Here is a 141,898-nt window from a genome sequence, read left to right on the forward strand (position 1 = left end):
CCAAAAAGGTTTGCTTCATATATAGGATTTGGGCACAACATGCACCGGCCGCTATATATTCCGCTTCCGCGGTGGACAAAGCCACGGAATTTTGCTTCTTACTCGATCAAGAAACTAGAGAACGCCCAAGCAAGTGGCAACCCCCGGAGGTACTCTTGCGATCCACACGGCTTCCGGCAAAATCCGAATCTGAGTATCCCAAGAGATCTAAGCTAGCGCCTTTGGGGTACCACAAGCCTATGCTTGGGGTGTGCTTGAGATACCGAAGGATCCTATTCATAGCCGAAAAGGTGTGATTCCTTTGGGTTAGCTTGAAAGCGGGCACACAAGCACACACTAAACATTATATCGGGCATAGATACGGTAAGGTAAAGCAAAGACCCTATCATGGAACGATAGAGGGATTGATCAACCGGTTTACCGTCCACATCCAAGTCGAGATGCCCATTAGTTGCCATGGGTGTCTTGATTGGCTTGCACTCATCCATCTTGAACTTCTTCAAGATATCTTTAGTATACTTTTCTTGATGGATGAATGTCCCTTCCTTCATTTGTTTGACTTGAAAACCAAGGAAGAAGGTCAATTCGCCAATCATGGACATCTCGAATTTCCTAGACATCATGGTAGCAAACTCATGGCTTAGTAAATCATTAGTTGAGCCAAAGATAATATCGTCAACATAAATTTGACAAATGAAAAGATCCCCGTTGACGCCTTTTGTGAACAACGTAGTGTCCACCCTCCCGATCTTGAAGCCTTGCATGATTAGGAAGTCACGAAGCCTCTCATACCAAGCCCTTGGAGCTTGTTTGAGTCCATAGAGTGCCTTGTGCAACCTATAAACATGGTTAGGATTCCTCGGATCTTCAAACCCGGGAGGTTGCTCAACATAAACAAGTTCGTTAATAACGCCATTTAAGAAAGCAATTTTCACATCCATTTGATATAACTTAATGTTATGATGTGAAGAGTAAGCAAGAAGGATACGGATAGCTTCAAGTCTTGCGACCGGAGCAAAAGTTTCACCAAAATCCAAACCTTCGACTTGAGAGAACCCTTTTGCCACAAGTCTTGCTTTGTTGCGTATCACCACCCCATGTTCATCTTGCTTGTTTCGAAAGACCCACTTGGTGCCGATGATGTTCTTGTCTTTCGGAGGTGCTTCGAGGACCCAAACTTCATTGCGGGTGAAGTTGTTCAATTCTTCTTGCATGGCCATCACCCAATCCGAGTCCTCAAGCGCTTCCTCTATGCTAGTTGGTTCAATACAAGAAACAAACGAGTGATGTTCGCAAAATGAAGCATGTTTAGAACGAGTTCTTACTCCCTTTGATGGACTACCAATGATTTGACCAATTGGATGATCCTTGGAGATGCGACCATGCTTCACTAGCGGTACTTGTGTGGATGCTTGTTGGGGTGGATCATGTGTGACTTGTGCTTGTGGTGGAACATTTTGCTCTTCTTGTTCTTGGACTTGGGGTGTTGGTGTTGGCACATCTTCTTGAGGTTGCGTATCATCTTTGTCTTGATCTTTATCCACTTGGGGTGCCTTGGAGGTGCTTGGTGTAGATGAGGAAGGTCCTCCCCCTTGATCATTGCCTTCATGCACCTCTTCCGGCTTGATATCCCCAATAGACATATTCTTCAAAGCTTCATCAATCTCCTCATCACCTACATTTTCATAGCCAACAACCTCCTCTTGGGAGCCATTAGATTCATCAAACTCCACATCACATATTTCTTCAACTAACCCGGAGGTTTGATTTAATACTCTATATGCTTTGGAGTTTGATGCATAACCAAGAAAGAAACCTTCATCACATCTACTTTCAAACTTACCGAGCCTTTTCTTCTTATAGATGAAGCATTTGCAACCAAAGACTCGAAAGTAGGATATATTTGGTTTCTTCCCGGTGATGAGCTCATATGGAGTTTTCTTGAGGAGTCGGTGAGGATATACTCGGTTGGATGCATGACACGCCGTGTTGATTGCTTCCGCCCAAAACTTCTCGGACGTGCCATAATCATCCAACATTGCTCTAGCTAGGGTGATGAGTGTCTTGTTCTTTCTTTCCACCACTCCATTTTGTTGAGGCGTGTAGGTGGCAGAAAACTGCTTGATGCCCTCTTCATCGCACCATTCCTCAATCTTCATATTTTTGAACTCGGTGCCGTTGTCACTCCGGATCTTCACAATTGGGGAGTTGTACTCCCTTTGTGCTCTTCTTGCAAATGTCTTGAAGAGTTCCGGAGTTTCACCCTTATCGCCTAGAAACATAACCCAAGTGTAACGTGAAAAATCATCAACAATTACTAGGCAATAGAGGTTACCACCAATGCTCTTGTATGTAGTTGGACCAAAGAGATCCATGTGAAGTAGCTCGAGCGGCTTGGAGGTAGACAACATCGTCTTGATGGGATGATGTGTTGCAACTTGCTTCCCGGCTTGACATGCTTTGCATAATTTGTTCTTGTCGAAGGTGACGTCCTTCAAGCCGGTGATCATCCCTCTCTTGTGGGCTTTCTTGAGGTTGCTCATGACAATATGAGCAATTCTTCTATGCCAAAGCCACCCAAGAGAAGACTTGGTGAAGAGGCATGTCATGGTGCTTGTTTGCTTTGAAGAGAAGTCTACTAAATAGATGTTGCCATGCCTAAACCCCATGAATACCATTGACTTGTCTTCTTCAAGAGTTACTACAACACCATTCTTGTCAAAGGTACACGTTAGTCCAAGATCACATAATTGAGCAATAGAAATAAGATTAAAACTAAGTGCTTCTACAAACAAGACATTAGAAATAGATAAATCTTTAGAGATTGCTATTCTACCCAAACCTAAAACTTTTCCCCTTGAGTTATCACTATAGGTGACATATTCATGATCGCCGGGGTCTTCAAGGGAGGTGAACATGCTATCATTGCCGGTCATATGTTGAGAGCAACCGCTATCAAGTATCCAATGTTTTCCACCGGCTTTGTAGTTCACCTACACACATGAGAATTCACTTTTGAGTTTTAGGAACCCAAACAAGCTTTGGGCCTCGCACATGTGTGACAAGAGCTTTTGGGACCCAAAGTTGCTTGGGGAGCTTCTTCTTTGACTCCTTAGTGAGTTTGCCAATGAATTTGGCCTTCACCTTGCCCTTCACTTTACTCAAGAGAAAATGGTTATTTTGAAACATTGATGAGTAATTCTTGGGTAAATTAGGAAGAGGACGTGATGGTAAAGTGCACTCCCTAGTGTGGTGCCCGGTGACTTGGCCATGTTGGCAATATGAACCAACTTCCTTGATGAAGCTAGTCTTGATCTCCGGAGAAGGAGTAGTAGCTATGTTTGGCTCCGGAAATGAACCAAGACCTCTCTTGCCATAGTCACGGGCATTGTTGAAGAGAATCTCCTTGTGGATGTATTCTCCTCTTGAGAGCTTCTCCACACTACTCTTGAGGCTTGCAACTTGATCCATTAATTCCTTTTCCCTAGAAGGTACAAGCTCGGGCAAAGTATTAGTAGCATTTGCATTAATGAGTAGGTCATCACATGAAGTAGAAGCATTGACCTTCTCAATAGTTTCATGAGCAAAGTTCTCAAGACTTGGGTCAATTGCTTCATAGGCAAATTCAAGTTCTTGATACTTGTGAGCCAACTCCCTATGCTCTTGTTTAAGCTTTTTGTGGCTCTCTTCAGCTTGCTTAGCAAGTACAAGTGACTCATTGTGCTTTTTGAGCAAGTCATTGTACTTGCAAAGCAAATCGGAGTGGGCAAGCTCTAACTTGGCACGAGTGCTCTCAAGAATCTTGACTTTGCCCTTTTCCCTCTTGATAACGGATGTATACTCATTAATGAGGTTAGCAAACTCATTAGGGTCAAGCTCATCATCACTATCATCTTCACTCTCACATACCTTAGAGTTACCTTTGGCCATGAGGCACATTGGAGGTGGAGGTAGTGATGGTTCTTCATTTGTGAGGGCGATGGTGACTATGTCTTCTTCATCACTTGACTCTTCGCTTGATGAGACATCGGTCACCCACTCTTGTTTTTCTACCAAGAAGCTTCTCTTGGTGTTGCCCTTTTTCTTTGGGAAGAGCTTGGTCTTCTTGTCATGGCTCTTCTTCTTCCCAAATTTCTTGTTTTTGTTCTTCCTTTCTTCTTCTTCATCATCGCTTGAATCATGGCGATGTTTGCTCTTGTTATCCTTATTTCTTTTGTCCGGCTTGGGGCAATTTGGACGGATGTGACCTTTTTCTCCACAATTATAGCAAATTTTGTTCTTGACATCCATTGGCCGGAACATTCCCTTTCTAGAGTCAAAGTTGAAACCCTTCTTATTGATCTTGTCATTCAAGCGTGTAAACTTTCTCATCATGAGAGCAAGTTCTCCATCATCTTCAACATCGGATGAGCTTTCATGATGATCATCTTCTTCATTGCCTGAGCTTGAATCTTGCTTGATCATCTTGAGCTTGCGGGATTTGTTTGCCTTGATCTTTAGAGCAATTGATTTGCTTGAAGTTGGCTCTTCGGACATACCAAGGATACTCATTTCATGAGCGCGAATTTCGCCCACAAGTTCTCCCACTTCCATTGTGTTAAGATTCTCCTTTTGAATCATAGCATTAATGATGTTATACTTGGGCTTCGGGAGGAGCATGAGAATCTTGCGATTGATGGAGGCACTGTCAATTTTGGATATTTCAAGTGCATTAATGTCCTTGACAATGACATTCAAGCGAGAATACATATCATTGCAATTTTCATAGCTAGCATTTTAAAGGAATCATACTTAGCTCTAAACAAGTGATATTTTTGCTCATGAACTTTTGTGGAGCCTTCATGAATTTCAATTAGTTCTATCCAAATATCACTTGCTAAGTCCATGCCATTAACTCTAGCAAATACTTCCTCACTAATGGCTTCGAAAATTGTATTTCTAGCCTTGGCATTCCATTTTAATTGTTCCGAGGTGGGAGTTCTGGTGAACCCGGTCTTTGTTGCCAATCACACTTCGGGGGCAATCGCATCAAGGTATGCGGCCATGCGAACTTTCCAATAAGCAAAGTTATTGCCCTCGAAGTGAGAAGGCGAACCACCCATCTTGGCCATAGCTCTAGGCGGTGAAGCCTAATGATCCAAATGAGCAACGAGGCTCTGATACCAATTGTAAGGATCGATGGACCAAGAGGGGGGTGAATTGGGCCTTTTTCAATTTTTAAAACGAAGTAAATCAACCTTAACCTATGCAATGCTAGTAAGGCACCAATTCACCAACCGGATATCTAAGCTACCTACACAAGCTAAGAGAGAGAAAACTAGAAGTAAAGCCTAGCAAGGTAGAGCTAAGTTATGATCTCTAAGTCTCGCACATGAATAAATTGCATGAAAGAAAATGCTTGAATAAATAGAGTGGACAAGAGACGACCGGATTTTTTCCCGTGGTATTGATGTGTTGGCACACACCCCTAATCCACGTTGTGACACTCACAAAGAGTATTGTCACCTCCCAAGTCACCGAGACGAGGGCGCTCACTAAGAGTCTCCGTTCACCATCCCGGCGTGGTGGAGATCAAGCCACGTACAATCTTCTTCTCCGGGCTCCCACAATCCTTGGCAAGCTCCGCGAGAAACACCTCGATCACCAAGATCGCCTAGGTGATGCCAATCACCAAGAGTAACAAGCTAAGGCCTTCACTTGAGTAAGAACCGATCACCAAGAACGGATGCACACTAGCTTCTCTCTTCTCAAGTCCTTAATCTTGCTTCTTGATTGATTGAATGAACAAGTATGTGAATGATGAAGCTCAAGGTGGCTCTTGACTATAGTATGAGTGTTTGGATGTTGCCTGGTGTCAAGAGTGGCAAAATGACCCATTGGAGGGGTATATATAGGCAGCTCACGCGAATAGAGCCGTTGGAGAAAAGCTGCCAGAAAACTGCGTAGCGCCGGTTAATCCGACGTCCCTCCAATAGTCATCGTCGGTTTAACCGGTGAATGTAAACTGCCCCTTCTGAAAACTAGCCATTACGACTTGGGCAGATTAACCGACGTATCATCGGTTTAACCGGTGAGTGTAGTTGTCCACTGATCAACTGAAAAACCAAGTCTCTGGACAACTGCACCGACGTTAACTCAAACCTATCGTCGGTTTAACCGGTGAGTACAACTTCTGAAATCCTTGGAAAAACCATCTCACTGGTCAATTGCACCGACGTCCTATTTCAAATAGCGTCGGTTTAACCGGTGTATAGAACTTGAAGTACCCTGGAAAAACCAACTCTGGACTAATGCACCGACGTTAACTTCAAACACGTCGGTTTAACCGGTGTATTGACTTGTCCAGTTTCTGCTGACTGCGTTTAACCGACGTATAGAAAATTGGCAGCATCGGTTAAACCGGTGTTAAAGACTTTTTCTGATTTTGCCTTTTCTGATTTGAGTCTTGAATGAAATCCAAATATTCTTGAGATATAAGTTGAGAACCACTTATTTGAACTTCTAGAAACCTGAGTGACCATAGTGTGCATCCATTTTCAAATGACCATGTCCATGCTCAAGTTACTTAGCCTTAACCCCTCTTAATAGTGCGATCACTACAAAACTATAAAACCTTTACTAACCTAAGTGTCCTTCTCAACCTTATGACACTTAGGACTAGAAAGATCCTTAGTCTTGACATATATATGAGTTGAATACCGAGATCGCCTTTTTGAATAACCGAAATTGAGGGGCCTCTTTTGACATATGACCAAATGAGTGATAATGATCTATTAAGCTGCACAAACTCATTAGTCACAATAATGGTTGTCATTAATCACCGAAACATACCTTGAGGGCCTAGATGCTTACACCTGGCCCTCCCCCACATAAAGGGAGTGGTTCAGATCAGAATATTAAAGAACCCAAGGGTGGAAATGTAGGGAAACAGAAAACTGTGATGGCAAAATGTGGACAAGATGGTAAAAGTGAGATACCAAAAGGTGAACAAGATGATGAAAGTGAGAAAAATATTCAGAAAGATAGCAACATGGAACTACCTCAACCAGAGATAATGGCAGTCAAAGCTGATGAAACTGCTATGAAGAATGACCAGGTGACTTTTGAACAGATTGAGTTGGGAGAGAGTCTGGGAAATGCAAATGACAACCTAATCTCAGGAAAAGAGTCTAAGGGGTTTGACCAGGTGATTGTAGAGGATGCTGCTTCTAACCCTTCTTCTGATACCTAGATGAAAATTGGAGATTTTGACACAGAAGTTTTGTCTGGGCATAAGGTGGTTGATTCTGAATGCAATCAGGAAGGGGCTGATTTGAAGCTATCTAGTCCTGTTCCCCCAAAAAACCTGAGTCCTATGTTCTGTGTCCCCCCCCAAAAGCACTACGGTTTAGCAAGAGAGTAAAAAGAGATGGCCTATCTGTTCTTGGAGGAATTTCAAAGCTAAAAGATAAGAATTGTGATGCAGGTATGAGCTCTAACCCTTTCTCTATTTTGCAAAATTCTGGTAACTTTATTTTGGAGAAAATTGCCACAAATTTTGGGATTGACTTGGGACATGACAACACTGTCACGGCAAACATTTCTTTGATCAAGGCCAAAGAGTTAGCCCAAGAAACTTTACAAAAAGCACTTGAGAAGAGGAGAAATCAGAAAGAACAAGCTGTAGATGTGCCTGCTCTATCTGAAGAAGAGGTAGCCTTATTGGTCCCTGAAATGGAAAAATCCCCCTCCCTGTCTGGTAGGCTGGGGGAACAGTTGATAACACAATATGAAGATTCTCTTCTGGAATATAAGAGGACTGGGGGCTGCTGGAAGAAGGAAACAACTGGTAGAGTTAAGCCAACAACACAATCCACAGTGCATCTGCTTGCAGGAAACAATCAGACATTCTTTTAGGACGAGAGAACTAGACAACTTTGCAAGGGGCTTTCCTTTTTTCTGGTCTTGTATTCCTCTGTGGCAGAACCACCTGAATTATCCCAGCTCAAGTGCGCAGGCCATCACCATAAAGGCAACACCAGCTCAAACGCACTTCAAACGGAACAATTCTTGGTCTGTCGGGTAACGTCCCGATACAACCACCGGTTCTCGGATCGAACAAGCATACCCCGCACGAAGGCGAGTCCAGAGATATTACAACCACAATTTTACAACACAGGCATAGTAAAGATTACAAACCAGTTCAAACTATTATTACAAAACCAACTTAAGTAAAACAGTTATACAAGCCTTAAGTGTAAAACTTCAGAGTTAAAACAGCGGAAGATAAAACACGACGGCTACAACACGTCGCAAAAGTATACCAGGCTAGCCCAAGCATGGTATCACTCATCAAGGTCATTGCCGGCCGAAGACGTATCCCACTCTACGGACCAGCCAGGAGGCAACGAGCAGGGCCAAGGCAAACTAGTGACTTGGTCCTCAAAACTCATACCTGAAAAAGAGTTTCAACAGCAAGACTGAGTATTCTAATACTCAGCAAGACTTAACCGTCAACGGGTATACTAAACCCACTTTAGCTAGACTATGCAGGGTTCAGAGAGGCTATGGTTTTCTTTTGCTGAAAAGCAATAAAGAGTAGATCCTTACTTTCAAGTTTTAGTTTTCAAGATTCTAAATGATTAACCATTCTATGTAAGCAACTACTATCCAATCATGGTAGAAAACTAAGCAAACACCAAGATTGATCATAATATGGTTGCTCTTATTACTCTGTGTGGCAAAGGGATCAAGCAGTCCCAAACTGTGAGAAGCAGACGATTCGAATCAAATTTCTTAACCTGGCCAAGCAAACCTAACACACACGTCTGGAACACCGTCGGGTCGTTCCCAAACAACCGTTTGCCTTTCTTTCCGGCTTGTGGATAGGAACACTCTCCCCGACTACAGGGCTCCAAGGCCGAACCTTGTCCCTTGAAGTCGTAATGTTGCGCAACATAAAATAAAACCTATCCCTAAGAGAGAGTGTCAGGTATATCCACTCCCCGGTCCAATCGGTTACTAGGCTTACCGCGTACCATATTTACAGTATGTGGCTAGTACGTTCAAAAACTTAACCACCGCAACCACACACCGCGACCTTAGCAAGTTCATCAACACAGACGGGGTCTCACATAAGGTCATGATATCGAACACAACCCCGTCAGTCGTCCTTATATTGATAACAGAAAGGTAAACAAGCAATTCCTATATAACTCGCGAGTGACAGGCAATCACTCGACTTTTACCGGTCCTATAAGCTTAGTAAGTAGTCGAACTCAAGTCTAGTGTTTAGTACATAGGTTCCTAGGATCATGCATCTAGGGTTTCAATTCAAATCCTAAGAACTGTAAATGCATAAGCAAATAATAACAGTAAATGATAATAATTTGAAATATAGGTTATGTCCGGGGCTTGCCTTCTCGGTAGTCGCTAACTATTTCAGCTCTAGGCTCTTCCGAACTTTGGTCCGGGGCTTCAGTTAGTACGGCGGTGTTCGCTTGAGCTTCGAGATCACCTCCTTCGGAATCCGGGATCAGCTCGTACGTCCCGTCCGACAAAGCAGTCGTATCTATATGTAATGCAAGAACAGTATTATAAACACGCATGGGCAATCGTTTATAGAGTAGTTAAATAACAAATCTAACTACACAAGGCATCATGATCAACAGCACAAGAAAGTTATACTAACTTCATAAAGTGAGTGGTGGTTGATTTCTATAGCAATTAATTCAAGGTTTGCTAATAAATTAATAACTCAAAGCACAAACAGTAATAAATTTAGAAAAAATTAACCTAAACAGAACATCAACAGATTAAGCTACCCTATAAAAATCATGCCAAAACATCCAGCCATTTAATCACAACAATTCAATCATTCAGATCACACCTATAACAAGATTGAATTACACAGGTTAACCTAGAGCAAAGAAGATGCTCAAAATTTAACAGGAGGTCGATACAGAAGTGTACTAGCTACCGTGAATTTTTCATAATTTTATCTACAAATAATTAATTCTGAGAAAATAAACAAAACATACATAAGTCTAGAAAGATTCATTTTTAGCTCCTGTTCTAGTCACGAACTGATGCTCAAACTCCATGTAAAAGCTAAGATGCTCCAGAAGAACACTCAAGAATATTTTCAGGATTTAACATGAACAGAAACTATTTATCATAAATAAAGCCTACTAAACAAGGATTAAATCAAATAAATAGTTACACATGAGAACTGACCACAAAATATTAAGGGGTGTGGGAGGTTCACCGCACCCGTGCTTACCCGTAAATGCCCAGTATCGAGGTTGGGGTGGGCTGTAGCGGCGGCGCGATGCGAGCAGGCGGTCGGTGGCGGAGGGAACTCGTCGGCGGGGGTGCTCCGGTGAGGATTGGTCGAGGGGAGGTGGTTGGGGAGTTGCTTGTGGTCGAGGCGCAACTGTTGGGGTGGTCAGCGTGGGCGGGGAGGCTGCAGAGAGGCGGGTCGACGGCGGCGTCAAGCTCGCCGGTGTTCGGGGTGGAGCGGCGGCGGCGTTCTGAGGCATGGGAGCGAGGAGCGAGCGGAAGGGTGAGAGGAATGGCTTGCTGGGGCTTTTGTGGTGCACGTGCGCGCGACAGAGGGGGTTCTGGGGCTCTGCTCGGGGCTAGCCACGGCGGCGGCGAGGTGGCAACCGGCGGGCGGCTCTGGGCGGCGTGGCACGGCAGGGGAGCACCAGCGCGAAGCAAGAAGCGGTGGGGAGGCTCCGGGGCAACGCGTGGGCGCCAGCGCGAAGCAGAGGTGGCCGGCTGGCTCTCCACGGCGGGCGGGCGGCGCTGCACAGCGACGGCGGAGCGGGCGCTGAAAACCAGAGCAAGCAGGCAGGCTAGAGGTGGAAGAAAGGACCGGTTTGCAATTTCTAAAATTTCCAGGGACCCAACTGTAAAACAGAGATAACTTTTAAAATAGGGCTCAAATGAAAAAGTGCCCAACATGAAAGTTGTTCAACTTTACAAGATCTACAACTTTGATGTTGTGCAAAAATTTATTTGATCAAAGATTCAAGAGCTAAATTTGAAAACATAAGAGGGATTTTGAATTCCAGGAATTTTGTCAAATTCAATGCAATTTCACTTCAAACTTAGGCTGATTTGAAAAGTTTCCTGCCATGTAATGATTACACCACATTTTGCAAAAACACCCTCCACAAAAGCTATAATTTCACAACCTATTCAAATATAACTATAAAAAGGACCTTGCATAAAATCAATATTACACATATAACCTTTTATAATTACAAAAGGTCCTTTTTCAAGCAAAATAAGCACATGATGTATAAAAGGTATGCAACACTAATGTGCAGACACCTAGGGTGTCACATCCTCCTGATGGTCACTCAGGAGGCCTCTTGATTGGTGCTTCTAAGGATCTTGTAGAGGAAGAAGAGGAGGACCATGGAGTTTTCTATCAAAGCTTGCATCTGAGAAACTCTAAGAATGATGCTGCTTGGATGTTAATAAATGTATATGGCCCAGTCTAGGATGACAGGAAACCTGAATTTTTGCAGGAGCTGCTAGATAAGATCAAAAGTACCCCCTTACCATTAATAGTGGGTGGTGATTTTAATTCGGTCAGAAGAATTGAAGATAAATCCTCAAGTAATGTGAACCATCGACTTATGGATGTCTTTAATGAGTTTGTGGAGATAGCAGAGTTAAGAGAGCTTTGTAGAGGGGCAGCAGGTATACCTGGACTAACTAACAGTTGGCACCTGTTCAAAGTGCCCTAGATAGAGTTTTTGTGAGTAACTCTTGGGAAGACATGTTCCCACTTGTGAGGGTTCAGACTCTTTTAAGGATTGGGTCAGATCATAATCCTTTGCTGGTGGATACTGGACCACCTAAAATCAAGCAGGCAAGACAATTCAGATTTGAACCTGCTTGGCTGTTACATGAGGAATTTGCTCCTTGGGTGTTATCCAAATGGCCACTACGTTTCAAACAAAACTGTCTAGACCATTGGCATGTGATTTCATAAAAATTGAGAAGAGCTATGAAAGGTTGGGGGTCCAATTTAGATAGTGCAAGGAAAAAACATAAGCAATAAATTCTTTTGGAGATTAGGGCTTTAGATGACAAATCAGAACAAAGACAGCTAGGGGAGATGGAATGGAAGAAAAGATACCAGTTGGAGGATGAGTTGCTGATTATTTATGCTGCTGAGGAATTGTATTGCCAAAAATGTGGGGGAGAGAAATGGCTTCTGAAAGGAGATTCTAACACTTCTTACTTTCACAAATGTGCAAATGGTAGGAAGAGGAAGTCCATGATAACCTCTTTAGAAGATGGAGATAACATACTCACTGATCAAGAGGAGCTAAGGGCACATATTACAGACTTCTACAAAAAAACTCTTCGGTCATGAGGAAACAGCCAATATACACATTAGAGATGAGCTTTGGAGTGAGCAGGAGAAAGTAAATGCAGCTGAGAATGACAGACTAACACGCCCGTTTACTTTGGAAGAGGTCAATGCAGCACTGAAGGAAATTAAGAATGGCACAGCTCCGGGGCCTGATGGTCTGTCCATTGAGTTCTTTAAACAATTTTGGCCCCAATTAAGACACATAGTCCTTGAGATGCTGAATGATTTGCATAATGACTCACTAGACCTTTGGAGATTGAATTATGGTGAGATAGTGCTGATCCCAAAGTTGAAACTCCCCAATAACATCAGACAATTCCGTCCCATTTGTCTCCTGAATGTAATCTATAATATTATCACCAAGGTGTTAACTCTGAGGCTAACTGAAGCTGCAGCACGAGTCATTAGTAAGAATCAAACTGCGTTTATTCCTGGAAGATCGATTCTAGATGCAGTGGTCATACTACAAGAAGTACTGCATGATTTGAAGAGTGGTAAACAAGAAGGGATCATTTTGAAACTGGACTTTGAGAAAGCCTATGATAGGGTTAGTTGGAGCTTCCTGGAAGAGGTACTAATTAAAAAGGGTTTCTCTGAAAGGTGGGTGAGCTGGATGCTGAAAGTAGTTAAGGGTGGTAGAGTTGCAGTTAACTTGAATGGGCAAAGAGGGCAGTTTTTCAGAAGCTTCAAGGGTCTGAGGCAGAGGGATCCTCTCTCTCCTCTACTTTTCAATCTGGTTGATGATGCTTTCTCAGCCATGCTCAATTTGGCCTGCAGGCAGGGAGAGTTAGAAGGCTTGGTGCCACATTTGATAGAAAATGGCCTATCACACCTACAGTATGCGGATGACACAGTAATTTTCATTAAGAACTCCCAAATCTCCTTGAGAAACTTGAAATTCATTCTTTTCTGCTATGAGGCAATGTCCGGGATGAAAATAAATTATGAGAAGAGTGAAGTGTTTGTGGTGGGAATTGAAGAGACTGAACATCTACATATTGCAGAGTTCTTTGGCTGCAAGGTGGGGGTGTGGCCCATGACCTACTTGGGGATGCCTGTGAGTGTAAATAAGATCACGAAGAGCCAACTCAACTTCGTGGCTGATAAAGCAAAACGGCGCCTGGGAGCTTGGAAGGGTGACACTCTCTCAACAGGAGGAAAAGCGGTACTGCTAAATTCCTGCTTATCCAATATAACGATGTACACAATGGGTGTATATCTACTTTATGAAGGGAATTATGAAGCTCTAGATGCTGTTAGGAAAATATTCTTCTGGCAAGGCACGAATAAAAAGCGCAAATATCACATGGTGAAATGGGAAGCCTTGATAAGACCAAAAGAATTTGGAGGTGCTGGTTTCATGGACATTAGAGCTATGAACATTTGCTTGCTGGTCAAATGGATTGAGAGAGTGGAGAAGAATGAAAACAGTATTTGTGTTCAGCTACTTTGCAAGAAGTACTTGGGGGATACGAGTATCTTCCAACTGACTAGAAATGTTGGCTCCCAATTTTGGAAAGGGCTACTCTCAGTTAGACAGTGGTGCCAGAGAGGGAGAAGGGTTCAAGTAGGGGGGCAAACAAACTAGATTTTGGACAGATTTGTGGGTCGGAGATTGCCCTCTGAGTGTAGAGTTCTACCATCTATTCAAATATTGTAGAGATCCAAATGCCTCCATTTTTGATGTGCTTGGTATAGGTGCTATCCAGATAGTACTTAGAAGAACTCTAAATGATGATGAAATGAATGAGTGGATACGTTTAGAGGAACTAGTGAGCCAAGTACAACTTACACCGGGGAGGGACGAAATGCAATGGATCCTGGAAGGGAAAGGCCGATATACTACTAGGTCCTTATACAGAGCAATGACTTTCGGTGGTGTGAAAGATGTGTTGATGACAAAAGTGTGGAAGTGTAGAATCCCTCTGAAAATCAAGTTCTTCCTTTGGATGGCGTTCAGTGACAGAATACAATCAGCGGTGCAACTCAAAAAACGCAAGTGGGCAGGCCCGGAAGAGTGCAAACTTTGTGGGGAGAAAGAAACAGCTGATCACATCCTTTTTTGAGTGCCCGGTTGCAATCTTTGTATGGACCGTGATCAAAGATCTTTGTGGCCTTTTGCGTGTCCCGACGAAATGTGCCGAGTTGGTAGAGCTATTGACCCAAAGTAGAGTGAGGAATTTCAACTCTCTCTTTCTCTTTCTTTGCGCAGGGGCTCTTTGGGCGATCTTGAAGACAAGAAATGCCTGGGTCTTTGAAGACAAACTCTTGAAGTCACCAATAGAGCTGATTTACAAGACAAGGGCGCTCCTGATGAGCTGGAGGGAGCTAAAACGTGAGAAAGATTGGGCGAAGCTGGACGCACTTCATGATGCTTTGTTGACTGCGTGCGCCTAACTCAATCTGTAACTTTTCAGTAGAGAGGTTGTACCCGCAATTTACTTAAGTTCCCTTTGCATTCAGTAGAGTTAGTCCGCCCATCTTTTGGTACGTCAGTTGAGAGTCTGTGAGCCTTGAGCTCCTTCATGAACACGTTATTGGTCGGTGGTAACCCCAGCCTGTTTCGTCCGAGGTGTAAACACTTTCTTACGCTTTCTATAAAGCTGGGTGTGATGCCTTTGGTCGAAAAGAGGGACTTCAGGTGATGCCTTTCTATAAAGTAAGTTAAAGACCTTGCTGCTCAATGATTATTGGTGTGTGCCTGATGACTTCCGTGCTTTGGTTTGTATATATACTTGAGCACACACCAGTTCTTGAAGAGCTCACTCTTGAACTTTCTTCTGAGGTACACACTTCATAAATGGGCAATTTTTGCTTTTTTGTAGATTGTTATAGTGTTGACTGGTCATGCTGAACCTCTTCTATTCATTACAGAAGGATAGACAACAAAGAGAAAGGAAAGGATGTCTCAGACCAATGGATGGATCTGCTGTGATTTTGGACCACCTTAAGATGATCGAAGTAAGATGTGATGCTGTTGATGAGAGAATTTGTAAACTTACCTTATTCCTTTGCGCATTTCACAGTTGACTTGCTACACTCCCCGTGTTTTTATGTTTTTGAGCTTCGCTTTAACCTATATTTGTGTGAAAACCTCGCTGCGCCGGCTTCACATGGTCGCGGCCGGGTCAAGGTCAAGCCACCTCACTCGCTGTCTCGAGCCACATCCCACAGCCATGTGCTAAATCTGCGATCGCTCGTTGCAGGCCAGATAGAGCACAGAACATGTGCTGCGGCGAACCAGCGAAACCCCCTTTTCCGAATGGTGTTTTGCACAAATTTTGTCAGAAATAAGCACTGTCAGCACTCGCTTGCCACGACACTGCGAGGGTAGACATGAAACACAGAAAACAGATATGGAAATATGCAAACGAAAGGAAAAAAAAATCCAAATCCTATATAATCATATGCACATAAAAAGGACGGTAAGGAGTCAGCAGAGCGACTGACTTTGCAGATTAACGTGCAACATACCAGACAGTATATAATTCGTAATACAACACCGGTCTTTGCAGTACAATCACTCAACTGAACATTTAAATTACATCTAGCAATGCAGGATAGGGCACGCCAATTGTTCTTCGCACATCATCACTAGAAAAGAAAAGGTTTCACATGGTACAGAGGTGGCAACTTAGGATACTGGCCCTAGATCAAGATACACTAAAGAACAGCATGACCGGGAATCGATATATATAGAAATCAATCACAATGACATACAAATTGACGGCGCAGAACAAGGAAGCAGCAGCATAAACCCTCGAATAAGTCGGCTCTGCAGCAGCCTCAATACCTCTTCAAAACGGGAGCACCTGGATTCTGCGCAAGCTGGGCCCGCACGTCTTCCACAAAGTCCTCCTTGTAGTGGTCGTTGTCCAGCATGAATTCCCTGAAACTTGGGAGAGCTGCTAGCCCAGAAAACAGCCCACTATTGACTTCCCAACGATTAGCCAAGAAATCCAGGCGCTCAAGCTGAAGCATCGCCCTGTCTTCAAACTCCACCGATTTGAGGCCATCTATGTGTTGACGCCGATTCAGGCCAACACACGAATGCACTAGATCGCGCGACGCGAGGAGGGGCTCCTTGCAGCGCCTCCTGCGTGGAGCGGTCAGACCGGTCAGAGGAACCGGTCAGATCGGTCGCTGTGCAGAACAGCGACGATCCGACGAACGCTCGCCCGGGAGGGACCCCGTCGGGGCAAGCGCGCGTAGGGTTGCCCTAGGCTCGGCAGGCCAGCTAGGGCATCCTCAAACTCCATGGAGACGAGATAAGAACAGCATATTGAGATTGGAAAAGAAAAAAGTAAAAAAGATAAAAGTGTTTTGTGTTTGATCAATTGGATACTCTAATCGGCCGTGACCCTTTATATTTATAGGGTGGGGTGGACTTATCCCGCAAGAAATCATATTACAAGATCTAAATTTATTAAAATCCCTTGTTGTACTCGGATTCCACTAGAATCGGATAGACCGGTCCACCCTACCGGTCAGACCGGTCGGCTGCTGCCGGACCGACCACAGCGTCTGACCGGTCAGACCGCTAGGGTGTACTGGTCAGACCGGTCGGTATTGTCGAATGCCAATTTTGGCTATCAACATATGCCCCCTATTTTTTTTGGTAAAGCTTGCTTGATAAAAAATATTCTTCTGAGCCAAAATTGTCTAAGGGCAATGATTAACACTACATCGGCCATTTTTTTTGTACTAAAGGCGATAATTATCGGTCATGTTTTGCTCAAGTCGATGTTGAAACAACTTGTTTGGGACGCCACACCTTCTTCATTGTTGCTGACGTCTTTGGCACGGCCTCCACTTGTTGTTCCATTGCCTCCTTCTTGCGCATACATTGCAGCCTTCGCTTCTGAGTATGAGACAAGCCTGAGGGACACCACCTCGGCTGCAAATACTTTAAATCTTGTTCCTTGCTCTTCTCATTCTCTTTGCTGCAATCAACATCTTGCTTGACCGGATTATTGCTAGCAACAATCGGACTTTATCGTAATGCATGATTTGGATACATAGGAGGATATTGAATATAATATGATTGTATATGCATCCTACTATAATCCATAGGTGTATAAAAGTAAGGATACCAGCAATACTATGGAGCAATCGGTCCACTAGATGAAGTATAATTACCTTGACTCGATTGCTCTTGATGTCTTGACGATGATCCCGTATCCTTGACTTCGCTTGGTCGCCCCTTCTGTCTCTGAGCACTCCCTTCCTTCTCATATTTGACCAACTGTTCCTTAAAACTCGGCCTTGTCTTGATTTTGGAGGAGTTCCCAGATTTACTGGGCCCACCGGTCAGACCGGTCCCATGACCGGTCAGACCGCCACTATGGCCGGTCAGACCGGTCGACTTGTTGTCGGCCTTCTTCTTCTTGTCTTGCCCCCTAGCCAAACTTGAACATTGTTCGACTATATTGTTTCAACCATGATCATCATGGAGGACAATTTCATCAATTGAGTTAATCGATTGTTCTTCAACAATCGGCTTTTCTTTACCTAGTGTCAAATCTGAATTTTTATTTAACCTACCATCCCTTTTGACGCGATAGACTTGTTTGATCACTTTATGCTTATTTTTCTGCACAGACCGATTTTTATGAATAAAACGGTCATTGTTGGTAAGTGGCGACTTTTTAATTGCCGATTCCTTATATGTAATATAATCTGAACAAAAATATCTAGGGGAAAACGGCATATACGAATTATAAGGTCATGGAGGATAAGAATAATGCATATTAAAATAGAACTCCCATGGTACATGTAGAGGTGCTCCATAAGATGAAAACAGCATTGATATGTGAGGATTGCTCCATTGCCGATTCTGTTAACGGAATTTCTGTTTTGAAGCAAATTTTGGGTGCTTGAAATTTTTTGACCGACTAGCATCATTGACATTAATTTGCCTTTTGGTTTTAGCCAGAAACTCTCCATGAATAAGTTTCGGCTTTTCCTTTTGATGCTTTTTACGGCCTTTGGCTTCAACTGTTTTCCAAACACCAATCTCGAATTTTTTGGGTTTAACCATCTTAGGTTTTGAATTATTTGGCGAAACCCTAGAAGAGGCGGTTTGTCCGGTTGGAGAACCGGTCAAACTGGTTGTGGTGCAACCGATGCCTTTGCTTTTGTTTTGTTGCCCCCGAGCATAGAAGTACTAGAATTAATTTCTGTGTACTTGCAAGGGGAATTTGGTTCTACAATTTCGGCTTGAGACGGCCGAATTGTATCTTGACCAACAACATCACAAATAGGCAAATCTTTGCAAGGATTATTAGTCAGCTTTTCAATAACCGATGTTTGAACAACAGGAGCTTGAATTGAACTATTTTCTTTATCAATAAAATCTTTAACAATACCGGATACAAAATCAGATAAATTACCTGAAGATTGCATCTTCATCAATATGTCAATGGGGAATGGTATTTACCGCTCTTTTATCACTTTGACTCCCTGTTCACGTGCCGCCATATTGCTAAGGTTTGACAAATCGGCCACGATAACCTGATTTTCTTTCCCAGCGGAGTCGCCAATTTGTGTTGACACCGATTCAGGCCAACACATGAATGTGCTAGATCGCGTGACGCGAGGAGGGGCTCCTTGTAGCACCTCCTGCGTGGAGTGGTCAGACCGGTCAGAGGAACCGGTCAGACCGGTCGCTGTGCAGAACAGCGACGATCCGACGAACGCTCGCCCGGGAGGGACCCCGTCGGGGCAAACGCGCGTAGGGTTGCCCTAGGCTCGGCAGGCCAGCTAGGGCGTCCTCAAACGCCATGGAGACGAGAGAAGAACAGCATATTGAGATTGGAAAAGAAAAAGGTAAAAAAGATAAGTGTTTTGTGTTTGATCGATTGGATACCCTAATCGGCCGTGACCCTTTATATTTATAGGGTGGGGTGGACTTATCTCGCAAGAAATCCTATTACAAGATCTAAATCTATTAAAATCCCTAGTTGTACTCGAATTCCACTTGGACCGGTCAGACCGGTCCACCCTACCGGTCAGACCGGTGGGCTGCTGCCGGACCGACTACAGCGTCTGACCGGTCAGACCACTAGGGTGTACCGGTCAGACTGGTCGGTAGTGTCGAATGCCAATTTTGGCTGTCAACACTATGCCATTCAGCTCCAGCACCATCAGACTCGGGAATGCTTCTGGATGGAAAGTGAAATGGAGGTCTTCACCCTGGAACGACTCTGACCACAGACATAAGCTGACCAGGTTCGGTAGCTTCCCTAGAACTTGGAGTGCAGTTTGGTGCTCCAGTATCCTAGAGCTCCTTAGTCTCAACTTCACAAGATTCTGCAGTTCCCCGACCCATCCTGGCAATTCGACCAGATTGCCGTACAGCCTCAGGCTCTGGAGATTTTTTGGAGCGGCGGTCAAGCCATCCAAACAGCCACGCAAACCTGGTATCCCATTTGACTGTACTAGCAACGATTCCAGGCAGTTGAGATTGGCAACAACAGAACAGAACAGAACTCCTGGCCATTTACCTTGTTGATGCCAGTCACAGCTAACTTCCGTAACTGGGCAAGCATTTTTAAGTCCCCTAGGATTGCCTTGTTGACAGCAATATTTACAAAACCCAATGTACGCAGGTATTTTAGTTTCCTGATCCCTCTTGGCATGTGAGTTGAAAGCTGCATGCTCATCAATGCAGGGAACACAGCGCACCAAAAAGACGTGCAGACACCAGACATCACGCCTATTAAAGTTCTCATCCAAAATTTGAGGCGCGCAACATACCACACAAAATCCCAGCAACATCAGAAAATGAAAGCATGACCAGTTCCGTGATACTTTTGGTAGAATTTCAAACATTTGTTCTTGCATATCATTATCAGAATTTCCAGGTCCTGTAACACGAAGATATTGTAGCTTCCTAAGTTTGGTGATGGTCTTCGGAAGTTTCCATATCTTTGTACTGGCAAGATCTAACGCCTGGAGTTGAGTCAGATTACCTATCGAATCTGGCAGGTGAAAAATAGTATTACATCGTCTTAGAGAAAGGTATCTAAGGTGACGAAGCCTCCCAATATGCTCAAGGTGATGATCAACTAGACCTGATGATGTGCCTTCCAAGTCCAGCACACGCAAGAACCTCATCTTCTTAGAAATGAAAAATGACCTCCATTTCCCAAACACTGTTAACGAGCGTATGCGGGAAAGATCCACTGCGCTCTCAAACTCACTCTTATCTCCCTCCCAGTTGGTGCTTATGACAAGGTGACGAACTATGCCCGAGGTGTTTGAGCTGCAACCTTCCTCCATTCTAAAAACAAGATTTTCTTCTATTGACTTTGAGATGCCAATCTCACGCATGAGATCATGGACTTGGCCAGAGTCGATTCCTTTTAGACTATTAACTGATAGTTGAGATGGTAGGATCATGCTCCCCTCTATTAGTTCCATGAAGTACATGTCAGCTACCTCTTCTGGGGACTTATCTCGAATCTCCCTAGAGTAACCTTCTGCACTCCATCGTCATATCAAACGTCTTCGACTAACCTTATGATCTTCAGGAAAGATGGACATATACAGGAAACAAGACTTCAGATGATAGGGTAGACCATCGTAACTTTTACCAAGAATTGTTTTTATGGCTTCAAGCTCCGGGTTCATTTCCAATTCAGCACTAATATGCTCGTTCAATTTCCTCCACTCTATTGCTACTTTTGGTTGGTTTGCCAAGAATCCACCAATAGTGACAATTGCGAGGGGAAGTCCATTGCACTTCTTCAAGATCATTTTTGCTTCTTCGTTTAATTCAGGATGCTTATCCAAATCTTTCGCCTCCTTAAATACCTAAAAAATCAGTAGAGTTTAAGTTCTTTGGATTTGAAAGCACTTATGAATGGTTTGTGTAGTTTACTTATTTATTAGAATGTCTATGGTACAATTATTATTAGTCGTCATTCGGCTATCCAAACATAAAACTTTAAGTTATGTTGTCCTTATATATACTATAATGATTAATGAAAGATCCAGACAAATGGTAGGATTATAGTGTAGTAGTACCTTTCTTGCGAAGAGGTCTTGTGCGTCCTTGTATTCAAGAACGTTGAGCTTGTATATGTTTTCTTGTTTCTGTGAACAATGTTTTGCTATACTCTCTTCCCTTGTGGTCACTAAAATGCAGCATGACCTATCCAATTTAGGGAAGCTCTGTATTATATGGTCCCATTCTGCCCTAGATGACACATCATCAAGAACAATCAAGCACTTGTTCCCCTCAAGGAGCCTAGCCAACTCTTTAATTAGTGCTTCGTCTCCCATCATTGCTACAGTGTTTCTTGTGCTGTGCCCAAAATCCATTGCTCCCTTCTTCTTTTCAGAGGAAGACTGTACGCTTAGTTGTACAATTAAGCCCTTAAGGAACTCCTTGAGAATAAAAGGGCGCATCACCGTGATACAAGCTCGCTTCTCAAACATGCCAATGACCTTCTGGCTTTCATAAACATCTTTGACTAGAGTAGTTTTCCAAACACCACCCATACCCCACACTGAGATCACTAAAAGATCTTGAGTAGATTGGTTAGACTGGTTGCAAATAAGTTCGACCATCTTAGACTTTTCTTCCTCTCGACCGATAAGTTGGCATTCCTCAAAAGCACTGGCCATAGTTTTATGGCGAGTAAGGCTCCTTGTTTCCACCTTGCTCTGATCGCCTCCTTTATGCTGATTTCCTAGTATCTCATCTGTAGTTGTTGTAGTTGTATTTGAGCTAGACACTAGCATCGATAACTTTTCTTGACCCTGAGAACCCTATACATAAGTATACAATTAGTGACACAATTTTAATCTCGATCTTAAATAATGTTTTCTCAAGAAAAGAAGCAATCTTTGTCAGAAAATTATAATTCACTACAGACATATGTTGCAGCTTGAGTATGAAAACAAACTTGATTACTTAGGTAAGAACGAGAAAATAATAGATACATTGGAGTCTGGTATCTAGCCAAATTATGAAAAAGGTGTTTAAACAAGAATTATTACAAGTTATTGTATATCTTTCTTCAACATTTCATCTTTATTTTTTATATTATTATCAATTGAAGATACTTCTAAAGCCTCTAGAACCTACATGTATCGAATGAACAGATAAGTAAATATAAACATACAATAATATTTTACATGGGAGATGTTACAATACTCTGATTACCTCATAAGAGGTAAGATATCAAACAAATCTAAGCCACTGAAGTTCAGGATATAAATGAGTTAACAAAATAAATATAAAATGAACTTATAAAAGGAAAAGATAACTGGCTATCACCACACGAACCGCTAGCTCGGCATTGCTCCTGTGCTTCCCCAAAGCCCTCAAAGTCAATATGTGAAACTTGCTGCAAGGAAGACCGGTGATGCAAAAGGCACACGTTGCAGTCGCAGATGTTTTTTATGTTTAATTTGTTTCATACCAATAGAAAGGAAAAGCTTTTATGTGCGTATATGTAGACCTAATCAATTATCGGGTCAGGTCAGGTTTGGATCGGATAAAAAAATAATATTTTTTCTTTAGCCTGAACCCGATCCGACCTGACTACTAGAGTGGACTTTTTGGCCCGAGGCTGACCACATATGGTCAGGTGGGGTTAGATTCGTGTCGGGTAAAATCTAATTTTTTATGTATAATTTTTTGATCTAGTCGGATTTCGGTAAAAAATGTCCCATACCCGGTCCGATTTTTGTTGCGGGTCAAAAATTTCAACCCAAGCCCGACCCATGTATTGGTTGGATCCGGTTTTTGCCAGACGGGTCACGTCAGGTTCCTTGGTTCAGACGGTCTATGATCAGGCATACGTATAGGCACATATGGATCACATTATGCACACACAAGTTTGTTAGGAGATCTATCATGTTAAGAAAAATCAGTCAGGGATCACGTTTTTGACTAGGGATCCATCATGCAATGGCTAATTGCAAGATATTTTCCTAATTTTTCTATTTCTAAAAATAAAAAGTTACATAAATATATATTTCTCCTATTGCTTCCTAGAAGGCAATATTTGATAACAGCCATCTAGATCTTTGTAAATGGATGGTACACATTCACTTTGAAGTACCGTAAAATGTCCTCTACAATTAGTCGTGAAAATGCATGGGCGATGGTGTACTCCTTAGTAACTAATTAATGTGAATCAATACATTCTTTCATGTGCCTAGAAAGATGTGGCCTAAAATATAACAGATCCAGCAAGCTGAGATCGTAATAGTGAAAGAATAAAAAGAGTTACCACTAATTAGACGATTTCTGAAGGAAGAATAGTACCTTCTCGTAGAAAGCATAAATGGTCTGATCAGCGGATAACTGCTTGAGCTCCAATGCTTGGCTTTCTTGCCCTGCACACAAGCTTGCAACTTCAACTCGAGGACTGCAAACTATGATTCGGCTCCCATTCTTGTGGTTCGGGAGACTTGCTTTAATCCCATTCCAGTCTTCAAAGGTGGTCAGGTCACTAAGCACAATCAGGTACCAATTCTGGTTTACGTATCCAGTGAACTCCTCAGCCAACTCTTTTCCTGTCTTCTCGGTCTCCAACAGAACATCAACTCCCGCGGCTGATCGAAACTGCTTCACTAAGCTTTGGATGAAGTCATTCGCATGGAACGGATGCAAGATCCTGACCCATGCTCGGCATGAAAACTTCTTTTTGATATCTGGGTTCTCATAGGGTTCGCTGATGATGGATGCCTGCCCAAGGTCGCCACTTGTTCCCCAGATAGTTATCACCCTAAGATCCTCACCCTCCTGGTTGATCAGGTCAACGAGATCCGCTTTTGGTTTGTCACGCTTCGCAGCACGCCGTGCTTCGTCGATGCCGAATATCGCTGCAGCCGTAATGCCGGACAGCTCAGCGGAAGTTTCAGGCTTCAAGGAGCCGGTGCTCTTGATGAGCTGGTAGCGCAGGTTCCTCTGGCTCACGTCCTCAACTCTGTCTCTCAGCTCCTTCATCTGCTTGGCGATGCGGCGCCGCTCTCGCAACGTGCGAAGGCGCCACCAAGATGGCTTCTTGAGATGGATGGAGAAATCTTGGAGGATGTCCTCGGCGTCGTAGGCCACGTCACGGACTTGCTTCACCCAGGTCATGAGCACCTCGTGGTCGTCTCGCTCGCCATGCGCGGCCCTCAGGAAAGCTTGCATCATCTCGATCTCCTCCCTGATGAAAGCATGATCGCGCTGGATGCCGAGCTGCAAGGCCACCTCCTCCGCGACAGCAGATTTGGCGTAGCCGAGCGCTCCATCAAGCACGGACTTGCCCACGCTCAACGCGGTCGCCTCCATGGCCCTCCTCTCCGATGTGCTGTGTGGATGGAGCTGACGCTGCTGCTAATGCTTAGTACTCATCCAGAAGGCAGCCATGGTTTTAAAAAGAGGAGCCCAGCTGCAAGATGAAGGAATTGGCATTTTTCATGAAGGCTTGACCTACTTGATGATGAAGCTCTAAAATTAATGTAGCTGGTGAACTTTATTATATATTCAAATCCTCGTCATGAAGACCACAACGTCTTGCTACACATGTTCACATGGGGTCTGGCCTGTTGGGCCAACCATGTGATCGCTTCATGGCTCGAAAGGCCAGCTCATAGCTTGCATTTTGTTAGACTTAGCATGCAGCTTCCATTTTAATTTCCTTTGATGAATCATGCATGCGTATATTGGCAACAAGTTTGGCTGCCAATCAGCGATCTGCAGGATAATATAATATTGTTTATACGGAATATGGCTAAGACCGAATTATTAGAGAAGTACATGCAAGCAATGCAAGTTGTAATAGAGAACCATATTTCGCTGGCAGTCATAATGACTTGTACTGTCATTTTGCTCGACTTAGCAGCTTGCCTTCTCCCTGGACCAATCATGCATGCATCTATTGTCGACAAGTTTGGCTGCCAATCGGTGATCTGCAGGATAATATTGTTTATACGGAATACGACTAAGACCGCATTAGAGAAATACATGCAAATTGAAATAGAGAAGCAAATTTAGCTGGCAGTCATAATGGCATGTCATGTGTTTCCTCTATGGCTTTAACAAGGCTGCAGAGGATTTTTTTTTTTATTTGCATAGCGGTAGCATATTGCAGGTTATTACGAACTGACTTTTTTTAAGCATGTGAGTCAACGCGTGAAGAAGCCACCTCCTGGCCTCGAGAAATCTGGAAATGAAATGTGTGATCAAACAAAATAGCAGTGTTGATGTCGACAGCATGTGAGCTCCACAAATTCTTCCATGGGGTGATGTTTTTCTTCAGATCTGGAATTATGGAATTCCAAGTTAGTAAAGCTACCTTCAAAGTTGAACCTGTACTCCTTATTTTTTTAGATTAAGGAAAAGTTTCGGCCTTGAACATTCAGAATGAATTTCTACAGCCTAGGTCTTACAAAACCAGCATTTAAGCTGTCAACACACAATTAACAGCGACAAGAGTGCTGACCCCCAACGCAGCACACGCTGCCATAAGGTTCAACTTTTGCACCAGACAAGACCGACACACACAAAAAAGAGAAGGAACCGGAAACTAAAGCACACTAGGAGCTTCAATCATGCTCCTGAAGTTCCAACCATGCTTGCTGTAAAATGCCATGAGAGGCACTCTCCAAACAACAGTCCCTCTTCTTCAATGATAGCTTCTATTCCTCTTTAGACATTTGTGACCAACACCTCGCCCTATATGTCCCTCTGAAAATTACCTGCAAATAAGAGTTAGGAATGGTCTTATGGAATACCACATCATTTCTACTCAACCAAATCGCCCAACATAGAGCCGATGCCCCCACAAGAATCTGTTTTTGAAGCTTTTTGAAAAAAAATTCCAAGCCAAGAACCCAACAAAAATGACATACTTGTGGGTGGTTGAATACCAAACACAACGTAACCGCATTCCAAACGAACCTAGCCACATGATAATCAAAGAATAAATGTTGTATAGTCTCATTAGAGCTACAAAAGCAACATTTAGTATCACCTTTCCAATTTCGTTTTGCAAGATTGTCTTTTGTTAGAATGATCCCTTTTTCTAAATACCACAAAATTTTTTATCTTGAGCGGTATCTTTAGGTCCCAAGCTACACATATATCAGGTAAGTGGCCAATTTTCATCAAATCCGAGTACATAGACTTCACCGTGAAAGAAGCATACTTTGTCAAACACCAATTGAAGATATCATCTTAGTCTCGTAACTCCACACTCATTAACTTTGTAACCAGCTCTAACCACAACCTCAACCTATCTCCCACTAGTACTCACCTAAAAGAAATATTTAGTGGCCTAGTGCTTGGCACATGAGCTACTGTTTGATTCTTTCTCCCAGCGATACGGTATAGGGATGGGTAACCTGTGCTCCTTATGCAACCCCTATCTTATTCTCCTTGAAAGTAAAAATGGAGTGTGAAATGGAGCCGCCTGCGTGTTGATGGCATTGGGACCTGAGCGAATCGTGCCAGTTCAGGTTCATCACCTGACTGAGGGACCGAAAAGGCGACCAGAGGGGGGGTGAATGGGAGCCGATTAAAAATAATTGCAATTGAAAGCTCGGCCAATGACCCCAAGTTCGCACCCAACCCTCGAGTCCTAGATGAGGTGCAGCGTAGCTGTTGACGCTCCTTAGAGCGCCAATTTACGTACCGCAAGCGCACGGATCGTGTAGCTTTTCCCTTAGAGTATTCCCCGAAGGTTTATCAATCCACGGAACAAGTGTATTACTATGCTTAACTAAGCACTAATGATGTTGGTAAAAGATCTATATTGAGTGATTGAGTGTGAAATAGATCTAATCTAACCAATCTAATCCAATCTAGACTAGTGAGCAATGGTATGTGTGTGCACAAGATATGAAGAGCATTTGTCCATAGGTTCTAGGATCACTAGAGATGTAATCGCCAAGCAACGAAGAACGGATCTAATCTACCAAAGGTGTGTTCCAAGATCAAAACCTTTCCCTCCCGCATACTGTCACTACACGAGGATAATCGGTAACAAATCAACAAGAACACGATAGTTGATGTAATCTAAGTAAACCATGCAAGAGCAAAGCAAACCCAAAGCCAAGTCGCGAACTATTAGGCATCAAAGCATCATCAACAAGAATCGTGATAGATCAATCTCATAAAGGATTCGGCAATTACAACTCAAGATCTCCTTACAACCCCATGAACAAACGAGGACTTTACCCCATGAAGCTAAGCGAAGCGTAGTCGATCATGGTGACGAAATCTCCGGCAAGGGATGGATCCCTTGCTGTCCGCCAACTTGTAGCGGCGCCGAGGGATGATGAGGCCTCCGGTGTCGCATTTCTCTTGTGTCTAACTCGAATGGATCTCTGAAACTCGTCTCTGGATGCTCTCTGGATGATCCCTCTTTGACGGCGGCTTCGGGGTATTTATAGGCAGATATTTCTTCAAACAAAGGTCGCGAACTTTCAAGTAAAAAAAGACCAAAATTCAATCTACGAGTCGTCACACCTCCCCCCCCCCCATGCTTAGATTATGCGGCGTCCTCGTCGCAATGATATAAAAGACGGGTGTGACGCTCGTCGGTGTTCTCAACGGCACCTAGGGCAATTGCATCTAGGTCGCCCTCCTCCTTGCTTTTGTAGATCTCTGACCATCCCAAATAACTTCCTTATGTTGCGGACAAGGAAGTTGTAGTCTCTCTCAACCAAGCTCTCGATGTCGTCCATCCTTCGATCCATTGCCACGAGTTGATCGTGACACCTATCGATGGTGGCGCGGAGATCCGCGATTTCATTGCGGCACGTGAAACAGCACCCGGAGTGATGCCCGCTGCGGTTGGGGCTGTCGTCCTCGAGCTCGTCGTCGTCCTTCTTCTTCTTCTTGTCGCTGTCACCTCCGGAGGGGTCGTCTTCCTCCCTTCTCTCCTCTTCGGCCCACCCCGGCCAATCATCATCGTAGTCACGACCGGTGGCGCCCCATGAACTAGGGCTCATGATGCTCTCCCAATCGCTGTCCCCCGCATAATCCTTTGGCTCTGGGGTGTGCTCGATGTAGTTCTTTCTTTTAACTCCGAGGAGGCGCAAAGAACGCCTAGGCGCGGGTGGCTTTTTGTCTTGTCGCTTCTCGCCTTCGTCTTCGTCGCTGCTGATGACGACGACCACCCTTTTGGCTTGAGCTAGCTTCTCATTGCACCATTGAAGGCCCTTCCCTCCGACGCTCATCCTTGCTTGAGTATTGAATTTCTTTGGAGGGGCCTTCGCTTCGCATCGTTTTGCTTCGACAAGGAGGGGCTGCGCACCGGTTGCCGAGATGGGGCTAGGCGTCCTTGGCGTGGGGGTGTCGGGCGTCATGCCCCTCTCATTGATCTCCATTACTTCAATCATAGCTCTTGCGCTCGCTGGACCGGCCATTGTCGACGTCTCTCATGAGGTGGTGGTGTAGATTGAAAAGTATGAGAGAATAGATCTAACCCACGCCTCTATTTAAGTCCCGAAAAGACTTGGATGAAAAGTCCAATATCTCTTCGGTTTTGGCATGCGAAATCTATAAGGCACAGGTTTGAAATTTCCTTATCGCGTGCCTACCAAAAATCGAGACTGATTCGCACACGAGGAGGCTCAGGCCAGCCGGCCGGCCTAGGGGTGTTGGGCCGGCCGGCCCAGGGGGTTTTTCAGCCCCCTAGACTCCAACTTTTTCCGAGGTGCTCACCAATAAATTATGAGTCTATGTTTTACTCGAAGTTCGTCCAAAATAAAAATAAAACTACGAAACTAAAATCTAAAAGAGAGTATGTACAAACTTACCTTGCTTAACATCATTAGGCTTGACGTTCCGGTTCCTCCTCCATGGTGTATATGTCGATGTAATGAAGGGGCACGACGTCGGGCTCCAAGAATACCTTTAGTCGCTGTCCGTTCACCACATATTGGTCACCTTTCACATCCATGATTGTCATCGCTCCCGTTGGTGAAACCGAGTGTACGACGTACGGTCCATCCCATTTGCTTTGCAATTTTCCTTTGCCAAAGAGTTTGAATCTTGAATTGTAGAGTAGGACCTTGTCTCCTTCTTTGAATTCCTTATTTTGTAATCGCTTGTCGTACCATCTCTTCATCCTTTCTTTGTAAATTGATGCACTATTGTACGCTTTCAATCTTAACTCCTCCAATTCGCTTATTTGGATTCTCCTTTTAATTCCAGTGGCTTCCGCATCAAAGTTTATCTCCTTCATCGCCCAATACGCCTTATGTTCTAGCTCAACCGGCAAGTGGCATGTTTTTCCATAAACAAATTGATAAGGAGTCATACCAATCGGGGTTTTGTGTGCCGTACGATATGCCCATAGTGCATCATCTAGTCTCTTCGACCAATCTTTTCCTCCTTTTACCACGGTCTTCTTTAAGATATCCTTCAATTGTTTGTTCGAAGTTTCCGCTTGTCCGTTTGTTTGGGGGTGATAAGCCGTGGACACTCTATGTTCAATTCCCAATTTTTTCAAGCATTTACCAAAGTCTTTGCCATGAAGTGTGTTCCTCCGTCGCTTATCAAGATTCTCGGGACGCCATATCGAGGGAAGATTACCGATTTAATCATGTGCATGGACTCCTCCGTTGATGCCTTCCGACATGGCATAGCTTCAACCCACTTTGAAACATAGTCCACCATCACCAATATATTTTCATACCCATGTGAGTTCACAAATGGTCCCATGAAATCAATTCCCCAGACATCAAATAGATCTATTTGCAAGTTATAGTTCAACGGCATGGCATTCCTTTGCGAGATATTCCCCGTCCTTTGGCATTCCGGACAAGTCGAAACAAATATTTTCGCGTCTTCATGCATCTCGGGCCAATAGAATCCACTAGCCCATACCTTAGCTTGAGTTCTAAAGTGCCCATAATGTCCTCCATACCCCCAACGAGTGACACTTCCTTAGAACTTCTTCACGTTCCTCCCTCGGTATGCATCTTCTTAGGACTCCATCTTCTCCATATCTATATAAGTATGGTGGATCCCAATAGTATTTTCTTCTTTCCGCGATCACTCTTTTCTTTGCATTCTTGTCCAAGTGATCCAAGGGCATCCCTTTTATTCCCCTTATTATTTCATTCATCCAACTATCTTTGTCGAGAATTCTATATAGGTGATCATCTCTCATTTGATCCTCGATCGGTTCTTTTCCATCATCTCCATGATTCATTCTTGATAGGTGGTCGGCCCCAACATTTTCTGCTCCTTTCTTGTCCCTTATCTCCGCATCGAATTCTTGTAGCAATAGGATCCATCGAATCAAGCGTGGTTTAGCATCTTTCTTGGACAAGAGATACTTGATTGCCGCATGGTTGGTATAAACTATCACATTTGAATTTACTATGTATGATCTGAATTTTTCGAAGGAGAATACCACGGCAAGCAGTTCTTTCTCCGTTGTTGCATAATTAAATTGGGCTTCATTGAGAGTCTTGCTTGCGTAGTAGATAGCATTTACCTTCCCCTCTTTCCTTTGTCCAAGAACGGCTCCCACGGCGTAGTCGCTTGCATCACACATGATTTCAAAAGGTAGATTCCAATTCGGAGGTTGCATGATAGGAGCACTTATGAGGGATTGCTTGAGTGTTCGAAATGCGTGAAGACAATCACTATAAAAAATGTACTCCACATCTTTTTGGAGAAGTTGTGTCAATGGCTTGGTGATTTTTGAAAAATCCTTTATGAACCTCCTATAGAATCCGGCATGACCGAGGAAGCTCCTCAAATATTTGATGTCCGTAGGTGGTGGCAATTTCTCCACGGTTTCTATTTTTGCTCTGTCCACCTCTATCCCTCTCTCGGAGATAACATGACCGATAACAATTCCTTCTTTCACCATGAAATGACACCTCTCCACATCTTTTAAGAACTTTCTCCAAATTTCCCAAGCAATTATCAAAGCTAGTACCATGCACCGAGAAATCATCCATGAATACCACCATAATCTCTTCTATGAAATCTAAAAATATAGCCACCATGCACCTTTGAAAAGAAGCGGGCGCATTGCACAATCCAAAAGGCATCCTCCGATATGCAAAAGTTTCATACGGGCAAGTAAACGTGGTCTTATGTTGATCACCCGGATGAATAGGTATTTGGAAGAATCCCGAGTATCCATCAAGGTAACAAAAGTGTTAATGCTGTGCAACCTTTCTAGCATCTCATCGATGAATGGTAGTGGAAAATGATCCTTCCTTGTTGCCTTATTCAATTTTCTATAATCAATGCACATCCTCCATCCCGTGATGGTTCTTTGCGGTATCAATTGCTCCTCATTTTTCACAACCGTGAGTCCTCCTTTCTTCGGAACGCAATGAACGTGGCTTACCCAATCACTATGTGGCACGGGGTATATTATTCCGGCATTCAACAATTTGATAACCTCCTTCTTCACCACATCACGCATAGCATGGCTCAACCTTCTTTGATGCTCTATGATTGGCTTGTATTGCTCCTCGAGTTGTATACGATGTGTGCAAAAAGCGGGCTAATACCTTTCAAGTCGTTAATCGAGTAGCCGATCTCCTTTTTGTGCTTCTTCAATAAATTCAGCAACTTCTCCGTCTCTTCCGGGCTCAATTCGTCGCTAATAATCACCGGAAAAGTCTTGCCATCTCTCAAAAATTTATATTTCAATCCCTTGGGGAGTGGCTTCATCTCAACATCGGGCGCACCATCCTCTTCTTGATCTAACTCTCCAATGTCTTCAAACTTTTCTTCCTCCAAATTCCCGTATTGCGACTTCAACTCTTCCATTGTTTCCACTAGTTCTCCATCTTGATCGTCTTGAGCGTCTCCATTCTCCAAAGCGCATTGGAGAGGATCCCTGAAAGAATCAATGGAACGAATGCTCTCTACCTCTTCGTTATCAAGAGGTAGAGGTTAAGCAAAAGACGGTTTCGAATGAAATTCGAATGTGCATTTTTCTCCATCTAGATCAAAAGTGACAATCCCTTTTCCAACATCTAGAGCAGCATTTACTAATTTGAGAAAGAGTTTTCCAAGGATTATGCCTTCATGCTCATCATCGCTAGCATTAATCACAAAAAAGTCGGTAGGAATTTTTTTACCCGCTATAGCAACATTTAGATTTCTAAGCACTCCTAGCTGTTTGATTAATCTACCATCTCCCATGATCAATTTAATGAATGTGGCATCTAGGTTTGGTGTTTCGTTAAAAAGCTCAACATAAACCTTGAAACTCATCACACTAACATGGGCGCCAACGTCACATAAAACATTGCAACATTTTGTTCTGTCTATCATGCAATCAACACGAGGTGTGGGTGATGGATTACCTTCGCCTTGATCGCTTCCAATCGCATATACTTGGGCTATGTGCACGTAGGGTGATGATTCCGATTTCACTCCCATGATCTTTTTGACCTCCAGCACTTCGTCCAAGTCAATCTCTTCCTCTTTTTCTTCAAAAAGTTTCCGAATAATATCACCGGCCGATTCCTTGCCAAATGTATATCCCATGTGATTATCCGGCGGAAAGTCTTCCGCTATCATCTTCGCCATTCCTCGCTGATTTGGATGTGGTCTTGCTTTGTCGAACAATCTTCCGAAGTCAATTGGTATCCAATCCATTTGCTCGAATTCCCTTAGCGATTTGGCGGTGCCCAAGGATCTTCCTTTCTTTTCCGGGTCGTCTTTCGTTGCACTCCGGATCGATGCTTCTTCATCGTGGTTTGTCTCTATGACTTTCCCATGTTCGGTCGTTCTTCTCTTACTTCCGATGCCTCTTTTCTGAAAATTCCAGCAAGCACCCGCACTTGATATTCTTCCTCGGAGCTTGCCGAACATCGTTTTTCCTAATCTCTTCGCATAGCCGCACCCTTGCTGATTTTTTGTAGGAGTTGGGCGGCTTCCGTGAGTGTTTTCTCTATGAGATCTCCTCCTGCACACATTTGAACAAATTGCATGCACTCGGGGGTTAGGGAAAAGTAAAAGGTATGCAAGAGTACTTCACCGGAAAATATGAGCTTCGGTCCTTGTTCAATCAATCCATTGAATCTATCCCATGCTTGATCTATCTCTTCTTCTTCTCCTTGCGCGAAGTTGATCACTTGCTTCCGAATATGTTGAACCTTACTTAACGGAAAGAACCGCTCGAAAATTTCTTCATCAAGTCATCCCAATTTCCTTTTACCTCGAAGGATGTAAGTGCAAACCATCTTCTCGCTTCTTCCGCAAGTGAGTATGGGAAAAGATTCCATCTAAACCAAGCTAGCGGAACTCCGTCTTGTTGTACCGTGTTGCATAGCATTGTGAACCACTTGATATGTCTATATGGGTTGTCCGTCTCCTCTCCTCTAAAGGGGTTTGCCGCCGCCATCTTGATGATTTGAGGCTTGATCTCGTACTCGGTGGCTCGCAACACCGAATCTGATTTTTGCATGTCGAAGTCCTCCGATCACGGGCTTGCATAATCCCTTAGTGATTTTCCTCCTTCCTCCACGTGTTGAATGAGATGGGCCATCTGGACAATCAAAACAAAAACAAAAACAAAAATTTTCTAGAGAAAAATGTTAGGTGTTAGTAACCAACAAAATTAATACAAAGTTAAACGTAGCAAAATCGCTTGTTCCCCGGCAACGGCTCCAGAAAAGCTTGTTGACTCTCCTTATAGCGCCAATTTACGTACCGCAAGCGCACGGATCGTGTAGCTTTTCCCTTAGAGTATTCCCCCAAGGTTTATCAATCCACGAAACAAGTGTATTACTATGCTTAACTAAGCACTAATGATGTTGGTAAAAGATCTATATTGAGTGATTGAGTGTGAAATAGATCTAATCTAACCAATCTAGACTAGTGAGCAATGGTATGTGTGTGCACAAGATATGAAGAGCATTTGTCCATAGGGTCTAGGATCACTAGAGATGTAATCGCCAAGCAACGAAGAACGGATCTAATCTACCAAAGGTGTGTTCCAAGATCAAAACCTTTCCCTCCCGCATACTGTCACTACACGAGGATAATCGGTAACGAATCAACAAGAACACGATAGTTGATGTAATCTAAGTAAACCATGCAAGAGCAAAGCAAACCCAAAACCAAGTCGCGAACTATTAGGCATCAAAGCATCATCAACAAGAATCGTGATAGATCAATCTCATAAAGGATTCGGCAATTACAACTCAAGATCTCCTTACAACCCCATGAACAAACGAGGACTTTACCCCATGAAGCTAAGCGAAGCGTAGTCGATCATGGTGACGAAATCTCCGGCAAGGGATGGATCCCTTGCTGTCCTCCAACTTGCAGCGGCGCCGAGGGATGATGAGGCCTCCGGTGTCGCCTTTCTCTTGTGTCTAACTCGAATGAATCTCTGAAACTCGTCTCTGGATGCTTTCTAGATGATCCCTCTTTGACGGCGGCTTCGGGGTATTTATAGGCAGATATGGTCGGTGGTTTTGGTAAAACATAGATTAGGGTTGATGCATACTTCGTGCTGAAGAAAACTGAGACCGATTGGGCTCCGAAATGGGCTAGGCCGGCCGGCCCAAGGGCTCCAGGCCGGCTGGCCTGGGCCCTTTCTGGCCCCTTTCGGTCCCATCTTTTGCGTGTGGCCTCTTCCTCTTATTCCTCATCTTAACCCAGTTGTAACCATGCGTCAAAACATCTCCAAAAATGTCCAATTTCCTGTCAAAATGCAACATGCTCCAAAATCTAGGACAAAATCGAAAACGGTCAAGTTCTCGTATTCACGATAGTGAGTCTCGAACAGTCTGGACTTCACCTGAGGTGTGCCCTCGTGGTAGTTCTCAAGGCACGTCCAAACTTTGTGGGCTTCCTGAAAACCCTGGACGCGTGAGAACTCCGCACGAGAAATGCCAGCAAACAAGGCATTGACAGTCTTGGCGTTAGCCTCGTGCTCGGACACCTGAAGAGGTGAGGTCCGAACGGCAAGCACCTCGTAAGCCTGGTTCCTGGTAATATCCCAGACCTCGGCTCCCATGCTCTGCAAGAAGGCTCTCATGCGAACCTTCCAGTAGGCATAGTCCTCGCCGGAAAACACCAGGGTCTTCCCAAGACTCGCCATGGTCACCAAGTGGTTTTCGAACCGATTAAGGTACTGAAAACCTCAACCATGCTCTGATACCAATTGAGGGACCGAAAAGGCGACCAGAGGGGGGGTGAATGGGAGCCGATTAAAAATAATTGCAATTGAAAGCTCGGCCAATGACCCCAAGTTCGCACCCAACCCTCGAGTCCTAGATGAGGTGCAGCGTAGCTATAGGGGAGCTACACCCACACAAAACAGCTCTAGGAGCAAGCGAGAACAACTGAGGAAGCAACCACAAAAACAACACACGAAACAACGCAAGGTATACTTCACCGGTTGATCCGACGCACTGATTTGAATAGCGTCAGTTCAACTGATGAACAGAGCCTGCAGCGCAGAAACAAGAGCACCGGTTGAACCGGTGTGGACAGAGACCTACCCGTCGGTGCAACGCCCTGCAACTGCGATGAAACGCCAATCACCGGTTGATCCGATAATATCTACGTCGGTGCAATGGGAAAACACCGGTGTAGTTCACCCGAGAGAACACTAGATCACAAGGCCAAGCACCGGTTGAACCGATGCTAATGCACCGGTGCAATGGATTAGCGCCGGTGCAGTTGTCCAGAGAGGTGCCAAAACTGCTAGGTAGGACCACCGGTTGATCCGACGCTAAACAGATCCTAAGCACCGGTGCAACGAGCCAAAAAGCCAAAACCCTAATGCAGAACAGCCTACTCACCGGTTGAACCGACGCATAAAACTTCAAAGCGTCGGTTCATCCGGTGCTAGGGAGAACCGAGTCCAGAAACGCCTTTCAGCCCGCGACCTTCGAAAACTTGATGATTCGAGGATCAAAACGCGTCCAAACCTCACCAAAATTTGTAGGCACATTCACAAAGGACTTGTGAACATGTCCACGGAAGGAATCGACGAATCACTCCATGGTTTGGGAGGAATCGTAGAATTCCGAGACAATATTGGGGTTTTCTCAAGAACGCAAGAAGCACAAGAACTTCGATCCTAAAGAGCTCGTGATTCCTGGAGGTTTTGCACTAGGCAAGAGGGATTAGAGTCACGTCAAAGAGCTCAAAGAACCACTCCAATCTCGTACTTCATGATCCAACAAATGAAGTCAAAAATTGTCACAAACAAAGCATGAAGCGAATGAGATCAAAACGAGTTCAAATCCCCGGAGGGCACAAGGAGGATTGGGCCTCCTTTCCCAAACAAACTCAGTACAAAGTCTTCAAAAATCCATCCCTAAAGTCCTAAGGGAGAGAGGGGAGGAGAAGAACTGAGAGGAGGAGAAGGTGGCGCCAGCCAGGGAGATGGAGGTGGCGGCTGTGGTCTTTTTTTTCAGGCGCCAGAAGAAAGAGAGAGATGGAGGGGGTATTTAACCCACTAACTCTAGACCAAACTACCCCTAGACTTAATTAGATACTAGAAAGCCCTTAGGGGCAAAACCGGAAAAGATACATTGGACTCATCCGACGGCCGTGGTTCTTTCTTCGAGTCGAAGTCTTCTCCGCGATGCCGCCATGTAGATGAAGATCCGGTTCGCAATTTTGGAGGGTCCGCGAAACCCGGGTAGGTGGCCGGTTTTGAGAAAACCGCCAAAACTCCACGCGCGGGAAGATTTCCGCCTCCACGCCATGGCCCTAGACGCCGTTCCCGCCTCGGCCTTCTGACGGCCCTAGACGCCGCCCGACGCCCGTCCCCTCCTCGCCCACCGTCAGTCCCGAGACCGACGCCCGTGCCTCCACGACTTGGCATCTTCAACCGCCGTCCGCCTCCTTGGTTTTGTGGCACAAACCAAGAAACCCGCCTTCAGTCGCCGCTTGCGTCCTCGATCCAGGAGTGGACGCCACAGCTGCTGCCCGGCCCGAGCTCCTCCACGGCAACTCTCCGTCGACACTCGACGCCCGTGTTCCTGCAATCCAAAGACCAAGCGCACGATCACACCGCACGGTTGACAATTCACTCATCATAGGCAGGATAGAGTACTCAACATTCCTCACTGACAAATCCTACTGGCTCCTCACCTTCTTGCAATTTGAGTGGTTTTCACTGTGAACATATACGGGTGGAGCAAGATCCTCTGCTTGGTCAATTCGAATAAGTGAAATGGCAAAACGCCACACTAGGCAGGATGAAGATACTGAGTTACTGACACACCTTAACTATATGCATTCGTGAGAAATACAGGGGCAGTAGGGATGGAGATTAACACACATCAATTGTTCAGTTACACGAATGGGTAACAAGGAAGCAGAGCAAAAGCAAATGGCCTGGCACGAGCGACTGACTCCGATCTGCGGCACCTCAGCACCTCTTCAAAGCGGATCCATTTGGATTCCCGGCAAGCTGGGCCTGCAGGTCTTCCATTAAGTTGTCCTTGTAAGTTTTGTTGTCCATCATAAATTCCTTAAATTCAGCACTAATATGCTCGTTCAATTTCCTCCACTCTATCGCTACTTTTGATTGGTTCGCCAAGAAGCCACCGATTGTGACTATCCAAATCTTTGGCCTCCTTAACTACCTGAAATCAGTAGAATTTTAAGTTCTTTCAATTTAAAATACTTAAGTTATTTATTAGAATGTTTATGGTACAATTATTAGTCTTACGGCTATCCAAGCATAGAACTGAAATTTATGTATAATGTGTGTGCTGCAATGAAAGATCTACACAAATGGTTGGATTATAGTGTAATAGTACCTTTCTTGCGAAGAGGTCTTGTGGATCCCTGTACTCAAGAACTTTGAGCTTGTATATGTTTTCTTGTTTCTTTGAACAATGTTTTGCTATACTCTCTTCCCTTGTGGTCACTAAAATGTGGCGCCAACTATCCAATTTATATATTATCTAGGAAAAAGTCTATATAATCCCCACTCCAAAGTATCAATGGTGGATCACAACGCCCCGAACTATAAAATTGGATTTCTAACCACATCACCTTTGCAAAACCAGACATTTAACCCCCCTAGGGTGGTTTTGTAGTCCGGTTTTACTATAGTGGTACGGTTTTATTTTTTATTTATTTCCACTGAATGTTTAAAAAATCATAATAAATTACAAAAATATTATAAAATAGAAAATCTAATTTTATTGGACTCCACATGAGTATTTCTACATAGTGAACATATAATAAAACCAAGGATGAACGTATAATAAAACCAAGGAACCAAAGGACAAGTGCTAGCAGAGTAGCATTATTGATTATATATCTTTGTGGAGAGCCAACGACCTGATGATCATGCTGTTGATCCGAAATTACCAAAGGACAAATGTAATGAAGCCACAAGGTTTAAGATTCCCCACGCTTCATGGCCTCACATAGGTCACTTCTCTTTGCTTTATCGATCGCCGCTTTCAGCTCATTCCAGGTTTGAGCGAGGGCCGCATCGGCCGGCTGGTTTAACATCTGTTCAGCCTGTTTCATGAGTTTCTCCCAAGACTCCCTCCTCTGCTCGAGCTTGCTGGGCTGTGTGCTGCTGCCGCCCACTCCCCCTGGTGCTAACTGAACGTGATATTTCTTTGCCTTAGAAAGCATCGCGTCCCTCGCGGAAGTGAAGAACTGGGTCCCGACAGCGTCAGCCGAGCCCAGGGTTGCGGCCCTCTGCATCTGTTGGCTGGACACCCAAGAGCACATGTAGGCCATCCCGGCGCCTTGCTTCAGGCGGTTCACCATCTCCTCGACCTCCGTCTTCAGGTCGTCCAGATCAAGGCCATCAGTCAAGTCATCATCCATCGTTTTCACGAATTCCTCCCACCTCTTCTCCAGGGAATTACCTGCACGGATCTGTGCAGCGCGGGCCTCGTTCGCTCCTTTGGCACCTGCAGTGTTCATCTGCTTCTTGAACTCTTCCTGGAGAGTGGACAGAAACTCCAACGCATTAAATTGGACAACCTGCCCCCGGACCTTGCTTGAGTTATCTCCAGAATCCCCGGCTTGCTTTCCGGTCGATAGTTCTCGACCATTGCCATCACCATCAATTAATGAAGAGACTACTGGAGCATCCTTGTAATAGACATAAATCCGTCCCCAAGACCTGGTGCCTGCTGATGTGTCAGGATCTATCACTACGTGCGCGATGAAGTTCTTCACCTCACCAGCGTAGAGCATGCCAATCCTGATAGTGGACCAGTTATCATCACGCGCAGATACTTCTATCTCGCTGCTTTGGAAGCCACAGCTGATCAACTTCACCGAGCTCCTAAAACTAGTTCTGAAGCTGCAAAATAATTGGACCACCACATCAACGGCGACGATGGAGTTGAGCCCACCTAATAAGATGGCGAAGGGGTCCGCGATACTGCCGAGCTCGTCGTCGTCGACGAAGGAGTAGGTCCCACATGACTGCTGGGCGATTGACAGGAGCACGTTGGGGTCATGCGCGCAGATGCCGAAGGTGTGCACCGGGTATTTCTTGAGGATCTCCGGAGGGATAGGGTACATGGCTGCTTTTCTGCTGTCCACCCCATCTGTCACCAGCATGACTACCCCAACACGGCTGTTCTTGTCGCTGCTGCTGCGTTCATCGAGGATCTATAAAATCCACGATAATGCACATATATTAGTTCTCAAGAGTGATATTACTTCAATTCCAACCATGAAGGGAGGGTTTTCACCACCGACGGTGAAAATAGACCCCGAATCAATAGCATGAAAAATTTATATGTTTTTTTTGTATTTAGTCGGATGAAGACAATCCTTATATCAAAATTATAGATCTGAGGATGAGATCTCAACTTTGTAGTTTATAATTTTTCATTTGAAAATATTTATATACCTAAATATTTAAAATTGGATTTCATACCTATCAACTGACTTCATATGAAAATAGAGTCAACATTAAAATTGTGGTACTCGACGAGATCTACAACTTTGTAGTTAACAACTTTTTTATTTTAAATTATTTAAACATCCAAATGTTTCATATCAGATCCAAATTTATTGATATAAAAGAATAATATATATCTTTCCTTACACATAATTGAGTGTACAGTGTAGTGGCATGGATGGCTCCCGTGACCCATGACCATGCATACAAGTGTCAAAAAAATTTGCCGGTATATTAATTTATATGTGATTCTTAAACTATTTTCCCCACTAGTTCATGACTCGAACCGGTCTATTAATTTTGTACATGGTTTTTAAAATATTTTCACTACCAATTCATGACTGAAACCCGTGATGAAAATACATTTTTACCGGTAGTTGGTGTCTCAAGCCAGCGGTAAAAATATTTTCACCGTCGCCCAGAACCGGCGGTGAAAATATTCTTTTAACCTCTGACTTTTTCGCCAGGGGGCAAAACCAGCGGTGATAATGTTTTTAGTACTGTAAGCTTCTAGAGACCTTTGTTTTGTGCATGTGTGTAATCAGGGGATGTTCTATACCTTGTTTGGTGTCGGACAAAACATTATTACTCCCTCCTTTTATTTGATTTTATATGGCTTGTAGACGTATTTTAAGAATCATACGTTAAAATATTTAACCAAGATTTTATCATTGAACTTTAGTTTCATTGGATTCATATTTGAGTCTCTTTCATATGTATTGATCTTAAAGTCATATACCATATACTTTACTACCAAAGACATTACCAGTCATATCCCGACACTGGGGACCCAAAGTCAAACAGCATGTTATATTCTTAAATGGAGGGAATTGCTTCCAGGAAACAATAAGTCTATGCTGTTAGGCTAGTTTCAAACAACCTGCCATTTCTTTTTTGGTTGTAGAGGACCTCAAATGATATCTTTGTTGATAAAACTTAATTTGAGGTACTCCTGGCAAAAAAAGACTTAAATTGAGGGGTATATATGCATCTTCCTTCTGAGTTAAGAAAATTGAGGCATCTATCTCCCTTCTCAGTTAAATGTATTATAATAAGGAACCAAAACTTTTAAATTCACTGTCCACCTAAAAATTTCTCACCCACCCCTCACATTCCGTCACGCTGTCCCCACCTGGAGGGAACCAGGACATCAAAATCTAGAGGATCAGGGGAAATAAAAGCGTTTCTAAATTGTTTCCCGGAGTTTGGCGGTGTTTTTTTCACCGTGAGTGCTGTACCCGCTCTAATCGCTTCACTATCTGGATTGTTCATCTATCTGAATTTTTTGTTTTTTTTTGCTGCCACTAAGAACCTGTTGATTATATTAATGTGATACCGTGAGAACAAGCTAACGTGAATATTTTGTATGTTTTCACCACAACTTGAGACCTCGTTGTTTGTTTTCACCATATATAGTTTCTAAAAATGCTTGTTGCCACTAAATTTAGTTTGGTTATTTTTTGCAATATTGTTCTTTAAACACGTGCATGCCGCACGTGCACCCTACTAGTGTATTATAAAAAAGCTAATCAATCTGGCTTCTCCATGGACCACTTTATTTCTTTCTATAGTGAGATACATGCAAACCTCTAACAAGATATCATCGCTTATATAATTTATATAGTCTACAATATGTATATTCAGGAAATATACAAGACCAATATTTTTTAATAATTTTTTTACTCATATGGTTTGTAGTACGTTAATCTAACTATTATTAAAACAATTTACAGTTTGTATTAAAGGAGTATAATTTACCACTACACTATTACCATATCCTTTAGGAGTATAACAACACCAGACATCATGGATATATACTTGCTACTATATGTGCCCACTGGCACAGCAGCCAAGGATGAAAGAAATCAACTTCAATAGTAGCATTGAAGGTACCATTAATGGAATGAAAGAATATACTCTATCTATTCACGAATATAGCATTTCTACATTTTAGTAGGTCAAAAAAAGCTCTCAATCACAGAAAAATCTTAGTGAGGAACCATATTGGTGTCTTAAAATGATTATATTTGTGCATGGAGAGAGTAGTCATAGAGTATTCAAGAACCCATTGCAACTGTTGATTAAATATTAAAATTGGCTTAAAATTGAAGTCTCACGCTACTTATTTTAAATTAAATATACCTTCACGGCCTCCTCTATTCCTGGACTGAAGTTAGTGTCGCCCTTAGCCACGATCTTGTCCACCTTGTTTTGAGCAAACATCTGTTGGCCAGAGATTCTAAACAAGTCGGTGCTGTAATGAGTGAGAATCTTTTCGTTGAAGGCCAAAATGGCGAGTCCATCATCTGCATGAAGATGTTTGATGACAAACTGCATCGCCTTCTTTACTAGATCCAACCTAGTAGTCCCAGGAGCCACTTCAGTGTTCATGCTACCACTCACATCAAGCAAAGCAACAAGGTCCACTGGAATATGCTTCTTGGCGGCTCGTGGCGCCTCAACCCGCACCAGCAATGGAAGGGTGTCTCCTTGCTTCCCGGTTGGGAGCTTGGGTGATTTTGATATGGTTGTCAGTTTAACCTTGTTGCCAGCAGTACTGATGACCTACAAGCATGCAGAAAAATTAAATAAAAAATTCAATGAGAATTATATTATTGGCATACTCAAAAAATCTACCCCTTATTGCTGAAATCCAGCGTGAATGTAAATTGCCCAAACACTAGAATAACATAGACATTGTTGTTGCAGATCTGATCTTTAGTATGCAATGTGATGTTATGCTGCGTTACACGCATGGCAACAAATTAACATAATTGGGTTTCATCTTGTTGGCATGATGCATGTATGCAAACTACTGATACCAACGCTTGTAAGTGGTGCACATTTAGATCCAAAGTGTCGGAGAAATAATAAAACTTTACGTTTGTTAAGAGAAACGAGTAACATGATCTTTACTCTACATCCAGTCATAATTAACTACCTTTTTTAAGTGGTGCACATTTAGATCCAAAGTGTCGGAGAAATAATAAAACTTTAACGTTTGTTACGAGAAACGAGTAACATGATCTTTACTCTACATCCAGTCATAATTAACTATCTTTTGCTATCCAGAACATGATCTAATTATGGCTGGAGGTATTAAAGCGGCATACATACTTAGGCCAGTCTCAATGGGATTTCATAGAGGGTTTCATGACATTAAATATCATTAATTTTGCTGACATAGCAAGGAGAGAGAATGATAGAGTTTCATGAGATATGAGGAGAGTTTCATCACCATAAAACCCATCTAACACAGTTACCTAGTTCTCAGTCTAGGTAACTGTCTAGGCAACTGTGCCCATGAAACTTCCACTGAGACTGGCCTAATACATAGAGAGTGAGCAAAGGCAAAGCCAATACATAGCTGGGTTTTCCTGTTCTCACCACCCACCCCACGGCCAAAATTATCGAGTGTTCGTTCATTTCTAAGCAGTGGGGATACAGTGCATACATGAAGATTTTAGTTACATATTTTCTTTACAAATGCAGATATATATATTGTCCTTTTGAACTTATCAATGTTACTACATTCTATAAATACTAGTATACGAAAACTTATCCAAGCGACGAAACTTACCTGCTTCTCCATCTTCCTTGCTGTCGTCGATGATCGAGCGTACCTATGCACAAAACATAAATGAAGACCAAGCTAATGCAGCAGTGCTCGGTCTCCATGATCAAAGACCTATATATATAGGTCCAAATTTGATGCGGGACCACATGCATTTGATTTGGATCACAAGTCCTGAAACGAACATGGCACCATTTATGCCATTTCGAGTGATTTTGGTGATCGAATGACAACACAACATTTGGACTAATATGATTGTTAAGATGACCATTCTCAGACTTTTAGGTTCAAGTGATGACAAAGAGAAAGAGAAAATAGGCGTAGCAAGGCCCGAAGGCTCTTCGAATCAGGAGCACCGGAAGAACCGATGCCTAAGCATCGGTGCATCCAACGCTTGTCGGAAGAACCGACGCTATGATGCTTGCCCGTCGGTTAAACTGGTCACTCACAGGCTTCTTCTCTTCTGCTGACGTCAATGCACCGACGCAATACTCCGATGCACCGTCGGTTGAACCGGTGCTGAAGAAACTTCTCCTGGGCACTTGACATCTTCTCTGGTATACCGTATGCCCAATGCACTGATGCCCTTTCTTGGACCGTCGGTTCAACCGGTGCATATAGGCTGACTTGGCTTCTATTCCCTCCTGCACCAAACATCATAGCGTCGGTTCTTCCGACAAGCTGGGAATCCCCCTTCACCAGAAACTGCCAGACCCCTAAAGTCAGGGCTGTCGCCAAGCCGAAGATCAAAGCATATGTTAATTAGACATTAAATTGCTACAGTAATTACTACCGTAACCATATGTTAATGATAGATTAATTAGTCTTAATAAATTCATCTCGAAGTTTACACACAAGCAGTAATTACTACCGTAACCATATGTTAATGACAGATTAATTAGTCTTAATAAATTCATCTCGAAGTTTACACACGAGTTCTGTAATTAGCTTTATGATTAGTCTATATTTAATATTTTAAATATAAAAAGTTTTATTTCAAAAACTTTACACGTGTATGTCAAAGGCAAGAAAGAGAGGATACTTTGGTTTGCAAGTGAGGGTTGAATCCATTCTTATCCTCTGCTTAGAGGCGACGAGAAGAACAAAGATGCATTTCCTCTTTGCTTGCTAGCAAACTCAATGGATAGATTCTGAAGGCAACTATTTCTTTGTGCTGCTATGCGCGCCTATGCCACATTCAGCCACACTCAAACGATAGATGCCAAAGACGGGTACTCCCGCACTGTAGCATCTCGCCTGCCAATCTTGATCTGTACTGCTACACAAAGATTACTCTGTTCATTAATCAAGAAGCTTGCATTGTTCCTTTCGGTCTTCATACGGCAGGCAGAAGCGCAGGCCATGATGCTTTCCTGTCTTTCATCAAAGTTAATTAAAGCTAAATCAAAGGAGCTGGTCCAATTGGGGGAAGAATACCGATGAAATATTCGATTATCTTTGCTTGTGGCCGGCGTGGATAGCTTTGCCCCATGTACCAGCAGAGCAAGAAATCCCGTAGCATTTTGCCCCGTCATTCTTGATCTGTACGATTATGCCAAACGAATCGAAAGCAAATAGACATAATACACACTAGTGTGGCTACCCAGTGCTGTCGGGACCATAAGCGCAGGAAGCGCGCACATAGAAGAAGTTGAAAATTAAAATATTTCTCTCCGCAGTGAACGAAGAATCAGAATTTATCTCTGCATTTTGGAAAAATATAACGGACCTTCCCTCCGTGGAGGGACGAATTGCTGATGTTTTCATCGACGGAGGCAAGGGTGTCGCTGGAGCGAGGGGCAGCACCCACCGCCGGTTCCTAAACGGCAAGCGGCACAAGTCGCCGGCGGCCATCGGGGTGAGGCTGGCGGCTCGAGCCAGCCGCAGACGGATCTGGAGCCCTGCGGCGGCGCGCCGGGACGGACGGGGAGAGCGCCGTTGCAGCTGCAGCAATGGGAGGCCGGAGGAAGGCGGCCCGAAGAGGCGATGCAGTTGCAGTGCAACCGACGGGCCCGGTCGGACATCCATATGGGCCTTCGTAGGCAACACGGCCCACGGTTTAACCGTGCCGCTGGACTCTGCACCGGCCCGGCCCATTAGTCCCCGGCTACGTCACCACCCCACCTCACCTCCACTCCACCAGACGACCGCCTCCTCTCCACAGACTACTCTCGCGCACGCCACCGCCGACCAGCGCCGCCCAAGCCGCCTCCGTTCGTCTGCCCGGCCGCCGAGGCCGAGCGCGGCCGTCAGGCCAGCTTCCACCGGTGCTTCGCCGCCTCGAATTCCAGCCTACTACTAGCAGGCTCCCTCCCCCTCAGCTCTATCGCGATGGCGTCGAGCGGGGATGCGCCCGGATCTACTGGTGAGCGCTTGCTTGCTTCGATTGGTCGAATTTGTCCCGATCTCCGCCTTGCTTGGACAATCAAATCCAGACCTTCCTATTTTTTCCCACGGAGCTGGTGCGGTTCATTCATTCTGTCCCGGATTTGTTTCGTGTGTGCGGAGAGCGTTGATCCAATCCGTTCACCTGTGGCCCGATTCGGTGCCCGCGCAAGCTCGATCTCACTGTTAGGGGACTTAGGGCTTCTCGTGACGCTGAACTAGTGCCGCTACTGGTAGTAGTTTATCTAGCAAATTTGGGGGATCAGTTGAAGCGTTGAACCCTCACGTCCATGTTAAGTCAGCCCCTGCACGCGAACCATGTCAATCATATCAATTTTATTTATAGGAACGGAGTATATCTCTGCAGTTGTTCGATAAGAATTTCTTACCTTTTTTGGCTGCCCAGTGATGAGCCACTGTGGGAAAAATATGTGGCCTATTCCCTTTACTCAATTCATTTACATTCAGTTTCTTTCTTGGCAGTTTCATTTTGCTTTTCTGTCATAGTTAATTACCAGGCGGTGTGTGTTTATGTTCTGTTCCACTTCTTTTGCAGATGAGAAGAAAACCCCAAAACCTGAAGGATCATCCAACGAGCGCCAAGGGGTTCCTCCAGCAGGCTTTTCGAATCCTTTCGACTTTGCTTCTATGCAAAGTTTGCTCAATGTATGGCCCTTTATGTTCATAAAGAGTCTGTAGTACATGCTGAGTTTCCTAATGACTGTTGAAAGATGTACATGTGCCCTCAATCAGTACATCAAAGCATTTTATTGTAGTTTAACATGATTTTGCCATCTGCATCCATGCTTCCACCTTAGCTTTCCTGAACCTGCATTTGTCGTTCATTTAATGACATGGATTCTGTGCAAGTTGCTTCAAAGTCTACCCTTGTTACCAGGATCCATCTATTAAGGAGATGGCAGATCAAATTGCAAAGGATCCTGCATTCAACCAGATGGCTGAGCAGCTACAGAAAGGCGCTCAGAGTGCAGGAGAGCAGGGAATGCCTCCATTGGACCCTCAACAGTACATGGAAACAATGCAAAAGGTCATGGAAAACCCCCAGTTTATGACAATGGCTGAGCGTCTGGGGAATGCTCTTATGCAGGTACCACATTTTGTTTCCTTCTTCCGCCAGAGGTCTGCCCTGGTTTCCACAGCCTTATATGGCTGTCAGTTCCCTAAATCTCTCAATTATTTGGCTCAGGATCCTGCTATGTCCAGTATGCTGGAAACCTTTAGTAGTCCATCACACAAGGAGCAGATGGAAGAGCGTATGTCCCGCATTAAGGAAGATCCAGCTTTGAAATCAATTCTTGATGAGTTAGAGAATGGGGGTCCTGCTGCAATGATGAAGTATGCCATATCTGCTGTAGATGTGCTTTGTTTATAGAGCTTGCAGTGTTCGTCACATTTCTATATTTCTTCATCTAGGTACTGGAACGACCCCGATACTCTTCAAAAGATTGGTCAGGCAATGGGAGGTAGCTTCCCATTTGGTGCTGGTTCTTCTGCTGAACCTTCTGGTGCCGAAGAAACTGAGGAAGGTGGAGATGAAGATGAATCCATCGTCCATCACACAGCCAGTGTTGGTGATGATGAGGTAATGGAGATATTGATTGAATTTTGTTTTATTATTTTTAATTGAGCTGTTTTGGACTTGTATATGTTTTTATATTGTGCTGGTGATGCTACTCTACTTTATCAGTGTCCATTAGTACAACTCAGTGTTTGCCATATCTACTTAATCTGAATGATATCAGTAGAATATAGCTATCGTAATCATGTTGATGTTTTCAAATACGGTGAACTGGCTTGAACACTTAAATATTGTATGTATTATAATGATGTTGATATGTTCAAATAAGATGAGCTGACTTACATTGGTATCCTGAGACATCAGGTCTCTTGACTAATTGGGTCATTGACATTCCTATGCTCAGTTAATTCACTAGATGAATGTATGCAATTTGCACCCCAACCTCTGCATCAGATCTGCTTATTGGTCTGTCTTGATATAGCCATGAATTTCGGCCTAGAATTCATATTGGAGCCTGCAGTAGTATGTTCTGTGTTCGCATGGCCATAATTGCTGCGTGTTTTAGTATGATGTATGCTGACTGATATTAATACAGTCATCAATGTTGCTTTTTCGCTCTGAAAAGTGTCTCTAATCTTCGCAGTAAATACAGTTTCCACATATGTTGCTATTGGGTTCTGATGTACTGATTTGGCCTTTTGACATCTATGGAATAGGGTCTCAAGAAGGCACTGGATGGTGGAGCAGACAAGGATGAAGAAGACTCCGAGGGAAGAAGGGCCTTACATTTTGCATGTGGATATGGTGAGGTATGTGAATATCCACAGCCTAATTCAAACATGATAAGAGTTAAACTTGTGGAGCTAATGTAATGTCCGATTGATGAACGCTTTTAAATTGCTCATTACTATACCACGTGACTAGGCAAGCTATGAACAACTTTCCATAGTATTTTGGTTGCAAAGCATATTGTGTATCCTTATTTTCAGAAGTTTTCAGAAACTTATATGCTTTCTATGTTCTATAGCTCACAAAAAACTTATATGCTTGTAATGTTTATAATAGTAGTGACAGATTGTCAATTACTATTTTATAACCATCCAGCAGTTGAATGATCAGTTCAGGGGCTAAACGGCATGCCATTTACCGTTCCGCTATGATCCGAGTCTTACTGATTGGGGTTCACTTAATTTGTTTTGCTTGTAAACATCCTTTTAATAGACTGCTATTGGAAAATGAAGGTGTTTCCATGGGAACCTATTGCTTTGTTAGACCACCTAGGTGCTCCCTAGGTTTGCGTACGAGGAACAGCCAAGGTTTGTTGGGCCAAGGTGGCTGTCTAGGTTGATTTTTTGGAACACAAATGGCATATAACTTCCTTGGAGTTGGTAATGGTTCATATCTCCCCAAGAAATAGAAATAATTGTTATTGTATCAGGTGATAAGTTTTCAGTACCCTGCTGTTTAGAGTAATTGAACTTTTTGGTTCTTTGTATTGATATTACTATTTTGATTTAAATATATTCATGCTGGATAAACAATAAAAATCTATGAGTCTGTCATGATTTCGTAGGCATAGTACAATATAAAATGAGGTGGTAAAATGCATTTGGAAAGTGGGAACCACGTCTTTTTCCTTGTTCGATCATGTTAGGTATCAGCAATGATAGTAGTGATAAGTAATTTGATGCTTTTGGGTTCCAGTTGAAGTGTGCCCAAGTCCTTCTTGAGGCCGGTGCAGCAGTGGACGCTTTGGACAAGAACAAGAACACCCCGCTGCATTACGCTGCTGGCTATGGGCGCAAGGAGTGCGTCGATCTTCTCTTGAAGCATGGTGCTGCCGTGTAAGTTAACTCATCCCTTTTTTTCATAAGCGTGTTACCTTCAATGTTGCTCTGACTCTGTCACCCGTGCACTGCAGCACACTCCAAAACCTGGATGGGAAGACGCCCAGCGACGTCGCCAAGCTCAACAACCAGGACGAGGTCCTCAAGTTGCTCGAGAAGGACGCCTTCCTTTAAATCCCATGGCTCTTGTAAACACATAGACAGTTGGTTCCAGTATGGTCATGTTTCACATCTGTCGACTTTGTTTTGCTCGGATGGTCAATACTCGTATCAGCATTTATCTGTTCTGTAAGATTTGCTATCTGGTCTAGCTGGCTGCTAGCCTTCTGCGATTCGTGATACAGTAAAGGGGGCAGCTATTAGAACTACTGCCCTGTTATGTTGTCACGGTGGCTTGTGTGCCCCTTTATTTCTGTTGTTTTCATGATAGAAATCGGGATTGTTAATATTACTCTGTTATATATGTTTCTTGCCCTCACTAGCAGACGTTGAAGCTGATATGTTTGTTAACCGTATCGAAACAAGCTCGGATTTATCTGGCTTGATGTAACACATGTTATCAAGTTCCACTTGCAACGTATTAGCTCATTGGGAAGCAAGTCAAAACACCCAGAGTAGGGGGTGAACATCATGTTTGATATCCAGCTCCGATTATATTGATATTTGTACGCAGGGTTCAAACTGCAGTCGCGTGTTTGGAGGCGCAGAGAATAATACAAGGCTTTACGGCTTAGTTATAAACCTGAAAATGCTATATTGTAGGCTGTTGGGAGCTGTGACACTCCTATCAGTAACTCACAATGGTTAAGAGCCCTACTTTTCAAAAAAAAAAAAACAGAGCTTTGTTTCGATATCCATGAATCACTAAATGATCATGGAATACAGAATGTAATTGATAAATTGAGTTTCTTCCTTCGACCCCTGAGATTGTGGTTGCTGGGAAGGAGTTTTTACCGTGAACGAAACAATGAGACATTTCATTGTGTCCAACAACGATTGTTACATGCCCAAGGAGGGCTGATAGTTAAGTTTTACCAAATCTACTTAAACTGCTTTGCTGCAGATTTATTATGAAGTAGCTATTAGGAGTGATTATCTAGATCTCACATGGGTGTCCTATGAGATGTAGTGTATAATTGATATAAGACAAATTGAAATTATTTGGAAAAGAGTACGATAAATTAATCTTTTGTTGAAACATTTGATATTTCTGAAGCATGTGTCATGGTTTGGAGTACTTTTTCCCTATATTTCGCTTTAGCATAAAAACATTTACATTTCCTGTATTTTTTGTACCTAAAAAATGAAATTTTTTGTGCGATGACAGCTTCTCTTTCAGGTGTTTTAGACAAATTCATAAATCTTGCAGGTATGTTGATTTTTCATGGCAACAAGCCAACAACTTGTCTGAGCAAGCAGCACTGATCATGCAGAAGCATGCTGTGCTTCCTGAAGTTATTAGCACTGTGGGTGGTACTTGAAAAAGAAGCCTGAATTTATCAAAAGTAAAGTTTTCCATCTCCCTGAGATCAGTGCAGGAGCAGGTAGCATGTAATGCCTTGGAAAACATAGTGCATCTGTCCCACATAAAATTCTTGACAGTGTTGGAAAGTGGAAATCATTGTTCATTTCTAAGAAGATGATAATGCTTCAAGTCTTGGATCTAGAAAACATATACGGTCTGAAGATTCTTCTCCTGGAACATGTCATGGTCTGAAGACTATTTGGTTAAGAAAGTTGGTTCTGTATGGTATTAAAGTGCCATAAGAGGGATTCAGAGACTGAAGCCCTGCATACCCATTACTCTTGGTATTTGTCATATTTTCACGATTGAAGCTCGAGCAGGAGATCGAGAAGACAAGAAGCTTACCCAATTGTGCAAGCCAGATGCTATTTGCATTAACAGAACTGCAGAAATTTACAGTTGATGCCTTACAGTTTTACATTTATTATCAATGCGCATCGAGGCAAAGGATGGGTTATAGATGGCTTTTTGCATGAGATATCACTTCCGGAGCACATTGAGATCCTTCAGCTTTATAGCTCTAGGGTCTAGGCAAGTTTCCCAAATGGTTTGTGAAGTACTCTAGTAGTCTTGTGACTATGGAGAACTTTGTCGGCGTTCTATCAATGTTGATGTAACAAAGCACTAAGCAAGATGCTGTATAAATCCTCATAAAACTACCAAAATTTACCTATAGTTATATCTGGACAGGCCATTTAACTGTTAGCAGTAGTTTGGTAAATCTGATGGCGCTGGAAACTGATGAGCTATATAAGGTAAAATCAGTTAAGTTTGAAGAATAAGCAATACCTCTGCCTAAATTTCTGGTGGACTGTTGGTGGGCTACCAACTGCTCCTGTTTACAGAAATTCCACCACCTCTATCAAGTCTCAACTATGTGCTGCTGCACTTCATCAAACTGTTTCTAATACATTTCCTGCTCTGAGGCCTAAACTTTCTCAAGTTCTTCCTATATATTCAGCCAGTGCCATATGTGTTCGCCGTTCAAGGCATGCTACAACTTAGAGCTAACCTAGTAATCTCCTGGATGTTCTTGCAGCTGATGGCTGATGGCAGTATGGCACTTCCTTGATATAGATCAAGCCGCCACAAGAGAAGTTTCACACTGGGTAGTGTGCTCCAGCCTCCTCATCCCCCTCCTTGCCCTTCTCATCACTGGTCCCAGTGACCTGCGCCGTCTCCTCCACTTCCCCGGAGCTCCTGCGTGCAACCAGAGGTATCAGTCTCAGCAGTGATGGAGAACCATGTATGTAGGCTTGCCAGGATGCGGCCATAGCTGAAATCACGGTACAAAGGAACCGTACTTGCATGAATATATGATGATGCCAGCCGCCGTGCACGCAAAAGCAACGAAGTAGATCCAGTCAACCTGGTCATGTGTAAACATGATCCGTGAGTTTTTTTTTATTTTGAAAATTTGAGTACCACTCGGAATCTAGGAACTGAGACAAGCTGTATCCTCTTTGGCTATAATTTGAGCGAGTTTCTTTGTCAGGAAGTCTGAACGCATCGAGTAATGCAGTGTACAGACCTTCTCATGGTAAGCGAAGATGCGGATCAGGACAGCCCACATGTCTGAAGTCAGGAGCGAGAGGTTCAGCATGGTCGCGCCACATATCTGCAACATACAAGGGAATGCAAATGCAAATTCAACAGGAAAACCCTGGAAATATATACGAGTAGTCAGACTCATCAGTTAAGCTCAGGAATCCTGCAATACCTTCAATACTGTTGGCACAGTTGAGTAGAACAGGAACATTGCAACTGCAAATCCAAGAAAAGGGAACACCTGAAGAAACAGAAAATGGCCATGATAAGGAGAATCATATCAATGTCTGGATAATTGTAGAGGGGAAACAATCTAGGATTTGTATCAATCAGAGTTTAAGGAACAAAATCAGAATTTTTGGTTCATGTGTCTACAAAAGAGGGTCACTACTGCAAGCTAGCCTGTCTGCAAGGACTGAAGGATAGGGAGAGATACTTACTGCACCAGCATTCCATGTGATCGAATGAAGTTCTTTTCTCTCGAATATACTTCTGTAGAAATGTCAAGGGAAAAAATATACAAACTTATATCGAAGGGAGGAAGAGTATAGAATATGATTGAAGATGCTAATGGATTAATTCCCAAGGATACATTTGTATTGCACTGACAATTGCTCCAAAAAGCCCCAGCATTGCCATCAACTCCACTCTGTTGCTTTTCTTGACCACAAACTCCTGATATTTAGTGAGAAAAATTGGTAGATGCATTCAGCAAAGCTGATTTTACAGCATATCCAACTAGAAACAAATGATCATAAAATTGTTCCATGCAAGTAACATCAAGCAATTTGTTAGGGTTTGTCAACAGTTGCTGGTTACCTCGGTAACATTACTGCAAGCATAAAGCATCGAACCAAAGATGACAAGCAAATCACCCTTCAGAGGGTTAGGTCCTTCTGCGAGGCAAATGTAATACAACGTATGTTATGCTCTTGATGAATCTTATAAGCATAAAAATCGAACAATTTTACTATGTCTTGGTCAGAGCTCACGAAAGTATTTGCTGAAAGAAAAATATATTGTGGTTTAATGTCTTGTATGGGACTTAAAATAGCTTGAGAGAAACATATCCTTACTAGCTCGATCAGAAGCATGGACGTCTGAAAATACAACCAGTATAAGGCCAGCCACACAAACTCCAACGCCAAGGAACTTCCTGAGCCCGTACTTGGTCTTGAGAAATACCCAAGTAAGAACAATGACGCATGGAATCGACCAACAATCCAGCAGCATCACGCTTGTCAAAGATGTGTACTGGTATGACTTCACAACTGCCCAAATTAATTGAAGGCAATAAAAAGACAATTCAAATTATAGAACCAACAGAAACTGCATTATATTTAATTTATTTATGGCAACTACATACCGATGTAATTCGCTTCCACGTCGATAATTCCAAGGATCAAATAGTAGTACCATTTTATCTGCACAAAAATTGATACAAATTTCACGTCATGATTGTGCCAAGCTCTATCTTAATAAAAACAGAATTGGAATAGTTTTTTCAGCAAACTGGCATGAGATTGTGCCCGTACTTAATTTAATAGGATCTTATTTAGATGTCTTAATAAGGAAAAAAACAGAATCAGAATAAGCATCAGTCCAGCTGTACCCCTGTTCCTATATGTATACGCCTAGTCAGTCGCCTACCAATAACAAATAGGGAGGGAGCCATCATGGGCTAGGCCCTACATATAAGCGATAAGATAGGATACGTCAAACACTGTATGCGGCAAGCTTCAATCAACGGTGTAGAATAGAGGACAATCCAAACAAGGCCACCCACTGGTCAAAATCGAACAAAGCAAAGGCTGGCCATGTGCTGGAGAAGCCGCAAATGGCCACGAACAGAGGAATCTAGGGGTTCTTTACGTCACTGAACATTTTCCGTGTATGAACTCTCTGAACTGACAGATCGTTCTGACGTAAAGGAAGCAGACGTACCGTGAGTGGCTGCCTCCGGTAGAGGAGGAGGACGCCGTAGACGAGGGCGAGGAGGATGTAGTTCAGGAGCGACTGCGATGTCGGCGCGTTGATGCCTGAAAATTCAGTATGTCGCAGTGCCTGTCAGTCAACTCGAAAATTACTTTGGAAGAACAAAATCAAAGTGCACTCTGTCACAACTCACAAGTTTGAAACACAAGAAGTTATTTATTTTAAAAGCTGAACTTTTTACCCTGATGATTCGTTAAAGAAAGTAGCTAGGGATCAAATTAAGTAGTAAAAGCAGAAGAGCACATTAGATGATGTGTAATTAAGGCCCCTGGAAAGGCAGCAAGACCGATGGTTTAACCGGAAGGCTAGGGAATTATGTGCTCTGTGTCGAGCAAAAGCGGCGCCAGGCCAAAGAACAGCGAACGATCCAGAGATTCCCGTGGTTGCTCGCCGCACCGGCACCGCAGGAAGAGTCAAAAGCACGATCTTTGGTGGGAGATTTTTCGTCGCGTCAAAAATCCAAACTTTTGTCGTGGTGGCTGCCAGCAGTAAGCAGCGCTCCTCGTCGGCGGCGGCGGCGGCGGCGGCGGCCGTGAACGGTGAACCAAATCAATCTAGTGCGGGGCGGCGTCAGGGCATGCGTGTACATACGGACGGTACGCACCTCGGCGGGCGAGCTCGGAGGAGGCGAAGCCGGTGGAGGTGATGAGCAGCGAGACGAACTGCCCCAGCGCGAGGCCCAGCAGCACCCACCGCGCGCCGCCGCCGCAGCGGCGGCCAACACCTCCTGCGCCGCCGCCGCTCTCATCTTCAGGCGGCGGCGCCATTGATATGTATCTCGGCGAGGTGCGCGCGCGGAGAAGAGCGGGGCTGCGGGATGAAGCGAACAAGCTGCCAAGCCAAGCCAAGCCTAACTGACAGGCAGACCGGGCGCGCGCGCTGCGCTCTTCACAGTTGAGATCGGATTCGTCGGTTGCGAGAAGGCGGGGCAGGGGAGATGAGGAGGTTCGAGGCGACATGGGGGTTGGCGCGGGGCATTATTGGACGCATCGGAGGGTTGGTGATGGAGTTGGACGCTTCGACGGCAAGGCCCGTCGACACAGGGCCGCTTGTCGCGTTTTTTTTTTTTTTTTGCCATATATAAAGCACTTGTGCAAAATTTATCAAATTTGAGATAATTTCCTGGTGGGTTGACTATCCTCCGTTTAGAGAAGCTGACAACTTTGTTTTATATCATTTGATAATTTAACCGCCAATTTTAGTTTTCCGGCAACTCTAGTTCTTTTTCAGAACAGGAAGACATCTTTTTGTATCATCTCATCTGGCAACATTAAGTATCATTGCACTTAGAGCAAGTATTATGAAGCCATGTAGGCGGGCGGTATCCATGTCCACGTCACAAAAATCCTTGTTGGCAGAGAGAGAGAAGGAGAGAGAGAAGGGAACGGGCGGTCCGCGACTCGCCGGGCGGAAGGGGCAAAACCGAGGCCTCTCAGCCCGCTCGCAGCCCGCAGCCGACGGGGAGAAGGCGTTTTCTTCCCCACCGCGAGATCCTGTGCGCCGCTCGCCTCGCTCGTGCTCCCTTCCGCTCCCTCCCGCCAAATCCCCCTTCTGCTCCTGCCAAATCCCGCTTCCGCGCAGCCAAATCGATCTCCCGTGCTCCAAATCGATCTCTCACGCGCTGATTTGAGGGATTAAGCCCCGAATCCTATCCCGAGCAGCCACCTCCAAACCCTAGTAGCGACGCCGCAGCCTCTCCCTCCCATCGAGATGTCTAGATCGTCCAAGAGACCCTGTGCACCAGCGCCAATGGAGATCCCTCCGCCTGGGGCTCAGCCCATTTCTCCCCAAGGGCCTCAGCTCGTTCCACCGGCGGGCATCCCTTCCCTACTTGGAGCAGGCGCTTGGTGTCCTCCATGTCCACGGCCGGAGCAGTCCATGGCGTCTTTCTCTGTTCCATACTGGCTCCCCGGGCGACAGCACCCAGGCATGGCGGCTCAAGGTCCTTGGTGGCCGCCTGCGAATCGTGGTGCACCTGCAATTCCTACCCCAAGTACTGAGAATGCTCAGGAACCCGATCTGCAAGCATGGTATATCCTTCCCCCACCTCTGTTTGCTTGGTTGGTTAATCATATTGTAGTGATAATCTTTCTCATAATAGATTGATATGTCGTATTGATCTGTACATGGCCACCTATGGGGAAAAATATTTAGATGCTGGCTATACTAAAATATGAGATGACACTGATAGAGTGATAGCTCACATGAAAAAACATTTAGATGCTTGCTATGTAAAAGTAATTTTTCTAGCTATATTGTTGTGCTCTGGATCACCCACAATAGATAGTAGATTATTTAATCCTGCTTGCTGTAGTCATTTATTCTTTCAATTTTGTGATATCCAATAGACGAGTAAAAAGATCTTCAGAAAGTAGATTATCTCGTGACAAAATCAGTCATTGTGCTGATCAGGAAGATAAAAATGCAAAATACATTGTAAGTGAGTCATAAATACATCTGTAGTCTTACTTTGCTATTTGCATTGCAGCTACATGGTTACCTGTGTGATTGTCTTGTAAAAAGATGTTCTGTGTAGGTGTAGGTTAGATATATATGATTCTGATTATTCATGTTAATTATTCTTGGCAGAAATTCTAATATTGTGTGTGTGTGTGTGTGTGGCTTGAGCAGGGGATCAGATTCTCCTCCCCCAGTCATGTCTTCTTGTTCGGATGACTCCGATGATCTAGACCCTTGCAAAGTGATTGAAGAGTGTGCTGGTGAGCAGAGTGTCCTAGATTCTTTTGCTAGGAGGCTCGCAACGAAGATCAAAGCTACCTTCACATCACAGCCAACTCAGCGACAGTTTGGTCCAAGGAAGAGCATCCGAAGGGACCATGGAGGTGCTCATCAGCGACTTGTGGAGGACTACTTTGCTGAAGAACCACTATACCCCAACAGTATGTTTCGTACTCGATTCCGTATGAACAAATGCCTCTTCCTGCGCATTGTGAACTCCCTTGGTCAGTGGTCTCCTTACTTCACTTATAGGGTAGATTGTGCTAGTCGAATAGGACTGTCACCACTGCAGAAGTGTACAGCAGCCATGCGCATGCTAGCATACGGCACTCCTGCAGATGCCCTTGATGAGTACTTGAAGATTGGGAAGTCCACTGCATTAGTGTGCTTGGACAAGTTTGCACAAGGAGTGATTGATGTGTTCGGTGGGGAGTACTTGCGACGCCCCACACGTGAGGATGTTGAGAGTATCCTTCAAGGAAATGAGTCTCGTGGTTTTCCCGGCATGCTTGGAAGCATAGATTGCATGCATTGGCGCTGGGAAAAGTGTCCTTTAGCATGGAGGGGGCAATTCACCCGTGGTGATTATGGAGTACCAACAATGATCCTAGAAGCTGTTGCTTCGCAAGACCTTCATATTTGGCATGCTTTTTTTGGAATTGCTGGGTCAAACAATGACCTTAATGTGCTCAACAACTCCCCACTGTTTTTTGATGCATTGAAAGGAGAAGCCCCTCAAGTTCAGTTTTCAGTCAATGGAAATGAATATAGTACAGGTTACTACCTTGCTGATGGCATATACCCAGAGTGGGCAGCCTTCATGAAGACAATACCTCTTCCCCAAACAGAGAAGCATAAGCTGTTTGCCAAGTATCAAGAAGGAGCTAGGAAAGATGTAGAGCGTGCTTTTGGGGTGTTGCAGTCCCGGTTTACCATTGTTCGCCGGCCTGCACGACTATGGAAGCGCAAGAGTGTTGGGAGGATCATGCTAGCTTGTGTGATTCTCCATAATATGATAGTAGAGGATGAGAAAGAGGTGGCTAAAATTCACATTGACTTGAATGAGCAACCAGGGGCATCATTTGCCCTACCTCCTGAAGTGAACGTTGGTGGTAATTTATGTTTTGCTGATGTGATGCGTAGAAAAGCTACTATTCGTGCTCGGCCACAGTATACCCAACTTAAAAATGATATGATTGAGCACATTTGGCATAGGTTTGGAAATAGGAATCAAAATTAATCATCGGTAAGATACTTGTATATGCATATGCTTGAATTCATTTTCCTTTTAACTTTAATCATCAACATGATATCTTATATGGACTTCATTTCAGGACAACTTGCTGTATGGTGATTGCTGTGGGTCCTGCTATAGGTAAGCATTCAGTTTCTGTTATTTACTTTAGTTGAACCTCTATTTAAACCTGTATACATAGAAAACAATAACACAATTATTCATACTGCTTGTTTGCTCTTTTATACAGTGACTACAAGTCTGTTGATGCAATGCAAATGGGTTGGCTGCTCTTTTGTAGTGAAGATGACAAGTCTGTTGATGTCATGGTGTTGATATCTAGCATCATGCTTGCTATCTACTAGTTAATGTGAACTATATTCTCTAAAGTTGATGTGTTTGGTATTTTCTGGATGAGCATGTTTGGTTTCCATATTATGGTGTTGCATGAATGGGTACAAAGATCTTGATCACATCAGATTGTACGTACATGCAAGCATTAATTACTTGCTCTTTAATGCAGTAACTCTATTAGCCATCTTAAAGCCAACTCTATAATATGAACAGGCTTTATTGAAGGCTCAAGATGACATGGCACATGCATTCCGCCAGCTGCTGGCTAAACCATAAAACTTGCTCTTATCACGAAACGTATGTTCACAGCATATATCAATTTGTTGTTATAAATGTTGATACATTACTATGCATAATTTGGTCAAATTTAAGATGATTTAGCTTGAGAAAGCTAGAATTGCATTATTTTAGGGGCAAAGGGAGTATGTGTTAAAAAGTTACCTATCAAAATCGCTGTTTACAGGGAGGGTTCTCTCTCTCTCTCTCTCTCTCTCTCTCTCTCTCTCTCTCTCTCTCTCTCTCTCTCTCTCTCTCTCTCTATTCAACCTTCATTCAGACCGTACCTTTTCCGGGTTGAAAACGAACGGATGGTGTGTGTTGGTGTGGCCTTGCTTTCATGATTGGGTTGGAGACTTGAGACGTGTGGCAAGATGCTTCTTTCTAGTCTTTGACCCTGCGATTTATGCTCGAGTATAGCTTTTTTAAGGCCAAAAGGTCATGGACCATCGCCACAAGCTAAGATCATCCGTGCTTTATTTTATGCTGGGAACTGAAAAGCTAAAGAAGCATTATCTTATTGCACTCTCCTTTGTCAGGTCATGCTCAAAGGCCAACTTCTTCAACACTGACAGAAGAAGGGCAGGTCCAACGGGGTGACTTGTCTTGTGGATGTTTGAGTTAAACTGTAGGAGTACATGTATAGTGAAAAAATAGACTTTTATCACTATTTTGTGTTTTTTGTGGGTGCGTTAAACTGTGCGAGTGCACGTATTGGTGGGAAAATAGACTTTATTTATCACTATTTTTGTATTTATCACTAGAAGAAGTAGACCAGGTTAGGAGGGCACACATTACCGGAGCACGTAAAAAAACGCAAGACACAAGTTCTCTGTTTTTCCTTTTTTGGGAAGGGCAAGACACAAGTTCTCTGTTGTATTGATGAAAACGAACAAGCTTCCACTGCAAGAACGCCGACACCTCAAAAGTCACACAACAAAAGGATATAGCAGGAGAATGTAAATTTGCTGGCATTAGACCGCATGTAATCTTAAAATGAACTCTTTGAACATGTTCGAATATGATTGACCTCTCCTCATTCATTTCAACCATGGAAGAAATCCTAGTAACATTTTGCGATGCTCTCTTGAACAAAATGGACAAATCATAGAATCAGCTCTACACGGGCTTAAATGCCCAAGCAGGTACGTTTTACGACCCCAAATGATCCCACATGATGGGTGTTTGTAGAGTTTTCAAGTTGTATCACAAGGTATACATACTCACCAGATGAATTTTGGTACTCACAGAACATTTGAATCTAATGAAAAGAAAATTGGTGCATAATCTGAGTTTAAGTCAGCTTTCAAAAGTGCAGAGTTTTCTGTCTTATCTTCAAAACCTCTTTGCTGTGTATTCCGAAAAAGGAACGCCGTATATCACAAGGCGTGTACAAGGATACTTCTTTGTTTTTTTGGAAGACACCGGTGTAACCTTCACAAATGGAAAACATTGTTCAGACGGATGGAAGATCTAGTTACATTATGCATTCACACTAAACAAGAACCAAGCTGGAAATAATTAGAACAAGATAAAACAAGGTTTATGTGAATGCAGTTCAGAATAGAATCAACGCAGCAGTGTGGTTCCACAGCAATAAACCGATGATTATGAGCCTGTTCAGACTTTGGACAGGAGGTATTAGGATCCAATGGAATTTCAACTCCTTTGGATTCAGCAATAAACCGATGATTAAAAGATTTCAAGAGCAATGGCCCGCTTCGAAACACATAATACCCTAAGAAAGCTGTGACAATAGTAAGGTCCAGAAATATCTAGTTGCAAGAAATGAATTCCCAACTGTAGCTAATACAGTAAACTTTTTCAAAGTTTAGACAACCAAATAACTTTCTACTGATGAAACAACAAACAAGGGCACTTTGTGTGCTATTTACAACATAGTTATTTTATACATTAACTAGAAATACATATGTGTGGGAAAAAACTGCAAATCAAATTTATGATTTAACTAAGTAAAACTCAGAATGAGCGCGAAATATGAAAACAATATAAGAAAATAGAAACAGATTATAAGAATTTCTGATTTTACTGGAACATGTGAACTCTAAAGTAGCAAGTCATGGGCTCATGGCTACTACAAATGAAGATTTATAGGAGCAGATCTAAATATTAAAAGATAACCAGTTCCAAGCAAGAGATAATCCTGTCAAATGATAAAACATCTCCAACACTATCAAATTCATGTTAGATGTTATTATAAAAAAATGCAAGAAGTCGCATGACATGCATCTTTCTCTGCTTCTTAGTTGCCACAAAGAAACTATTGGTAACCGATCTTTTAAAGACTGAAACCTGGTCACGCTCGCGGCCAGGGACAATGTCCACGTCAGCCAAAAACACAACGACCGTCAGATCGCACGTGAATGGCACAATGTTTACTAGGTCCGGCCATTTTGCAAAAACATTCTCAGACTTCAAGAAAATCAACTCGCCATCCAAAGAGCTCTCTCAGGAATTGTTTCATAAAACACCCTGTACTTCATCGAAATACGATCCGCCGTCCACGAGCCTCTATCACTACAAAAGTTTATAAAAACCCCCCAAACTTTATCGAAATATGATCCGCCATCCACCAGCCTCTCTCACACAACTTTTCAAAAAAAACCTATGAAGATTTTATCTTTAATCATTGTGTGATATTGATCTTTTTAAATTATTTTGTGCTGTTGGTTTATCAATCAGGTGTAATGTTGGCTACCTTTGCTCTTGCCATTCCAAAAGCTCCATTTGGAACTCTTTCACCTCCAAAAATGATGATCATAGGAAATACTTGAATGAAATGTCCAACACAACTCTGAGTTTATGCGCAAACAATGAAGCACAAAGACAACCTACTTTTAGATGCTGGGGTGCTGGTCAAGTTCGCACAAAGAGAACCTACTTTTAGATGTTGGGGTGCCGGTCAAGTTCAATTATTACGTAGCAGGAGGAAAACGCCATAGCACGTTCAATCCTTTCACACTGTTTCGATCGGCATCATTTCCATGTCTAGCGCAAAAGCAATAGCGGAAACTATAGATGGAAAGGAGTCAAGGGGTAGAAATGACATATTTCTCATTAGCCTCATCTTAATATGGAGCACCACATCAGCATAAGGATGAGGTTGATCCAAAAATAGAAGTTGATCGAGGGACTAGATTGACCAATCTGAAAGTTGAAGGACGAACTTGACCCTCGAGATAAAGTTGAGGGAGGAAAACGCCTATTTTGCCAAAATAATATGCAAGTTCTCAAGGCGCTGGAGTTTCAGCTGAAACACCAAGTTATCAAGACAGCACTACAGGCAAGCTAAACTCTGAAGTTGTACAGCACGTCTTTGTTTTCCTCTAGGAAAAAAACCCCATAGTGCTTGTCCAACATCAAACTACTCTAGAAGAGAATTACCTCCATGTAAATGCAAACATGGCTTGGTTTCATTTGTCTCTTGTGCTTGGAGGATTGGTCGAAGCACCAATGCTATTGAAGTTCAACTATACTCTACATGAGTGTTTTTTTTTAATCACTCTACATGAGTGTTACTTCAACACAGATAGCACGTGCCATGTTCTGTCAAACCTTTTGCCATCAGAGCTGTATGCTTAGGCACTGGCACTGTATGTATTACTCTCTGAAGCTTCAGACTGCTGTTACACAGTTTTGTTTTTTATGAAATGGAAGCCAGGCATCTTTTTTATGCACTATTATTAGTCTAAATCTAAACAATATATATGATACAATACAATCACTAATCTTCCATGACACTTCCAAAACAAGAAATCTCTGCTGTGTCTCAACTCTCAAGTCTCCTATTAATTATCTAGAGCCAGTTATTCTTCAATAGCATACAGGCCAAAGAAAAAAAAAACAGACCTGGGATACTGTCTATACCACACCACATAATCAACTAGAAAGCTTCCAAGATTCATATGAGATCTTTCAGAGTTTTAGTTAAACTTCTGATAGATGTGTTGGCAAGATATGGAAGGTAACCTTTAAATCTTCAGCATAAATAAACAAACACTGGACAGATAAAAGAAAATTCGCTGTTGAAAATTACTGTCTGATTACTGATAGCTGCAAAAAAGAAAAGTTGTCTATAAAAACTATAACACATTCATCTTCTGCATCTCTGCCAAACCTGGTCTGGAAACTATATAATTGGGCAGCTTTTGATCTTACTATGACAGTTGACATAGTTTTATATTTAAGCTTTTCTGATACATGCAGTGTTTACAATATATGGAAGATTTGTTTGTTCAGCATAAACAAGCAGATACAGGTCTGAGCAACCAAAAGCTCACATTTAGTAATCACTCGCTACTAAGGATGCTACATGTTAGCTTTTTCATACATGGGATTGATTTCCTGAAGAATATGCCCATGCGTACTCCAAAATCAACATTTCAATGCTCATTTGTAAGCACCAAATTCAAGAAATTGGGAATATATGGAGTAAAAAACCCATGGTTTTGTCCAAGAGTGTGGAAGGCATCCAAATTCTCATTGTCCATGTCAAGTTGCGATCATTTTGTAAGCACCATCAGCTTCTGCTTGTTCATTTGAGTAAGGAAAATCAAGTTGCGATCCGGATGAATGGCGAGCTCATATCTTTCGTAAACATAAAAGCGACTCATTTGTCCAAACAGCTTCAAGAAGCTCACCCTGTGCTTGAGGACCCATCCTTCTGTATCTCTGCCAAACCTGGACAGACCAGCCCATTTTAAACACTTTTTCTCCCATTCCTCAAGTCTACCCACGCAATGCAGGCGTCCTTGGGATTGACCAACAAAAAGTGGGAAACTACTCTTATCTGGCCAGGGAATGATCCTACTCGTCTTCCCTTTGATATCCATCGCTGCTATCTGATACTTCCAAGGATACACCTCAGGACGGCAGATGAAGAAATGCAGCATGCCATTGACCAAGGAACCGGGCAACATGCATGTCAGGTGGGCTCCAACATTAACCCATTGTGAGGTCCAGCCTCAACGCACGTAATAATTAGGAATAAGTCTTTTTTTTCTCCCAAAACTTTAGTTCGAATCTGTTTTTCCTCCCTGGACAATGAAATCATCCATCTAGACTCCTTAGACTCGCGAAACAGTTCACATAACCTCTCTGATCGGTTTGAGGCTCACATGGCAGCGGTTTTTATTCCTTTTTTATGTTTATTTTGACTGAATTTTTAAAAAATCATAGTAAATCACAAAAAAAATCATAAAATAGAAAAACAAATTTGGTTGGACTCCACGTGAGTATATTTACGCAGTGAATATATTATGTGGTATATTTTAATATAATTTTTTTACTGAAGCTTTAGATACATACTTTTCTGTAATTAATTTGTAGCAACAATTTCTATAATCCAATTATGGTGAAATTTTTATGGTAGGATAATCATTATATGATTGATTTGTAGTAAAAAAATTTATGATTATTGGATCATTATGACTAAGCTATAGATAATGCATCGCGCGCTACATTTTTTTCTAATTATGGTGAAATTCAGCTCAAAGTTAAAGGAGGCAAAAAAAAACTTTTTTCTAATAACTATGCATCGCGCGCGCTACATTTTCTGGAACCATCACCTGGCTGTTTAATAGTTTCGGCCCAATAAGAGTTTTGTTGCTCCACACTGCAGTTTTCTATGTTGATTATTCTGAATTGCATGTTTTATTAACTGATCCTACTACTACATGTGACCATTGACTCACACTGCTTCATATTGCATTTTTTTCTATGAGTTTGTGGAAGGACTGTACTGAATTGATTATGCCACAGCCATATTCAACACAAAAAGGAAAAAAAATCTTTAAGCAGGCATATCAGGGAAGAAGTAAAGATTTCCTAATGATAACAAGAAGGTATGGGTACTTCAAGAGAATGGATTCTCTTTTTCTACATTTGTAGGGATGGGACGCCGTAGCCACATTGGACCGATTGATTACAAATAATCAATTAACCAGCGATGACATGAGAAAATAGTTATGCACTTCCACGTAGTTAACCGAATTGCAGAATGCAGAGTACTGTAGTCCAGACAACATGCTGCTGAAGTTCACCACATTACACTGGAATCACAATTTATACTGAGGGAGGTGAACCTTCGTCCAATTCTCCACTCTTCTTTCTCACGACCGAAGCAGGTGACACACCAATCTCATTTTCGCCTATCCTTGGTCCTCTTAAGTGTTTGCTTCCCCTTGTTCTTCCACTTTTGGTTGCCTCCTGGCGTACGACTCTCCTGGATTTCCCGTACCTTGCGCTTCCTGCATTTCAGTGGAGATCGACATCACATTCAATTTCAGAAAAAGGAAAATCTCAAGCTACAAGGAAAACATCTGGTACAGGATCTGTTTTATTCTATTATCAGACATCAATGATGGGGGAAAGGCTAAGGTAACAGCACTACATGCCCAGGAGTCAGAACAGAAAAGGAAATGCACTCTTGAAACTAGGACATCATTCTGCTGGAGCCTTGCTTCAATATCTGAAATCCAAATCATAATGACGAGGCTCTATGGTCTATAAGTAAAATGAATTTCTCTTGTTAGATAATGAGGGACCGAAACTGGCGACCAGAGGGGGGGTGAATGGGAGCCGATCAAAATTTCTTCGAAATTTGAAACGTCGGCCTATGTCCCAAAATCACCGCAAGCCCTCAAACCTAGGTTAGCGAGAATAGCTATGAACAAGCTATCTCGTAGCAGAAGACCCAGGTCGCAGCGCGGAAGCAAAGCGAGTCGGAACACAGAACTGGCCTACAGTGACCAGTCAGACCGGTCGCACAGACCGGTCGGGCTGGAATTCAAAAATCTAGACCGGTCAGACCGGTCGGGCTGGAATTCAAAAATCCAGACCGGTCAGACCGGTCTCTTCCAGACAGCCCGAGACCAAAGCTTCAAAAGCCAAATCTTGAGTAAACGAAGTCCAAATTCGATGAAACTTGGAGGAAAGCTTCGTAACTACCCCGTGAACATATCCCTAAAAGATCTCACCCAAAAGATTCACGGATTGAGAGAAATCGAAGAAAGATAAAAAAGGATTGGGTTTTCTCAAGAACACAAAATCGCCAATTCGTGAGAACTCTTGATTCCAGTAGGTTTAGCACTCGGCTAGAAGGATTAGAATCGTCACAAAGAGTCCATCAAATCACGAATTCAAGGGTTGGTCTCCTCCAAACAAGAAACACACCAAAAGAGGGGAATTAAACCCAAAACGCAAGAGAGAAGGGGAGGACGAGATGCTCAGCACACACAAGTGAATCTCAAACAAATTTCATCCATTAATCTCAGAGGAATTCACCTATACAAAGGCTAGAGCCATCCGCCCATCATCCACCCACTAGATTGAAGAGAATAGCTATAATCTAAACTCTCTTTGCGTTGGAGTCCTTGGCCCTAACCTAGAGCAGAGCTGGGAGAAGGAAAAACCCAGAGAAAACAAAAGACTCAAGAGACTCTCCCAACCACGGGGCTGGTGGGGGGTATTTATACCCGGCTGCTGCGGCCAGACCGGCCAGACCGGTCCAGGGGACCGGTCAGACCGGTCGGGTCAGCAGCACCCCACTGTACAACCTCGATCGACGGCGGAGCTTCTTTCTTCGACTCGAAGTCTATGCTGCGATGCCGCCACATCGACGAAGATCCGGTCCGCGGTTTTGGAGGGTCCGCGAAACCCGGGTAGGTGGCCGGTTTTAAGAAAACCGCCAAAACCTCACGAGCGGGAAGATTCCCGCCTCCACGCCGTGGCCCTAGACGCCGTTCCCGCCTCGGCCTCCTGACGGCCCTAGACGCCGCCCGACGCCCGTCACCTCCTCGCCCGCAGCGAGGCCCTAGACACCGTCGACGCCCGTCGCCTCCGTCAGTCCCGAGACCGACGCCCGTGCCTCCACGACTTGGCGTCTTCAACCGCCGTCTGCCTCTTTGGTTTTGTGGCGCAAATCAAGAAACCCGCCTTCCGTCGCCGCTTGCGCCCTCGATCCAGGAGTGGACGCCACAGCTGCCGCCCGGCCCGAGCTCCTCTACGGCAACTCTCCGTCGACACTCGACGCCCGTGTACCTGCAATCTAAAGACCAAGCGCACGATCACACCGCACGGTTGACAATTCACTCATCACAGGCAGGATAGAGTACTCTCGTTCCTCAGATAACTTACAGATAATGCTAGATAACTAGTTTCATGAGGAATCGCAAGATCATATGCTTGCATGATGAGCATAGTTGCATACCTGTAGCTCTTAAGAGATTGATCCGATAACAGCTCATCAACCAATGTTGTTTTTCGCTCCCTCTTCGTCAGCCTACCTGAGTAGAACTCAGATGCAGGCTCAACAACTGTACCAACCTAAAACCAACATCGAGATATTCAGTACATCAGTTACAGAGGAGGATACATGAAGTTTTCAACAGAATATGATGATAAAAAATGTTGAATAAGTCTGCCTGATTGTAACTAGGTTAGTTACTTGGAAGTACCTGGGAAGGGCCTTGGACTTCCCAACGCGCAGTACTGCAGCCGTGCAGCGTAGACTCGTCAGTCGTCACCAACGGCTGCCGCCAATCTCTACCTCGCCGCCGCCGTCGTCGGATCAAGGGCTCAGCTGCTCAGGCATGGACACGGCACGATCCCTGAAAGATCTATCGACCCATCGAGCGCCGTAGGGACTAGTAGGCTACTTTGCTATTGCCAGCAGTAGCAGCCGTGGCCGTCCAATTATTCCGCCAAATTTAGCATCAGTCTGGGCAAACAGCCGAGGCCGGAGATCCGAGACTTGAATCGCCACTCCCCCCTCGAAACGGCAACATGGCTAGATCGCAATGATCGTGATGCCACGCCATCTTCTGCGGGTGGTTTACTGGATCGCCGATGGATCGGGCGTGTAGCGTGCTCGCGTACGCCTCTGGAGTCTGGACCGGGGCCGGGGGTGATGATCCACTGGGAGCCGCTCACAGCGCGACGAGCTGAGCAGTTGAGCACATGGAGCCCTTTTTTTCCCCAAAGGAGGCCGGCACCGGTAGAATGCGTGGGGATCTCGTCCATGCAAACTCCTCGCAACGTCGTTGTTGTCTAGCTCTCGGCGCTCGGCTCGGCAGGCACAGCCATCTGCGCCCCGGGCCGGGGGGTCTTCCTTCCACCGGATACTTAAACGTGTAGCGCGGATCGAGCGGCACCCCCGTCGTCTTGCTCTGTAGCCTGTACGCGCGCGTGGCCGGAGCTGCGCTTTGCGTCCGGGCTAGCTGGTGCGGTGTGTCGTCAGGTCGAGCAGCGCCCTGCAATGGCCGGCGCCGCGAGCGCGGCGGCGGTGCAGCGGAGGGTGGTCAGGGTTCTCCTCGTCGAGGACGAGGAGATCCACAGGGTACGTGTGTGCGCGCGCGCACCAACTTGCTAACTTGCCGTTTGTTATGTTCGACCATCACTGGAGTGGCTAGTGACAAGTGGGTGGCCGGCCGGAGCCGATGCACGGTTTTTCCACGCGCGCCTGCTCCTGGTCTGCATGCAGGTTCTGGCGAGGGCGCTGCTGAAGTCGGCCGTCGGCGGCGGCGGCGTGGAGCTGGACGAGGCGGGGAACGGCGCCGAGGCCGTGCGGCGCGTGCGGGAGGGCGGCGCCGGCGCCTACGACCTCATCATCACCGACAAGCAGATGCCCGTCATGGACGGACACGAGGTGCGTCTGCGGTGAATGATCTGCTGCTACGTGCGGCGCCGCCTGCCTGCGCTTTATTTGGCGGCGTTTTAGTGGTGGTGCCGTGGTGACGCGCTCTCTCCGCTCTGGACGTGTGCAGGCGACGCTGCAGATCCGGGGGCTGGGCGTCACGACGCCGATCGTCGGGCTGTCCAGCGACTGCCGCCCGCCCGACGTCGACGCGTTCTTGGAGGCCGGGGCCGACGACTTCACGCCTAAGGTGATCGACACTTGCTCGCTCTTGTGGATCAGAGGGGATAGGTCATACTATATAGGTGGGCACAGTGTAACTGGTGAAAGTCTGAAAGATCATTCCTTTTTAAACGATTCAGTATTTCAGTCACGATTTCCTTCCTGATGATAACGTCTGAATGTATATGTGTTTGCAGCCGCTGTCCAAGGAGAAGCTCAACCGTATCCTCGTCAAATTTAATCTGGCCTAGTTCTCATCTCTCACCACTCTGCTGGCGGGCAATCTCAAATTCTCAATACTCAATAGGGTGTAGATGTAATAAACAGGGCCCTCACACTCGCAGAACAAAAATAGTACTTTGTGGGATGGGCTTTCTTCCCACTCGAGACCAGGGTTCACCTTACCGGTTGGTAACCAGCGGTTACCGCCAAATTTTCCCGATACTGCTACTAGGCGGTAACCCATACCGGCGGTAAATTTTAAAAAATTTCGCCGAAATTAAAAATTTTCAAAAAATTTGAAATAAAAAAGGAAAAAATATGGTAAGAAAGTAGAGATGACATACATCATTCTAATATAGAACATGTTCAAATATTTGAACATTTGGGCACTCAAAAAAATAAAAAAACTTTCGGAACCCATTAAGGCTCGTTAACCCGTTAACCCAAAAGCGTATTTACCACCCCACCGACACCCCATCGATCTCGCGACAGCGCTAGAGTCACTTTCCCCTCCCCTTTCACCCCGAGCTGAGGCCCCAGGGGCGATTTTGCCGCCGGCTGCCGTCGATCTCGGTTCACAGGCGTCGTTTATCGCCGGTAGGGGGCGGTAGCCGAGCGGCATCTGCGGGAAGCACTCGCGCGGCTGCTGGCCTGCCGCGGGCGGCGGTAGCCATCGGTTTAGCGGCGAATCCCGCCGGTAGGGCGGCGATTTTCGGTGGTGGCAGCGGGATGCGCCGCTTGTGGTGGCGGTCCGGTAGCGGGATCCTCTAATCCCGAGCGGTATTCGGCATTTTCCGAGCGGAAATCGGCGCATTTGGACCGGAAACCACTGCATTGTGAGTATTTCTTGATTTTACATTGATTTTTAGATGTTTGTTGTGTAGCTATATTCAAAAATATGTGTTCATATTAGCTATATGGATCCATTTGTTCATGGTAGTTGGATGTTAATTTGTTCATTTTAGCTATATGTATATATGTGTGTTCATATTTCGAATATGTACGTATATTTTCATTTGTTCATTTGTTCATGTGTGTTCATTTGTTCATATGTACGTATATATTTTAGCTATATGTGTGTTCATTTGTTCATGTTAATCTGTTCATTTTAGCTATATGTATATAGTTGTGTTAATCAGTGGCGGATGCAGGATGAGAGACAAGGGGGGCTGAAACAATGGATATGTTGATTTGTGTGAAGATTTAATGGTAATTTGAGGCTTTTGCTACAGTGATTTACATGTAATTAGGGGCTCTTAGGGGGGGCTGGAGCCCCCCAGCCCCCCCTTTGGATCCGCCGCTGGTGTTAATGTTAGTTGTATTGTTTGCGCATTGCTGTAGGCAAATGGTGGATCCAGTGTGGGAGCATGGAGAGAAGATAGGCAATGGATGGAAGTGTAAGTATTGCCATCAACAGAGGAATGGGGGAGGAGCAACAAGGCTTAAGGAACATTTGGCGCAACGCGGGAAGGATGCGAAGGACTTTCCTTCGCTCCCTCTGGAAGTGAAGAGTTTTTTAACCATGAGCTTGACAGGATCAAGGGCAAAAGGTTTGAAAGGGAGCGGTCAAAGTTGAGGGCCGATGAGGCAGCTAGAAGCAGTTTTGTGGACTTCGAAGGTGAGGAAGATGATCCAGATATGGAAGAGGCTCTACATCAATCATGACAGGAGTTTCAATTTCAGCAGAGGGCCGGTCCAAGGTATGAGAGGGGTGGTGGCTCTGGTTCAGGAGGTGGCCCAAGACTGACGAGGAGTCAGACACAGTTGCCTTAGAGAGTTAGAGATTTCCACCTAGCGACTTCCTCTGGACCGCGGCAGACAAGGATAGATACTGGACCATGGACCACCAAGGGTAGGAGTGCGAAGGAAAGGGTGGGAAAAGCTTGGGCAAAGGCACTGCATGCACTTGGTATACTTGGTAGGAAAGTGGATGACCCCTATTTCAGGGCAGCCATCATAGAGACACAAAACCAAGGTGAGATTGTGCAATCCATTTTGTTTGGTTTGGCATTTGTATACATAAATCAATATATTGAGCTAATGCTTTGTTCTAATGCAGGAGTTGGTGTCCCGCTGCCAACTGGCAAGGAGATAGATGGCAAGTACTTGGACGCTACTGTAACTGAGATTGAAAAGGAGATAGAGAAGTGGAGGGTAGAGTGGCCACAATATGGTGTGACAATCATGTGTGATTCTTGGACTGGTGTAAGTCGCAACAGTGTCGTCAACTTCTTAATTTTTTGCAATGGGATGATGTACTTTTGGAAGTCTGTCGATGCAACTGGTGTGGTTCAAGACCATGCATTCTTGCTAAAGGTTTGTCACAACTCACAAGACCATGGATTCTGTACGTAGGTTCATATTTCTTAAAACTTATACTTTTCTCTCACATGCAGGAGATTGAAAAAATTGTACGTGATGTCGGGCACGAGAATGTTGTGCAGATCGTCAAAGATAATGGCTCTAACTTCAAGAAGGCATGTCAGTTGTTGCATGAGGAGTACAAACATATCGTGTGGCAGCCATGTCTTGCACACACCATCAACCTCATGTTGAAGGATATTGGGAAGTGGCCTGAGCACGAGGCAATGATTAAAAGTGCCCAGAGGATATGCAGCTGGATGTACAACTCGAACACTCTACATGCCATGATGAGTAAAGCCATAGGAGGTGAGTTGGTTAAATGGAATGCAACTAGATTTGGCACCAATTACATGTTTCTAGAGAGCTTTGTGAGGAAGAAGGATCAGTTCATGGCATGGATGGTGTCTCCAGAATTCAGAAATTCACGCCATTTCAACTCAGCTGAAGGTCAGTATGCATTTCACTGTCTCACATCACTTGACTGGTGGAATGCCATGCAGATTGTTATTGATGATGTTGAGCCTCTTTACATTTTCTTGAGATTTGCTGACCATGACAAAACTCCAACTTTGGGAGAAGTTCTCATGGAGTATCAAAATACAAGGCAGACATATGCAAGCAAATTTGCTCACGATCAGGCCCGTTTTCTAAAGATCACAAATGATGTCATCGCTCGAAGGCTGTTTAGTGTGATGATGGGCACATATGTGCAAGCTGCTTGTGCACACCATCTATATGTCAACTATGTAAGTGGAGTGGTGGACGGTGTACTAGGAGATATGAGGAAGGGGATGAAAAACGATGTTTGACACAAACACAGCATCCAAAGCACTTCAGGAGTATGAACACTTCAGAAGGAAGAATGGAGAATTTGGAAGCACGTGATATTCCAGAGCTACGGAATTTGGATGTACATGAATGGGCAGAAGAGACTGTTGGTGACACACATCTTGGTAAGAGGAAGACACGTGTTCGACCATTGGATCGGCAAAGGAAAAAGGGAAAAAGGCAGGATGACATTGAAGAGGAAGAATTTAGGACAGATGATAGCACACCGGATCCTAGTGTCAGTGATGATGGTGATAATGATGAAGGGGGTGATGATAGCAACAACGATGGAAGTGATGATGGGACTGACAGTGGGGGTTATGTAGGCGGAGGTGGCGGGGGTGGTGATGTAGTTGGAGGTGGAGAGGGTATGAGGTTTACCGGGGAGAGCCAGTACACTCATGCCACACAGGATACGGATCATGGTGCACCTAGCTCACAACGACAGACTAGACGCAGTGCACATCATCCTATTCCTCATGATGAGGATAGCTCTAGCTCAGTGAACACAGACTACACATATCCACGCTATCCATATGAGCAACCATATCTATTTAACCTCCATCACCCACATACAGTTCCTGATCCACATGCATATCCATCACTTCAAGTTAGGCCCTATTTCCCACCCATATATGGTGCCTATAGATTACCCAACATGCAAGATGCTTCCTATGTGCAGGTAAATGGCGGTTTAGCGACTCGTTTGTATTAATTTGATTGTTTCATCGAAATTTCATCACCTTCATTATGCAGGATCAAGGATATGCGGCATATGCTGACTATGTCGCATATGGGGCCTACGGAGGCTATGGCTATGGCTCGTATCAACAGGACGAGTCCGAATAATAAACTCCATGTGGTATGTATCGTGTGAACTACTATGTATTATGAACTTTGGCGATGATGGTTTGTAAGGACTATGGTTGTGATGATTTGTATGGACTATGGTTGTGATGACTTGTATGGACTATGATTGTGATGATTTGTATGGACTATTATTGTGATGATCTATATGGCCTGTGGATGTGAATTTCTATTTATATGGATATGAACTTCTATTCTATGTATGTGTGAATGTTATACAATTGTTTGATATATACCATGTGCAATGAGTAATGACATTTACAAATTACCGGGAAATGCTGCCAAATTTTTTTAATTTCCCACGTCATACGATGTTTACCTGTACAAATCAGCGGTTACCAACCGGGAAACAGCGGTTACCGGTCGGTAAGCAGCGGTTACCGATTTTTTGAATTTAAATTTATGTTTCACTCGGTATTTAGCGGTTACCGGCCGGTAACCGGCGGTTTCCCGATACCGCAAAACGGCGGGAAACCGGTTACTGCCGGTAAGGTGAACCCTGCTCGAGACCTTGGGCCTTTAGTTAGCTGCCTGCTATAGTTCGTCCTGCTGACGTACAATTCACAAATATCTTCTGTACTACGTACTCCTATGTTGGCATTGGCATTATTATATATTTATATGATTGACTGACAATGATGAAAACGAGAGGTTCTCAACCGGTGGAAGACGGCTCAACACCTATAATGTTTTTAAAAAACTTTCAAAACTCGATTCACACGTTTCTCTTTTAGGAGAAGCTAAAATGAGTTTCGGCAGAACAATACCTACAGAAACAGTACAGGATGAACAAAAAAAAAACCATCGCCTCGTAAAACATATACTAAGGCATATAGCAAATCATTTTTAAGTGACCTTTGCTACAATTAACTCTTTCCGTTCACAAATATATGACGTAATTGATTTTTTACAACTTTAATCATAATTATGTTCAAAAAATATTCAAACATGAAATACAAATCGTATTCAAGCTATCTTTAGTAATAAAGCAAATCACAACAAAATAAATGGCATAGTGACTTACAATTCTTTAAATACAATAAATTATCAAAGTTTTTGAAAAAATCAACCGCATTATACATTTGTATCCACCGTATAAAAGAACAAGTTTTTAAAAAAATATGTTTTATCCACTATGGCCCTAGTGCACCCCTCGGTTAGCCCCGCTGCGCAGGTAGAAGGGGTTGGAAATGATCCAAAACCAATGGAAGAAAAATATTCATACCCTTTGATCCTTTATTTTTCACCTCATTTTATACCCACGCACACATGTTACTTTACTTTTTTTTTAACTTTCTTTGTTTTAGAATTAATAAGGAAAGACATGAATCGAGCAGGTTATTCTACCTTTTAATTTCTTCCTTTGTTTTCTTCCATATTTGTGAAATGAGGGAGTAATAAACGAAAAGTGAAAGAGAATGCAGGCACGTAGTTTAGAAAATCGTTTCAAAAAGAGCTACCTAGTCAATATCATACATTTTGAATTTTTAGTGAGTTATAAAAAAACTATATGAAAGGACCACGTGGGAGACAATCATAATACATGTTTCTTTTGCATTAACTGTTTTCCTATTATTGTTCCTATCAACATCCCCAATCTGATACTACCGAATTTGGTACAAGAGATGAATCACCCCCGCACAGTTGATGCTGTCTAGCTCAAATTTACAATTGAGGGAAGCAAGTTGCGGTTATTTCAGCTATTCAGGATCCAACGAGACCCTTGTGCCTCGCATAAGCAACAATGGAGACGAAGATAAAGGCGCAAAAAAGCCCTGATACGATAACCACCTGTCACCGGAGGAACAAGTAGCAGCAAGCAGAACATTAGAAATCAACAGTCAGCCTATCATAATACAGGTGTCCTATTGTGAGTGGTAACTTACCCATTTGAAGATATATAGCCGTGGCCGTCGTTCCAGGTGTATGGTATATTCATACCAATGACTCCAGCAACTAACGAGTAAAGTGACAGGCAGACGGTACCCGAACTCAAGAATAATTCTAGCTGCAAAGGACCAAAGGGGGAAAAATTACTCACAGAGTACGAAAATGCAACAAGTATTAGTCTATCACTTAGTGCCAAAATGAAACAAGTATTAGTCAAGGCTTGCTTGGTGATAAGAATATAGGAATGGAACGCTCATCCAGCACATGCTTGTTACACATCAAATTAGTAAATTACTAAAGTGCCGCTGTTACACATCAAACTACTAAAGTTTCACTTGTCTAAGATCATTGTGTATTATTAAAGTTTCTGCATCTCAAGGAAAAAGTATCATGATAAGGCCCCATGTTTTGGAAATTACCTGAATCAACTGATTACGGTGGTTATCGAGCTGCACAACAAAATAGAAAGAGAAAGATAAAATGAAAATTAATTAGAAACTGAATGGTTATTGAGTAATTTAGCATACAAGGCAGTATGCATCTATAAAGGAAAATATTACCTGGATATTGATGTAATCTTCTGTGTCATCAATGTACTCTCTCAGCTGAAAAGGTGTCGCAGACAAATACAACATCAACACAGGGCTAAACCCTAAAAATTCTATTGGTATTAGAAATGTAAACTACATTCTTATGAACAGAAGCATAAGGGCAGGCTCTGGTGATTGTGAAGTTAGATTCAACTGTGTTAACTTACCGTTGTCAATTTGTTTAATGTGCCATCTATTTGCATGAAATATGCCTGCAAATTGAAGAGCCCTAAGCGCTCAGCCGATGATTATGACAATTGAAAAGTTATGGCATCTAGGTAAAGGAGCAAAATACGGACCTCTAGCAACATCTCTAGCTCTTCCACATCATTCTCATTTCCATGTATAGTAGCTGCACTGGCTCTGCTTGCTCTTGATATTTTTGAACCAATAGTTGGGGATGCGGGGAACCAATTTGGCCCACCAGAACCACTGACAGGGGAACCAATATATGGATAGAGAATATTTGTCATGCTTTCATTTGGACAAAACCAAATAGGCTGATAGTCTATCACTATTCACAAGAATGCTGATGTCACAGAAGAAAATAACACAAATGGAAGATTCAAACATAATAAAATAATTAGCTAATATATGGCTTCATTATGAATATTTTATTCAGAAAGCCCAACCAATTTTTGTTGGTTCATTTGTAGGTTAGATTTTATATTATGAAGGAAACTAAAGGGTTCAACCCCATGAAGCACTTAAGGCAAACAATGACGGAACCATGACAATTCAAAACAAGGCAGAATCTGAGTTGTGCCCTTTGTTTCTCAATAAAAATAAAAACTCAATATTGTCGAGCAGACATCATTCTAGCAGCACTCTTCCTCATAACAGGCATCTAGATGTTTGCTTCTCTTCTTGACTTGAATAAATTAAACCCACTACAAAAAAAGATAAATTTCCTGTTCCAATATAACTCATAACCAAAGAGAACTAGGAATATGTCCTTAAAGCCGATCTAAGCTTCTCAATCCCAAGAGGCAAAAAAACTACTTTCCATCACAACTCACTGTCGAGCCTCTTACAGAGATCTTACAATAACATGGATCATTATCAGAGCTAAATTTCCGCAAAGCAGGAGAACTGAGATTGCAAAATGACATTCAGAACTCAGTGAACAACACAGATTATCTCCATTCTAAAGAAAATATATTAAAAAATTACTGAAAAAAGTACAGGTAGCAAACCAAATGAAATACAAAAAACAGGAACCAGACCTTCTGAACTCTCGCTGTCAATCTTGTCATGCCACTTTTCAATTTTCGTACCCTATCCAAGTTGCGGCTGCTGATCTGCAAGGCCCACCGGTTAGGTTTAATATGGAGAAATTGCTAAAAACCGAATGTATGAGAGGAAGTGACAAAGGATTAGAAATATCTTAGGCTATGTGCAATCATGGGTACTAGGATGGATGGCGCACTACGCCGCGCCTGTATTAGGTTACTTTTATAATTCCCCTCCTTAAGGAGGATAATGGCTTCAAATCTTGCCTTTCTGTTGCCCTACAATTCCCCTGCATATTAACAGTTGAGGAAGATATTGTATTTTAGTTTTGGACAGACAAATAGCAATCTTGTAAGTTTAGTGGACATAAAGAATTGAGTTCTTCTATTGGCAGCCCAAAAGGAAACGAAGAAATAAGTAGGCGATAAACTGAGTGTTTTTCATCAGGCAGTTACGAAGCTGTGGTATTGTTTCAGTTTGAGTGAAAAAGATTCGATTGTAAGACAATCAAGAAACTTGTTGCATTGCATGCTTGACCATGGCTTCAGGATGGCAGGGTCCACAATAAATCAAGAAGTGATGCACGTACCGGTCCATTTGAAATGTGAAAACATAGCACCGTAGCTCTTTGCTTGCTGATAAAGATAATGAAATCAAAGAATAAGATATGAAGAGGTCCAAAGACGTGTAGGCTAGGCAGTGAAGGGAAAGTTCAGAGAAAACTAATCTGTCATATATGCAACAAAAGAAACTTCGATATATTTTTCTCTCATCTGCTTTTAATTCTACCCTTTGCAGAACATTAGTCAATGTAAAAGGAAAACAACTAAACAGACCTTAAATTATCAAGAGATATCCACGAACCAAAAAACAGGAAGTCGAACATGTAAAAAATCTAAAAATTCAGAGAAGGATAGTAGTCTAGAATTTAGGTAATGAAGCAGAGGGTGGCTTATATACTACATATCAGTTTGTAGTTATGTAAGCAGCCAACATCAAAGTGGCCCAGATGCTCTGATATGCACGAATGGGGAAAATGACCAGGAGAATTGCTACTTTACAACGGGCATGTACGTAGATAAAGGGCTAGAAAATGCTCTGAATATATGAATATACGACAGTAGAACTGCAACTATTTCCATTTCAGATAGCATTTGGAAAGGAATGTCATCAAACATTTGTCTGCAATAGATTTGAATTGCACGCTGGTAAGTTTCAGAGAACAGTACAACGTACATGGATGATGTTCTGTTCTCCAAAATAGCCTCTGTATCACCTTCCCTGCAATGACCCCTCCTCAAGTATGCAATCACCAATCAAACTGTTGACGCAAATCTTGGTCAACACACGAGAGCACTCGAACGTGCGAGTCGCAAAGGGACCGAAGAGCAGCAAGGCCACACGGACCGGTTAGACCGGTTGAGCAAACCGGTCAGACCGGTTTCTAGGGTTTCGCTGGAATCGGTCGTCTCGATGGATAAGTATCACACTTACGTGGTGAAGAGCGGCAAGGTTTACGAGCAAACCAGCAAAGGATAACCAACGCGCTTACGTGACGAAGAACGACTAGTTTACGAGCAAACTAGCAAAGGCCGTCGAAGTTCTCGCCCGGGAGGGACCCCGTCGGGGCGTGACCGTCGCCGGACGTGCCCTAGGTCGACCAGCGAGCTTAGGATGCCATCAATGACCGTGGAGATCACGATGGACAGCAAGGGAGATTGGAAAAGACTAGGGTTTAGAGGTAAAAAGTAGATGTATTTTGTATTGATTCGATTGGGTGTGTCTCAATCGGCCATAGCCCTTTATATTTATAGGGTGGGAAGGTATGTACCCGTGGGAGGTCAAAAATATGTTACAAACCGACCTAGAATCAAATTACAACTCTAATTCGGACTAATCTGCTAAAAACCGGTCAGACCGGTCCCTAAATCCGGTCAGACCGGACTCCTCGTGCTGCTAAAACCGGTCAGACCGGTCCCCAAATCCGGTCAGACCGGTTTTGCCCAGATAGGCGAACTTCCTGGTGCCATAACTCCTACACCCAGACTCCGAATTAGGCGATCCATATGTCCGTTTCGATCGTCTCGACGAGGGCTTCGTCTTGGTGCATTAAAACCCATGATTTGACCTCATCTTGATGTCTTTTTGTGCCCATCTTTGTCTCATTAATGAAAATCATATCCAGAATATCCCAAAACGATCTCCATATCCTGCACAATGGTCATATATGCCAAACTTGCAAAATAATAAGAGTTAATATTGAATTGGCTATTTTGGCCTTTATCTTGCCTACTTCAGGTCATGCCAATTTTGAGTGTCAACACAAACCATTACATGGGCACCAGGCCAGCAGCTGAGGCTACGCACTGGTGAGTCCCTGAGGGCCTGAGAGGTCTCCTGGACAAAGAGGATCATGAACCTGTAGCACCGGGGTCCAGGTGGTTCGCGATAATGGAGTTCCCACAGTTACCGCTGGATAAGAACCAATTCTGGTCGTCTAACATCAAAATCATGGCGCTGACCAGCATCATCAGCTGAACCTGGCGACGGAGTCACGGAGAGAAGGGGTCGAAGCAGATGGATGAAACTGGCGACAGGAACATCTGTGGCGTCATGGCAGCGCTACCGAAGGATGTCTGCTGCCATCTCCATTCGCCTGTACACTCGATTACGCGAAGCCCACCAGCCGGCTATCTCTGAATGTTCTGCATCCACCAGAGGTCGCCCATCATAGGAACGCGCAGGGGATGCATACACCAGCAACGCGAGCTTCAGCACAAAAATGGGAGAAGAAACGCACCCTCCGACGGAGTCCAAGGTGGGAGAATCGCACAGATCTGGGGCTCACCATAAGAACGGAGAGAAGAGAGGCGCTGCAGGGGAACCTTCGCGGTCCGGCTGGAGCGCGCCGGCAGGACGGCGGCCGGACGGGGGTCCCGCCGCTGGTTTCCTCCGCCGGAGCCGCCCTCGGTCCCCAACTCCACGAGCCGAGAGCGAGAACGAAAAGGGGAGGAGGGAGAAGACTGAAAAGGAGAGGAGGGACAAGCGGCGATGTCTCGTGAACTCGGTTCCGCTGGGCCCCACCGGAAGGAGAGTTAAGGCGGTTGCGCCAAATCCAGGGGCCGCGTCGCGCGTCCGCCTCCACAGGGGCACGTGTCGCTCCCTGGATAACGGGCTACTAGTGTATAGAGTATATGGTAAGTTGGAATCATCTGGTGTTGTCAAGGAGATACATTTCCCGGATTTTTCCATTATATTCACAATACAACTTTAGTTTACTTTAGGGATCATCCATACAAATTGGCTAATAGTATGTTGGCAGTGAATGAAACTTAATCGTACAGCAGATTATCTGTTAGAATGAATTATAAACTGTGCTTACAGAATCATGAGTATATGGTCCATGTTTTCCGACTAGCATGCTCGCAATGATGACAACTTCAATAATTTATAGACTTATTTACAAACCATCACGCAAATTCAATTGCTACTAGCCTACTACATAATCTTTTGTAGTCATTCTGTGTAGCACTTTATACAAAAGCAATAATATCTCTCCCTGGCAATTAAACAATCCTACACGTAAGGAATCTCTGTAAAAAAATGTGTACCAAAATTGTAAAAAAGATTTTTTTTAGAATTACACAGTACAACGAAGATACCCACAACACGCATGCACACTCACACCCTATGAATACACGTACGCAAATCCTACCCCTATGAGCACCTCCGAAGGACTGAGCACCAGCAGATCTGAAGATTCCCGAAGTCATCACTGGCGCCTCGTCGTCAACGGCGGTAAATCCTAAGATTCCCAAAGTCACCACTTGCGCCTCGTCGTCGACGGGAACGTCGCTTACCACTTAACGTGTAACACCGGTAAATCCTAAGAAAATCCCAGAAAAACATGCGAGCACCAGGATTTGAAAAATCTCAGAAAAACATGCGAGCACTAGGATTTGAACTCTGATGGGTAGCGTCCCACTGGACCGTCTTACCATTGGACTACAAGCCAATTCGCTGTAAAAATAGATTTAAAAAATATTAAAAAAAAAACCTGCTAGGGTTGGCTCGTGCCGCTCGGCTGGGCTGCCCATCGGGCCACATCAAACTCGGATTGGACCGGAAAGTTCTAGTGTGCGATCCGGGGCCTCGTCTGATGCCACCAAGCCTGCGTCATAATTAGCCTTCGTACTCCCACCCGAGACGATTTGGTACCCGCAGCAAAGTACTACTCCTATGTAATTAGCCTTCCTTTCAGAAAAAAAAAATATCTGAAACGTGGTTTTTCTCTTGAATCTTTGGAAATTGAATCTAGTGTAAAAGTACAGATAATTCACATAATATGTAATCCGCGAGACCACAAATTAAATTAAGGGTCCTTTTGGATCCCTTGCTAGCCTTTGCTTTGCCCGGCTAAGCAAGATGTCCTAGTGTTTGGATGCTTTGTTGTTCACCTCGTTGCCCGTGTTTTCAAGCTTTTCCTTGCCATATCAAGCAAGCCAATTCCGCTCTGGCAAGCTTTGCCTTGCCCAGAGAACCTCGTCGACGTGCTCATCGGCCTGCAGGAGAAAGGCGGCTTCGGCTTTCACCTCAGCAACAGCAGGATCAAGGCCATCATACTGGTAATAAGTCTTATTAATTAGCAGTTTGCTTAGTCTGACTCTCATATAGTAGGTGATAGGTCCGTGTGTCATTGACGCAAACCACGCACGCACGCACGCAGGACATGTTTGCCGGCGGGACGGGGACGTCGGCATCGGCAATGGAGTAGGGGATGTCGGAGCTGATGCGAAACCCATCGGTTATGAAGAAGCTGCAGGGTCAGATCCGGGAGGCGTTCCAGGGGAAGGCAGTGGTGACGGAGGGCGACCTGCAGCTGCAGGCGAGCAACCTCCGGTACCTGAAGCTGGTGATCAAGGAGGCGCTGCGGCTGCACCCGCCGGCGCCGCTGCTGGTGCCGCGGGAGAGCATAACTACGGGCTCGCCAGCATGGAGCTCGCGCTCGTCGGCCTGCTCTACCACTTGGACTGGTCGCTGCCGGAGGGGGTTCACGAGGTCGACATGGAGGAGGCGCCTGGCCTTGGCGTGTGCCGCCGCTCGCCGCTGATGCTATGCGCCACTCCGTTTGTCCCGACGGTTGCCTCCCCCTCCCCCTCCCCCAACCAGTGTAGTCCATGCATGTAGGAGTATCTCTCTGTAGTGGTGCCTCTGCGGCTCTGCCTGTGCCCTGCTGCTGCTGGCTGCTGCATGCATGCAATGCAACCTACCGATTTCTTTATCCAAGTATTATGTGGTGTGGTGTACCATCAATATCAGTACTCTTCGGCGTACATGTGGTACAAATAAGCGTATCCCGCATTCCCGCTATATGCTATTAGGCGTGTTTGTGTTTATAAAGATGACTGTATATGCGTATTTGAGTGTCTACGTATATATTGTGTTTCGCAAAGAAATAAACAAGTGTTTCACATATGATTGATTTGTGCCTATGTTACGGGTTACGATTTGTACGTACTTCCATTCGCACATGGACTATATATAACTTAAATGAAGAAAAGTATCCTATGAAAATACCTATACAAAATCTAATCTTATTTCTTATATTGTCAATCTTAGAAATCTGTATTAAATGGAAAATCAATACACCAAATGAGTATTAGTAGATCCACTATAGCATAAATAAGATATATATATTTGGTGTGATGAATGTTGATAATTTTTATATACATTTGGTCGAACTTTAAAAAAGTATAAAAATGCTGAAGTTTTTTTTTGGACGGAGAAAACAGTTCACAGATCGATCAGTTTCTGCTCGCCAGAATAGTGCATTGATCTGAAAAATGACAACTAGTAAGGATAGGAATTGGGAAAGGGAGTGCTCGGTTGAGAGGCAACTACACCGCGCCGCAACGCTACAATATATTGGTTGGCTCCATGCCGTAAGATCTGAGCAGCGTAAGAATCTAGAAGCTTCAAATCTCTATTACGTGTCGCGTTGCGGTGAAAATAATGCTGAAACGAGCAGTCTCAAAGTAAAAATGACAAAGCATACGGTGCAAATGGATGGGCCAATACCAGCCCATCTAAGCGTGGTAGATGGCCCATGAAGCAGCTATCCCTACAACTCCTGTTGTTGCTCTTCCCCTGGCTAGTAGGTGAAAAATTGCAATTCTATCATCCACTCCACTACCTTCTTTCGATTGTTCCTGGCCTCCTGGGTCACAGAGCACCTTCTCGTGCATGGCCGTGCTAGTATCCATAATTAAGAAAAAAAAGAGAAGTTTTGAAGATTTGAACAATAATAACTCAAGTACTAAGCGTCCGAACTGGATTTCGACGAAAAGAAAACTCGACGAGAATGTTCCACTTTCATAAAAACATATTAAATCTTCAAGAAAAATAATCAAGCTTCACGTCAAAATATAACTGGATCAAAAGAACGATGTTTTTTATTCACTAGAAAATTACTATACCTTTATGAAAAATTATTCTAGTATCACAAAAAGAACCCAATACCCAACACCAACAACAATTTATCCAGGCCGACGGGTGTTGCAATGTGCATATGACACTCTTTTGTTATGATGCTTTCCCATGAATGAGGATGAAATTGAGCTACATAAGTGGCGAACGAAGGCCCTGTTTGGAACAGCTTCTGCTGCTCGCATTTTTTTTCCACCGCCGTATAAATAAGCGGATGGCATTGTCAAAATAAGCCGGTAGGTTTTTAGTACGAATGGATATTGTGGAAAAAAGCGCGGCCAGGATAAGCTAGAAAAAAAAACGTACTGTTTGGTTTCTAGTTCCGGCTTATTTAAGCAGAAAAAACCTCTACCAAATAGAGCTGAAGGCTACGGCCACGCTAAAGTAGGAGGCAATACTAGAGCAAGAGGGTGGAGCGAGGAAGCGATGTGTCTGTGGTAGGTGCCTAGGTGGTGCCTAAGGCGTGTGTCACCAGCGGAGGGAGGAGGCCGTGTAACGGTTAAATATACAGTACGGCTTAGCCATTGTCACCTTGTCAGCAGGTCCTTCAACGGTCGGATCCAGAGTCCCTTTTCACGTGCCCGTTACACACGCCTAAGAAGGGGAGGTAATGGAACAACCAAAAAGAGCGAGATGTAAATGAGAAGACTGTTGTTGGATAGATATAAGATACAAAGGTAAATTTTATTTTCAAAAGAGATTAGCAGACTATACTATAAACCTTTTTTAAACGAAAGTATAACTGTATAAGAAAACCATCTTATAACCACTTTGGATTAGACAACTTACACCATGTTCGGCAGGCTGGAGCTGGAGGCTGGAGCTGGAGTTGTGTGAGAGAAAAATACTATTACCTGGCTGGTGGCTGGAGACTGGAGCTGGAGTGGTGTGAGAGAGAAATACTATAGGGCTGGAGGGCTGCAGACCAGTCGAACACGGTGTTAGATCAGACAGTATATCTTTCTCCTTTCTAAAAGATGGTGCAAAATACACTTCTCATTGTCTGTGTTCTCCGTGTTTTGCACATTAATTTAGACACAAGATCTATTGAACTGTCAATATACCGTCCAAAATGTAACTACTCATCCGTATACATACTCAGTCTCAAGACTCGGGGTTAAGCATGACGTGACGTCAACACGATTTGCGTTGCAATAAAAGTCAACGGGGGATCCGGAATAGAAAAGCAACTCAACGGGTGCTTTGCCAGGAAGCAAGCCTGTGCTTAAAATCGTGGACCGTTTCCTCCCCCAACACAAACAGAGCCCCCCGTTCCTTTCTGTTTTCCAGCCAAGCACAACACAAACCGCCGCCGTGCAATCATCCTCCTTCGGGTCTTTCCAACTCATCCAAAAAAAAAATAATAAACGTGGCCGCGTCAAATTTTGGAGTTATTTGCCCGTTCGCCATCTTCAAAACTAGTCGTCGCTGGAATGCCATCGTTCAAATGGGCTTCGCCTGAATGTCCTTATGAAATAAACACAACACGCTACAATGCCATTTTAACATTTTGTGCATCATACAATATTTTTACGGATGTTTTTTGACGTGATGAGACGAAAATACCCTTGGCCTTATCCTCTTCTCCACACGGCCCGCTCCTACGTCCGCATCGCTTGATTTGATTGGGGCGTGCTATTGGTGATGGTATCTAGTCAATTGCAATGGCGATTTCTTTGTAATTACCATGCTGTGTCTGTGGTTGGATCTGAGCACGATGTCTGATATTGGTTTTCTTGGGTGTGTAACATGCTATAGCTATGCTGTCATATTATTTTTTGCAAGTGGGGCAGTTGGTGATTGTTATGGGGGTGTTGATATCTTAATCTGTTATTATATCTCAGAATGACAATTGTGATTTTGCCTGCGCATTCTAATACTGGCGTCTCAAGATCATCTCTTTATGTGATTTTGATAAATTCCCATAACTTGGAGCAGTGTTTCAAAGGCGTCGCCTAGGCGCTCGCCATGGAATTTTGTCGCCTAGGCGACGCCTAGTAGCAGCCTAGGCGTCCAGGCGGTGCCTGCTCGCCAAGTCGCGATGGCACTTGGAGTGGGTGTAAAAAGTGCATCCTGTAGAATCGTGGTTCTGACTTGCCATGGATCCGTACTTTCTCCAGAGGGGAGAATTTGAGTAGCCATGCATCACTGCAGCGTGAGGAGAGGGGGTACTGTAGCAACATTGTTTAGTACTGTAGCAAACACTGTTTATAGAGTGGAGTTTGAAATGAGTAGTCCCTCTGGAGATAAGCCATGCAGTGCAAGTTCATCAGTCATCACCTTTGAGCTTTGAGGCTTTGACCTTGAGTGTCTGTGTATCTCTAATATTTATGAGAAGTATCATGGCCTGACTGGTAATATGAAAATCCAGTCGTTTCATCGATGTTGCGTTTTTCTTCATCTCTTGTACAGTGCATATGGTTGCTGCTGAAATTTGACTGCATCTGCAAATGTATTTTCTGTCTTGTTGGGTTCTTTCTCCCTTCTGTGACTGGGAATGCTGCCTGAAACACCTGCTACATTGGAGAAGCGGTAATCAGAAACGCCCAACTGGTCTGATGTGGAAAGTATATACAAGCAGCTGCAGCGCTCGCAGTTTTGCTTACATTTTGCTGTGACGTTAATCTATCTGAATTTCTGAACAACTAGAAGATGCAGCGTGATGGCCGGGAGGCAATTGATGCATGATCCAGAGTATCTCTGCATGATACAGAGTCAGGATGCAGCAGATCTCCGACCTGTCTATAGTGTGTGTATATATTTTTCAAGTATCTCTGCATGATCCAGTCTCTATTGCTCGAATGCTCTTTTTTTTGCGAGAAAAGGATGCACCATATATTAAAAAGGAAAAAACCAGCACAGTACATCCAAATCTTACAGCAAAGACCCAGAAGATTAAGGAAATTACAACCCAGTCCAAACTGAAACTACTGACCGTCTTCCTCCTCTCGCCAGAACGCCGGTGCTTCTCCGCTCGCAGGACGCAACGAGACGGCGACCATCCACCAACAGATCCCCAGATCGAAAACCAGACACCAATCATAGGTAAGCTGCAGCACATCCTCAGTAACCACACATCAGCCGTCATGATCCTCGACCTGAACCCTCCGCTCGCCTCCACTTGCCCAGCCGAAACGAAGCGCAGCAGCAAGCAAAGAAAAGCAACGAGCAAACCAACAAACGAGGAAGAAAGAGGGGTGACTCCTATACAAGGACTCACGGACCCAACGCCACCGCCGGAGCACACGACGACGAAGAAGAGAGAAGCCTGGAGTACCTTATTCCACAAACACGGCGTCGTCTCCCTCATCCGAGCGCCGCCGGGAAACATAGACCACAAGCAGGCACCAGCCGAGGAGAAGAAGAGGCAGACAAGATTGCCGTCTTCAACACCGCCGCCGGAGACGTCGCCCAGGAAAACACCGCCCTCCGCCAGCCCGAAGGCCGTCGGAAGCAAAAGATGCCGCCATGGATCGGACCTCGACACCTCCACCCGGAACGAACGGAGGCAGTGACGCACAACCCACCGGCAACCCTAGCTACCTAGTCCTACCCTAAAACTAGAAGCTAAACCTACGCCGGCCGCCGATCCGCCCGATTCCCCTGCCGTACTACCGCCGGAGCGGCCTCCGACGAGGGGAATCCGGCGGATCGACGCCGGATTTGGCTCCGTCCCTCTTTCGCCTTCTCGGGAACTGTTGGGGAGAAGGGGAAAGAAAGAGAATGGACTTAATTTTTGTCCAACACTAAAGTTCTGATATGTGTGGATCTCCAACAGCAAATCCGTCTGAATTTCTGTCCTGCACTAAAGTTCTGCGCATCGTCGCTCGGTGTTCCTGTGAGAGTTTGCTGGGGGCAAATGTTGACGTGAGAAAAAGAAGCATCAGAGTGGCGTTCAATAACAGATGGTCAAAGTCAGCACCGTGGGCGCCATTGCTTTGCTTCGCGCATCAAGCAGAACAAAGGGCCACTCGATCGCTTTCTTGGAGGCGAAGTGTGGGACAAATGGCCCGCCTGCCGCTGCCGGCGTCAGCAACGCGGAGGAGGCACGGGCCTGCTATATTGAAACAGTGGACTTAATTCTTTTGTGGCCTCTTCAGTCTTGACACAGTTTCTCAAACTTTAATAGTATCTCAATATAGCAGTGCCCAAGAAATGATTTATTTAACCACACCAACAATCAAATAAGAATATATTACTATGAGTTGCAAATTAAATTAGACAGCAATTCTTTCAAATTGGCCCATGATTTTTTTTAACAACTGCAGGAGAGGTCTTCCCAAGAGTCACCACGTCGACATAGATGGAACGGCTGGCCTACTAGGCCCGCCAGTTTGACATAGCGGACAACCGAAAACACACATCAGAACGATCTTTATCATAGGTTGGGAATGCATACATTTTCATCTCAAAGTTACCATATTACATTAGCAACATCTTTATTCTAAAATTCTCTGGCTGTCTGGCAACAAATGGGAGTGACGTTCAGATCCACATGTGTGCTTCATCTCCAGGAATGACGCTACCTCCAGACTCTGTTTGTTTCAGTTCCAAAGCAACGCACCGGCAAACCTATATAAAACAAGTTTTTTTAAATGAATAAGAGTTACAAGGAGGTTTTATGCCAGTGATGACACTGAGTTGATGCTGATACCAATACGATTGTGAAACATCTACACGAGATTCAGGTTTAAGATGTTTCCAAGACCACAAGGCTATTTAGCATCATGTCAAATGACAGCAGATGGTGAGATCATCCATTAGAGGAAAACGGCTTATGGATTTACAACCATAATGCTGAGAAACTTTAATGTCTATGTTTGATGGAATATGTTTTTTCTATAACACTCATTGAGCATAAATGATAAAACCAAACCCCCTGATTCTCTTCCATATTGTACTTCAGTCAGGAACACAGTCACAATTATACAACCAAATTCCGGTAAAACCATCTAGGAATTGAAGGTATGTCAGTTACCATATACTAGTAGTAATACAAAATGAACTACTAGGTCAGCCATATCCAAAGGTTAATAAAAATTTCCACATACTTGTCGTTAGCTCTAGAATGTTGTATAGACAGACAACAAATCCTACCAATATAAAAAATAAATTGTATTATTTCTCTTTTTATTTGTTTATCTATGAAAGGATCAATAATTGTTCCCTTGTCTACCCACCAAGGCACTACTCAAAATCTCAAGATGCCACATGATTCTTTGCACATTACAAACTGGTTCACAATTGAAATATGGGCTCGAAACTGCAGCAATTTTCCGTTTGATCTGGAGATAGAAGACATGCCCTACTTGTCTTCATATGGATACCGAAACTACTGCAGTTAACCAAAAGAATCCACACGAGATTCAGGTTTAAGATGTTTCCAAGACCACAAGGCTATTTAGCATCATGTCAAATGACAGCAGATGGTTAGAATTTAGATCATCAATTGGAGAAAAACGGCTTATGGATTTACCAGCTTCTCAACCATTAGCACACTATAATTTTTTACCCCTCTTCGGCTAAGCTTATCTCAGTCCAAATGCTGAGAAATTTTAATGTCCATGTTTGATGAACATACTCAAAAGAATATGTTTTTCTATAACACTCATTGACCATAAAACCAAACCACTGATTCTCTTCCATACTGTACTCAAGTGGATAATAGAATCACACAATTATACAACGAATTCGGTAAAACCATGTAGAAATTGAAGGTATTGCAGTTACCATATACTAGTAGTAATACAAAATGAACTGCTAGGTTAATCATATCCAGAGATTAATAAAAATATTCACATACTTGTGGTTAGCTCTAGAATATTGTATAATCAGCTAACAAATCCTACCAATATATAAAAATCTCTCCACTTTAAAGCCGTGCATTCCAGGCTCTTAGAGCATATCCACATCAACCCGTTAACACAAGCCATCCGATCCATCAATCTCGTAATTAGCGATCCGGTGCTTGACGATTCAGGTTCTGAATGCTGATCACCGCCCGATTCGTGTAGACCCGAAATCACGCGAACTCTCTCGACCTCGCACAGGCATGCCGGCAGCAATGCAGGCAGAAGACATTGCCTACTTGTGTTCATATGGATACCGAAACTACTGCAGTTGACCAAAAAAAATCCATAATTACAGGACAAGTACGTTGGAGCAGGATATACTAGTCGCACAAAATCCACAATCCCCATTTGTTGCAAATGTGTACAATCAACCACACCACACGAGACAATTTCTTTCTTTTTCCCCCAAGAAATTAAAACCAGCAAGATGATTACCTGGGACTGAATCAGCCTCTCATAGATGGTGTCCCCTGCGACGGCGGCCTGGCACCTGGCGCTGAGCTTTCCCTCCTGGGACTGAATCAGCCTCTCATGGCACCTGGCGCTGAGCTTTCCCCCCATCTCCTCGCCGCGCCCGTCGTAGCATCCACGGACCTCCTCGTCGGCGAGGTCGCCGAATTGGTTGAGGCCGTATGCTGTTTCCCCGGCGGCTGCGGCGTTGAGCTTAACGACGAAGCGGCGATTGGCCTTGAACAACATGTAACGGCACAGCTCCTCGCCGGCGTCTCTGTAGGTCTTCCCGTACTTGGCCTTCCACCCCACGAACATCCGGCGGGTCTCCTCCTCGTACGATTTCTCCCCCGTCCGGACCCCGTGCCCACGTAAGACCTCCTCACTGACGTAGCCGCTGAGACCGTTGAGGCCGGATGGGGTCCTCCCGGCGGCGTTGGCCCGGGCGACGCGGCAGCGGGTGCTCCTGAACACCGCGTACCGGCACTCCTCTTCGCCGGCGTATTTATAGGTCATCTTGTTCTTGGCCTTCCACTCCACGAACATCCGGCGGGCCTCCTGCTCGTACGTGTCCGGGGCAGCCGGCGACACCAGCAGCATCAGCAGCGCCGGCGACACCAGCAGCATCAGCAGCGCCGCCGCCATGAGAGCAGCTGTGGAGCCCCTCATCGCCGCCGCAACCACGAGGCCAACGACGGGAGGGTCGAGGGTGGGGGAGTAGATCCGGACAACGTCGCCAGAAGCTTCGACCGGGCTCGGGGCTGCGAGGTAGCACGGCCCACTGAACTTTGGTGGCCCACGAATGAGCTAGGGTAGCGTTTGGTTCGGGGGCGAAATAGGATGGGATGGGACCATCCTGATTTCAGGGACGGGACGGTGCCAATCTATCCCATCTCATCTCAGTGTTTGGTTAAAGGGGGATGGGACGATCTCCAATCTCGTTTGGTTGGAGGGACGAGAATAAAATAGGATGAAAGATTGACGTGTGGACCCCATCAGTCAGCCTCTCTTCCACCTTCATCTCCCGTCGGCCTGTACCGCCACGCCGCTCCATTCCGGCGGCGAACGCCTCGCGTCGCGGCACCCCGCTCCTCCAGCAGCACGGCGCCGCCCCACTCCGCCGGCCGCGCGACGCCGCCCGACGCCACCTCTGGCCGCACGGCGCCGCCCCACTCCGCCGGCCGCGCGACGCCGCCCGACGCCACCTCCGGCCGCGTCTGCACCGTGCCACCCGACTTTGCCTCCGTTCGCGCGACGCCGCCCGACTCCACCTCCCGCAGCGGCCTCCCTGCGTCCTTCCTCCTCCGGTGGCCGCCCGCGCTTCTCCTCCAGCTCTAGCGCACGCCACCACGCGCCTCTCCTTCACCTCCAGCAGCGGCCGTCCGTCCCGTCCCGCGCTCCGTCCCGTCCAGTAGCGCCTCTCCTTCACCTCCGGCGACGCCTCGCGCTCCTCTGGAGACGACGGCAGGGGCAGAGCCCGAGGACCGCAAGAGGACAGAGGAGCGGGTGACGAGATTCGTCCCACCTTTCTCTGGGGACGGGGCGTCCCTATTGTCCCAAAACCAAACAGGGGACGAAGTGGGTTCGTATCGTCCCATCCCACTTTGTCCCCTGAACCAAACACTACCTAGATAACCGGCCGCGCGCTCATTCTCAATGAGTTAACGCCGGGGCGTGTGGCGTTGGGCGTAGGGTGGCCACACGCGGCTCACGCGAGCCCAAAGTTGGCCTGGCCATGAAAGAAAGGCCGAATCGGCCGTTCTCCCAGAGCCACCCCGCGGGGCTCTCCTTGCACACTCGGGGCCGGGCTACGAGAGGGGGTTGCTTTGCCAAACACTGGCCACGTCCTAGCGTGGCCTGGCCAGGCTGCTGGCTAGGCAACCAAACAGCCCCATAGTGTCTCTAGTAGTAGACCATAGTACAGTGTTACACCAGTGTTGGATTATAAAATCAGCTCCTATATGAATCCCAACAAAAATAAGCATTAGACATTTGTGGGGAAATTCAGTACCTATAACTAATTGAAGTTACATGCCGTTGTACATGCATACTACTTGATGCTAGAACACATATGCTCCCTCTGTTTCTTTGTTTCTATGTGTGCTGGCTAAAGTAATGTGCATATTAGATGCTTTGTATTATATGTTAGCTGTGATAAATTAATGAGCTACTGTAATTAAATTTATAGTTTTTCTCCTTCCCATCAAATACACCCTATTTATTCTAATTGTATTTTGTTAAAAACTTAGCTTAAATACATCATACAATAATGTATGAATATATATTTCAGATTTCATCAATTTTTTATCGAATGTAGCACAAACATGTTGAAAGCATCTAGGCTCTTAAGGTATGTTTCGGTGATTAATGACAACTATTATTGTGACTAATGAGTTTGTGCAGCTAAAATGAAATCTTATCGCTCATTGGATCTTGTGTTAAAGAGGCCCCTCAATTTCATTATTCAAAAAGTCGATCTCGGTATTCAACTCAAGTGTATAGCAAGACAAAGGATCTTTCTAGTCCTAAGTGTCACAAGGTTGAGAAGGACACTTAGGTTAGTATAGGTTTTATAGTTTTGTAGAGGTCGCACTATTAAGAGGGGTTAAGGCCAAGTAACTTGAGCATGGACATGGTCAATCAAAAATGGATGCACATTTTGGTCACTCAGGTTCTTGGAAGCTCAAACAAGTGTTACTCAACTCATATCTCAAGAAAAATTGGATTTCATTCGAGACTCAAATCAAAACAGACAAAAATCAGAAAAAGTCTTATCACCGGTTTAACCGATGACATCATTTTTCTATACGTCGGTTAAATGCAGTTACTGAAGCCTGGACACTGAGCTCGCCGGTTTAACCGACGATGTTTGAAATTAGCATCGGTGCAGTTGTCTAGAACATTGGTTTTTCGGGAGTTTCAGAGCTTATACTCATCGGTTAAACCGACGATGGATTTAAGTTAACGTCGGTGTAGTTGTCCAGAGAGTTCGTTTTTTACGTGATCATGGGACAACTACATTCACCGGTTGAACCGATACTACATCGGTTAAATTGCCAGTACAATAATGGCTAGTTTTTCAAAAAGGCAGTTTACATTCATCGGTTGAACCGACGATGACTTTTGGAGGACCGTCGGATTAACCGGCGTTGCGTACTTTTTCTGGCAGCTTTTCTCCAACGGCTCTATCCGCGTGAGCTGCCTATATATACCCCTCCAATGGGTCATTCTACCATCTCTTGACACCAGGGAACATCCATACACACATTCTATTGTTGAGAGACACTTAGAGCCTCAAATTCCACTCAATTGATCATTCAATCATTCAAGAAGCAAGGCTAAGGACTTGAGTAGGGAGAAGCTTGTGTGCATCCATTCTTGGTGATTGGTTCTTGCTCAAGTGAAGGCCCTAGCTTGTTACTCTTGGTGATTGGCATCACCTAGGCGATCTTGGTGATCGGGGTGTTTCTTTCGGAGCTTGCCAATTAGTTGTGGGAGCTCGAAGAAGAAGTTTGTACGTGGCTTGAGCTCCACCACGTCGGAGATGGCGAATGGACTCTTAGTGAGCGCCCTCATCTTGGTGACTTGGGAGGTGACAATACTCTTTGTGAGTGTCACAACGTGGATTAGGGGTGTATGCCAACACATTGATACCACGGGAAAAAATCCGGTTGTCTCTTGTCCATCTCTTTACATTCAAGCACTTACTTTATTGCAATTCTTCATGTGCTTAATCTTAGAGACCATAACTTAGCTCTACCTTGCTTAGCTTTTCACCTAGAAGTATGTTTTCTAGCTTATGTAGGTTGCTTAAGTTAGCCGGTTGGTGAATTGTGCCTTTCTAGCTTTGCATAGGTTAAGGTTGATTTATATTGTTTTAGAAATTTGAAAAAGGCCCAATTCACCCTCCTCTTGGGCCATCGATCCTTACAATTGGTATCAAAGCCTCGTTGCTCATTTGGATCATTAGGCTTCACCGCCTAGAGCTATGGCCAAGATGGGTGGTTCACCCCCACACTTCGAGGGCAAAAACTTTGCGTATTGGAAAGTACGCATGGCCGCATACTTTGATGTGATTTCCCTCGAAGTATGGTTAGCCAGAAAGACCGGGTTCACCGGAGATCTCACCCCGGAACAACAAAAATGGAATGCTAAGGCTAGAAATGCAATTTTCGAAGCCATTAGTGAGGAGGTCTTTGCTAGAGTTAATGGTATAAACCTAGCATATGATATTTGGAAAGATCTCATAGAAATCCATGAGGGCTCTGCCAAAGTTCGTGAGCAAAAATATCACGTGCTTAGAGCTAATTATGATGCGTTTAAAATGCTAGCTCATGAAAATTGCAATGAAATGTATTCTCGCTTGAATGTCATTGTCAAGGACATTAATGCACTTGATGTATCCAAAATTGACAGTGGCTCCATCAACCGGAAGATACTCATGCTCATTCCGAAGCCCAAATACAACATTATCAATGCTATACTTCAAAAGGAGGATCTTAAGAAGATGGAAGTGGGAGAGCTTGTGGGCGAGATCCGCGCTCATGAAATGGGAATTCTTGGTATGACCGAAGAGCCAACAACAAGCAAATCAATTGCTCTCAAAACCAAGGTCAACAAGCCCCGCAAGCTCAAGATGGTCTAGCAAGAATCTAGCTCAAGCGATGAAGAGGATGATCATCATGATAGCACATCTGATGATGAAGATGATGGAGAACTTGCTCTCATGATGAGAAAGTTCACACGCTTGAGCGACAAGATTAACAAGAAGGGTTACAACTTTGACCCCAAAAGAAGGATGTTCCGACCAAGGGGAGATATCAAGAACAAGACATGCTACAATTGTGGAGAAAAAGGACATATCTCTCCAAATTGCCCCAAGCTGGACAAGAGAAAGAAAGAGAGCAAGAGCAAGCATCGCCATGATTCAAGCGATGATGAAGAAGAAGAGAAGAAGATCAAGCACAAGAACTTTGGGAGGAAGAAGAGAAATGACAAGAAAACCAAGCTCTTCCCAAAGAAGAAAGGCAACACCAAGAGAAGTTTCTTGGTAGAAAAACAAAAATGGGTGACCGATGTCTCATCAAGTGAAGACTCAAGTGAAGAAGAAGACATCGTCACCATTGCTCTTACTCATGAAGAACCACCACTATCTCATCCTCCTATGTGCCTCATGGCTAAAGGTAACACTAAGGTATGTGAGGAGGATAGTGATAGTGATGATGAGTTTGATCCTAATGAATTTTCTAACCTCATCAATGAGTATACATCCGTCATTACGAGGGAAAAAGGCAAAGTCAAGGTACTTGAGAGAACTCATGCCAAGTTAGAGCTAGCTCACTCCGACTTGCTTGTCAAGTACAATGACTTGCTCACAAAGCACAATGATTCACTTGTACTTGCTAAGCAAGTTGAGGAGAGTCATAAGAAACTCAAGCTAGAGCATAGGGAGTTAGCTCACAAATATCAAGAACTTGAATTTGCCTATGAAGCCATTGACCCGAGTCTTGAGAACTCTATCAATGAAAATGTGGTAAAGGTCAATGCTTCTACCTCTTGTGATGACTTGCTCATTGATGACAATGCTACTAATGTCTTGACCAAGCTTGTGCCCTCTAGGGAAAAGGAATTGATGGACCAAGTGGCAAGCCTCAAGATTAGTGTGGATAAGCTCTCAAGAGGAGAATACAAGCACAAGGAGACTCTCTTCAACAATGCCCGTGACTTTGGCAAGAGAGGTCTTGGATCATTCTCGGAGCCAAATAGAGGCATCACTCCATCTCCGGAGATCAAGACAAGCTTTATCAAGGAAGTTGGCTCATATTGCCAACATTGCCAAGTCACCGGGCACCACACTAGGGAGTGTCCCTTGCCATCTCGTCCTCTCCCTACTTTACCTAAAAATTACTCATCTATGTTTGAAAATAATTATTTTCTCTTGAGTAAGGTAAAGGGCAAGGTGAAGGCCAAATTCATTGGCAAGCTCACTAGGGAGGCAAAGACGAAGCTCCCCAAGCAACTTTGGGTCCCCAAAGCTCTTGTCACTCATGTGCAAGGCCCAAAGCTTGTTTGGGTTCCAAAAACTCAAAATTGATTCTCATGTGTGTAGGTGAACTACAAAGCCGGTGGAAAACATTGGGTACTTGATAGCGGTTGCTCTCAACACATGACCGGCAATGATAGCATGTTCACCTCACTTGAAGATCCCGGCGATCATGAACATGTCACCTATGGTGATAACTCAAGGGGGAAAGTAATTGGTTTGGGTAGAATTGCTATATCCAAGGATTTATTAATTTCTAATGTTTTGTTTGTAGAATCTCTTAGTTTTAATCTAATATCCATTGCTCAACTATGTGATCTTGGACTAACGTGTACCTTTGACAAGAATGATGTTGTAGTAACTCATGAAGAAAACAAGTCATTGGTATTCAAGGGGTTTAGACATGGAAACATCTACTTGACGGATTTCTCTTCAAAGCAAGCTAGCTCTATGACATGCCTCTTCACCAAGTAATCTCTTGTATGGCTTTGGTATAGAAGAATTGCTCACATTGGCATGAGCAACCTTAAGAAAGCCCACAAGAGAGGGATGATCACCGGCTTGAAGGATGTCACCTTCGACAAAAACAAACTATGTAGTGCATGTCAAGCCGGGAAGCAAGTTGCAACTCATATCCCATCAAGACGATGTTATCAACCTCCAAGCCGCTCGAGTTACTTCACATGGATCTTTTTGGTCCAACTACATACAAGAGCATTGGTGGTAACCTCTATTGCCTAATAATTGTTGATGATTTTTCACGTTACACTTGGGTTATGTTTCTAGGCGATAAGAGTGAAACTCCGGAAGTCTTCAAGACGTTTGCAAGAAGAGCTCAAAGGGAGTACAACTCCCCCATTGTGAAGATTAGGAGTGTCAACGGCACCGAGTTCAAAAATATGAGAATTGAAGAATGGTGCGATGAAGAGGGTGTCAAGCATGAATTCTCCGCCACCTACACGCCTCAACAAAATAGAGTGGTGGAAAGGAAGAATAAGACCTTAATCACCCTAGCAAGGGCAATGGTGGATGACTATGGCACGTCCGAGAAGTTTTGGGCGGAAGCTATCAACACGGCGTGCCATGCATCCAACCGGGTGTATTTTCACCGACTCCTCGAGAAGACACCATACGATCTCCTCACGGGGAAGAAGCCAAACATATCCTACTTCCGAGTCTTTGGGTGCAAGTGCTTCATTTATAAGAAGAAGAGACTCGGTAAGTTCGAAAGTAGGTGTGATGAAGAGTTCTTTCTTGGTTATGCATCAAACTCCAAAGCATATAGAGTATTCAATCAAACCTCCGGGTTAGTTGAAGAAACATGTGATGTGGAGTTTGATGAATCTAATGGCTCCTAAGAGGAGGTCGTTGGCTATGAAAATGTAGGTGATGATGAAATTGAGGAAGCTTTGAAGAAGATGTCCATTGGGGATATCAAGCCGGAAGAGGTGCATGAAAACAATGATCAAGGGGGAGGACCTTCCTCGTCTACACCTAACACCTCCATGGCACCCCAAGTGGATAAAAATGAAGAAAAAGATGATCCACCATCACAAGAAGGTGTCCCAACATCAACACCCCAAGTACAAGATCAACATGAGCCAAGTGTTCCACCATAAGCACAAGTTGTCAATGATCCACCTCAACAAGCCTCCACGCATGTACCGTTAGTGAAGCATGGACGCATCACCAAGGATCATCCAATTAATCAAGTCATTGGTAGTCCTTCCAAGGGAGTAAGAACTCGATCATCTAGCAAACATGCTTCATTTTGCGAACATTACTCGTTTGTTTCTTATATTGAACCCGCTAGTATAGAGGAAGCACTTGGGGACTCGGATTGGGTGATGGCCATGCAAGAAGAATTAAACAACTTCACCCGCAATGAAGTTTGGGTCCTCGAAGCTCCTCCGAAAGACAAGAACATCATTGGCACCAAGTGGGTCTTCCGTAACAAAAAGATGAACATGGGGTGGTGGTACGCAACAAAGCAAGACTTGTGGCAAAAGGGTTTTCTCAAGTTGAAGGTTTGGATTTTGGCGAAACTTTTGCTCCGGTCGCAAGACTTGAAGCCATCCGCATTCTTCTTGCTTACTCTTCACATCATAATATCAAATTATATCAAATGGATGTGAAAAGTGTATTCTTAAATGGCTTTATTAATGAACTTGTTTATGTTGAGCAACCTCCCGGGTTTGAAGATTCGAGGAATCATAACCATATTTATAGGTTGCACAAGGCACTCTATGGGCTCAAACAAGCTCCAAGGGCTTGGTATGAGAGCCTTCGTGACTTCCTAATCATGCAATGCTTCAAGATCGGGAGGGTGGACACCACATTGTTCACAAAAGACATCAACGGGGAACTTTTCATTTGTCAAATTTATGTTGACGATATTATCTTTGGCTCAACTAACGATGCACTAAGCCATGAGTTTGCTACCATGATGTCTAGGGAATTCGAGATGTCCATGATCGGCGAATTGACCTTCTTCCTTTGTTTTCAAGTTAAACAATTAAAAGAAGGGACATTCATCTATCAAGAAAAGTACACTAAAGATATCTTGAAGAAGTTCAAGATGGATGAATGCAAGCCGATCAAGACACCCATGGCTACTAATGGGCATCTCGACTTGGATGTGGACGGTAAACCGGTTGATCAATCCCTCTATCACTCTATGATAGGGTCTTTGCTTTTACCTTAACGCATCTAGGCCCGATATAATGTTTAGTGTGTGCTTGTGTGCCCGCTTTCAAGCAAACCCAAAGGAGTCACACCTCTCGGCTGTGAATAGGATCATTCGGTATCTCAAGCACACCCCAAGCATAGACTTGTGGTACCCCAAAGGCGCTAGCTTAGATCTCTTAGGATACTCGGATTCGGATTTTGCCGGAAGCCGTGTTGATCGCAAGAGTACCTCCGGGGGTTACCACTTGCTTGGGCGTTCTCTAGTTTCTTGGTCGAGTAAGAAGCAAAATTCTGTGGCTTTGTCCACCGCGGAAGCGGAATATATAGCGGCCGGTGCCTGTTGTGCCCAAATCCTATATATGAAGCAAACCCTTTTGGACTTTGGTGTGAAACTAGGTAGGATCCCACTCCTTTGTGACAATGAGAGTGCCGTAAAAATTGCTAAAAATCCAGTTCAACACTCTTGCACTAAGCACATAGATATTCATCATCACTTCTTGCGTGATCACGAAGCCAAAGGAGACATATCTCTTCAAGGTGTGAGATCCGAGGAGCAATTGGCAGATATTTTCACAAAACCTTTAGATGAGAGTACCTTTATTAGGCTAAGAAATGAGCTTAATGTTCTAGACGCGGCAAACGTCATGTAAGTTGCCATGTCATATAAAATGCATACATATTAGGTGCTTGTCTAACCATGGTAAGATATTGATGAGCATGGGTTTAGCTAGAGGTGGTGGTCTTCTTGTTTTCCTCTAGGCTTGTAGAATGACTCATCATGAAGAAGCTTCCCATGAGTTCAAACTTGACAAGTATAGCTTTAATTTCTTATTATGCATTCCTTGTCATATAGATGTGCACCTCATGTCTATCTTTCTTTTGCATGTGTTTATAGCTTGCACTATCATTGCATGCGTTAGAAAGTCACAAAGGAGCTCACTTGATGAAAATAAGATTTGTTTCATATGCAAGCTCTCAATTCATGAGAAGTGAAAAGAGCAAAGTATTAGGTGCGTTAATGCCTAGTGGATCATGTCACAATGAATTTGAAGTTTCTATCTTCATTATTCCTATGACATGGTTCATACATTTTCTTTCGCTCTTTATCTTGCCTCGCGGTTTTTCCCTTGTGTTTTGAAAAAGAAAAACTACTAGGCTAGTGTGCCATAATATTTTGAGGGGAAAGGTCGCCTATGCTAGTCCATAAACTTGTGTTTATTCGAATCTTGTAAGTTTATTGGACTTGGGATGGAAGAGTGAGCTGAGTGAGGGTTTTTGGGTTTCATCGGTTAAACCGACATTTCAAGGAGTATACCCATCGATTTAACTGGCGTTAATAAGTTTCAACCTCAGCTCTGTGATCTTCAGACGTTCAACCAGTGAACATAAATTCCGAGCGTCAGATCAACCGGTGATCGAAGTAACGTTCAGACCTAAAGATCGACCGACGATTTCAACGTTCAACCGGTGAGTACATTTTCAGTAATGTCGGTTCAACCGGTGTTCAGATAGAATTTATGCTAAGTCTCAGGATAACTGAACCGACATTTCAACCAGCGTTCAAAACCTAAGCGTCGGATTAACCGGTGTTAAGAAAAATCGTGGGCCCACATGTCATATATGTCTCTCGCCCGCGCCTCCAGCTTTCTTCCTCGCGCTCGCGCCCAACACCCACATCTCATGCCGCCGCCACCCGCACCGTCACTGTAACACCCGGTTTATAAAAGAACATAAACCGAGCAATCATATACGTGCCAGGATCAAGTCACACGTATATACAACAGAATGAACAGTATATCATAGCACATATCACGAATAAGACATAATAAATCGAAATACGAATGTTATTTATTACAATAATGACAAAAATGTCTGATACAGCGGAAGCGAAGTACAAAAATACGATAAAAGCTCTCCGAAGCTGAAGCCGGGCGCCACAGGGACGTCGACTGGGAGACGAAGCACCTAGAAGTCCTCGTAGTCCTGGTAGCGCTGGACGAACTCCCTCGTGTCGGCGGGAACTGAGCAGCAGTAGCGTAGCCAGGAAGAAAAAGTAGAGAAGAGGCAAGAGTGAGTACACAACTTGTACTCAACAAGTATAACACAAACTATGAGGCTCTAGGCTGGCTGACTCAACTGCATTAGCTTTTAAGTGTTGGCAAAGTTTTATTAAAGCTATTTACTACGAGTTGATGAATTACCATTAACCCAGTTACATAGTAATTAATCAAGTTTAATCATATCACTAATGAGAAACCAAACCAAAACCAAGCCACCAAGGTAAACCCCGAGAAGCACCTCCCTCGTCGGAAGGAGATAACTTCACTAATCAAAAGGAGGATCTGGGCCGCTCATAACCGTGAGCACGGCTAGTATACCAGTTTTACACTCTGCAGAGGTTGCACATCTTTACCCACAAGTCGTGAGCTACGCCAGTCGTTCATCACACTTCCTTAGGTGAGATGGCCAGCGACTCACTACGAGGCCTTTAAAAAGAATCTCGTTGGTAAGGCGTAACCGCGAGAGTTAGGTCGGCGACGATGGGGCCCACCTCCGGGGGTACAAGCACAGGAGCGCAATCCAAGCACAGACCAAGCCGGAGGAGCAGGGACCATTGAAGCTTACTACTCTTGCCCCGCAGGTAAGTTACTCCAAACAAAAAAGATCTAGTTATTACGCCAAGTCTATCCCATTCTAGCCTTGTGGTAGCGCTGTTGTCCCAGGTTGTCGCTCTATGAACCGGTCCTTATGGAGAGTGGCCAACCAGGCAGTAAGCACCGTGCTGGCCCCCTAAACCATGTTTCTAAAAAAAACATCTTTTAACGAGAAGTGAGCCACTCAAGCCACACAGAGTGCCACTCTCAGAATTAAGTTCAAGTAAACCATTAATCAAATTGATTAAAAGGACCAGAGTGTGTTATAGCGCAGCAACCTAGCACAACTAACCAAAATGCAACCCAAAGGATATATATAAAGGATATAAAGTGGCTAGGAATGTCCTTATAGGCATACAGTATTAAAATGCAGTATGAAAATGTAATTAAAGTGATAGGCTGTTCATGTTATACTTGCCTTCCTCGTACTGCTCCTGCTGCTCAAACTGTTCTGAAGATGGATGCTGCTCCGGGTACTGATACTGGGGCTCCTCAGATGGATCAACGTCTACTCACGATCACATGGCCAAAAACAATGCACAAAAATAAGCATACAAGCAATCACTAATAAAAACTAAGAAACAGTACATCAATACATAAAAACAGTGCACAAAACTATTCTAGAACCATTCTACGCGTTACAACGATCGCGTGGATATAAAGAACGCTAAAAACGGAGCTAAAACGCATAATCTAGGCTAAAAACAAGGTTCAGGGGCTTACTTGTAAGAAAAACAGGATTCCAGGGGCTTTTCTGCTAAAACCGAGGGCTAGAACGCAAAAACCAGAAAGATCCGAGGGCCAACGCGTAAAAAGACCCTAACTGGACGGCGGGTTCTATTCTAAGAAAAGCCAGGGGGTTATCTGCTAAAAACTGGGCTCAACTGTAAATATTTTTGAAAGCGCCTGGACTGCGGGTTGAATCTCAGAAAACTAAAGGGCTCTTTAGCAAAAGTACCGGCCGAACCGGTACCTTTGATTTCCAGCCGTCGGATTGAGATCTGGTGGCTTAGATCTAATGCTACCCCGATCTAATCTCGAGCGTCGAAACCAGATCGGGCGGCTGGGGGGGTTTGGGCGCGTGGGGGCGGCGGCGTGTCACCGCCGGCGGCTCTGTTTTGCGGTGGCGCGGGCTGAGCTCGCCGGAGTTCGCCATTTCCGGCCCTCCGGGGGTGGTTTTGAGCGGGGCTGGGGTCTAGGGGCGTCTAGGCGTCAAGCACAAACCACCTGAGGGGTTGACAGGGTTCGGGAAAGGCCGGAGCGTGGATGGCAAGGGTGGCGGCGGCTCTGCGCCCTGGCGAGACTCGCCGGCGCGGACCGCAGCGGCGGCCAGGGGTCAGATGAGAACCAAGGGCCACACCAGCTAGCGCAAAAGGAAGCGGGAGGTAACGGGGTGCTCACCGAGGGCTTGGGGAGGCTGATTGCGCGGCGCAGGGAACCGGCGGCGAGGTCCGGGCGGCGCTCGGACGAAGCTCGGCGGCGTGGTCGAAGCAGGGGTCGTGGTGGGGGTGTAGCGGGCCCGGAGACGCTCCAGAGGTCGAGGCGGAGCCGGAGCGCTCCTCGGCCGGGGCTCCGGTGTGGCGGAGCGGCGCAGCCGCGGTGGCGCAGAGCTGCGGCACGGCGGAGTGGGGCGGTGCGGCGGCAGCTAGGTTTAGGGGCGGCGCTGCGGTGTGGGGATGGGGTTCCTGGGGGTGCGGCTGGGTGGTTAAAAGGCAGGGCCAGGCGGGGATTGCGGCGGGGCGCGGCTGGATGAGAATCCCGGCAAACTCGCCGGTGACTTCGGGCATCCGTTGCGCGGCGGGGGAAGAGAAGGAGCTGACTGGCGGGTCCCACTGGTCAGCGGGCGGCGCGCGCGGTGCGGGCGAAGCAGGCCGCTGGGCTGAGGGAGGCGGGCGTGGCGTGCGGGTGACGCGGGCCGTTGCGAGGCTCGGCTGGGCCGGGTGGAGAGCTGGGCCGCGCGGACCGGGCCGGGGGAGTGTGGGTTTGGGCCGGACTAGGGAGAGAGGCTGGGTCTTGGGCTTTGGTTTGCTATGGGTTTGGGTTTTGGGTTTTGTTTTTCCTATTCTTCTCCTTTCTAAATCTAAATCAAACAAAGTTTGAATTCAAATTTGAATTTGAATTCAAACCACACTCAAATAAAATTATGCACCAGCATGAATGCAACAAAAATTTAAACCTATGATAAATTTTAATCAATTAAGGAACAAAAATTAGATTAAATGCCAACTAAACACAATAAACCTTAGAAAATTTAACTACAGCCAATTAATTTATTAATAAATACTGAAATTTAAAAATTAGGGTGTTACAGTCACCGACCCGCGCCGCCGCCGCCGGCCCACGCCGCACCGCCGCGCCACGTGACTCTCCGCCCGCGCACCACCTAGCCGCAGCCAGTGCGCCGCCTTGCCGTCGCCGCACCGCCACTCACGTGCCAACCCACTCGCGCGCCGCGCACGCTGCTCACACGTCTCCAGCGCAACGTCCACACACCGCCGTTGCTCACGCCACTTGCGTTCCACCGTGCAACCTCGCCGCGCACACCAACTGCTCCACGAATTGCCTGAGCCAAAAGCCGCACCCGTTCTCGCACACCCGCACCGCATCCACCACTCCCGCAGTCAGTATGGGTCGCGAGAAGAGGAAGGGGAAGGAGGTTGTGGTCGAGAAGCCTGTCCGCAAGCGGACGCGCGCTGAGAAGGAGGCCAAGAGGCCGAGTTGGTGGCCAAGGCCGTCGAGGATCTGGCGTTAGGACGTGCCCGACCATTCCGGATTCGGGAGCAGCTCAGCAGGGGCAGGGGCAGGGGCAGAGTTGGCAGAGCCACCAGAGCCACCGCAGAGCAGACAGAGAGAGATTCGTCTGAGGAGGAGCCGTCAGCTGAGTCAGAGGAGTAGAGTACTCCCACTCCACGACGGTCTGGCCGCTCTCGGCAGTCGTCAAAGGGAGGTTCTCCGCCAGTGACCGAGCGTCGCTCAGGACCGAGGACTCGAGGCGGCCACTTGCCACAGGAGCCTCGCAGGTCCACAGCAGCAGCAATAGCAGCTCGTAGAGCAGAGGCCCGAGAGGCCGAGCGTGCCATGTTTCGGATGCGCACAGTCGTCCGTCTAGAGCCTGGGGTACTGCTCCAGAACTTGACCAAGGCTAATGCAGCGAAGGTCAAGAGGCTGAGGTTGAGCGTCACTGAGGAGGATTGCTTCCCGGTCAACCGTGACAGCAGGATTGATATGAGATTCTGGACACTGCTACAGGCCAGTTTCTACGAGACCTATCAGAGGAGGGGGCACAGAATATTCCCTCACCGGGTGCTCGACTGGGTCTCTCTGAGGACAGCAACAGGAGGGGCAGATGTCATAGAGCACTTCTCACACTTCAAAGGACTGCCTAGGCTGCTGGAGATGGGGCATAACAAATACATAGAGGACTAGGTCAGAGTGTTCTATGCCACAGCCTAGATAGCTCCCGAGCGCAGAGCAGTGCACTTCATGTTCGGGGGGCAGGTCTTTGAGTTATCGAGGGCGACGATCGCAGGGATCCTTGGCGTTGACTTGGTCGATGTCTCCCTGCACGAGAGAGTCTACGGGGACATAGATCCACCCCGCAGGGCGATGATTGGTGGGATTGCACCTTCACACGAGGCGATCTCTCAGTGCTTCCGCCAGCCATTCCCAGCTTCGTATGGGAGGGTCCCCAGCTTGATGACTGTGGAGGCTTACACAGTTCACATGGCCCTCCGGAGGACTCTGTTACCTAGGAGTGGCTACCCAGAGGGGTTCACAGTACTGCAGCAGCTGTTACTTCTTCACATCCTCACTCACGAGCCTTTTGACATTGTGGATTTTATTTTGGCTGAGATCGAGGATGTGATCACTGACGGGATGGGAGTCGTGCGCCAGTTTCCTTATGCCAATTGGATCAGCTACATTTGCTCCATGATCGTGGCAGCAGACTCGCCGATCAGTGACGTCTATCGTCAGGACGAGGCTCCCCGGTTCTCTGTTTACCGTCCAACTACACCTCAGGACCGGTGGAGGGGCAGGCAGGTCGATAGAGCTGCTATGGCACAGCTACCTGCAGAGGTTCAGGCCCGAGTGGTAGAGGAGGATGAGGCACTACTAGCAGCAGAGGCACAACTCCCTGGAGGAGATGATATGATACACTGGTCTGATATTGAGACAGACTCCTCCGAGGACGACAAGTACTTCCCACCAGCTCCAGCTACTCATGATCACGAGGCAGGAGGGTCCAGGGAGCCACCTCCACCATCACTAGCAGCTACCACAGTCTCAAGAGTCCCAGGTGACACAGCCCTCCAAGCTCACCTCTCTCCTTCAGCAGCTGGTCAGTCAGCAGAGAGAGGATCGGATTGCGACAGAGAGGATCCGACAGGAGCAGGAGGAGGCCTGGAGAGCCCATGAGGCTCAGCTTGCAGCTATTCAGAGGGAGGCTGCCCGAGAGCGTGCTGCAGCCGCGGAGGGTTTTGTCGGCCTTCTTGACCGAGTCACCCAGAGGACAGACGCTAAGTTGCAGCAGATGCAGCAGGGTATGATGGCGATATTCGGCATGATCACCCAGCTCTACACTCACGTCAGACTCGCCCCACAGCAGCCAGGACTTCAGGGTGTTGGAGCACCTCCGCTTGCCGTTACTCCAGTTCCAACTCCAGCTCCAACCCTAGCTTCCTCGATGACATCGGAGACCACGTTCTCGATGTCTGCCTTACTTGGGTCTGCCGGTCGTCTGCTTTACTCCCCACTGCCAGCGACTACGCTTTTTCAGGACTGTCCGATAGCTGTTCAGTCAGTCGCTCTCCCCACAGTACCACAGGCAGCACCTTTAGGGGGAGGAGCAGGAGAGGGGTCCCTACCACCGCAGTCGACGCAGCCGGCAGCTTCAGCAGTCACTACTTCAGATGCTGACACCTTTTCTGCTGACCCGGTTATGACTTCTACGGATCCCCTCCCAGGTAGTGCCAGCACGAGAGCCTCCACGACAGCGACACCTCCAGTCAGCTCGGACCCGCAGCTCCCGTCTGTCACAGAGGGTTCTCCGTCTGACGACGACGATGATGACCTGGACCGCTTCCTCGCCGTGCCTCTATAGCAGGACCCGTAGCTCGCCTTTTTGGTGCTTTGATGCCAAAGGGGGAGAGAGTTAGGGGGAGTCAGAGAGGGGAGTTGGTTTCAGGGGGAGGGTAGAGCCTAGCAGAGAGATCGTAGTTGCCAGGACTTGATTGATGTATCTTTATTGGCTTTTAGTTTATGGACATGTATATTTGAATCTTGTGCGTGTTGCTCTTTTATGACATGTCTATGAATTATGTCCGAGCCTTCGTGCTCTTTGTGCTTTCTTTTTCGAGTAAGCTTTCCTTTTCACGTTAATCTTTCTTGCTTTACTCGCTTAAGTTATGTGTGTTGTCCTCAATCACCAAAAAGGGGGAGATTGAAAGCATCTAGGCCCTTAAAGTATGTTTCGGTGATTAGTGACAACCATTATTGTGACTAATGAGTTTGTGCAGCTAAAATGAAATCTTATCGCTCATTGGATCATGTGTTAAAGAGGCCCCTCAATTTCATTATTCAAAAAGGCGATCTCGGTATTCAACTCAAGTATATAGCAAGACTAAGGATCTTTCTAGTCCTAAGTGTCACAAGGTTGAGAAGGACACTTAGGTTAGTATAGGTTTTATAGTTTTGTAGAGGTCACACTATTAAGAGGGGTTAAGGCCAAATAACTTGAGCATGGACATGGTTAATCAAAAATGGATGCACACTTTGGTCACTCAGGTTCTTGGAAGCTCAAACAAGTGTTACTCAACTCATATCTCAAGAAAAATTGGATTTCATTCAAGACTCAAATCAACACAGACAAAAATCAGAAAAAGTCTTATCACCGGTTTAACCGACGACAACATTTTTCTATACGTCGGTTAAACGCAGTTACTGAAGCCTGGACATTGAGTTCACCGGTTTAACCGACGATGTTTGAAATTAGCGTCGGTGCAGTTGTCCAGAATGTTGGTTTTTCGGGAGTTTCAGAGTTTATACTCATCGGTTAAACTGACGATGGATTTGAGTTAACATCGGTGTAGTTGTCCAGAGAGTTGGTTTTTCAGATGATCATGGGACAACTACATTCACTGGTTGAACTGATGCTACGTCGGTTAAATTGCCAATACAATAACGGCTAGTTTTTCAAAAAGGCAGTTTACATTCACCGGTTGAACCAACGATGACTTTTGGAGGTCCGACGGATTAACCGGCGTTGCGTACTTTTTCTGGCAGCTTTTCTCCAACGGCTCTATCCGCGTGAGCTGCCTATATATACCCCTCCAATGGCTCATTCTACCATCTCTTGACACCAGGGAACATCCATACACACATTCTATTGTTGAGAGACACTTAGAGCCTCAAATTCCACTCAATTGATCATTCAATCATTCAAGAAGCAAGGCTAAGGACTTGAGTAGGGAGAAGCTTGTGTGCATCCATTCTTGGTGATTGGTTCTTGCTCAAGTGAAGGTCCTAGCTTGTTACTCTTGCCGTGTGTTTGGTTGCGGGATCAATGGGTTGGGTTGGATCCAACCCGGATTTTAGGGACGGAGCCGACCCGTCCATTGTTTGGTTGCACTTCTGATTTTGGGGACAGAGTGAACCCATTTCATGTTTGGTTGAAGGAATTGGGAATATGGATTGGATGGCATGATAACACCGTTAATGAGGGTCCCACTTGCCACCAATTGACCCCACCTGTCAACCTCTCACCTTTTTCTTTTTCTTTTTTTCTAACCCTTATCTTCTTCCTCAGCCCGACGGGGGGGGGGGGGCTGCCGCGCAGTTCGTCGGGCCCCCCGCCGGACCCGCCGACCCCCGCCGCCGGCCTCGCCCGGTCCCCTGCCCCCGGCCGGCCCCCCGCCGCCGGCCGCGCTGCGCGGCCCACGGCGGGCGGCGGCCTGCGCCCGGCCGCCGCAGCAGGCCGCCTACGCCAGCCCCACCCCCCCACCCCCCGCCGGCCGGGCTGCGCGGCCTATGCCGGCCGAGCTCGCCTCCTCCGACCGCGGCGGCAGAGCTCGCCGCCTCGCCCCGACCCTCCGCCTCGCCCCGTCCCGGCAGCCGGATGTTGCCCGCCGCCGCCTGCGCTCCGCCAACTCAACCACGCAGGCCTCCTCCGCCCGCCGCCCCGTCTCTGCTCGGAACTGCGCCCCGCCGCTGCGGCCTCCACGTCGATGTCTCACGCGAGGAAGAAGACGTCACCCGTCTCTGCTCGGACGGAACCCGCGCGGGTCAAACTCGTCCGCCAGATTTTGACGGACAGGGCCAACCCGCATATGTTGCGAATATTCCATCTCAGAGCGGCTCCAACCTCCTCCGTTCTCCATCCAAACGCTTGAAAAGAAGGTTCGCTCCGACCTGGTTGGAGCCATCCACTCAACCAAACAGACGGTTGGTGATTGGCATCACCTAGGGCGATCTTGGTGATCGGGGTGTTTCTTTCGGAGCTTGCCAATTGGTTGTGGGAGCTCGAAGAAGAAGTTTGTACGTGGCTTGAGCTCCACCACGCCGGAGATGGCGAACGTAGTCTCTTAGTGAACGCCCTCGTCTTGGTGACTTGGGAGGTGACAATACTCTTTGTGAGTGTCACAATGTGGATTAGGGGTGTGTGCCAACACATCGATACCACGGGAAAAAAATCCGGCTGTCTCTTGTCCATCTCTTTACATTCAAGCACTCACTTTATTGAAATTCTTCATGTGCTTGATCTTAGAGACCATAACTTAGCTTTTCACCTAGAAGTATCTTTTCTAGCTTGTGTAGGTCGCTTAAGTTAGCCGGTTGGTGAATTGTGCCTTTCTAGCTTTGCATAGGTTAAGGTTGATTTATATTGTTTTAGAAATTTGAAAAAGGCCCAATTCACATGTTTTTTTTAATACAAATGTTAAGTTGAAATTATGTAATGCTTATTGTGCTTCTAATGAAGCATTTGTTGTATGGATTTTGAGTCCTAGATTACATTCTTAGTTACATAAGCAATGCACAAAATGTTGAATTATTTTTTAGCAATAAATATATGTACACCAATGTTATTTTTCTATAAAATTATAAGGCAAGTAATTGAATTGTCAACGGGAATATATTATTTGTTTAATTAAATTGTGTACATTTATCAAAAGTAAGAGCTTGCACAATTTATTTTGATGGCACACAAATATCATTTAAAATGAATTAAAGGCATCATTGGCATGCGACTCATTAAAGGAACATTTTCATGATTACCAATATAAACATATACTCATCACTCCTACATGCATGTAAAATTGGTCTATACGGTGGCATACATTATAGGTTTATTTTGAGTTAGTTTTTATGTATTTTAGTGGTAGAACTGGATAAGTTAGAAACATATATGGGCATATTTTGTATGCATAAAAAATATAATAGCATATTTCTGCATATTTGGTGTACATTTGGGGGGGACATTTTTGTCAACAATTGCATAAGTGATTAATTAACATGTAAACTTACGTGGTTACTAGGTAGTTATTATAATGGGAAATGTGGGAAATTTAGACTTTTTAGATGGTGTTGCACCAGGAAACCGTTGGGGGGTCTCCCTGGTGATGCAACACAATAGGGCCGGGAGGTGTATGTGGATCTTAGGGATCGCTCCTCCTTGCTGCGACCCACGATCAGCTGAACAGCTCAGCCGATCGTCTTGGCTTGGTGGTGGTTGGGCGTGCCACCTGGCTGACGACCTAGCCAGGAAGGTTGCGTGCATGTGCGTGATCGGAGAATTGCCCTGCTGTTGCCGCGGGAAAACGACGGACGCAGATCCGGCGTGCAGCACACGATGAGCCGGGAGATCGTACTGCTGCTACCCTCGTCTCTCCTAGTGCGGCTCGTACTCGGCTTCGGTGATGTTCAGGGCGTGCCATCTGGCTTGACCTGCAGCCAGGAAGGGGTGAGTGGTGCGACTTTGCCTCCTACTTTTCCTGTGTCACAACAAAGGTAAACGTTAAATCCCTGCTAGATCGCTCGGATCGGCACCTGTCAACCCCAGGGTCTTGCATCGGCAAAATTAGCCGATCAGGGGGACGTCCTCAAGCATATCGGCACTTCTGCCGATTGCAGATGCATTTAATGAAGAATAAACGAATAAAGCAGGAAATGACACCAAATAAGATAAATAAACCTGCTCCGAACATCATATAAGCAAATCTATCTATACAGATCGGCTCATGCTACGCGTAACCAGAATTAATCTAAGTGCGCGCGAACATAGCCTAGAATCTCCAAGGAAACCCATCCATACGAACAGATCTAATCCTAAGACATTTCGGGCAGGGTGCTCGGCACATGCTGTTCTATCGGCAAGTCTCTTGCACGTGTTGCAGTGCACGTCGTGGATTGTAACGGACGACTAGAAAACATGTTCCGGGCGAGCATGCTGCAAACGGACAAAACAGACTCTGCCGATCGCACAGATCGGCAAACCAGAGTATCGGCAAACAAGCCGATACGAAGCAAACTATGATGACTCTGTAGGCAAAAAGGACTCTCCTAGTAAACGTAATAAATCAATCTATCAAAACGGATTAAATGAACGTAAACCATTTTAGATCGAAGATTAAGTAAAAAGGGCCAAATAAACGACACACACAAATATAGGAACGTCCCGGACTACCAGGGCCAGATAAACACGGTGCACGAATATAGGAACATCTTCAATGTAATCTACGACACTAGAACGGAAAACGAACACATGAGAACCCTTTTGACAAACCGATCTACTACGTGCTAAACGACAACAGACACGCAATGCAGCACCTTTGCGAGAGACAAATTACATATGATGTGTAGATCTATGCACTCGTATTACATTGAACATGAGAAGAAAGATAAGACATACGAGGCATGGTACATGCGAGCCGATCTATTACATGAAGCACAAATACACGAAAGATCGATAAACATGCAGGATAACTAGCAAAACTCGCCAACAACAACGCTTAGTACGAGTTTTACCATTGATAAGAGCAAGTGCCCTGATCGCTTGCACGATCGGGGCCTAACGGCACTTACTCGGGAAACCCTCGGAGGCTATGGTTTGGCGATGCGCCAGGTTTGCTGTGGTGAGGACACCCGTTGTGAGGAAATAAATGTCATCTCCCTTATTCAATGAGAATAGGTACATATTTATAGTCCGTAGACTTGGTAAACAATCCATAATTAAAAAAAGCTAATTCTAGGCTAGTAAAACTAATTTATCTAATTACACTGATAAATGAAGCCCATCGGCTTCCAATATGGACTGCGGCCGCCACTTCCTTGGACGACTCAAACCAGCCCATAACGCAATTTGGCCCACGTCTGATTGGGTCAAATTCTGGCGATAACACATGCCCCCTGGTTTCGTCAATAATGATTATTGCGAAATCAGAAAACAGAGTCTTCCAAAAAACAAAACGCCTCTTTGATCGTCAACGACTCATCGGAAACCGAGCCCGAGACCCCTTCACCTTCCTCTTGGTGCCTTTATAATCTGTCGCCATCGCCCGGCTTCCACACACACCTTCGTCGGCAAAAAATCCTTTTTTCTAAACCAAATCCGCCAATGGCTTCTTCCTGCAGTAGCAACAACACACCGCCCTCTTCCCCAAAATCTCCGCTTCCTCCTCCTCGCCGACCACCAACCCCGGAATATCCCCCCGGGTTCTCCCCAGAACGGGTTCCAACCCCGGAACACCAACCAGAGCTCAAATGGCAAGAGCTCCCAGCGTGGTACGATGATAAGAAGTCGTGGAGCTTCAGCTCCCCAAGCCTCGCCACGCCATCACCGAAGACCAGCGGCGAGGAGGACCTGCTCCTCGGCTCCAGCATCGGCTCCCCCAGCTTTGACTGCAGCTGGTGGGACGCCACGGCAACATCGAGGATGAGAACATCCCCGACCGCGTCCTCCTCTTCGGCCACGGAGAGGACCACAAGCAGCGGCGGCGACGACATGGAGGAGGCGGACTCCAAAATCCCCTCCTCCGACGAAGATGAAGATGGCTTCGCCGACGACGAAGCCGATGCCGATGAGGCATCCGAAGCCGACTCCGACAAGGATGTACCGGCATCCCCGAAGTAGAATAGGACTTAGAAAATCCCCGAATAACGGGCGATTAACAGCCACTGAATCGGCTTTCTTTGTAAAATTTCCTTCGAATCAATGCAAGATCTATTTTTTTCTTAATTTTTGAAGAAAATTTTCCTTTTTACTTATACGTTCTCTTTTTTTACATATATTTTTAGGCCCGATGGCATCGCATCGGACTTATACTTATTTCAAGTCGGATGCGACTTATACTTGTTTCGGGTCCGATGGCACCGCATTGGGTTCACCGACGCATCGACAAGACAGAACACCCTGAGCCTTAAATGCGCGGCACGGACTCCCAACCTCGTCCATCCGACGCCGATAAATTTGTTGGCCTTTCTAGAAATAGAGTTCACAGCCCATTTCAAACGGTTTAAAAGTGCGATTTGAACTCACTCTGCGCTTCACAAACCCCAGAAATCCAATCTCCCTTCAGGCCTCAACAACCTCCCTGCTCTATCTCAAAACAGAGTCGCCGGTTCTAGAGGCGCAACTCCGCCACCATCAACTTAATCAATCTAATGGCTTCATCCTCCGGAGTAGGATCACCGGCAGGCTCTAACCACCCCTTTCTCGGCCTAAAGGTAAGATTTTTGGACTTTCTTCCCTGTCGATCAGGAAGGATTCATATTCTGAATTTCGAATCTGGTTCTTCTTTTGCGAATTTCAGGCCAGTGATATCTTAATCCCATCGACCTCTAATCCCAACTCCTGCAGTTTAGGCCCCCACTCTTTTGAACCTCCTTTAGATCTGATTTCTGCCGAAACACAGAGAAACCCATTCATGGCCCAAACGCCCAACCCAAATCTCTTGACCGATCAATTACGGGCTTGGCCATTCCCCATGGATGGTTGGTCAGACTGGTATGAGCATGTAGCCAAACACCATATGGCTGACTGGCAAAAGTTAGGAATAGCCGATGCCCTTTCTCTAACTCTTTCTCCAATAGAGAAAAATGAAAACCTCTTGCGGTCCATCGGCTACTTCTGGTCAGACACTCTGAACTGTTTCATGTTTGGATGTGGACCCATGACCCCAACTTTGATGGACGTGGTGATGATATTGGGTCTCGACATCCATTCCACCTGTCCTTCTCCTTACACGCTGGGAGAGTGCACATACAAAATAGTTAATAAAGATGCAGCCCGCAACTAGAGTCTGTACATTGCATACCACCAAAAATCAAAAGGCACTGTAGAACATCGAGAACATACGGCATTCCTGAATCTCTGGCTAGACCACTTTCTTTTCTGTGGGTCTTCCCTGGCACCCACCAAGAATTATCTGAATCTAGCAAACAGGCTGGCCTCAGGGACTCCCATAGCGCTAGGAAAACTGTTCCTAGGCATTCTGTATCGCCACTTGTCCTTGAACAATACCCGGCTTCTCTCTGGTAATCGCATCAGAGCCGGAGGACCATGGTGGTTCCTGCAACTGTGGTGTCAGCTGTACTTCGCCCCAAACATCCCTGACTTCCCACGCCTGACAAATCTTTCTTTCCCAGACCCCAGTGGCAAACTCATCAGATGCACTTCCTATGGACAGGCCTTGTACCGACTCCCTGGTAGTAAAGCAAGCGAGAAGGAAACAGCTAAATGGTTCAAGCTATTTTATGATGACAGAACTCGCATCTCCTTCTCGGCTTATCCTGAACCTGAAAATTTTGAAAACCCTACCATCTTCAGGCTGTCTGACTTTGCCGAAGATGACGACACCCGAGACCTGTATGTCAGGATGATCTGCCCTTGCCTTTTACCTGTCAGTATAACCACTAGCAACAAAATCATCAAAACCGGCTATGAAGCCTACCAGCCGGTTATTGCTGCACGTCAACTCGGCCTGAACCAAATTTCTCCTTTCTTCATAATCCATGAGACCTTTCAAAGCCGAGCCGACTTCACAGAGCGCCTCATAATCATCCGGGCTTATAATCTTTTCTCTGACTTGATTATCCCGATACCTCATAATTTGGAATTCACATACACATCCGAGGGCTTTGACACCTGGTGGTCATATTGGCGAGCACACCTCTTCCGTGGCCCACTTAGCACATTTCTGATCGGCATCGACCCATCACACATACCGACATCAGCAGAGGTGAATTTGCCGATCCAATCCTCCTTAGGTTTAACTGCATCTTGATTGCTGACATAATTTCTTTTTTCAGCTTGCAGAGAAACCTGTCCCAAAAAACGCTGACGGAGAGCCATTCACATATCTGCCCACGGCTCCAGTACCTTTGTACGGGAAAAAGGCTCCATCACTAGAGAAAATCCTTCTGGCTAACTCCGAGAAGAAACGTAGGCGCGATGCCATTCAACCAGCATCGGCCAAAAGAACCAGAACAACCAGAGTTACCGGGACAAAGAAACATGCTCCCATCATTCCAGTTTTGGATTCCGAGGATGATTCGGTAAGACTTTATACTAGCAAGAACAAACAGCCCGCTGGTCTTACATTCTGACCTCCTTATGATTTGTTACTCTATAGGCGCATGACCCCCTGGAGAACAGAATTGGTCCACTGCTCTCAGCCATCGACAATCCTGTGCCTGACCTCCCTGCTGCCGATGCATCCTCATCAGAGCTCGAAACATCTACCGGCTATTCAGCCGGTACGCCAAGCAATCCTCCGGCCGATGAACCACCAGCCGTAGAGGTAAGTCACAACAAATTCAAGGTCTCGTCTGCTTCTCCTTGTATTAACATCTTAATTCATGCCTGAAAACAGGACCTGCCGATCACAACAGACCTTGCCTCTCCATCAACTGACATGACCTTGGCGGTACCAAGTCCTTCAACCGAAAAGGATATACCAGCCGATCTTGCAGATTGGCTGAAAGAAATAAAAGGCTTGCTAGAAATGCCGATGCTTCAGCTGTTCCAACATGAAGAAAGCCTCCGCGCGGCCCTGGATGCAGTCGCCGAGTACCTCCCTTCCGATCTCCTGCAAGCTCTCCACTACGCAGCAGACCTTGGTTATCACAGAGAGGAGGTAACAACAGCATCGGCACGGATCGCAGCCCGGTAGAAAGAAGGCGCCCTGAAGGAAGAAATTGCCAAAGAGAGCTTGATCCTGCGCCAAGAGAAAAGTGCCTTGGTCGATGAAGGTGTGCGATCGGCCCTGTCCCTGGAGCTACAGGAACTGACCAAGGAACACAGCGAGATAGCCACAGAAATCCAACGCCTCCAACAAAAGCTTTCTGTAATCGCAGGAGATATTGCCGCAAGGGAGGTCAAGATGAAGCACCTCGATGATGAAAAACGGAAGCGGGAAGAAGCACTAGCATCCCGGCTGGTAGGACTCCGGGACCGGCAGAGCCAGCTAACTCCAGGCGTCGATGCCTTTGACCGCGCTGTGATTGCCTCCATTGACGTCATTCGTCAACAAGCTTTGGATGCTCTCTCCTCATTCCTCCAGTGATCTACTACTGTATTGAAAACTCTGCCCCCCGAGTTTAACAGCTCGGTTATGTTTTAACAACTGTCGTTTTAATAACTGTCTTCCTCCCTCTCTCCTTTTCTCTTTTTATATATATTTGACCTCAAGGCGATGGCACTACATCGGCTCTTCCATATCTAACCTTCTTTCTTCTTTCTTTTTAATCTCGAGGCGATGACACTGCATCGGCTCTACTTTCCTCCGAGATCGAGGCAACTTTACCTTCCTATGAGTTCACAGACTGATGGCAACACATCAACCTGGCACCAGTCGACAGATATAGCTTCACGAGCCCACCCATAAGCTCCGGTAATACTTCTTTAAATATTTCCCATTGACATTGCGGTTGAATCTCACCCTCTCGAGGGTTTCCATACGATAAGAATTTCCTGGTGCCATCTCCACTATGCGATAAGGACCATGCCAATTTGGCGACCATTTGCCATAAGCCGGATCTTTAGTCCCAATTGGCAACACTAATTCCCAACCGAGGTCTCCGACATGGAAATTTTTCGGCCTAACCTTCTTGTTGTAGGCCCTGGCCACTTTTGGTTTATTTTCTTTAATCTTTTCTAGAGACCAGAGTCGGAGTTCTGTGAGAACCTCTATATTGACGTTCATAAGGGAAGAATAGTCATCGGCTGATATGCTATTCTGCAGCGTAACACGCCGAGAGCCGATGCTAATCTCCCAGGGCATCACAACTTCCTGACCGTAGACCAACTGATACGGCGCACACTTGACCGAGCCATGACACGACATCCGATATGCCCACAGAGCTTCCGCTAAACACTCATGCCATTGCTTCGGGTATTCGTTGATCTTTCGCTTTATCAATTTAATCAGGCTCTTGTTGGAAGCTTCAGTCTGCCCATTGGCCTGCGCATAGTATGGTGACGACTGAATCAGAGTTATCCCCATGTCCTTGGCGAACTTCTTGAATTCTTTCGCTATAAAAATTGTTCCCTGGTCGGTAGTAATCGTCTGCGGAATGCCAAATCTGTAAACGATGTGCTCTTTTACGAAGTTCACCACATCTCTAGCTGTAACATTTTTCATTGGTACAGCTTCCACCCACTTGGTGAAATAATATGTGGCCGCTAGGATCCACTTGTGGCCCTCGCTGGTCGGTGGGTTGATCTGGCTGATCATGTACATACCCCAACCTCTGAACGGCCATGGCTTCACAATCGGATGCAATAGGTCTGCTGGAGCCATCTGTACTGCGCCAAACCTCTGACAGTCTTGGCGCCCCTTGTAATACTTGAAACAATCCTCCAGCATTGACGGCCAATAAAAACCAGACCTCCTGATCAGCCACTTCATCTTATGCATGGGCAAATGAGTGCCGCACGTCCCTTCATGCACATCATGCATAATGTTCAAAATTTCGGTGGGGCCGAGACATTTTAGCAATACTCCGTCGATGGCGCGGAAGTATAGTTCATCATCGACAAGCACATGCCTGAGTGCTCTGCGATGTGTCTTCCTATCTGCCCCCCCCCCCGAGCCGGATCCTTCAGATAGTGGAGGAGATTGGCTCTTCAATCGACTGCGCTCTGCTGCAGTATGTCAACCGAAACATCATCAGTCTGTGGAATGTACCCGGACGCAACTTGCGCCAGCCTGTTAGCGTCGCCATTTTGCTCCCGTGGGATCCATGTCAACATAACTTGGCGAAATTTTACCATCAGATCATGGCACTTGATGAAGTAGGGGTACAAATTATCACTGACGCAGTCGTAATCCTCTGTAAGCTGACGAATAACCACCTTCGAATCACCGAAGATTTCTACAACTTCGGCGCCGGCGTCCAGGAGGAGTTCCAAGCCTTTATGGACAGCCTCATACTCTGTTTGATTATTGGTGAGCTTAGACGCCAAACGAAAAGCGAACTGGAAAGTTACCCCGCGTGAAGAGACGATGTAGAGCCCGACGCCGCACGCGGGATCGCAGGTGGATCCATCGAAGAACAAAACCCAGGGTCTAACGCCGACGAAAGACGTTGATGACACCACCCTTTCTGTGATGAGATCTGCCAAAGCTTGGCCCTTGACGGCTTTGGCTGGTTGAAACCTAACATCAAATTCCGAGAGTGCATACATCCATTTGCCGAGCCGACCCTTGAGTATGGGCGCTGCCAGCATGTGCTTTATGACATCAGCTTTGCAAACGACGTGAGTTTCTGCGTTGAGCAGGTAGTGCCACAACTTGGTGCATGTGAAGTACAGACACAAGCAGAGGCGCTCCATCTTGTTGTACCTTGTTTCCGCGTCGAGCAGGCGTCGGCTGAGGTAGAACACGATTCTCTCTTTCCCTTGGAATTCTTGGATCAGGACGGAGCCGACGGATACGGCATCGGCTGACAGGTACACGGTGAACGGTTGATCCGACCGAGGTGGGACCAAGACTGGTGGCGACGATAGGTACTGCTTCGAGTTGTCAAACGCCTTTTGTTGCTCCTGCCCCCAGAAGAATTCACCGGCACTTTTAATCTTGACGAGTGGCATGAACGGCTCGATTCTACCAGACAGATTCGATATGAACCGTCTGATGTAATTGAGTTTGCCGATCAGACTCTGCAACTATTTTTATCCCCTGGTGGAGTCATAGTCATGATTGCATTTTTGCTTTTGTCGCCGATCTCTATACCGCGCTCGTGTACCATGTATCCCAAGAACTGCCCTGCTATGATGCCGAATGCGCATTTCTTGGGGTTCATCTTTAGGCCGTGTAGCCGCGTACACTCCAAGACTAACCTCAAATCTGCTAGTTGTGACTCAGGCAAAGCCGATTTGACCATGACGTCATCAATGTAGACCTCCACCAACCGTCCGATAAGATCATGAAAGATATAATTCATTGCCCGTTGGTAGGTTGCTCCGGCATTCTTAAGGCCAAAGGCCATGACGATCCACTCAAACAAACCGATGTTGCCCGGACATCTGAAAGCGGTTTTGAAAATATCTTCTTCCGCCATGAGAATCTGGTTATATCCTGCATTCCCATCCAAAAAGCTCATCATCTTGTGTCCAGCTGCTGCATCTACGAGCAGATCGGCTACTGGCATCGGGTACTCATCTTTGGGGGTGGCCCTGTTGAGATCCCTGAAATCGATGCAGACACGAAGTTGGCTGTTCTTTTTTCTGACCGGTACAATATTGGATATCCACGTCGCATACCTGCATGGTCGAATAAAGCCTGCTTCGGTCATTTTCTGGATTTCGTCCTTGATTTCCCCCAATATCTCGGGATTGAATTTTCGAGGGGGTTGAGCGTGCAGGCGGAATCCTGGCTTGATCGGTAATCTGTGCTCAACAATTGAACGGTCCAAACCGGGCATCTCATGATATTCCCATGCGAAGCAATCTGAGAACTACTTTAGGAGGCTGGACAGCCGAGATTTGGCCTCCGCTTGGATCTTCCGGCTTATATACGTGGGGCGGGGACGATCGCCCGATTCGATGTTGATTTCTTCTAGCTCATCGGCCGGCGTAAACCCAAAACCCAACTTGCCGTCCTCCGCTATCTCGGTGGTGCAAATGGTGTGAGACATAGAAAAATATAGGGGCCGATGGCTCGCATCGGCCAATTTCATCTTATTTTGACAAAAAAACTTATTGCCGATTAATATAGGTGAACTGCTGGATAACTTGGGCTGCCAATTCCTCCATAACTTGGTCGTACTTGCGCTTGTGCTCTGGCGTCAGATCTTGCAACGTCGGCTGAGCAGTCTTTCCCTCGGGAAGGGACGTGTTGTCTTGGTCATTGAACTTGGAAGTCGACGGCATGTTGACGTTCGTCTTCTTTAGGGTCCCACCGGGCGTGCCAAAAATGTGTTGTCGCGGGAAAACGACGGACGCAGATTCGGCGTCAACACACGATGAGCCGGGAGATCGCGCTGCTGCTACCCTCGTCTCTCATAGTGTGGCTCGTACTCGGCTTCGGTGATGTTCACAACAAAGGTGAGTGGTGCGACTTTGACTCCTGCTTTTCCTGTGTCACAACAAAGGTAAACGTTAAATCCCTGCCGGATTGCTCGGATCGGCACCTGTCAACCCCAGGGTCTTGCATCGGCAAAATTAGCCGATCAGGGGGACGTCCTCAAGCATATCGGCACTTCTGCCAATTGCAGATGCATTTAATGAAGAATAAACGAATAAAGCAGGAAAGGACACCAAATAAGATAAATAAACCTGCTTCGAACATGATATAAGCAAATCTATCTATACAGATCGGCTCTTGCTACGCGTAACCAGAATTAATCTAAGTGCGTGCGAACATTGCCTAGAATCTCCATGGAAACCCATCTATACGAACAGATCTAATCTTAAGACATATCAGGCAGGGTGCTCGGCACATGCTGTTCTATCGACAAGTCGCTTGCACGTGTTGCAGCGCAAGTCGTGGATTGTAACGAACGACTAGAAAACATGTTCCGGGCGAGCATGCCGCAAACGGACAAAACAGACTCTGCCGATCTCGCAGATCGGCAAACCAGAGTATCGGCAAACAAGCCGATACAAAGCAAACTATGATGACTCTGTAGGCAAAAAGGACTCTCCTAGTAAACATAATAAATCAATCTATCAAAATGGATCAAATGAACGTAAACCGTTTTAGATCGAAGATTAAGTAAAAAGGGCCAAATAAACGACACACGCGAATATAGGAACGTCCCAGACTACCAGGGCCAGATAAACACGGTGCACGAATATAGGAACATCCTCAATGTAATCTACGACACTAGAACAGAAAACGAACACATGAGAGCCCTTTTGACAAACCGATCTACTACATGCTAAATGACAACAGACATGCAATGCAACACTTTTGCGAGAGACAAATTTCCTATGACGTGTAGATCTATGCACTCGTATTACATTGAACATGAGAAGAAAGATAAGACATATGAGGCATGGTACATGCGAACCGATCTATTACATGAAGCACAAATACATGAAAGATCGATAAACATGCAGGATAACTAGGAAAACTCGCCAACAACATCGATTAGTACGAGTTTTACCATTGATAAGAGCAAGTGCCCCGATCGCTTCCACGATCGGGGCCTAACAGCACTTACTCGGGAAACCCTCGGAGGCTAGGGTTTGGTGATGTGCCAGGTTTGCTGTGGTGAGGACACCCGTTGTGAGGAAACAAATGTCATCTCCCTTATTCAATGAGAATAGGTACATATTTATAGTCCGTAGACTTGGTAAACAATACATAATAAAAAAACCCTAATTCTAGGCTAGTAAAACTAATTTATCTAATTACACTGATAAATGAAGCCCATCGGCTTCAAATACGGACTACGGCCTCCGCTTCCTTGGACGACTCAAACCAGCCCATAACGCAATTTGGCCCACCTCTGATTCGGTCAAATTCTGGCGATAACACCTGCAGATATACAAACAAGCAAACGGGCGTAAAATCCTAGCTGACCGCGGAGATTGGTTTAATTCCTCCGAGTAGATCGGCTCATACGGGCCGATCGCTTCCTTGCTTTCTGTCTGGTTAGTTCATCGGCAGAGCACGAACAAGGAGGCAAAAGATGTACGAAAAAACCAATCTAAAAACATGATATAACAGATCTATATAATCAAATCGGCTTCTAACCAGGACCTCCATAGAAATTCATCTAACTACACAGATACATATTACGACACGTATAGATAGGGTGGTCGATGTACGTTATCTATTGGCAAGTCGCGTGCACACGCTGCGGAGACATGTCAAGGATTGTAACAAGCAATTAGGTAATGTACAATGAGCTACACGAATATTGATCTATAGCGTGAAGCACAGATACATAAACAGATCGATAAACATGCAAAGGTAAAGACGGATCTCGCGGCAAGCTAGACTTGTCGCAAGATTCGTCTGGGTAAACGATAGATCTCGTGCCGAGCTAGGCTCGGCACGACATGAGATTCATCAGGATAACTAATGGATCTCGCGCCGGGCTAGGCTCGACACGAGATTCATCATGGTAACTAGCGAACCGTGCCATCAAAAACGCTTCAGTACACGATCCGCCAGGCGACTAACGCTGTAATGCCCTTAACGAAGTGAATCATTAGTGCAGCATGACGCTGGCCGACGTGGAAGTTCTGGCGGGGAGTATCTGAATGCAATATTATTCCATTTAGAGAGAGCGGGGTAAGTTATTCCAATGGACATCACGAGTTGCGCTGATTTCCTCGTGGGCCCATTGGACTAACGCGCTCACGGTGTTCTTTCGCCTAAGCCCGTTGCGAAAGCGGGCCCTGGGTATTAATGAGCAATGTCCTCGTGCGGGGCTCACTAATTTTATCAGTCCCCGCCATGCTTTTCCAACTTGTGATACGGACACGAGCGCGGCTGCGGGAGTGCGGACGCTGACGCGCGGGCCAGCCTTGTCAGCGACGCGGAGGCCGACGCCCGTGCGGGCGACGCGCGTGCGGGCGACGCGGGATGTGGGCGGAGCGCTAGCGCCGGCTTGCTGGGCTGCGACGCTCGGTTGGGCCAGGAAAAAGTGAAGCTGGGCCTGCGAGGAAAGAGGGAAAGGAAAGGAAAGGGCCGGGATGCTTGGGCCGGTTTGGGTTTCTCTTTTTCTTTCTCTTTTTTTTCTTTTTCAAACTCTACTCATCTATTTGAATTAAAATGAAATTTGAATTCAAACCCTAAGCACTCAACCAAATAAAATTTATGCACCAGCATGAATGCACAAACATGTTAAACCTAAAATAAATTTTAATTACTTGTGAAAGAAATTACATTTAAATGCAAGGCTAAGCAAATAAATTCTAGAAACTTAAATAAAACCAATTAAATTTATTATAAAATGCTAAAATTTAAATTAGGGTGTTACAAACCTACCCCCTTACAGGAATCTCGTCCCGAGATTCAAATGGGCTGGCTAGTAAAGAGATCTGGATATGTCTTCCTCAGCTCATCTTCTCGCTCCCAAGTAGCTTCATCCTCAGTGTGATGGCTTCACTGAACTCTGCACATCCTGATCTTTCGGTTCCATGTGACCCTCTCAGATGTCTCCAGAATCTTCACCGGATTCTCGGTGTAGGTCAGATCTTCCTGTACATCTAACCCTTCCAGCGGTGCTTGCTCTTCTGGCACCCTCAAACGCTTCTTCAACTGGGAGACATGGAACACATCATGCACCCCTAAGAGGTTGGGAGGTAACTCCAAGTGATATGCTACCTCTCCCTTCCGTTCTAGTACCTTGAACGGACCAATGTATCTAGGGGCTAGCTTCCCCTTCACATTAAACCTGCGGATTCCTCTCATCGGTGAGACCTTCAGATATACATAATCATCCACTGCAAAGGTCAAATCCCTCCTTCAGACATCCGCATAACTCTTCTGCCGGGTCTGACTAACCCTCAGATTCTCCCGTATCTGCTGCATTTGCTGCTCGGCATCCTCAATGATATCAGGTCCAAACACCTGCTTCTCTCCAATCTGATCCCAAATACAGAGGAGTCCTGCACTTCCGGCCATACAAAGCCTCAAATGGTGACTTCTTGAGACTGGCTTGATAACTGTTATTATACGAGAACTCCGCAAATAGCAGGCACTTGTCCCAGCTGGTACCAAATTGTGTAGCACATGCCCGCAGCATATCTTCCAACACTTGGTTGGTTCTCTCTGTCTACCCATCTGTCTGAGGATGATAGGCGGTACTGAAGCGCAGCTTTGTATCCAACGAATCATGCAGCTGCTCCCAGAACCATGAAGTGAACTATGATCCTCGGTCATATATGATCTTCTTGGGCACACCATGCAGACACACTATCCGGGAGATGTACAACTCTGCGAGTCTGGCGCCGGAGTAAGTAGTGTTCACCAGAATGAAGTGGGCAACTTTCATCAATCGATCCACTACTACCCATATGGAGTTGTACCCCTTCTGAGTATGAGGCAATCCCACAATGAAGTCCATAGTGATTTCCTCCCATTTCCACTCTGGAATCTTCAATGGCTATAACAATCCTGCTGGCCTCTGATGTTCTGCCTTCACACACTGACAGGTGTCACAAATAGCCACGTACTTGTGGCGTCTCACCCTGAATTAAACCGGCTCAAGTGCGCTAACCATCACCTTAAGGGTAATCCCGGCTACTACGCACTTCAAACGGAGTAATCCGAAGCTGACGTCGAGTAACATCCCGATTAAACCACTGGAACTTGGATCGAAACAACACATACAAATACTCGCACGAAGGTGAGCCCAGAGTTACAACATCTCACACACTTTACAACACAGAGTTTGAAACTTAAAAGTTATTACAACACAGGTCCCAACAGTAAATATTTCAATTTGAGACATAAAACATAGATAAGATTTTTGTTGCTGCAGCGGAAATATTAAACACAGCGGAAGTCTAACGTCGTGAAGTAAGAATGCGATGAAGCCCGTACGCATTCTCACTTGGGGGTGTCATCGTCTGCGGAAAACGGACACCACTCCACGGTCCAACCAGGAGGAAGTTCATACGGCCAGGTCATATTAGCGATCTGGTCTACAAACATATCTGCAAAACAAAAATTATCCACAAGCAAGGCTGAGTATACTAATACTCAGCAAGGCTTACCCGACTAATGTGTATACTTAGCCCACTTAACAAGACATGCAAGGCTTTTGGCTTGAGGGGTTTATTTTGCCGAAAAGAGACTAATAATAGATCCTTACTTTCAACTTTTAGCTTTCATATTCAATTATAGCTTAACCATTCTAGGTGAGCACCTATCTAAACATCCATGATGGAACAGACATTTATCTTTCATCATCCAACACATTCATAGTCATCATCATCTTCCACTTCTTACTCTATGTGGCAGCAGTATTAAGCAGTCTCATTAACCGCGAGAAGCGAACGATTCGAATCGAGTTTCTTAACCTTGCAAGGCAAACCTAACACACACGCATGGGAAGCGACGTCACCCACGCAACCGTTCCCTTTTCTTGTCGTGTCATGGGACAAGCCCACCGCCCTCGACTACAGAGTACGAAGACTCTGCACCCGCGCGGTAGCTAGCTGGAACATAAGTAAAGATGGAGGGGAGGTATGTCCCAGCCACGGTCCAATCAGGTATTAAGCTTATCGATTACCATATTTCTCGGCACGTGGTTAGTACGTTCAAACGCTTAACCACCGGTACCACACACTGCGGCCTTAACCATTTTTCGCTAAATAGGCGGGGCATCTACAAGTAACATCGCCCCGTCCGTAGACCTTATTGTTGTAGTGTGCAGTAAACAATCAACTCCTATTTTTCTCGCGAGTGACAGGAAATCACTCGACTTCTATCGAGAAATTAGCTTAGCCAACTAGCGTACCTTAACATCTAGTATAGCAAACATGGGTACCTAGGATCATGCGACTAGGGTTTTCAAACAGCTCCTATAAACTTAATGCGCAAACATTAATACAACATAAATTGCATAATATCTATATACTAGTTAGTAAGGGACATGCTCCGGGCTTGCCTTCTTGCTCGGGGTTAGACTCCGGGTTCACCGAACTTTGGTTCGGGTCTTCGACGGCTTCCGTCCAGTTGACTTGCGCCTCGCGATGTTCCTCTTCATGCTCCGGCACTAGCTCGTCATTGCCGTCGGCGAGGGAAGTCGTCTCTACACGAATGCATATGCATATGTCATTTCAATGTTCTTATTATTAACTCTTCACGATAGAGTTGTAATCCAACAAATCGAGGGGAGCGTGAGTGATTTCATTTACTTACCTTCTTGGGCAATCATTTATAGAGTATAAACATTTCTGGTTTAGTTCATAAAAAGGATTGGTGAGTTTCTATAAACCTCAACTTAAGTATAATGGTTATTATTTCCTCTTATTGTATTAACATGGTTAAATTCATAACTAAGGTTCTTTACATTCTATTGTCATAAAACGTTTACACAAAGTATATCACTTGATGATGGACTTACTTTAAAAATTTCATCCATTTTGGTGCAGTATATTAATTATAAAAAATATAACAAACTGCAGCCTTTAACTTCAACTTAAAATTATACAGGGAGTTATACATGAGTAATGACACTGGAAATTTTACTAAAGGCGTAAAAATACATCATTAGGCTACTGTAAATTTTTCAGATTTAAAGGACTTTCCTACTGGGCATGAAAAATAACACAAGTTATTTATACATAAAGCAAAACTAAAATCTACAAGTAGTTCTGTTCAGTTGCTGGGGTCCAAACTTTTCTAACAGGTTCCTAACACTAACTAGGGGTCACAGGAAATAACTTGGATTTTCTAGGATCATTAACTATTTATTTGATTTTTGTGCGATTGTCCAAGCTTTAAATAGGTCGGACCAGTTTTAATTTACCATAACTAACCAAACTTTTTTTACTGCCTTTAGGGGATAAGGGAAGGCTACTGTAAAATTTCTAGCCGTTAAAACATATTATAGCTGCTATATTAAATGGTTCACCTATTTTAAGCATTTTTTAGAGATCTAATTATTAACCCATGTTATGAACAAGTTCTGGGCTTGAAACTTTTACACAAAGCTAAACAAATGAAATTCAACTCACTGGTAAAATATGACATGCATAGGATGAAAGTATCTTGAGATGTATTTTTGGGTGCATTTTTCTTGTGTTTTAAATAACTTAAAATAAAGTGGTCAAATGCAAATGTGCATGTAACAAAAAGTGTAGATCTACTCTCAAGGAACTTAAGAAATTTGGATTTGAATTTTTCAATTTTTTCTACTAATTTATATGTATTTTACAAGTTCACTGTTTTGATTTAGAAACTTAAAAGGAATCGTTACAAATAGGCCCTCGCTTTTAACAGAAAGCCCCCAGACGAATTGCAATCACTGCAATCAGATCCTTGGCCGAACTCAGAGCAGGGCCGGCAGCGGAGGGAACGATTCCGGCGATGCCGGTGGCCGGCGACGAGGGGGAGGTGGGGGAATCGATAGAGGGGCTCGATCTCTACCTGGGGGTGGTCTCGGGCGTGTCGAAGGTGGTCGGACGCAGCGGGACCGTGGAGGATAGTGGGCAGCGGCGGTGACGCACAGCAGCGGCGATGCTCCGGCGACAGCGGGGCGGAAGCGAGCGACCGGGAAGCACCACTGGGCTATGGGGAAGGTGATGGAATGCTCCAATTGGAAAGTGCACGGCTGGAACAAGGTGCTCCACGGCGAGGGCTTGCGGCGGCTATGGCGGCGGGCTGGGCGCCGGTGTTCTGGCTGTGCGGCGGCTCTGTGCACGGCGAGTTTGGGCTCTAGGGGAGGGAGAATTAGAGAGGGCCGAGGCTTGCAGTGCGAGTGCGGGGTGTGGGGGAGGAGGGAGCACTGCAGGCGCGGCGTGGGGAGGTGGCGTCAGCGTTAATGGCCGTGGCGGCCCGGTTCTGGGCGACGGCGACGCTCCCTGAGCACAGGGGAGGGAAAGGCTCGGGTTCTTGGGCGTTGGCGTGGGAGGCAGAGGGTGGAACGGGCTGCGTTGCGCGAGCTGAAAGAGGGAGAGGGCACTGCAAGGGTGCGGCACTTGACGCACGGCCGTGGTCGTGATGGCCGACCGCGCGCGGCGAGGCCGCAGAGCCTGCGCGGCATGGCGGCCGCGTGGCCGTGGCGACGTGATGGGGCGGAGGAAGCAGCAAGGTCGTGGCCGGCAGGAGCTCTGGTGATGGAACAAGGCGAGCGCAGGCAGCAGCCTTGCACGGCGGCGGGGCAGTGCTACCGCGGGCAGCGGTGGCGTGCGGTCGGGGCCGGCTTAATGGCGGTCAGGGGTCAACTGGCGGCCAGGCAGTCACGGGGGTGAGCGGGGCTCGGCCATGGCGTGGCAGCAGGGCGGCAATGGCGCGGGTGCATGGCGCACGGGCTCTGCCCGACGCGGCGCCATGGTCGGGAACAGTGGCGACAAGGAAAGGAGAAGGGAGGGAGGAGAGAGAGGGATAGGGAGGAAAAAAGAAAGGTGGTCAGCGCCTTTGACCTGAGATTTTCTCCAAAATTTCAATTCAAACTTGAAAATTATTTAATGCCAAAGTTGTTCAAATTTTCAAAACCTACAACTTTCGTTTCAGACACTTTTCCATTTGAGGCTTGGTTTGAAAGTTAGAAATTCGAACTTAATTCAAACGAATAAAACCCTATACGCATTGTTTTTCAAATTTTGTTCAAATTTTTGTATGGCGACTTGAAAATTTTTGAAAATGAAAGTTGTTTGTTAAGCCAAACTCTACAAATTTTGTTTTGGGCAAAAGTTCGTTTGAGCAACAGTTTGAATTTTCATAATTAGCCCATTTAGGACAAATTCGAAATAATTAACTCTTCGTAATTCCGAGTTCAAATGACTCGTCATTTTATGTGCAAGATTTCATTTTCTCTCCTTGGCTTCAACTAGACTTTGATTCATTATAAAGTTGGGAAGATGCCTATAAAATTTCACAGGCATCCGTGCAACTGTTTAAAAGTTATAAATTTTTCCTGACTTATGCTCAAATTATCATATTGCCTGTTTACGGCGTTCGTTTTAAGTCTTTGCGATGTCGTTCGTGAGTACGTGAGTGCTGACAAGCTTGGCTAGGCTCGGGCTAACATCTATACCATGGTTTCACAAAGTTTTCTCTCGCTCTTTAATGATCGTTCTCGCGCTAGCAAACCTGACTTAGGTTCAAATCGGTCTCCTGTGTTTTATCTGTGGTTCACATCTAAACTTTCTTTTCGGCCCTTTTAAGTGTAGTTTAGGCTACTAACCCTAGCTTAACAAAGTTAAAGTCCTAGGCCGTCACAGTACTCTGTAATGGAACGCTTCATTCCATACCACCAGAATCGTTCCTTAAGGTCATAATACATCTTAGTGCTGCCCGGATGAATAGAGTAAGCAGTATCATGAGCCTCACTCAGAATCAACTTCCTGAGATCATTCACATCTGGCACACAGATCCGGTTCTTATACCACAAGGTTCCCTAATCATCCTATCTGAAATGAGGTGCTTTGCCGACCTTGAGTAACTCACGGATCTCCTGCAGCTTCTTGTCTTGTTTCTGGTGCTGCCTGATCTCTGCCTCTAAAGTAGGTTCTGCTTCGAATGCTGCACTCGAAGTACGATGCAAGAAACCCAGACTCAACTGCTCAAACTCCTCGCATAACTCCTGAGGCATCTAGAAAGCCATGGCCATGTTGACATAACTCTTCCTGCTCAGAGCATCTACTACAACATTGGCCTTACCCGGATGATAATGAATCTCCAGGTCATAGTCCTTGATTAACTCCAACCATCTTCGCTGCCGCAAATTCAGCTCATTCTGCGTGAAAATATACTTGAGGCTCTTGTGATCGTTGTAGATATCACACCTCTGCCCAAACAAGTAATGCCTCTAGATCTTCAGAGCATGCACGACTGCGGCTAACTTGAGATCATGGGTCGGATAGTTCAACTCGTGTCGACGCAACTGCCGGGAGGCGTAGGCAATCACTCTGCCTTCTTGCATCAAAACACATCCCAGACCATCTTTCGATGCATCACAATACACCATGAATCTCTTGCTCTGGTCTGGCAATGTAAGGATTGGCGCAGTAGTCAACCACTTGTGTTACTTGTGATTTAGCATCCTTAGTTTCTAAGGTTCATATAGCAATCTGTTAGAGTTCGCCAAACTGACATGCATGTAAATATTATTTTAAAGGTGCTATGGTTTATGAGAGAGTTAGCTTTGGATAGAGCTGCTTGGAAAGCAGCTATCCACGTGCCCGAGCCTTGATTAGGCCCTTCCTTGTGCTTCTTTCCTAAATCCTTTAGAACCCTTGTTTTCTCGTTAAAACCAACCTTCTCAAAAATCTTTAAAAGAAAAAAACTTCCCCCCTTCACTACAGGAAATCCGAAGACATTCGGCGGCTTTTTTAATTTTCGGCGGCCAGTGGCTTGCCGCCGAAAATACCAGCACAATTTTCGGCGGCAAATTGGGGCCGCCGAAAATAGGGTAATTTTCGACAGCCAGACTGGGGCTGTCGAAAATTAGGTTATTTTCGGCGGCCGCAGGTCCTGGCCGCCGAAAATTACGCTATTTTCGGCGGCCGCAGATCCTGGCCGCCGAAAATTAGCTAATTTTCGGCAGCCGTAGCCAAAAGGCCCGCCGAAAGTTAAAGCCCACGGCCCAACCCTATCCCACCCCCGGCCGCTCCCACGCACTCCCAACCCTATCCCGCGATTTTTTCTTTTTATATTTAAAAAAATCAAAATTTCAAAAATATATGACTGTTTTAGGAAATTGCGAAAATGGGCCCCTATCGCCCATGGGGAGGGCGACATGCCTTTTTTGTAAAAAACATTTTTACAAACAGGTCCATGGGCAGCGCAGCGCGGGGGCTCGGTGGCGGGGGGGGGGGGGGGGCGGTCGCCCCCCAACGGGCGACAGGGGGGGCCTGTCGCCCCCTCCTTGGGCGACAGGGTCCCCCCTCTATATAAGGCCTCCACCCCCATTCCCTTCAAATTTGAGCCCAAAAATTCCACCAAAAATTCAGAAAAAAAGAGAGGGGTGAGGAGAAGGGAAGCGGCGAAGCTCTGCCAGATTGTGCACTTGTGATCTACCGGTAACTTCCGTATAAATCCATTGATATTGTATAATAATTTAATTTAATTAGTGGATTAGCAGAATTAGATTTTGTGTTTTAGAACACTCGTTTAGTATTACAATTTCAGTACTATTACAGACTTATTTTTCAATTAATTATGAATTAGAACAGAATTAAGACAGTATCTTATTGATATTGCAGCATAAGGCAATGGCTGCCTCCAATTGTGGAGGATTTTCATGGACCGAAGAAAAATATAGTATAATACTTGATATCATGACCCATCTTGTTATCAGTAAGAAGTTGGATCCGTTAGCGGATGGTACGATAGAGATGGTGTTGTTCAAAGTAGTAGAGTTTAAAGATTTCACATTATTTCGAGGTATTACAACGCAAGATGTAAAGGGACACCTGCTAGAACGTCGGAAGATATACATGAGGGTATGTGAACTAGCGAATCATCCTAATATCATTGGATTATTACAAAGTTCTTATAAGATATGGATGCGGTCAGAGGTGTATGAGATGCACATTAAGGTAAATCTCATTCAGTTCTAATCCCGTCCGTCATTTGGAATCCATATTTATGAAATAGTTAAATTATTGTTTAATTATATGCTAGGATTACCCCGAGGACACGGAGTTGATTAACAAATCGATACCAAATTTTCGTAAATTGGTATGTATCTTCGGTGGACTTATGGCGCAAACTAGACGAAGGAGGTGGATAAGATCTTCGGGTGATAGTACTTGGCCTCTGCAAGAACAGATGACTGGAAGTTCATCGAGTCATGCTGCAGCACCTCAAGCACCAACTTGTGTTAACTGGGATGATGACATGGATGACTTCATGCCCCCAAACCATGGCCTCCAACACATGATGTTCCTCCCCCTGTACATGAACCTAGAACCAGAAAAGAGACAAAGGGAAAGGCAAGAGGTTCGTCAAGTCATGCTGCACCACCTGCAGGACAAACTTGTGTTAACTGGGATGACGACATGGATGACTTCATGCCCCCAAACCATGGCCTCCAACACATGATGTTCCTCCCCCTGTACATGAAGTAGATCCAGAAAAGAGAGAAAGGGAAAGGCAAGAGGTTCGTCGAGCTATACTACACCACCTGCAGCACCACCATCTATCAACTGGGATGACGACCTAGATGATTTCATGCCATGATCTATAACATATGATGTTCATCGGTTTAAGATGTATTCGTATTTAGTATTGTTAATGTTGTATTATGCTTGTATGTATGTCTCGTACCTAACTTGCATTCACTGGACATATACATAATGTCGAGTTTGAATTGTAGTTAGTCCTAATGGAGCATCGAAGCATAAACATACCATCTATCGTATGTAATGGAAAATACGAGAGTGAACAGAGGCGAACGTTGAAGTGTACAAATAAACAGTCCACAGCTATCTCATTACAAATAAACATCAGAGATACAAACATCGGATATATCTAACCACCCCTACGGCGTCGGACCCTCTTAGCCCTCTGCTGGGCATGGACATGGCCCTCGGAGTAGGTGTGACGATCTGGAGACCTCACCTGTCGCTCAGGACGTAAAGGGGGCTGCGGTGTCTGCTGCTAAGAGATCCCAAGTGGTGCTCCTCCTAGCTGTGAATACCCCCAAGACATCGGGGTCACCGTGCGCGCCAGGTGAGTCTGGAGTCAAGCTGTCGAGTTCGTCTAAGGTGACGCCCTCGTTATCTAGAACGAACGTACTCGAAACAAACCCTGCGTAACATATAAACGTAAAACAACATATGTTGCGTTGTAAATTAGTGAGTGTATTGAGAGAGTGTTTTGTACCAGGTCGAAAGGAGTAAGAAGGTTCGGCGCCCGCATCGGGGTAGAATCCTACGCATAAAATGCGGATGTTAGCGTACGCTCGTGTCTTTCGTCATGACATGTAGAAACCGGAATACGAAACATAAACTAACCTGTGTATGCCGGTATCTGTGGCCCCGGTACCATCCCTGGATACGGTCCGCCAACTGGTGGTGCCCCTCTAAACATTCCAGTATGGCCGAACGCAATAGCTGGATCGTATCCTGTTTGTGATATTAGTAAATATGTAGCAAGACTTGATATAATTTTAAAGAGATATCTACGTTACCTGCAATTGTGTAGTATTGAGACGTCGGCTGGTGCGCGGTCGCCGGACACGGGAACGACGACGAGGCCTGGGACGACTCGTGGCTGTCTTCATACTGCACACGGCTTCCCAAGTTGTGCAGTACTGAACGTAACTGGTCACGCTGCCTCGACCATGCCTCTGTCTGCTCAAACTGGGTCATTGGGGATCCGGCACGTACCCTCGTCAGGTAACTCGAGCAGTCCGTCTCCATCATGTTGCAAAGGCGAAACTGCATCCATTGAGTAAAGGAACAGTTAGTAACATATGAATTATCTTATGAATATTAATATATATGCAAATATGATCAAGAGACTCACCGCGCCAGCTAGTGCCTCCACGTGGTGCCGGGCATAGCCATCTTGAGGCCTCGCCTGGTGTGCCTACGGGTGAGTGTCAACATAAACCAGACGAGCCCGAGTCCAGGGTAAGTACCAGGTGAGGTAAACCATACAAACTGGACGCACGATTACTACATATTACAGATAGGTTCGATACAAACTCCACTCACGATTAGTATATAGGTACAAACTGCACACTGGTGGATCATGACACCGAGTGCCTTCCACGGGCAATTCTCGCCGATGGTCGTCTGAACGTAGGAGGTGCTCCATCTCTGGGATTTCCGAAAGGACCGGCGTCAGCAGCATCATAAAGTGCATTCTGAGGACACTTCTTGTAGTTGTGACCCAATGCTCCACATTGGCTGTAATGCTTTTGTGCCTTGCTTGCCTCGGACTCGTCCATACCATTCCGAATACGACATGTCTGACGGCGGCCTTTGCCTTTCTTAGTGGCTGGATCAGGAATAAACATCTTATCCTCATTATCCTGAATGAAAGGTCCCACTATTCCAATCCCGTATACCTCATGTCTCCAGGTGGATACAGCTGCTTCCTTGCTGAAGTAAGGTGAAATAAATACTACTGGCTGCAACCCAGACTCTGCACATGCCGCAATGAGATGCGAGCATGGCAAATGCAATAACTTAGGCTTCATGCAGGAGCAGAAGGCTTTGCCATCTATTGTAATCAAACTCTCCTGTACCACCCTATCTCTACGGATACCACGACCAGTTCTATCCTTGCATAGAACCTCAAATCTAAGCTCTATTGTACCTGTCGATATGACGCGGTGTAGTTTGGCCTTTTCTATCTTCTGTTGCATATATTGTGTTACTCTTGTGCAAAACTGAATTTAGGGGTTGCTGATGTTTATGCTTGCAGCCATGTAACGCTCTCTGAAATACCATAACCATATTGAAACACTCTGCATGATTCGTTGTCTGAATACCATACTGCATTCCGTTAGTATCATAAAGGAATGACCATTTCTCCTTAGGTGCACCTCGAATCCCGTGTGAAAATGGCTTCTCAATTGAATTCCTAGCCTCTGCAGCCTGACTCGTGCTGGTTCCTGATGCCCTTACATTCACTTGCTCTGCAGTCAACTGATCAAGCATCTGCCATAAAGCAATGAATTTTCTCTGTTGGTTTTGAATGCACAATCTCTTAAACATGTTCTTAAGATCCTTGTTCTTGAAGTGGTCATAGAAGTTTGCACCCATATGCCTAATGCACCACCTGTTGTGGACATCGGGTCATAATGGAGGCATTGTCGCAGTTCTGCGTTGCAATTTCATTATTGATTGTTGCAGACCTGCATGCCTATCACTAATAAGGCACACATCTGGACGTGCAGCAACAACATGAACCTTCACTCATTCAAGGAACCAATACCAACTGTCTAAATTCTCATTCTCAACAAATGCAAATGCGAGCGGAATTATTTGGTTGTTGCAATCTACCCCGATTGCGATGAGTATCTGACCTTTATACCTTCCAATCAGAAATGTGCCATCAATGAAGATCACCGGAAGACAACACCGAAATGCCCTAACACAGGCACCTAGGCAAAAGAAGGCTCGTTGCAGAATGCTTTGCCCCCTAGTCACGGCTGGTACGAGGCATGTGTCATAAAAGCTTCTAGGATTTCTAACAGCAACCTGGGATAACATACGAGGTAGGTTATCATATGATGCCTCGTATGTGCCGAACCGCATCTCGAACACCTTTGTTTAGCCCGCCATGCCTTCAAATAACTAATAGTGTACTTGTAAGTCTGCTCAATGTGTCGAACAATCATTTTTGGCTCATAATTTAGGTTGTCCATAATCAACCCATATATTTGCTTTGCAACAAAGTCGCATGATATATTGCGATGCGAGGGCTGAACTTCTGACAGCAAACAAGTGTGCTCTGTCACAATGGAACATTTCCAGTTCGACTTCCACTTTCCCTTAAATGCATGTACTCGCCATGGACATCCATCATTCACACACTTCACCTCATATTCTTTACTGCCAGACTTCACGACTCTAAATTCTCGCTTCAATGATATTGCCCATAGTCTCACAGCATCTTTTACAGCTTCAATATTTGGATATGTTGCACCTTGCACTACCTCATTCCCTTTGTACTCTCACTCCTGATTTCGTATGTCTTCTACGACATGATTGCCAAAATCATGATCCTTCCACTCTTTTGGTAATGAGTACTGCTCGTCATCAGATGAGCCCCCATATTCTTCCATCTCCTTTGTGGCTTGGTCTTTTGCCTCCATCTCGTCCACGATGCTATGTATCCCCTCTCCCTCATCAGCAAGGCCCTGTGGTCCGATGTTTTGGTTCTCTATCTCTTCTGACTCATCTTGCTCAACATAGTTGGTCTCTCTTCGAATACTTGGAGTTGCTTGATCTACACCATGTTGGATTTCATTTTGTGTCTTCTCCCGAGTTTGAACAAGAATGGCCAGAGGCCACTCACGCTCTAGAGCTGCTTGCATGTACTTTTGCCAGTCATCAGTGCTGTGTATCATCATCAATTCCTATAAATCACTTTCTACCTCCCAATTAACAAGAGATTGGACGATCATCACATGTGTCTCCGGATCAACACGGAACCCACGCTGCAGCCACTTATATATGGAACCAAAACTCCTCTCCAGAGGTTTATCTATGGCGCTAGATGTGCACTTAAAGGCAGAAAGGTCTACTCCATTTGGCCCATACAAAACATTGTAGTCACCAAAAAATACTTGAAACTGCATCTTGCTCGACATATCTGTATATCACAGAATACTTATCGAGTCATACTCTTTACTTCACTACCTTATTCAATAATCCGTAAAAACTAAGTATGGATTTCAACTACAACATATAAGTATTCATAACTATGTGATGACACTCAAATTCTATACTACATATGCGAAATTCTATTCTAAATCATAATTAATTTATGAATACGTCTCTAATAGTACTGCAATTGTAATAATAAACACGTAGTCTTAATTTCCTAAACTAATAATAAACGCATATCCTTAAACTCCTACTTAAATGGTTCTACTATAACACTAATTAAATTTAATTACTCCATAATAGCAATGGAAAAATACATAAGTTAAATATAATTACCTGCAGATCACAAGTGTGCAATCCAGGAGGACTTCGCCGCTTCCCTTCTCCTCACCCCTCTCTTTTTTTCTGGATTTTTGGTGGAATTTCTAGGCTCAAATGAGGAGGGAATGGGGGTGGAGGCCTTATATAGGGGGACCCTGTCGCCCGAGGGAGGGGCGACAGACCCCCCTGTCGCCCGTTGGGGGGCGACCCCCCTCCCCCCCCGCCACCGAACCCCGCGCTGCGCTGCCCAGGGACCTGCTTGTAAATTTTTTTTTACAAAAAAGGCCTGTCGCCCTCCCCATGGGCGACAGGGGTCCATTTTCGCAATTTCATGGAACAGTCATATATTTTTGAAATTTTGATTTTTTAAATATAAAAAAGAAAAAATCGCCCCTATCCTACCCCCGGCCGCCTCTGTCCTCACTCCTCACCCGCACGCCTCCTCGCCCCGGCCTCTCGTGCCTGGCCTCGGCTCCCCGCACCGCCCGGGCTCCGGCGCCTCCCCGTTCCGGCTCCTCTCCTCCATGCTCGGTGCCCCTGCCCCACTTGCGCCTCCTCCTCGGGTGACAGCAGCAGCGCCGCGCTGCTGACCGGCCCTGCCTCCCTCTGCCATGCTGGCACTACACCGGTGAATCAGTCCGGTGCTCCTCCCTGCCTCTCGCCTCTTCCCCACCGAGCAGCACCCCACCCCAATCCCTTGTGCAATTTATTTTCCCCACCAAAGACGAGCAACAAACCCTAATGCTCTCTCTGTTTTTCTAGCATGAGAAGCCCCTGATTCTTCATGTGTCCTGCTCCTTTTCTGTGTGTGCAGCCGCAAGCACCAGCAGCGGACAACAGCTGAACAAGCAGTGGTAGGAGCTGCATGAGCAGTGTCGTGGTGTGGCAAACCACAGCCGGGTGGCGGAATGCACCCGCCTAAGCCCAGAGGGTGAGTACTCGGGGGTTAGCTAGCGACTAGTTCGATCTTGCTCAAGAACACGATGAACACAGCAGGTTTAGAGTGGTTCGGGCCGCCGGAGCGTAATACCCTACGTCCACTGTGTGCTGTATTGCTCAAGACTGAAGAGTTGGGAGCTGAGTCCAGCGTGCGTCCGTGTGTGGGCTCTGGAGAGCTTGTCCTGCACAACGAGCGCCTCCCCTTTATATCTCAAGGGAGGCGCGTACATGGCTGCTGGGTCCCCGACAGGTGGGCCCAACGATGTAGTATAAAATAACACACTGTTCATGCATTATGGCGTCGCAGGCGAAGGAGATCTCTCTCCCGAATTCCCTTGCCTGCTCCTGGAATCCCCCTTTCAGCGTGTCCAGGCGCTGTCTTGTCGGAACGGCACCTGGAGTAGCTAGCGGCGTTGCCTGCCACGTAGTTGAACGGGCCGCGTAGCTTGCGGCGTAGGCGGCATGATGGAAAAGTGCCGTGCCGTCGTGTCCAATTAATGCAGCAGACGGGCTCTGCGTGGGTGCGGCGCAGGCGGCTGCACTGTGTACCTTGGTAATACGCGGTCCACAGTGAGGCCTGACAAAGGCTGCCCCGCGTGCCGCGGCGGAAGAGCACGCCTCAACCACCCGCATTGAATGCGGTGGGTGGGCGAGTCTTCCAGCGGAATACTCGCGCTCGAGCCTGCGCCCACGCCTGCGGGATTCGTGGTGGCTCCGGACCTCCCGGTGGTATGTTGGTTCCACTGCGTGGGAGGTCCGGATGGACGCGGGCGGTCCCGGACCCCTATGGGGGGTCCGAGGCCTCGACTGTCAACTCGGAGCTTTCCTTCCTCAGGGACATGTGGCGTCTCCGGTCCCGTCCGCAAGCGGGGAGCAGGTCCGGGGCCGTTGGCCCGGTGAGGTAAAGGCCTGACCCATGGGGCCCGGCTGCTCCGCCCTTTAACGCGTAGTCACAGATGACTACGGGAGCCTTGCCTTGCTGCAATAGAAGTGGGTATCCCTGATACAGGGTACCAACAGTGGCCCTCGGGCCCACCTCGGGGGAGGTACGAGCCCGCAGGTGGGGCTACTACTGCGATTTGGCTCTGCATAACTTGAAGCCTCTTACTGCAGAGGTCTTGACCGGCTTTGACCATCCATCGGGTCGTTTGCTACCTCATCACGTCGCAACGGCTTACTGACTCGTGATCCCCACGCTCAGTGGTTCACCTAGTCTTGCGCGCGACGCTCAGCATTGCTACGGCCGGAGTAATCAGGATATTTACTACCGGCGCAATTCCCGAAGAGCTTGGTCATGCCAGTGCTTAATTCGCGCACGTCAGCTCAGCTTCCGCCTCGCTTCACGCGCGGGCGACGGTTCGGATCCCGCCTTTTCACACCTTTGTTTGTTAGCCGCTCTCCCTGAAAGGTGGGTCAAGGCCCCCCTTGTCATGGACTGGGCAGTTAACACCAGGTGCGGGCGTCGCTTTATAACGGGGCGAACCGCATACCGCGGTTACTTTCTCGCATTCGCCTTCTTCCTTCCAACCTTTGCGCCCCTTTGCCTTTGAGCTTTCTCGCCCCTTGCTCCCCCACGTAGATTGCTCCTCACCTCCTCAGAGAGATGGCATCCCTTGCTCATCCCCGCCGTTTCCAGTCTGAGGAGGAGCTGAGCACGGTGCGCCGCCTACTTGGGTGGAGTGCAGAGGAGACTGCTTGGGGGATTCGAGCAGGCTCGGTTCCCCTCGGCAACCTGCGCGTTGGGGAGTTTGTGCTGTTCATCTCGCACATCTCCACCGGCTTGGGGTTGCCGATCTCCTCTTTCTTCCTGCTGTTGCTGGAAGATTTCGGCCTCCAGCTTCAACACCTCACGCCGCACTCCATCCTCTTGATGGCCATCTTCGTGCACTTGTGCGAGATGTTCGTGGGGGTGTGGCCCTGCGTCCTCCTCTTCCGCCACTTCTTCCAGTTGGTGAAGTCCGGGAAGAGCAAAGACGAGGTGGGGGCGTATTATTTCCAAACAAGAAGCGATCTGCAGTCGCCGTACATCCCCGGGCTCCATGGCGGAAAGTGGGATGAGTGGCGCAGAGAGTGGGTCATCGCCACCACCGAAGCCAGCAAGCGCCTGGTAATGCCGATCGAGGGACCCGCCTCCGACCGGGGATCCTGGAGGGCCAAGCCGTCCCTACCGCCGGATTTCGACTCCGTGCTGGGCAAGATCAGGTCGATGGTGGAGAGTGGCCACACCTCGCTGCACGTGCTCGGAGATTTCCTGAAGCGCCGGATCGCCCCCCTGAAGCAGCGGCCGCGCCCTGCTGGGAACTTCACCGGCCTCAACGACTACAGCAGGACCCACTGCGGATAGGGGAGCGACCTAACCCAGGAAGCCTTGGAGGTCCTGGTGCGGGTGGTGACGGGGGAAGTCTTCGTCCCGGAGCACCTGATCCTTCCCCAGGGCGTCGTCCCCCTCTGTGAGGATTCGCGCCTGACGACGGCGGTGTTGGCCACCCTGCCGACCCTCGACGACGGTGGGCTGGCCGTACGCCAGACCGGAGGCGACCCGAACCGTGGGCTCTGGATCCCTGGTGCGTCTGGGGATCAAGCTATGCCAAGCGCCGTGGGGTCCGGCCCTACTACGAAGCGCAAGCAGGCCGTGGCCGGCGGCGCCGCCACAAGCAGTCCCAGCCAAGTCCGGAGCAGTTCCGGCGCATCGTCGGGAGATGCAGGCCAGCGCAGGTTGCTCAGGGGCGACGGGACCCCAGTCTCGGAGCCCGCCGCGAAGCGTCAGAGGACCGCTGGGGGCGCGGGCCAGGGTAGCTCCTGGGCCACCGGCCCTCGCGGGTCCTCCGGGGGGACCGCGCCGCTACCATCACCGCCGAGAGATAGCTCCCTCTAGCAGCAACAGCAGCAGCGGCAGCCACGGCAGCCGCAGCAGCGGCAACAACAGGGGCAGCCGCAGGAGCAGCAACAGCAGCAACAGGAGCAGCCGCAGGAGCAGCGGCAGCAGCAACAGCAGGAACAGCCCCGAGTTGCGCCTCCATCGCCACCACGGGAGCAGCGACAGCAACAGAAGCAGTCGGCGTGCCTCCGTGGTCGCTGGATACCCGACGCCTCTAGGTTAGTGTTATTTTGCTCACTCCCCTTGTTCTAGGTGCTCCATTTTTTGCTGAAGGTTTCTCCTCTTTATTGCCAGGGCTCCTCGCCCAAGCAGTTCTTCCACCATCGCCGGCTCGTTGGCTGGTGCCTAGGCGACCAGGGCCTTAGCGGCGATAGCGGGAGCGACGGCGGGTGCGGGAACCTCGGGTGCGGCGTCCTCTACTAACCCGGTGGTGCCCGATGCGGCGGTGGTGGATGTGCCTGTGCCGGATGCGGCGGCGGCTGATGCGTCAGTGCCGGGCGCAGCCACACCCGACGTGGCGGCGGCGGAAGTGCCAGCGCTAGGCGCAGCCGCACCCGACGCTGTGGAGGCGGAGCTGCCAGTGCTGGGCGCAGCCGCACCCGACGCGGTGGGGGCGGAGGCGCCAGTGCTGGGCGCAGCCGCACCCGATGCAGTGGCCCCCGAGACTCTGGCTACGGCTACAGTTGCGCCGGCACCGGATTTGGCGGCGGCGAGCGCGACAGCGACAAGTGCTACAGCGGCGAGCACAATGGCTACTGAGGCCCCGATGCCTGCACCAAAAGCTCCCACCTCCATCTCCGGTCCTGTTGCAGAGGAAGAGTTGGAGGTGGTCTTTAGCCGGCAGCTCCTGCAGCTCTAACCCCCGGAGGAGGAAGCGGCTCCCCTCCCCAGGTGCTGGTCCAGGTCCGGCGGTCGATAGAGGAGGCAACCCCTTGTGCCGAGGTGGCCTTCCGACGGGAGTGGGCTGCCCTGGAGAGCGAACGCCAGCGCCTCTCCGACTGGCACACCCGCCTGGAGGTGCACATGAAGGCTGAAGCCTCCCATGCTGCGGAAGCTCGGTCCAAACTCAAGGCCGACCAAGAGGCCTACCGAGCCAACCTTTGGAAGGTGTTTGACCAGGAGTTCGCAGTATCGAACCGGGAAAAAACCCTGGTGCAGCGGGAGGAAGCTTTTGCCCTGGAGGTTGTCGGCTTCGCGGCTCAGAGGTCGGACCTTGAGACTCGCCTTGCAACCCAGCAGTCTGAGCTGGAGACTCGCAGCCAGGGTCTCGAGGTCCGGAAGCAGGAGCTCGACAATCTCTCTACGACTCTGCAGGGATGGCGCGAGCAGCTGCAGGAGAGAGCCAGCAAGCTGGCTATTGCCGAGGCGGAGCTGGAGGAGGACCGAAAGTCCCTTGATAGGCGGGAATCCCAGACCGCCAACATAGAGAAGCTGCTCGGGCGCCAGCGCGACTACCTCAAGAAGCAGAAGGAGTGGGCGGAGAAATAGAAGGCCGAGCTCGAGGAGAGGTCCTGCGAGATGGAGGTGGCCAAGGCGGCTCTGGACACTCGGGTGCAGGAGGCGGTCCGGAAGCTGTAGGAGGACTAGCGTGTGGGGGGCCAGCGAATCGCTGATTGGGCGAGCGAAGCGAGCTTAGCGCTGGTGCCGCTTGGAATGAGCCCAATCCATGTGGCAGAGCCGCCAGCTTCAATTGCTGATACCCTCCCAGTGCTGAACTCCGCTTCGGATAGGTTCCGGCGTCTGGAGCCGGTCCTTGCCGGCCAGCTTGAAGCCGAGGGCCGCGAGCTGATCTGGATAGTGGCGGAGCACATCCTGACCTGCCTCCGGAGCCACGACCCGGCCATCTCGCTGACGCCCGTGGTCGATGGCCCTGTGGCGGAGATGGAGGCCGCCGCTCGGGACAGCGTGCGGGAGGTCGTCGACTTTGTGGCCGCCTACTTCAAGCGGGAGCCTGCAGACCCTTGAGCTGGGCATTGTACCTTTTTTTTTTCTTTTGTGTTATGTAACAAACATTGTACTAGTTGAAATTTTAAATAGAAGAAAATT

At 45.9% G+C, this 141,898-nt stretch overlaps 9 protein-coding genes, 1 long non-coding RNA gene and 2 pseudogenes across 15 annotated transcripts; 5 read left to right on the forward strand and 7 right to left on the reverse strand.

Annotated features, from left to right (window-relative positions):
- Positions 1–19,453: 19,453 nt before the first annotated feature.
- LOC120713563 lies at positions 19,454–24,775 on the reverse strand (annotated as a pseudogene).
- Positions 24,776–38,469: 13,694 nt separating this feature from the next.
- On the reverse strand, positions 38,470–45,775 carry LOC120713037. 3 transcript variants are annotated; one of them, XM_039999002.1, is made up of 4 exons: positions 45,540–45,775; positions 43,817–43,859; positions 42,379–42,801; positions 38,470–39,941 (listed from the first exon to the last, which is right to left on the reverse strand). In XM_039999002.1, the coding sequence occupies exons 1-4, from the start codon at positions 45,662–45,664 to the stop codon at positions 38,700–38,702; spliced, it is 1,833 nt and encodes a 610-aa protein (XP_039854936.1). In that variant the 5' UTR covers positions 45,665–45,775; the 3' UTR covers positions 38,470–38,699. The 3 variants fall into 3 exon arrangements, with proteins under 3 accessions (XP_039854936.1, XP_039854937.1, XP_039854938.1); XM_039999003.1 differs by having other exon boundaries at positions 44,853–45,685; XM_039999004.1 differs by lacking the exon at positions 43,817–43,859 and having other exon boundaries at positions 45,540–45,673.
- A 179-nt stretch (positions 45,776–45,954) lies between these two features.
- LOC120713038 (ankyrin repeat domain-containing protein 2A-like) lies at positions 45,955–50,063 on the forward strand. The gene is made up of 8 exons (XM_039999005.1): positions 45,955–46,175; positions 46,752–46,861; positions 47,094–47,303; positions 47,403–47,551; positions 47,630–47,798; positions 48,452–48,544; positions 49,440–49,579; positions 49,657–50,063. Exons 1-8 carry the CDS (start codon positions 46,142–46,144, stop codon positions 49,754–49,756), a joined length of 1,005 nt encoding a protein of 334 aa, XP_039854939.1. The 5' UTR covers positions 45,955–46,141; the 3' UTR covers positions 49,757–50,063.
- A 1,770-nt stretch (positions 50,064–51,833) lies between these two features.
- LOC120713041 (solute carrier family 35 member F2-like) lies at positions 51,834–55,674 on the reverse strand. 2 transcript variants are annotated; one of them, XM_039999010.1, is made up of 12 exons: positions 55,393–55,674; positions 55,255–55,359; positions 54,600–54,694; positions 54,022–54,079; positions 53,732–53,926; positions 53,475–53,551; positions 53,248–53,330; positions 53,096–53,147; positions 52,828–52,896; positions 52,639–52,725; positions 52,412–52,476; positions 51,834–52,307 (listed from the first exon to the last, which is right to left on the reverse strand). In XM_039999010.1, exons 1-12 carry the CDS (start codon positions 55,607–55,609, stop codon positions 52,208–52,210), a joined length of 1,203 nt encoding a protein of 400 aa, XP_039854944.1. In that variant the 5' UTR covers positions 55,610–55,674; the 3' UTR covers positions 51,834–52,207. The 2 variants fall into 2 exon arrangements, with proteins under 2 accessions (XP_039854944.1, XP_039854942.1); XM_039999008.1 differs by having other exon boundaries at positions 55,255–55,674.
- A 377-nt stretch (positions 55,675–56,051) lies between these two features.
- LOC120713040 lies at positions 56,052–59,141 on the forward strand. 2 transcript variants are annotated; one of them, XM_039999006.1, is made up of 4 exons: positions 56,052–56,680; positions 57,282–58,635; positions 58,724–58,764; positions 58,874–59,141. In XM_039999006.1, exons 1-2 carry the CDS (start codon positions 56,361–56,363, stop codon positions 58,627–58,629), a joined length of 1,668 nt encoding a protein of 555 aa, XP_039854940.1. In that variant the 5' UTR covers positions 56,052–56,360; the 3' UTR covers positions 58,630–58,635; positions 58,724–58,764; positions 58,874–59,141. The 2 variants fall into 2 exon arrangements, with proteins under 2 accessions (XP_039854940.1, XP_039854941.1); XM_039999007.1 differs by having other exon boundaries at positions 56,053–56,683; positions 57,322–58,635.
- A 5,983-nt stretch (positions 59,142–65,124) lies between these two features.
- On the reverse strand, positions 65,125–67,904 carry LOC120713564 (rRNA-processing protein fcf2-like). Its single transcript, XM_039999498.1, has 4 exons — positions 67,901–67,904; positions 67,721–67,764; positions 67,484–67,599; positions 65,125–65,522 (listed from the first exon to the last, which is right to left on the reverse strand). Exons 1-4 carry the CDS (start codon positions 67,902–67,904, stop codon positions 65,414–65,416), a joined length of 273 nt encoding a protein of 90 aa, XP_039855432.1. The 3' UTR covers positions 65,125–65,413.
- A 626-nt stretch (positions 67,905–68,530) lies between these two features.
- LOC120713565 (two-component response regulator ORR41-like) lies at positions 68,531–69,381 on the forward strand. The gene is made up of 4 exons (XM_039999500.1): positions 68,531–68,611; positions 68,756–68,920; positions 69,039–69,158; positions 69,328–69,381. Exons 1-4 carry the CDS (start codon positions 68,531–68,533, stop codon positions 69,379–69,381), a joined length of 420 nt encoding a protein of 139 aa, XP_039855434.1.
- A 1,553-nt stretch (positions 69,382–70,934) lies between these two features.
- On the forward strand, positions 70,935–72,525 carry LOC120713566. Its single transcript, XM_039999501.1, has 3 exons — positions 70,935–71,052; positions 71,412–71,557; positions 71,749–72,525. The coding sequence occupies exons 1-3, from the start codon at positions 70,935–70,937 to the stop codon at positions 72,523–72,525; spliced, it is 1,041 nt and encodes a 346-aa protein (XP_039855435.1).
- A 510-nt stretch (positions 72,526–73,035) lies between these two features.
- Positions 73,036–73,608, forward strand: LOC120639271. Its single transcript, XR_005661342.1, has 2 exons — positions 73,036–73,226; positions 73,301–73,608. It is a non-coding gene; the product is annotated as an uncharacterized LOC120639271 (long non-coding RNA).
- A 1,359-nt stretch (positions 73,609–74,967) lies between these two features.
- LOC120713567 lies at positions 74,968–76,364 on the reverse strand (annotated as a pseudogene).
- Positions 76,365–87,773: 11,409 nt separating this feature from the next.
- On the reverse strand, positions 87,774–90,748 carry LOC120713042. Of its 2 annotated transcripts, XR_005691158.1 has the most exons (3): positions 89,898–90,748; positions 89,460–89,724; positions 87,774–88,182 (listed from the first exon to the last, which is right to left on the reverse strand). XR_005691158.1 is itself a non-coding variant. In XM_039999011.1 (2 exons), exons 1-2 carry the CDS (start codon positions 90,579–90,581, stop codon positions 88,096–88,098), a joined length of 771 nt encoding a protein of 256 aa, XP_039854945.1. In that variant the 5' UTR covers positions 90,582–90,737; the 3' UTR covers positions 87,816–88,095. The 2 variants fall into 2 exon arrangements, 1 of the variants encoding a protein (XP_039854945.1); XM_039999011.1 differs by lacking the exon at positions 89,460–89,724 and having other exon boundaries at positions 87,816–88,182; positions 89,898–90,737.
- A 26,669-nt stretch (positions 90,749–117,417) lies between these two features.
- Positions 117,418–119,664, reverse strand: LOC120713568. Its single transcript, XM_039999502.1, has 2 exons — positions 119,498–119,664; positions 117,418–118,396 (listed from the first exon to the last, which is right to left on the reverse strand). Exons 1-2 carry the CDS (start codon positions 119,662–119,664, stop codon positions 117,418–117,420), a joined length of 1,146 nt encoding a protein of 381 aa, XP_039855436.1.
- Between the last annotated feature and the right edge of the window lie 22,234 nt (positions 119,665–141,898).

The sequence above is a fragment of the Panicum virgatum genome, chromosome 6K (assembly GCF_016808335.1).
Source record: "Panicum virgatum strain AP13 chromosome 6K, P.virgatum_v5, whole genome shotgun sequence".
NCBI classification, from domain to species: Eukaryota; Viridiplantae; Streptophyta; class Magnoliopsida; order Poales; family Poaceae; genus Panicum; species Panicum virgatum.

Bases quoted from the DNA above. Each gene is read 5' to 3' on its own strand.
- LOC120713037 (XM_039999002.1), bottom strand. From the start codon at position 45,664: ATGGCCGCCGGCGACTTGTGCCGCTTGCCGTTTAGGAACCGGCGGTGG. The intron at 43,860-45,539 runs GTCCGTTATATT...TTTTGTGCATAG, and splicing joins CGTCCCTCCACGGAGGGAAG to GTACGCTCGATCATCGACGA. The intron at 42,802-43,816 runs GTAAGTTTCGTC...GCATGCTTGTAG, and splicing joins CAAGGAAGATGGAGAAGCAG to GTCATCAGTACTGCTGGCAA.
- LOC120713038 (XM_039999005.1), top strand. From the start codon at position 46,142: ATGGCGTCGAGCGGGGATGCGCCCGGATCTACTG. The intron at 47,304-47,402 runs GTACCACATTTT...TATTTGGCTCAG, and splicing joins TGGGGAATGCTCTTATGCAG to GATCCTGCTATGTCCAGTAT. The intron at 49,580-49,656 runs GTAAGTTAACTC...CGTGCACTGCAG, and splicing joins TTGAAGCATGGTGCTGCCGT to CACACTCCAAAACCTGGATG.
- LOC120713041 (XM_039999008.1), bottom strand. From the start codon at position 55,609: ATGTCGCCTCGAACCTCCTCATCTCCCCTGCCCCGCCTTCTCGCAACC. The intron at 54,080-54,599 runs GTACGTCTGCTT...ATTTTTGTGCAG, and splicing joins ACCGGAGGCAGCCACTCACG to ATAAAATGGTACTACTATTT. The intron at 52,726-52,827 runs GTATTGCAGGAT...TGTATGTTGCAG, and splicing joins CTGTGCCAACAGTATTGAAG to ATATGTGGCGCGACCATGCT.
- LOC120713040 (XM_039999006.1), top strand. From the start codon at position 56,361: ATGTCTAGATCGTCCAAGAGACCCTGTGCACCAGCGCCAATGGAGATC. The intron at 56,681-57,281 runs GTATATCCTTCC...TGGCTTGAGCAG, and splicing joins GAACCCGATCTGCAAGCATG to GGGATCAGATTCTCCTCCCC.
- LOC120713564 (XM_039999498.1), bottom strand. The intron at 67,600-67,720 runs GTAACTAACCTA...TGTTGGTTTTAG, and splicing joins CCCTTCCCAGGTACTTCCAA to GTTGGTACAGTTGTTGAGCC. The intron at 65,523-67,483 runs GTATGCAACTAT...ACTGAAATGCAG, and splicing joins CAATCTCTTAAGAGCTACAG to GAAGCGCAAGGTACGGGAAA.
- LOC120713565 (XM_039999500.1), top strand. From the start codon at position 68,531: ATGGCCGGCGCCGCGAGCGCGGCGGCGGTGCAGCGGAGGGTGGTCAGG. The intron at 68,612-68,755 runs GTACGTGTGTGC...GTCTGCATGCAG, and splicing joins AGGACGAGGAGATCCACAGG to GTTCTGGCGAGGGCGCTGCT. The intron at 68,921-69,038 runs GTGCGTCTGCGG...GGACGTGTGCAG, and splicing joins CCGTCATGGACGGACACGAG to GCGACGCTGCAGATCCGGGG.
- LOC120713566 (XM_039999501.1), top strand. From the start codon at position 70,935: ATGAGGCAGCTAGAAGCAGTTTTGTGGACTTCGAAGGTGAGGAAGATG. The intron at 71,053-71,411 runs GTATGAGAGGGG...GTTCTAATGCAG, and splicing joins CAGCAGAGGGCCGGTCCAAG to GAGTTGGTGTCCCGCTGCCA. The intron at 71,558-71,748 runs GTAAGTCGCAAC...TCTCACATGCAG, and splicing joins TGTGTGATTCTTGGACTGGT to GAGATTGAAAAAATTGTACG.
- LOC120713042 (XM_039999011.1), bottom strand. From the start codon at position 90,581: ATGAGGGGCTCCACAGCTGCTCTCATGGCGGCGGCGCTGCTGATGCTG. The intron at 88,183-89,897 runs GTAATCATCTTG...TGTTTTATATAG, and splicing joins AGAGGCTGATTCAGTCCCAG to GTTTGCCGGTGCGTTGCTTT.
- LOC120713568 (XM_039999502.1), bottom strand. From the start codon at position 119,664: ATGCCGTCGACTTCCAAGTTCAATGACCAAGACAACACGTCCCTTCCC. The intron at 118,397-119,497 runs GCAATAAGTTTT...TCTGTCTGGTAG, and splicing joins CAGTTCACCTATATTAATCG to AATCGAGCCGTTCATGCCAC.